The sequence below is a fragment of the Rana temporaria genome, chromosome 12, assembly GCF_905171775.1.
Source record: "Rana temporaria chromosome 12, aRanTem1.1, whole genome shotgun sequence".
In the NCBI taxonomy this organism is placed as follows: domain Eukaryota; kingdom Metazoa; phylum Chordata; class Amphibia; order Anura; family Ranidae; genus Rana; species Rana temporaria.
The window spans coordinates 145,323,554-145,464,601 of NC_053500.1; the positions used below are offsets into that span (position 1 = coordinate 145,323,554).

A 141,048-nucleotide genomic window follows, 5' to 3' on the forward strand; every position below is an offset into this window, starting at 1 on the left:
ACCTCCATCAATGAGCCTTTCCTCCCCACCTCCATCAATGAGCCTTCCCTCCCCACCTCCATCAATGAGCCTTCCCTCCCCACCTCCATCAATGAGCCTTCCCTCCCCACCTCCATCAATGAGTCTTCCCTTCCCACCTCCATCAATGAGCCTTCCCTTCCCCACCTCCATCAATGAGACTTCCCTCCCCACCTCCATCAATGAGCCTTCCCTCCCCACCTCCATCAATAAGCCTTCCCTCCCCATCAACGAGCCTTCCCTCCCCATCTCCATCAATTAGCCTTCCCTCCTCACCTCCATCAATGAGCCTTCCCTCCCCACCTCCATCAATGAGCCTTCCCTCCCCACCTCCATCAATGAGCCTTCCCTCCCCACCTCCATCAATGAGCCTTCCCTTCCCCACCTCCATCAATGAGCCTTCCCTCCCCACCTCCATCAATGAGCCTTCCTTCCTCACCTCCATCAATGAGCCTTCCCTTCCCCATCTCCATCAATTAGCCTTCCCTCCTCACCTCCATCAATGAGCCTTCCCTCCTCATCTCCATCAATGAGCCTTCCCTTCCCCACCTCCATCAATGAGACTTCCCTCCCCACCTCCATCAATGAGCCTTCCCTCCCCACCTCCATCAATAAGCCTTCCCTCCCCATCAACGAGCCTTCCCTCCCCATCTCCATCAATTAGCCTTCCCTCCTCACCTCCATCAATGAGCCTTCCCTCCCCACCTCCATCAATGAGCCTTCCCTCCCCACCTCCATCAATGAGCCTTCCCTCCCCACCTCCATCAATGAGCCTTCCCTTCCCCACCTCCATCAATGAGCCTTCCCTCCCCACCTCCATCAATGAGCCTTCCTTCCTCACCTCCATCAATGAGCCTTCTCTCCCCACCTTCATCAATGAGCCTTCTCTCCCCACCTTCATCAATGAGTCTTCCCTTCCCACCTTCATCAACGAGACTTCCCTCCTCACCTCCATCAATGAGCCTTCTCTCCTCACATCCATCAATGAGCCTTCCCTCCCTACCTCCATCAATGAGCCTTCCCTCCCCACCTCCATCAATCAGCCTTCCCTCCCCACCTCCACCAATCAGCCTTCCCTCCCCACCTTCATCAACAAGCCTTCCCTCCTCACCTCCATCAATGCGCCTTCTCTCCTCACCTCCATCAATGAGCCTTCCCTCACGACCTCCATCAATAAGCCCTCCCTCCCCACCTCCATCAATCAGCCTTCCCTCCCCACCTCCATCAATGAGCCTTCGCTCCCCACCTCCATCAATGAGCCTTCCCTCCCCATCTCCATCAATGAGCCTTCCCTTCCCACCTCCATCAATGAGCCCTCCCTCCCCACCTTCATCAATGAGCCTTCCCTCCCCATCTCCATCAATGACCCCTCCCTCCCCACCTCCATCAATGAGCCCTCCCTCCCCACCTCCATCAATAAGCCTTCCCTCCCCACCTCCATCAATGAGCCTTCCCTTCCCCACCTCCATCAATGAGACTTCCCTCCCCACCTCCATCAATGAGCCTTCCCTCCCCACCTCCATCAATAAGCCTTCCCTCCCCATCAACGAGCCTTCCCTCCCCATCTCCATCAATTAGCCTTCCCTCCTCACCTCCATCAATGAGCCTTCCCTCCCCACCTCCATCAATGAGCCTTCCCTCCCCACCTCCATCAATGAGCCTTCCCTCCCCACCTCCATCAATGAGCCTTCCCTTCCCCACCTCCATCAATGAGCCTTCCCTCCCCACCTCCATCAATGAGCCTTCCTTCCTCACCTCCATCAATGAGCCTTCTCTCCCCACCTTCATCAATGAGCCTTCTCTCCCCACCTTCATCAATGAGTCTTCCCTTCCCACCTTCATCAACGAGACTTCCCTCCTCACCTCCATCAATGAGCCTTCTCTCCTCACATCCATCAATGAGCCTTCCCTCCCTACCTCCATCAATGAGCCTTCCCTCCCCACCTCCATCAATCAGCCTTCCCTCCCCACCTCCACCAATCAGCCTTCCCTCCCCACCTTCATCAACAAGCCTTCCCTCCTCAACTCCATCAATGCGCCTTCTCTCCTCACCTCCATCAATGAGCCTTCCCTCACGACCTCCATCAATAAGCCCTCCCTCCCCACCTCCATCAATCAGCCTTCCCTCCCCACCTCCATCAATGAGCCTTCGCTCCCCACCTCCATCAATGAGCCTTCCCTCCCCACCTCCATCAATGAGCCTTCCCTTCCCACCTCCATCAATGAGCCCTCCCTCCCCACCTTCATCAATGAGCCTTCCCTCCCCATCTCCATCAATGACCCCTCCCTCCCCACCTCCATCAATGAGCCCTCCCTCCCCACCTCCATCAATAAGCCTTCCCTCCCCACCTCCATCAATGAGCCTTCCCTCCCCAACTCCATCAATGAGCCTTCCCTCCTCACCTCCATCAATGAGCCTTCCCTCCCCCACCTCCATCAATGAGCCTTCCCTCCTCACCTCCATCAATGAGCCTTCCCTCCCCACCTCCATCAATGAGTTTCGAAATTTGACTTTTGAGAAGACAAACATTGTAAGAAAAAGTCCCTCTATTTGATTTCCACAATTACCCGGCCAAAATTCCGGTGATGACGGTAAAGCCGATGGAATACGAGGCGAGCGGAGTCCGGCTACGCTCCCCCACCGCCCCCATCACCACGGTGAAGACTAAGAAGAAGCTGAATACGATCTCCACTCCAATCGCCTTGCCCACAGAGGTGTCCACGTCCACCAGGCAGGCCGCTCCGCTGTGATTCAGGAAGGACTCCTCGTCCGCCAGGCCCTAGAAGAGGAAAATGATAAACACTCAGGGGGTCTGCATATAACAAAAATCATTCTGGGAATTTCTCAAGAATTCACATAGATATCCCGAATATTCCCCATAATTTGCACCGTACACTATGTTGTCAAAAGTATTGGGACACACATGAACTTTAATGACATCCCAGTCTTAGTCCGGAGGGTTCAATATTAAGTTGGCCCCGCCCCTTGCAGCTATAACACCTTCACCTCTTCTGGGAAGGCCGTCCACAAGGTTTAGGAGGGTGTCTATGGGGATGTTTGACCATTCTTCCAGAAGAGCATTTGTGAGGTCAGGCTCTGATGTTGGAGAGAAGGCCTGGTTCGCAGTCTGCACTCTAATTCATCCCAAAGGTGTTCTATGGGGTTGAGGTCAGGACTCTGTGCAGGCCAGTCAGGTTTATCCACTCCAAACTCACTCATCCGTGTCTTTATGGACCTTGCTGTGTGTAGAGATCTTAGTGCAGTACAGTACGTCCTTCTACTGTCCCTTGTGCAGTCCAGATTATTATCCTCTGGAGGAGTCCATTTTAATTGGTGGCTGAAAGACTTTTAGCCGGATTCACATAGGCAGGCGCAACGTTAGGCAGGCGTAACGTATGGCATATACGCTACGCCGCCATAAGTTAGAGAGGGAAGTGCTGTATTCACAAAGCACTAGCCTCCTAAGTTACGGCGGCGTAGCGTAAATGGGCTGGCGTAAGGGCGCCTAATTCAAATGAGGAACAGGGGGGCGTGTTTTATGTTAATGACTCGTGACCCGACGTGATTGACGTTTTTAACGAACGGCGCATGCGCCGTCCGTGGACATATCCCAGTGTGCATTGCTCCAAAGTACGCCGCAAGGACGTATTGGTTTCGACGTGAACGTAAATTATGTCCAGCCCCATTCACGGACGACTTACGCAAACGAAGTAAAATTTTCAAAATTCGACGCGGGAACGACATCCATACTTAACATTGGCTAGTCCAACTTTTTGTTGAACTAAGTTAACGCCGGAAAACGTCTTACGTAAACGGCGTATCTTTACTGCGACGGGCAAGCGTACGTTTGTGAATCAGCGTATCTCGCTGATTTACGCATTCTAGGCGTAAATCAGCGTTCACGCCCCTAGCGGCCGGCGGAACTAGACAGCTAAGATACGACGGCGCAGGCAGTTGTATCTTAGCTACATTTAAGTGTAACTCAATTTGAGAATACACTTAAATGTACGACGGCGCAGATTCCGAGTTACGCCGGCGTATCTACTGATACGCCGGCTTAACTCTTTCTGAATCTAGCTATTTGTACGGCATAAATAATATAAACGTATCAGAAATTCTTTTCTCTAGATGGAATATCACATTTGTTATGACATTGTACCCACCTTGGCCAAAAGAGCCCCCAGCATGCCTCCTGATAGTTGGCATATCCAATAAGGTACGAGGAGGATGGGAGTCAGACCTCCGCAACAGACCACGCCCAATGTGACGGCGGGATTGAAGTGTCCTCCACTAAAAAAAAAAAGGAGATTTAAAAATTACCAACATTGGAGATTTCACTTTGTGGAGTTTACTCATTGTGAGTGCATCAGGACAGAAGTGCAGCAATTAAAAGTGCAAAGGAGTATACAGTGGGGATGGAAAGTTTGGGCACCCCAGGTAAAAAATTGTATTATTGTGCATAACAAAGCCAAGGAAAGATGGAAAAAATCTCCAAAAGGCATCAAATTACAGATTAGACATTCTTATAATATGTCAGAAAAAGTTAGATTTTATTTCCATCATTTACACTTTCAAAATTACAGAAAACAAAAAAATGGCGTCTGCAAAAGTTTGGGCACCCTGCAGAATTTCTAGCATGCACTGCCCCCTTTGCAAAGCTGAGAGCTGCCAGTGTCATGGATTGTTCTCAATCATCGTCTGGGAAGACCAGGTGATGTCAATCTCAAAGGTTTTAAATGCCCAGACTCATCTGACCCTCCCCCAACAATCAGCACCATGGGTTCTTCTAAGCAGTTGTCTAGAAAACTGAAAGTGAAAATAGTTGTCGCTCACAAAGCTGGAGAAGCTATAAGAAGATAGCAAAGCGTTTTCAGATGTCAATATCCTCTGTTCCTCGGAATGTAATGAAGAAATGGCAGTCATCAGGAACAGTGGAAGTTAAAGCAAGATCTGGAAGAGCAAGAAAAATATCAGACAGAACAGCTCGCAGGATTGTGAGAAAAGCAATTCAAATCCCACGTGTGACGGCACGATCCCTCCAGAAAGATCTGGCAGACACTGGAGTTGTGGTACACTATTCCACTATAAAGAGATACTTGTACAAATATGGTCTTCATGGAAGAGTCATCAGAAGAAAACCTCTTCTACGTCCTCACCACAAAAATCAGCGTTTGAACTTTGCAAATGAACATATAGACACGCCTGACGCATTTTGGAAACAAGTTCTGTGGACCGATGAGGATAAAATAGAACTTTTTGGCCGGAATGAGCAAAGGTACGTTTGGAGAAGAAAGGGCACAGAATTTAATGAAAAGAACCTCTGTCCAACTGTGAAGCATGGGGGTGGATCAATCCTGCTTTGGGGTTGTATTGCAGCCAGTGGCACAGGGAACATTTCACGAGTAGAAGGAAAAATGGATTCAATAAAATGTCAGCAAATTTTGGATGGTAACTTGATGCCATCTGTGAAAAAGCTGAAGGTAAAGAGAGGATGGCTTCTACAAATGGATAATGATCCTAAACACACCTCAAAATCCACGGGGGAGGGATTACATCAAGAGGCGTAAACTGAAGGTTTTGCCATGGCCTTCACAATCTCCTGACCTCAACATCATTGAAAATCTATGGATAGACCTTAAAAGAGCCGTGCGTGACAGACAGCCCAGAAATCTCAGAGAACTGGAAGACTTGTGTAAGGAAGCAGGGGCGGACTGACCATTGAGTCACTCGGGCACTGCCCGAGGGCCCCATGCCACTAGGGGGCCCCATCCGGGTTGCCAGGCTCAGTAAAACCAGGGACAGTATGTAAAAATCTGTGTTTTTTTTAGATCTGTCCCTGATATGTCCGAAAATGACATGCTTTTAATGTGAATATCCCAAGATTTTAGCTGCCCGCCTCTGCACTACCTCCTGGCGTGGTGGCCATCTGTAAGCCAGAGGGGCCCCATAATCTTCTATTGCCCAGGGGCCCCATGAGTTGTCAGTCCGCCCCTGTAAGGAAGAATGGCAAAGATCCCTCAAACAAGAACGGAAAGACTCTTGGCTGGCTACAAAAAGCGTTTACAAGCCGTGATACTTGCCAAAGGAGGCAGTACAAGATATTAACTCTGCAGGGTGCCCAAACTTTTGCAGACACCATTTTTTTGTTTTCTGTAATTTTGAAAGTGTAAATGATGGAAATAAAATGTAACTTTTATTTAGTGACAGGAGCTTTCATTGGCATTCAGAGCGCTTTAAAAAAACGTCCAATGCCACATTTTGAAGCAAGTTAAAACCAGCCCTAATTCTCACCTTATGTTTCCAAGGATAGAGATGACAACGGCCAGCGAGAGTCCGTGCGCCAGGGCCGGCAGCAGGGGGCCCGCTCCGTGTGGGTTGACCAAAACCGATAGACATCCGATGGACAAGAATAGCGCGCTGCCCAGAAGCTCCACCAGACACGGCTGGATGTATTTTTCCAGAACGTTGGGCTCCTCTCTATCCCTGGAGGTCAGAACCTCCCTGGAGGCCGAGTCCGCGGCCCGGAGCTCCGTCTCTTGGATGTACTCCTCGCATTTGGCCATTGGCGCTCCGGTCTTCGGTTGGATTATAAAGAGAGCGAGAATATGGGTGTGGTCAGATTTGAATTATTTTTACCTGCCTGCCCTTTCACATTACAGCTCCGTACATCTTAAATACAAGGGGCCGGATTCAAAAAGCCCGCTGTAAGTTTGTGCGGGCGTAGCGTATCTCAGATACGCTACGCCGCCGTAACTTAGTGAGGCAGGTTCTGTATTCAGAAAGAACCTGCGCCCTAAGTTAAGGCGGCGTAGCGTATGTGGTCCGGCGTAAGCCCGCGGAATTCAAATTATCCATGCAGTAGGCTTGTTGTATGGTAATGAAGGCTGACCCCACGTAAAAGACGTTTTTGACTAATGGCGCATGCGCCGTCCGTGAACATATCCCAGTGCACATGCTCCAAATTACGCCGCAATTAGTCAATGCTTTCGACGTGAACGTAAGTTACGTACAGCCCTATTCGCGAATGACTTTCGTAAACGACGTAATCGACGGAAAATTCGACGCTGGCCCGACGTCCATACTTAACATAGGATACGCCTCAAATAGCAGGGGTAACTTTACGCTGGAAAAAGCCTAACGTAAACGACATAAAAAAATGCGCCGGGCGGACGTACGTTTCTGAATCGGCGTATCTACCTAATTTGCATATTCCTCGCGTAAATCGACGGAAGCGCCACCTAGCGGCCAGCGTAAATATGCAACTAAGATACGACGGCTTAAGAGACTTACGCCAGTCAGATCTTAGCCAAATTCCAGCGTATCTTGTTTTCTGAATACAGAAAAAAGATACGCCGGAGCAACCTAGAAGTTACGCGGCGTATGAATAGATACGCCAACGTAACGTCTTACTGAATCTAGCCCAAGGATTTTACACAAAACAAAATATATATAATATAATAGATTATCGTTCTTATAATAATTCAATATCCTCCGGAGCTGTAACAGCAAGAAATAAATCATGCAATAAATAAAAGGCAAAAACCAAACTTCTAATATTACGTTTCAAAAAGAAATGGAATATTTTTGTAAAGCATTTACAGGATAAACTTTTATTGATCTTTTGATTTGTATTTGCTTTATCTGGGATCTCTCGCTGTTCTTATCAAGCACATTTTCTGTCCCGACTCGCTCCCCACATTTTTCTGCCAGGGTCACCCCCCCCCAAATTTTCTGCCCAGACTCGCTCCCCACATTTTCCAGCTAGATTCACCTCTTGCATTTTTTTGGGCCAGATTCGCCCCCCACATTTTCTGGCCAGATTCGCTCCCCAAATTTCCTTGCCAAATTTGCTCCCGCAGCGTTTTATGCCCAGAATCATCCCCACATTTTTTTTGATCGGATTCCCCTCCCCCGCCACCACATTTTCTGGCCAGACTCTCACCCCACATTTTCTGGCCAGATTCGCTCCCCACATTTCCTGCCTAGGATCAGCCTAGGGTTGAGCAAAAGAGGGGGGAGAGAGATGGGGCAAGAGAGAGAGAGAGGAGGGGCGCTAGAGAGGGGGGGGTGAGACATGAGTGAGAGAGAGAGGGGATGAAAGAGAGGAGAGTGAGGGGGTGAGAGAGAGGAGAGTGGGAGTCAGAGGGGGAGAGAAATAGGAGAGTAGGGGTCAGAGGGGGATAGAGGAGGGGTGCGACTCGAGAGAGGGGGTGAGAGAGATGGGGCAAGAGAGAGGGGCAAAAGAGAGAGAAGGGTGAGGGGGGGGAATGAGTGAGAAAGGGGGTGAGAGAGAGGAGAGTGGGGGTCAGACAGGCTGTGCAGTGGTGAGTAGCAAGTACTTCACATCCATCCATGGCCCCCCCCCCCGCTCACCCGCGATCGTCGCCCCCCCCCCTCCCGCGATCGTCGGCTCTTCCCCTTCACTAGTGGCTAGTGAAGGGGAAGAGGGGGCTTGGGTGGCTGGGGGGGGGGGGTGCCTGAGTTGTCCGGCCGCCATTGGAGAGACCTGTCAAAGTGGGCCAGTCTGGATGAAGTCCAGGGCCAAATTTTTGTGCCAGTCTAGCCCTGACGGGGGGGGGGGGGTGGTTGTTGTGCAGCACAGTGACAGGGGGGGCACACAGTGTTGGGATCAGAAGCTGGCAGAACAGGGAAGGGGATCAGTGCAGGGGAAGCAATTACAGGAACAATGTCCTCCTGTGTCTGTGTCTCTCCCTGCAGCAGCTAAAAGCTGGCAGGAGGGAGAGAAACTGTCTTTCAGCTGCTGCAGGAAGCCGCATAGGGCATTGTTCTTGTAATTGCCCCTCCGTCAGACCACACCAATTCCCTCTGCTGTCTGGGCCCCCCTGTATGCCCGGGCCCCCTACAGGAGGACTGGTGGTCCCCCCCCTATCAGCAGCCCTGGATATGACCTTAGATTGTAAGCTCTTTGAAGCCATGGAACAGTACAGTATATAAAGTGCTGTGTAAATGGCCATTTCAATACAAATGTCTGTAATAAATGTAATAAAGAAAACTGTAATAAATGTAATAAAGAAAGCTGTAATAAATGTAATAAAGAAAACTCACGTGTATCGCCTTCTTCAGCAATTAGCAGCTCTGACTGACGCCAAACGTGGTTTTTAAAAATCCGAAATGTTTGGGACTACCAAAGTTCAGCGTGTGGTAGGAATGACCGCAGTTCGAGGGCAATGACCTAGAATTCAAAAGACGAGAAACCCCACACAAAACATTTTTAACGTTTTTTTTTTTTTTGCAGAATCAAATGTGTTTTTAGGTAGTTACCTTTTCAGAGGAGACCTACAAATGTGGCTTCTCAACTTTTATCATAGACCAGGCACTGATTCTGTTGGGTTGGCCAATGGAGAAACCTATACAGCGGAAACCTCGGATTGCGAGTAACGTGGTTAATGAGCGTTTCGCAATACGAGCACTGTATTTGGAAAAATCCTAACTCGGTTTTGCGAGTGTTGTCTCGTAAAACGAGCAGGATTCAGGCCAAAGCGGTGTGCTGTGCCGCGTTTGGCCTAAGGTGGGGGGCGCCAGAGCCAAACGGCGCCAATTGTAGCAGATCATCGCCCGTTCTGAGCCATTCAGAAATGCTTGGAAATACTCGGAAATACTCTGTTCCCATGCCTTTCCCGAGGTTTGCCAAGGTCAGCCGAGCTGTCCTCTGGCCTTTCCGAGGCTCTCCAGTGCTCCCTCACCTCTGGCCACATGCAGTATTGCATGCCATTGAAGTCAATGCGGAACGAACTATTTTCGCTTCCATTGACTTCAATGGGGAAACTCGCTTTGATATGCGAGTGCTTTGGATTACAAGCATTCTCCTGGAACGGATTATGCTCGTAATCCGAGGTTTCACTGTATATTATATGCCCAAATGTATATGGAAGCCCAGCTTCATAAAGACATGGTGTGGAGGAACTTGAGTGGCCTGCACAGAGCCCTGACCTCAACCCTACTGAATGCCTTTGGGATAAATTGGAAGGTTGATGGTGAGCCAGGTCTTCTCCTCCAACATCAATACCTGACACCAACCCTACTGAACACCTTCGGGATGCAATGGATCCCCAGTGGTGAGCCAGGTCTTCTCCTCCAACATCAATACCTGACACCAACCCTACTGAACACCTTCGGGATGCAATGGATCACCAATGGTGAGCTAGGTCTTTTCCTCACATTAGTACCTGAACCCAACCATACTGAACACCTTCGGGATGAAATGAATCACCAGTGGTGAGCTAAGTCTTCTTATCCAACATCAGTACCTGACCTCAACCCTACTGAACACCTTTGGGATGAATTGGAACACCAATGGTGAGCCAGGTCTTCTCATCCAAAATTAGTACCTGACCTCAACACTATTGAACACCCTTGGCAAGAATTGAAACTTAAGTGGTGATCCAGGTCTTCTCATCCAACATCAGTACCTTGACTTAAACCCTACTTTTGGGATGAATTGGAATACCAATGTTTATCCAGGTTTCTCATCCAACAATAGTACCTGACCTTAACCCTACTGAACAGCTTTGGGATTAATTGGAACGTTGATGGTGATCCAGGTCTTCCCATCCAACCTGACATATTTTCACATCCAGGGGTACCTGACTTCAACCCTACTAAATACCTTTGGGATGAATTGAATAGGTCTTCTCATCCAACATCAGCATAAAGACACTAGAGGGGATGGAATGGACATCAGGAGATTGGATTTCACATCCAGGGGATTTTCTAGGGTCCTAATAGATCAGGACGAGCCCCTCTGGGCGCACAGATTAAAATGTGGAGGGGGTAGTAGGATACCATGGTGACTATTTGGATCACATCTGAGAATAATACAATCTTTTTAACTGAACAAAAATAAACTGGTTATAAAATGTAACGTCACATTATGACGACAAATATTTAATAGATGTATTGCAAAGTAGATAAATGATACAGTGTTCCAAAATTGCATAATTCATAGAATGTATCACCTCCTTATTTCAAAGGAGACCCGGGGGATTCAGTAGAAGACTCGGGGCACTCAGGAGAAGACCTGGGGGCCACAATAGGAGACATGGGGTACTCAGTAGAAGACCAGGGGGCCACAATAGAAGACATGGGGTACTCAGTAGAAGACCTGGGGGCCACAATAGGAGACATGGGGTACTCAGTAGAAGACCAGGGGGCCACAATAGGAGACATGGGGTACTCAGTAGAAGACCAGGGGGCCACAATAGAAGACATGGGGCACACAGTAGAAGACCAGGGGACCCCAAAAGAAGACCTTGGGCACTCAGTAGAAGACCAGGGGACCCCAATAGAAGACCTTGGGCACTCAGTAGAAGACCAGGGGACCCCAATAGAAGACCTTGGGCACTCAGTAGAAGACCAGGGGGCCACAAAAGAAGACATGGGGCACTCAGTAGAAGACCAGGGGACCCCAAAAGAAGACCTTGGGCACTCAGTAGAAGACCAGGGGACCCCAATAGAAGACATGGGGCACTCAGTAGAAGACCATGGGACCCCAATAGAAGACCTTGGGCACTCAGTAGAAGACCTTGGGCACTCAGTAGAAGACCAGGGGACCCCAATAGAAGACCAGAGGCACTTAGCAGAGAACCTGGGGCACTCTGTAGAAGTCTCTGGGCACTCACTAAATGATCCAAACAACTCAGTAGAAGACTTGGGGGGAATTCGGTGGAAGACTTGGGAACTCAATAAGTGACCCGTAGCACTCAGAAGAATACCTGGTATATTTTAAAAACGATCAGAGATACTGGGGTTCTCATTAGAAGACCAGGGCATGCAGTAGAAGACCCAAAGCACTCAGTAGAGGACTTGAGGCACTCAGTAGAAGAATCAGGGCACTAAATAAAAGACCTGGGGCAATTAGTAGACCTGAAATACTCGGAACAAGACCTGAAGCACTCAGTAGAAGACCAGAGCACTTGATAGAAGAGCTGGGGGATTTAGGGGAAGATCCGTGGCACTCAGAAGAAGACTCAGTACACTCATTAGAAGACCCGGGGCACACAATAGAAGACCCGGGCCACTCAGTACAAGACCTACTGTAAGAAGTATTCAATAAAAGACCAGGGGCGATTATTAGAAGACCTGGTGTACTCAAAACAAGACTTGAAGCACTCAGTAGAAGACCGGAGCCCTTAATAGAAGACCTGGGGCACTTAGGGGAAGACCCGGGGGACTCAGAAGAAGACTCAGAACACTCATTAAAAGACCCGGTGCACTCAGAAGAAAACTCGTGCACTAAGTACAAGACCAGGGGCATTCATCAGAAGACCTGGGGCACTTAATAGAAGACTGGGACACTCAGCAGAAGATTGGGGGCACTCTATAGAAGATCAGGGGCACTCAGTAGAAGACGCAGTGTACTAAGTAAAAGACCCAGAGCACACAGTAGAAGACAAGGGACACTCGGTAGTAGACCTGAGGAACCCAGTGGGCCTGGGGCACTCAGTAGAAGATCTTGTGCACTAAGCAGAGAACCTGGAGCACGTGCCCTAAGTGCCAGGGTTTAACAATGCCCCCCCCCCCCCCCGCTCACATTACTGGAGGAGAGTTGTGCATACTTGCATGTTATGGCAAATGATGGCCCCACCACCATTTTACCTCGGCTTAAATGGCCATAAAATTGGATGTTCAACTTGCTAGTTGTGATGGTCAGGTGTCCTCAGTGAGACCTCCATGGTGTGGTCTTGCAAAGCTCTAAAATATGGATGACAGTTCCTGATACTGGAGACTCCAAGATGTATAAAAAAAACAGTGTGTGATTTTGACTTCTATCATCCACCCATATGAGAAATATTTTTTTCTGATTTTTTTCTAACAGACATATAAACGGTGATAATAAATAAAATATATATATAAATTACCTGTAAATTGAGGTTTAGATTTCGGCCTTTGCCTTAAATTCTCGCTCCTGTAATTCCTCAAGAAGCGTCTTTACGTTCGGGCAGCTGTTGGTATATAAAGCTTGGGTTCGATGGACGGCACCTCTCCCTTTGTGCGGTTGAGTTTTGGCATGCCACCCCGGTCATTGTCATGTTGGTTTATGTTTAGCCGCCGATTGCCGTTCTTGGGGACAAGCTGCCCTCTGCATTGTCCGTGGCTTCTATTGTGTGGAGTACGCCTTGGCTCCTTGCCCGGCCCAGCGGCCTGTGAACATGGACCTCCGGACTGTACAGCAGGGTACTGCCAACTGGCTGCGTGCTCTTCCAGGCCTTGGCCATTGTAACGCCGGCCAAGTTCAGACTACGAAGGACGCCCGGAAACAGCTTACAGGAGCAGATGTCGGGAGCCCAGGAGGTCCCCATCTAAATTCTGTTCTGTAAAATGGGAAAAATGTGTCAGGAAAATAGTCGCCTGAATATGTGCAGAAAATATTTGTTAAAGTGGAACTCCAGATTCGCAATTTTTTTCTCTGCCAATCCTTCCATTGGCTTCCATTCAGTGTCCTCCACCCCTCTCCACCAATCCTTCCATTGGCTTCCATTCAGTGACCTCCACCCCTCTCTACCAATCCTTCCATTGGCTTCCATTCAGTGACCTCCACCCCTCCCCACCAATCCTTCCATTGGCTTCCATTCAGTGACCTCCACCCCTCTCCACCAATCCTTCCATTGGCTTCCATTCAGTGACCTCCACCCCCCCCCCACCAATCCTTCCATTGGCTTCCATTCAGTGACCTCCACCCCTCTCCACCAATCCTTCCATTGGCTTCCATTCGGCGTCCTCCACCCCTCTCTACCAATCCTTCCATTGGCTTCCTTTCAGTGTCCTCCACCCCTCTCCACCAATCCTTCCATTGGCTTCCTTTCAGTGTCCTCCACCCCTCTCCACCAATCCTTCCATTGGCTTCCATTCAGTGACCTCCACCCCTCTCTACCAATCCTTCCATTGGCTTCCATTCAGTGTCCTCCACCCCTCTCCACCAATTCTTCCATTGGCTTCCATTCAGTGTCCTCCACCCCTCTCTACCAATCCTTCCATTGGCTTTCATTCAGTGACCTCCACCCCTCTCCACCAATCCTTCCATTGGCTTCCATTCAGTGACCTCCACCCCTCTCCACCAATCCTTCCATTGGCTTCCTTTCAGTGACCTCCACCCCTCTCTACCAATCCTTCCATTGGCTTCCATTCAGTGACCTCCACCCCTCTCCACCAATCCTTCCATTGGCTTCCATTCAGTGTCCTCCACCCCTCTCTACCAATCCTTCCATTGGCTTCCTTTCAGTGACCTCCACCCCTCTCTACCAATCCTTCCATTGGCTTCCATTCAGTGTCCTCCACCCCTCTCCACCAATTCTTCCATTGGCTTCCATTCAGTGTCCTCCACCCCTCTCTACCAATCCTTCCATTGGCTTTCATTCAGTGACCTCCACCCCTCTCCACCAATCCTTCCATTGGCTTCCATTCAGTGACCTCCACCCCTCTCCACCAATCCTTCCATTGGCTTCCATTCAGTGACCTCCACCCCTCTCTACCAATCCTTCCATTGGCTTCCATTCAGTGTCCTCCACCCCTCTCTACCAATCATTCTATTGGCTTCCATTCAGTGTCCTCCACTCCTTTCTGCCAATCCTTCCATTGGCTTCCATTCAGTGTCCTCCACCCCTCTCTGCCAATCCTTCCACTGGCTTCCATTCAATGACCTCCACCCCTCTCTGCCAATCCTTACACTGGCTTCCACTCACCCAACGAATAAAATTCAAAGTACTAACAATAATTTATTAAGCCATCCACAACTCACTAATCTTGTCTCGAAATACCAACCAAGCCGCTCTCTTCGGTCCTCCCAAGTCTTCCTGCTCTATAACTCCCTCATCACCTCCTTCCAGGCTTGCCTCCAGGATTTCTCATACCAGGCCACATGCCCTCAACATGGGGGGGGGAGGTTGATGGAAACAAGGGCCTCTTCCCGACAACCCTGGCCGGTGGTTGTCGGGGTCTGCGGACGGGGGACTTATGGGAATCTGAGGCCCCCTCCCTAGATCAGCTGTCAGCGGGGAGCGCCGCTGACAGCTGATGACTCGTCGGTTGTTAACGTCCGCTAAATTCCGTTTTTTTTACCTCTCGTTTTTATTTTTTGGGATAAAAAAAATAGGGTTTTCTTCCATCATAGAAAACAGAGCTTGGCGGAGACGCATGTTAGCGAATGATCTTCCCATAGGGATACATGTATGTCCGTTTTTCATCTGTCATGGATAAAAAACGGACATACGGAATGCCCGTGTGAAAGGGGCCTAACTGCCACGTCTGCGGGACAGCTTGTTCTGTTCTGTTGAAAAAAACATCAGACTTGCTGGCTGGATCGCCAGATGAAACGAAAGGAATAAAAGAAAACAAATGCAGCCGCTACATCTAAGAATTGGTAAGCTGAGATATAATAAATGTTTGCTTTTGGATTTAATACCCAATTGGGTGAGTTTGACTTCCTGTCTTTAATTCTGAGGGTCCTGCGCTTAAAAAATGTACAAGTCCCTCCCCCAGAAGAAGAAGGCAAGTTTCTTCTAAAGGCGTTTTGTGTACATGGAAGGAGCTTCTGTTCTATGGAGACTGCATGATGTGTAATGGCTAGTTGATGGCTATAGAAGGCTTTCCTTCCTCCTGAGGCCCTAAACACATGGGAGAGGTTTATTTCCTTGTGAATGGTAAATCTATATCAGCTGTTTGTGACGGATTCAATGTGAGCCGAGAACCGGCTCGGCCCATCTGTAACGTTACCCCGTCCTTGCCCTGCCCCCGGGCACGGGAGCGAAATCAGGACTGGCGGCTGGTCATTTTGGATTTAGCTGAGCCGGGGGGGGGGGGGGTGAAAATGACCCCCTGCACTGGGCTGAGTGTTCTTTAAATAATAAATGAAAACATGAAAGAGGAACGGATGAATAATTAATCCGGTAAGAATAACAGAGGCATCGGAGTGCCGTGACGGAACGCCAGGGGGGGGGGGGGGGGGCAACGGAGTCCGTACGGTGCAATAATGCATGACAGCTGCTTGTGACAGACTGTCCCTGGCCCCGCCTCATTTCCTGGCTGGGGGACGTCCCCATCATCTACTGACTGTCCCTGGCCCCGCCTCATTTTCTGGCTGGAGGACGTCCCCATCATCTACTGACTGTCCCTGGCCCCGCCTCATTTCCTGGCTGGAGGACGTCCCCATCATCTACTGACTGTCCCTGACCCCGCCTCATTTCCTGGCTGGAGGACGTCACCATCATCTACTGACTGTCCCTGGCCCCGCCTCATTTCCTGTCTAGAGAGCATCCCCATTATCTACTGACTGTCCCTGGCCCCGCCTCATTTCCTGGCTGGGGGACGTCCCATCATCTACAGACTGTCCCTGGCCCCGCCTCATTTCCGGGCTGGAGGACGTCCCCATCATCTACTGACTGTCCCTGGCCCCGCCTCATTTCCTGGCTGGAGGACGTCCCCATCATCTACTGACTGCCCCTGGCCCCGCCTCATTTCCTGGCTGGGGGACGTCCCCATCATCTACTGACTGTCCCTGGCTCCGCCTCATTTCCTGGCTGGAGGACATCCCCATCATCTACAGACTGTCCCTGGCCCTGCCTCATTTCCTGGCTGGAGGATGTCCCATCATCTACTGACTGTCCCTGGCCCCGCCTCATTTCCTGGCTGGAGGACATCCCCATCATCTACTGACTGTCCTTGGCCCCGCCTCATTTCCTGGCTGGAGGACGTCCCCATCATCTACTGACTGTCCCTGGCCCCGCCTCATTTCCTGGCTAGGGACATCCCTGTCATCTACTGACTGTCCCTGGCCCCGCCTCATTTCCTGGCTGGAGGACGTCCCCATCATCTACTGACTGTCCCTGGCCCCGCCTCATTTACTGGCTGGAGGACGTCCCCATCATCTACTGACTGTCCCTGGCCCCGCCTCATTTCCTGGCTAGAGAGCATCCCCATTATCTACTGACTGTCCCTGGCCCCGCCTCATTTCCTGGCTGGGGGGACGTCCCATCATCTACAGACTGTCCCTGGCCCCGCCTCATTTCCGGGCTGGAGGACGTCCCCATCATCTACTGACTGTCCCTGGCCCCGCCTCATTTCCTGGCTGGAGGACGTCCCCATCATCTACTGACTGCCCCTGGCCCCGCCTCATTTCCTGGCTGGGGGACGTCCCCATCATCTACTGACTGTCCCTGGCTCCGCCTCATTTCCTGGCTGGAGGACGTCCCCATCATCTACTGACTGCCCCTGGCCCAGCCTCATTTCCTGGCTGGAGGACGTCCCCATCATCTCCTGACTGTCCCTGGCCCCGCCTCATTTCCTGGCTGGAGGACGTCCCCATCATCTACAGACTGCCCCTGGCCCCGCCTCATTTCCTGGCTGGAGGACGTCCCCATCATCTACTGACTGTCCCTGGCCCCGCCTCATTTCCTGCTGGAGAACGTCCCCATCATCTACTGACAGTCCCTGGCCCCGCCTCATTTTCTGGCTGGGAGATGTACCTATCATCTACTGACTGTCCCTGGCCCCGCCTCATTTCCTGGCTGAGGGACGTCCCCATCATCTACTGACAGTCCCTGACCCCGCCTCATTTCCTGGCTGGAGGACGTCCCCATCATCTACTGACTGTCACTGGCCCCGCCTCATTTCCTGGCTGGGGGACGTCCCCATTATCTACTGACTGTCCCTGGCCCCACCTCATTTCCTGGCTGGGGGACGTCCCCATCATCTACTGACTGTCACTGGCCCCGCCTCATTTCCTGGCTGGAGGACGTCCCCATCATCTACTGACTGTCCCTGGCTCCGCCTCATTTCCTGGCTGAGGGACGTCCTATCATCTACTGACTGTCACTGGCCCCCCCTCATTTCCTGGCTGGGGGACGTCCCCATTATCTACTGACTGTCCCTGGCCCCACCTCATTTCCTGGCTGGGGGACGTCCCCATCATCTACTGACTGTCACTGGCCCCGCCTCATTTCCTGGCTGGAGGACGTCCCCATCATCTACTGACTGTCCCTGGCTCCGCCTCATTTCCTGGCTGAGGGACGTCCCCATCATCTACTGACTGTCCCTGGCCCCGCCTCATTTCCTGGCTGGAGGACGTCCCCATCATCTACTGACTGTCCCTGGCTCCGCCTCATTTCCTGGCTGAGGGACGTCCCCATCATCCACTGACTGTCCCTGGCCCCGCCTCATTTCCTGGCTGGAGGACGTCCCCATCATCTACTGACTGTCCCTGGCCCCGCCTCATTTCCTGGCTGGAGGATGTCCCCATCATCTACTGACTGTCCCTGGCCCCGCCTCATTTCCTGGCTGGAGGACGTCCCCATCATCTACTGACTGTCCCTGGCCCCGCCTCATTTCCTGGCTGGAGGATGTCCCCATCATCTACTGACTGTCCCTGGCCCCGCCTCATTTCCTGGCTGGAGGACGTCCCCATCATCTACTGACTGCCCCTGGCCCCGCCTCATTTCCTGGCTGGGGGACGTCCCCATCATCTACTGACTGTCCCTGGCCCCGCCTCATTTCCTGGCTGGAGGACGTCCCCATCATCTACTGACTGTCCCTGGCCCCGCCTCATTTCCTGGCTGGGGGACGTCCCCATCATCTACTGACTGTCCCTGGCCCCGCCTCATTTCCTGGCTGGAGGACGTCCTCATCATCTATTGACTGTCCCTGGCTCCGCCTCATTTCCTGGCTGGAGGACTTCCCCATCATCTACTGACTGTCCCTGGCCCCGCCTTATTTCCTGGCTGGAGGACATCCCCATCATCTACTGACTGTCCCTGGCCCCGCCTCATTTCCTGGCTGGGGGACGTCCCCATCATCTACTGACTGCCCCTGGCCCCGCCTCATTTCCTGGCTGGAGGACGTCCCCATCATCTACTGACTGTCCCTGGCCCCGCCTCATTTCCTGGCTGGGGGACGTCCCCATCATCTACTGACTGCCCCTGGCCCCGCCTCATTTCCTGGCTGGGGGACGTCCCCATCATCTACTGACTGTCCCTGGCCCCGCCTCATTTCCTGGCTGGAGGACGTCCCCATCATCTACTGACAGTCCCTGGCCCCGCCTCATTTCCTAGTGGAGGACGTCCCCATCTACTGACTGTCCCTGGCCCAGCCTCATTTCCTGGCTGAGGGACGTCCCCATCTACTGACTGTCCCTGGCCCCGCCTCATTTCCTGGCTTGAGGACGTCCCTATCATCTACTGACTGTCACTGGCCCCGCCTCATTTCCTGGCTGGGGGACGTCCCTATCATCTACTGACTGTCCCTGGCCCCGCCTCATTTCCTGGCTGGGGGACGTCCCCATCATCTACTGACTGTCCCTGGCCCCGCCTCATTTCCTGGCTGGGGGACGTCCCCATCATCTACTGACTGTCCCTGGCCCCGCCTCAATTCCTGGCTGGGGGACGTCCCTATCATCTACTGACTGTCCCTGGCCCCGCCTCGTTTCCTGTCTGGGGGACGTCCCCATCATCTACTGACTGTCCCTGGCCCCGCCTCATTTCCTGGCTGGGGGACGTCCCCATCATCTACTGACTGTCCCTGGCCCCGCCTCATTTCCTGGCTGGGGGACGTCCCCATCATCTACTGACTGTCCCTGGCCCCGCCTCAATTCCTGGCTGGGGGACGTCCCTATCATCTACTGACTGTCCCTGGCCCGCCTCATTTCCTGTCTGGGGGACGTCCCCATCATCTACTGACTGTCCCTGGCCCCGCCTCATTTCCTGGCTGGAGGACGTCCCCATCATCTACTGACTGTCCTTGGCCCCGCCTCATTTCCTGGCTGGAGGACGTCCCCATCATCTACTGACTGTCCCTGGCCCCGCCTCATTTCCTGGCCTGAGGACGTCCCCATCATCTACTGACTGTCCCTGGCCCCGCCTCATTTCCTGGCTGGAGGACGTCCCCATCATCTACTGACTGTCCTTGGCCCCGCCTCATTTCCTGGCTGGAGGACGTCCCCATCATCTACTGACTGTCCCTGGCCCCGCCTCATTTCCTGGCCTGAGGACGTCCCCATCATCTACTGACTGTCCCTGGCCCCGCCTCATTTCCTGGCTGGAGGACGTCCCCATCATCTACTGACTGTCCCTGGCCCCGCCTCATTTCCTGGCTGAGGGACGTCCCACTCATCTACTGACTGTCCCTGGCCCCTCCCCTTTCATGAATTGGATTTCAGATCGTACAATCATGGGGGGCTTAGCCCTGTATATGCAAATAAAGCCTGAACAGGAACGCCCCCTCCTCCAGAATGACACCCGCCCATCCAGGCATTCTGATATTTGCATAACTCCTCCCACTGCTTGCATCAGGGCTGATGGCTCTGGAGAGGAGGCCGGGGGCTGTGATGTTTTCAGGAAACTCTGCCGACCCCTCCCACCAGCCAAGATTACCCTGAATTACATAGAGAGACACAGAGGCCCAGTGATCACATCGCCGGCCTTAAAATAAGATTCGTAATGAAAACCGGTGTGATCTGCCTGCGTCGCATAGAGAAGCACAGAGACCCAGTGATGATGTCACTGAGTCCAAAACAGGAAATAATGGTAAGAACTATTTTATTGTTCCCGTCCCGACTGTTTTCATTTAAATAAGACATTTTAAAATAAATAGAAAAGTTCAGCAAGAACATGCAGGGGCTGGAAATGTTTATTTTTATTTTTTCACAGTTTCACAATTTTCCTTAAATTCAATTTTATTTATTTTACATGTTTCATATATTGTATATTTATATATTTATATGTCCTATATATTTATATATACTGTATATTTATATATTTTATATTTACATGTCATATATAGTTATATGTTTATATATATTGTATATTTATATATGTACTGTATATGTCTCATATATTTTGTTTATTTATATATTTACATGTCTTATATATTTATATGTTTATATATATTGTATATTTATATATGTATATGTCCCGTATATTTATATATTTACATGCCATATATATATATATAGTTTTTTTATCTATATATATACTGTATATTTACATGTCCCATATATTTATATATACTGTGGGCCAGATTCTCGTAGAATCCGCGGCGGCGTAGCGTAAGCCATTTACACTGGCTGGAGGACGTGCCGTATTCTCCAAGCACTTGCTCCGTAATTTGCGGCGGCGTAGTGTAAATGGCCCGGCGTATGGCCGCGTAATTCAAAGGGGGCGGCTTGTATTTAAATTAAGCGCGCCCCCCCCGCCGATCGAACTGCGCATGCGCTGGCCGTAAAATAAAAACAGTGCGCATGCTCCAGCTCACAACGGAAAATGTCAATGAAGCCGACGTGAGCGTCATTGACGTAAAGTCCTATTCGCGAACGACTTAATAAAACGACGTAAACGACGGAAAAAGACGACGCTGACCCGACGCCATACTTAACATGGCATACGGCGGACTGACGTAAGGTTACCCCTCATATAATAGGGGTAACCTTACGCTTACGTAAACGACGACGAGGCGGCGCAAAATCGTTCGGGAATCGGCGTATCAGGCTCATTTGCATAGACAAATGAGAAATCGTCGTAAACGCCATCTAGCGGCCAGTGTGGAATTACATCTAAGATCCGACGGTGTAAGTGACTTACGCCAGTCGGATCTACGCCGTATCTATGCGAAAATGATTCTAGGAATCAGACGCATAGATACCCGGGCTCAGAAACAGAGATACGACGGTGTATCTTGAGATACACCGTCGTATGAGGTGTGAGAATCTGGCCCTGTATATTTATATATTTACATGTCATATATATATATATATATATATATATATATATATATATATATATGTAGACTGTCCTATATATATGTTTATACATACATATAGCTGGATTTACGTAAGGTTACGCCGGCGTATCAGTAGATACGCCGTCGTAACTCTGAATCTACGCCGTCCTAAATTTAAGCGTTTTCTGGAAACCAGCTACGCTTAAATTAGGCTAAGATACGAGGTGGCGCTTCCGTCGAGTTTGGCGTAGAATATGCAAATGACTAGATACGCCGATTCAGAAACGTACGTGCGCCCGGCACGTTTACGTATGGCTTTTCCCAGCGTAAAGTTAGTCGAACAAATAGCTGGCCTAGCCAATGTTAAGTATGGCCGTCGTTCCCGCGTCGAAATTTGAAAATTTTACGTCGTTTGCGTAAGTCGTCCGTGAATGGGGCTGGACGTAATTTACGTTCACGTCGAAACCAATATGTCCTTGCGGCGTACTTGGGAGCAATGCACACTGGGATATGTACACGGATGGCGCATGCGCCGTTCGTAGAAAAACGTCAATCACGTCGGGTCACCACTATTTACATAAAACACACCCCCCTCATCCTCATTTGAATTAGGCGCGCTTACGCCGGCCCCATTTACGCTACGCCGTCGTAACTTAGGAGGCAAGTGCTTTGTGAATACAGAACTTGCCTCTCTGACTTACGGCGGCGTAGCGTAAATACGATACGCTACGCCGCCGTAATATTGCACACATCTACCTGAATCCAGCTATATATATTTATATATTTACATGTTCCATTATCATTGAGAGTGAAAGTCAAAGAAAATCCCACATTTTTGGGTTGTCACCAAAACAGGAACAGAGGGGAAATCTCCCAGTGGGGACACTAGTTCTGGTGACACCCCAGGGATTCCCTCACTTTGGAAGGATTTCCTCTCACTTCCTGTCTTGGTTATGGGACAGGAAGTGAAATCTCCCTAATGGGACACAGATGGTAAAAAAAAAAAATAATATATAGGCCCAGATTCTCGTATCTCGGCGTAAAACTATGCGGGCGTAACGTATCTCGTTTACGTTACGCCGCCGCAAGTTTTACGGGCAAGTGCTTTATTCACAAAGAACTTGCCTGTAAAGTTGCGGCGGCGTATCGTAAATCTCCCGGCGCAAGCCCGCCTAATTCAAATGATCCGGGTAGGGGGCGTGGATCATTTAAATTAGGCGCGTTCCAGCGCCGAACGTACTGCGCATGCGCCGCCCCTAATATTTCCCGACGTGCATTGCGCTAAATGACGTCGCAAGGACGTCATTGGTTTCGACGTGAACGTAAATGGCGTCCAGCCCCATTCACGGACGACTTTACGCAAACTACGTAAATTTTTAAATTTCGACGCGGGAACGACGGCCATACTTAACATTGGTTGCCTCTCATATAGCAGGGGCAACTTTATGCGTCGCAAATCTAACGTAAACGTCGTATCTTCACTGCATCGACCGCGCGTACGTTCGGGAATTTGTGTATTTTGCTAATTTGCATACTCGACTGGGAAAACGACGGAGGCGACACCTAGCGGCGGAAAAAAAATTGCATTCACGATCCGACACCGTAAGAGCCTTACGCCTGTCGGATCTAATGGATATCTATGCGTAACTGATTCTAAGAATCAGTCGCAGAGATACGACGGCGCAGATCAGGACTTACGACGGTGTACATGGCGTTGCCCCGTCGTAAGCCCTTTGAGAATCTGGGCCATATAGTTTTGCCTTTAGTTACATTTTATGAACCCCCGTCTCGTGTCTTCTAATGGGCAGCGCGTTTCTGTAGTCGTTGGGTCGCGTTGCGCTCCCGATCCGCACGCCGCCTTGCCAGCGCGGGTGAAATTCCTGTAAATTTTGCCAATCTGCAGATTCTACTAATATTTTGATTCCTAAAAAGAAACATTTTATCTTCCCAATGATGATGATGATGAGAATTTGTTACAATGTTGCAACCACTTGCTGTAAATATTTCCCATCCAATGTAAAGAAGTACAGATGATATAAAAATACATAAATAAACCTTCTCATGCCCTCTACAATACCCCTCCCTCCTCTCTGTCCCCTCCCCCTCCCCTATTGCCCCATCTCCTATCTAATCACTGCACTGATAACCTGCATGAAAACTACAACTCCCAACATGCTTTGCTCTGCCACCTCCTCGAGCATGCGCACTGCTCATCCCCCTGCTGTCCAGCCTGCAGTGGAAGATCTGCTGCTGCTGGGGATGTGAGAGCAGCAGCCACATAGAGAGGAAGGACCTGGGCTTGGAGCATGCAATAAGAGCAGGCAGAGGAGAAGCAGACAGAGGGGGTGCTGTAGGCTGCACCCCTGCTTTCCCCCCATCCCCCTTTTTGGAGGAGCCCCCCCTCAACATCCAGCACCCCTCCAATGGATGATGCTCCCTTCTGCAGCAGCAGCCTGGCACCTCCTGTGCACTGGAAGAGGCTGAGGGTTGCCCCTCTATAACAGGGCACAGGAGGGGGAGGGGGGGCTGGGGGGGGATGTGAATTTCTGATACACCAGGGGGGAGGGTCTATTTATTTATTTATTTTCCTGGAGATTTCTATAGGTGCCTCCTGTATAGACTGTATAGGCACCAGAGACTTCCATTGGGAATAATCACCGCACCTTGCAAAGATGAAGAAGCAGTTCAATCGGATGAGGCAGCTGGCCAATCAGACCGTGGGCAGGTAAGAGAGACCCCCTCCCCCCCTCCTCCACCCTTCTCATGTCATCCATTGTGTTCACCTTTTTAGAAAGGCTGACCTTCTTCTCTTGTCAGCGGATGGATTTGGGGGGGTAGCAGATTCTTCCTGGTGATGAAAGGGTTAAAAAGGAGTGCCCCCCCTCTCTGCTGTGTAACCCTTGCAGCGCCGGCTGGAGAGGGAGCTGGCATCCTGCACAGAGGTATGGGGGGGGGGGGGGCTCATCAATGGAGGGTGGGCTCAGGATGATGGGTGTGCGTCTATCCGGGGCGGGATCGGGGCCGCAATATTCCACATCTTATCTATTTATTCCTTCTATTATCCATGGAACTATCCTTTCTCTATTCTTCTATCGTCTGTCTGTCTATCCTTCCATCTATATGTCTGTCTATCCTTCCCTCAATCAATCCCTTCTTTTATCTATTAGCGATCTATCTCTTCTTCTTTCCATCCCTCTATCCTTCTTTATGTCCATTCTATCTATCTTTGTATGATTCTTCTATATGTCTATCCATTCTTCCCTCTGCCAATCGTCTTCTTTATCTATCTCTTATTAAATCTATCTATCCTACCATCTACCTGTCATTCTATCTCTTCTTCTTTCCATCCCTCTATCATCTATCTTTCTTTATTTCCATTCTATCTATCTATCTTCTTTTTATGATTCTTCTATATGTCTATCCATTCTTCCCTCTGCCAATCGTCTTCTTTATCTATCTCTTATTAAATCTATCTATCCTACCATCTACCTGTCATTCTATCTCTTCTTCTTTCCATCCCTCTATCATCTATCTTTCTTTATTTCCATTCTATCTATCTATCTTCTTTTTATGATTCTTCTATATGTCTATCCATTCTTCCCTCTGCCAATCCCCTCCTTTTATCTATCTCTTATTTAATTTATCTATCTATCCTATCTTTCCATCGTTCATTCTATCTCTTCAATCTATCTATCCCTTCTTTTCATCCCTCTTTCTATCCCTTCTTTCATTTCCTCTTTCTATCCCTTCTTTATTTTCCTCTTTCTATCCCTTCTTTCCCTTCCTCTTTCTATCCCTTCTTTCTTTTCCTCTTTCTATCCCTTCTTTCTTTTCCTCTTTCTATCCCTTCTTTCCTTTTTCTATCCCTTCTTTCCTTTCCTCTTTCTATCCCTTCTTTTCTTCCCTTTTTCTATCCCTTCTTTTCTTCTATCTATCTATCTATCTATCTATCTATCTATCTATCTATCTATCTATCTATCTATCTATCTATCTATCCTTTTCTTTCCATTCCTCTATCCCTTCTATCTATCCCTTCTTTTCTTCCCTCTTTCCATCCCTCGATCTCTTCTTTAATCTGTGTAACTTCTATCATCATTCCTTATATCAGTATCTATCTATCTATCTATCTATCTATCTATCTATCTATCTATCTATCTATCTATCTATCTATCTATCTATCTATCTATCTAATCTTTCCATCACTCCCTCTATCTTCTCTCTTGATTTTCCTTATACCTCAATCTACCCATCCTTTCCTCTGTCTCTCCTATCTTCTCATCCTTTCCTCTGTCTCTCCTATCTTCTCATCCTTTCCTCTGTCTCTCCTATCTTCTCATCCTTTCCTCTGTCTCTCCTATCTTCTCATCCTTTCCTCTGTCTCTCCTATCTTCTCATCCTTTCCTCTGTCTCTCCTATCTTCTCATCCTTTCCTCTGTCTCTCCTATCTTCTCATCCTTTCCTCTGTCTCTCCTATCTTCTCATCCTTTCCTCTGTCTCTCCTATCTTCTCATCCTTTCCTCTGTCTCTCCTATCTTCTCATCCTTTCCTCTGTCTCTCCTATCTTCTCATCCTTTCCTCTGTCTCTCCTATCTTCTCATCCTTTCCTCTGTCTCTCCTATCTTCTCTATCTCTTATTCTATCTCTCCTATCTTCTCTATCTCTTATTCTATCTCTCTTTCTCTCTCTTCTTCTTTCCATTTCTCTATCTATCTATTGATCCTTCCTTCCATCTCTCTCTTCTTTAATCCATCTAGCTAACTTTTTATCTATCTATCCTTTAATCCAGTGGTCACCAACTCAGCTGTGCTCAGGGCCCACTAACAGGCCAGGTTTTATGTATTACCATGGGAAGATTTGGACTAGAATATGGCAATCACTGAGCAGCTAATGAGATCACCTGTGATGTGCTTCAGTTATCCTGCAAACCTGGCCTGTTAGTGGGCCCTGAGGACGGGGTTGATGACCTCTGCTTTTATCTATCTATACTTCCCTCTATCTGTCTCCTCTTCTTTCCCATCCTTCTGTCTGTCCATCTATCTCTCCCGCCTGCAGTCTGTGCCCCCCCCCGTAGTCTTCTCGATCTGGTCGGTTTGGCTGCTCAGCCCCTCCACATTCTGATTGTCCTTTTCTAATAATTGCCATCAGTTGGTCAGACGTGTTCCGTTGGGCATGAGTGGTCATTGTAGAAGGTTGGCGCCATTTTCCTGATATTACCATCCGATATGAGAGCTGGGAGATGTCCAGTATGGCGGATACCTCCTAGATCAGTGATGGGGAACCTCGGCACCCCCAGATTTTTTGGGACTACATTCCCCATGATCCTCATGCACTCTGCAGTGTAGTGGAGCATCATGGGAAATGTAGTTCCAAAACATCTGGGGTGCCAAGGTTCCCCATCACTGCCCTTGTTGACGGTCGTTTATTGGCTGGGATGTCGCAGGATATTGTAGCATCCGCTGAGCTGACCAAAAATAATTTGTGGCGTTGGCCACTCCTCACGCGCCGTCTGGTCACACGCTTGCCACGTGTTGGACGCTGTTGCCACTATTTGGGAGAATTGCTGGTGGTCTCGGTGGTGGACGCGATCATCTTGGTAGCTGACTTGATAAATCAGCTCTAGGCCTTGTGAGGCTTGGACGAAACGTGGACATGAGGCCCCCCTTGTACCCATAATGGGGGGGGAAACAAATTAAGGGATTCGTCCGTCAGCTGGGCATCAGACCTTCCCTTAAAAATCATCCGCTGTCAGTGAGGTTCCCCGCTGACAGCTTAATGTAAAAAAAAAAGTGAAAATTAAAAAAAGTGGGGAAAAAAAATGGTATGGGGTTCAACCCCTAATGCATACCAGGCCCTTTGCATCTGGTATGAATTTATAAGGGAACCCCATTTTAAAATTGGGGGGGGGGGAGTCATGCCCCCCCCCAAATCCATACCAGACCTTTTTTCGAGCAATGCAGCCTGGCAGGAATGAGCTATCTCCCCGCCACACCCACCTGAACCATATCAGGCCACATGTCCTCAACATGGGGGGGTTGACGGGGTAAGGGCCTCTTCCCCACAACCCTGTGGTTGTAGGGGGGTGGGCAGACATGGATGTAGCGGCCAGCTCCTTAACAACCAGCTACTCACTGGTTAAGGACTCCGGTGGCCCCACTCCTGGGTGAGACAGGGCTCTTAACGCTGCCTGAGCACAGCAGCGTTACGGTCCCCTGTCCCTGACAAATGGAGTTGTGCATTAGGAAAATTAGGCTGCCGCGAGGCCCCTGTGAGCATGAGGCCTTAGGCAACCGCTTAATTAAAGAGCCACCTCCTGAAATCAGCCTAGAAATTGGTGATACCACGAAGTGAGCACGTGGGAATCCCATATTGGAGGATAGAGGGCTGTTCACAAACATACATTCAGCAGATTACGAGTCAGCGGCATCATTCGGTCATCATTTTGAGGGTGGACGCAATGTTCCATCCGTTTGCTAGAAATTGGTGCCAACAGCGTGCCAGCGTAAGCAGCCATTCGTCCACTTTCCCCCCAAAGGCTGAAGCACATCTTAGTGACGTTGTTATTTCACGGAGCTTTCACAATCTGCCTTCTAACAAATAATGTCCGATTAAACAAGGGCTCGAGCACGGCCCTCTCTGAATAAGCTCTTGTTGGGCAAAACGCATCGGTATTGATAATCCCCAGGTGGAGCGATCACTGGATGTCTCCACGCGGAATTAAGATGAACTTGGTATGCAGTGTTTTCTTCCATATTGTTTGGTGGGCCAGCGAGTGGAGGCCGGAGCTGGAACATGGGCTGGCCCCGCCCCCAGGGGGGAAGTGGTTAACCAAGCGTGGGCTTCTGGAGCAATGTTATTTTTTGTTCAATTAAATATTAGACAATATTATAAAAAAAAAATGGAGGCTCCATAGCAGATATTCCATCTAGTGGGCTGTGCTATGACCCCAGCAGCCAACGAAAACTCACATTCCCGATCATTAGCAGGGTGACAGAAGCTGGTTTCTGATTGGTTGGTACGGGTGATTTCGGGGTCAGGGAAGGAAACATTTCATGTTTGGAGTCCTCCAGTGACGGAATAAGCTGGAGAGCAATTCATTCGGTCGTTGTGCATTTGAGGCCAATCAGTAAGTGAAAAAGGTGTTTCCACCAGCAGCCAATTGGAAATGTATTGCCTGAAGTAGCTGGATTCTGATTGGCTGCTCTGGTTACTTTACCACTTGCATTACTTTATTGGATATGGCCATTGATCTTTATACCCCCAATGCTTGAAATATGGAGACTTTCCATCACTGCCCTAGGGGTGCCGAGGTTCTCCATCACTGCCCTAGGGGTGCCAAGGTTCTCCATCACTGCCCTAGGGGTGCCGAGGTTCTCCATCACTGCCCTAGGGGTGCCGAGGTTCTCCATCACTGCCCTAGGGGTGCCAAGGTTCTCCATCACTGCCCTAGGGGTGCCAAGGTTCTCCACTGCCCTAGACCATTTAGCTCGCTTTCCTTCAGCTAAACGTATATAAACATCCAGACATAGGAGAAATGAATCTGGGAGGTATAAAGTTTGATGTGTTTTTTTTTTTTCTGCAACCTGAACTACAGGCCCTCCTTGGTTATCATATCACTTCCTATTAGTTGTTTAGTTGTTAGAGGAAGAGTGCACCTATCTTTTCATATGGGCCTAGCTGCTGGTCTGTTGAGAATTCATGTGGGCTAGTGGTTGGCAGCAGACCCCCTTGGCCTGCTTTTTTTTTTCTATCAGTTGTTGGAAAAAGAGTGCTCCAGTAAACATGAAGGTCTTTTCTAATGGGCCAAGCAGCTGGTCCATGATGGATCCCCTTTGGGCTGGTGGTTGAGGGGCGGATCCCCTTTGGGCTGGTGGTTGAGGGGCGGATCCCCTTTGGGCTGGTGGTTGAGGGGCGGATCCCCTTTGGGCTGGTGGTTGAGGGGCGGATCCCCTTTGGGCTGGTGGTTGAGGGGCGGATCCCCTTTGGGCTGGTGTGTTCCTATAAACCTTAAGGTCTTTTCACATGGGCCTAGCTGCTAGTTTTTTGAGAATTTCCTTGGGCCAGTGATTGGCGACGGACCCTCTGGGGCTAGTGGTTGGCAACAGACCCCCTTGGCCTGCTTTTTTTTTTTTTTTTTTTTCCCATCAGTTGCTAGAAAAAGAGTTCTCCAGTAAACAAGAAGGTCTTTTCTAATGGGTCTAGCTGCTGGTCTGTGGTGGATCCCCTCGGGCTGGTGGTTGAGGACGCATCCCCTCGGGCTGGTGGTTGAGGGCGCATTCCCTTTGGGCTGGTGGTTGAGGGCGCATTCCCTTTGGGCTGGTGGTTGAGGGGCGGATCCCCTTTGGGCTGGTGGTTGAGGGGCGGATCCCCTTTGGGCTGGTGTGTTCCTATAAACCTTAAGGTCTTTTCACATGGGCCTAGCTGCTAGTTTTTTGAGAATTTCCTTGGGCTAGTGGTTGGCAACAGACCCCCTTGGCCTGCTTTTTTTTTTCCCATCAGTTGCTAGAAAAAGAGTTCTCCAGTAAACAAGAAGGTCTTTTCTAATGGGTCTAGCTGCTGGTCTGTGGTGGATCCCCTCGGGCTGGTGGTTGAGGACGCATCCCCTCGGGCTGGTGGTTGAGGGCGCATTCCCTTTGGGCTGGTGGTTGAGGGCGCATTCCCTTTGGGCTGGTGGTTGAGCGCGCATTCCCTTTGGGCTGGTGGTTGAGGGCGCATTCCCTTTGGGCTGGTGGTTGAGGGCGCATTCCCTTTGGGCTGGTGGTTGAGGGCGACATCCCCTTGGGCTGGTGGTTGAGGGCGACATCCCCTTGGGCTGGTGGTTGAGGGCGACATCCCCTTGGGCTGGTGGTTGAGGGCGACATCCCCTTTGGGCTGGTGGTTGAGGGCGACATCCCCTTTGGGCTGGTGTTGAGGGCAACATCCCCTTTGGGCTGGTGGTTGAGGGCGACATCCCCTTTGGGCTGGTGGTTGAGGGCGACATCCCCTTTGGGCTGGTGGTTGAGGGCGACATCCCCTTTGGGCTGGTGGTTGAGGGCGACATCCCCTTTGGGCTGGTGGTTGAGGGCGACATCCCCTTTGGGCTGGTGGTTGAGGGCGACATCCCCTTTGGGCTGGTGGTTGAGGGCGCATTCCCTTTGGGCTGGTGGTTGAGGGCGCATTCCCTTTGGGCTGGTGGTTGAGGGCGCATTCCCTTTGGGCTGGTGGTTGAGGGCGCATTCCCTTTGGGCTGGTGGTTGAGGGCGCATTCCCTTTGGGCTGGTGGTTGAGGGCGCATTCCCTTTGGGCTGGTGGTTGAGGGCGCATTCCCCTTGGGCTGGTGGTTGAGGGTGCATCCCCTTGGGCTGGTGGTCGAGGGCGGATCAGTTGTTAGAGGAAGAGAGCTCCTATAAACCTTAAGCTCTTTTCAGATGGGCCTAGCTGCTGGTCCATGGAGATTCCCTTTGGACTCGTGGTCGGTGGCAGACCCCTTTGGCCTCGAGGTGGGCGGCGGATCCTCTTATTAACAGCAGCTGGCCCACGTTTGGCAGGCAATGAGAAGGGGTTCTGTCACCTCCCTCACGCCTGTGTGAAGATAATTATTAGGTTGCTGTAGGCAATTTTGTCTTCCCATCTATACAGAGCAGAAGTTGTGTTGCCCATAGCAACCAGATCCTACTACACACCGTATATATTCTACACAATGGGGAATTGGTTTCTATAGGCAACACAATTTCCTACTCTCTATACATAATGAGGGATTTAGTTGTTATGGGTACCTCCCCTGCTCCCCACCCCCAATAATGCCGCAAAAGGGGGGAAATGTATTTTTTATTTTTCATTCTTGCTCCTTTCACTTCATTGGCTCAAAATTGCTGAACTATGTTAAAAACAAAAAAAGTTGGGGGGGGGGGGGGGGGGGGGGGGGACATTCCTTATTCATATGCATGTTTTACGCCGTGATGTTTGTTGTTTTTTTTATTTTTTTATTTGTGTGTTTTGTAGACACACCTGGCAATTGCACAATAATTTGGCGAAAGGCCTTTCTTTCTTTTTACGATTGCCGGGAATTCTCTATAATTCCGGGGGCCAAATCAGCACCAGATTTGGCAGAGTATGTCGGGGGAGGGGAATGCAGTAATATATGTGTCATCCCCAGTGAGGGGTCTGCTGGGGGTGAGGTTGGCACCCGTTACCGTACCAAGTAATGAACATGTGTTTACAGGGGGGGGGGGGATGTGCTACATTCCTGAACATCAACGCCGCATCCTAAAAGAACAACTCGCTGTCGGATCGGAAACTGCGGCGTAACTCATTTATATTTTGCAGGAAAATTTACAGCCTTTTGTAAAAGAAAAGAGTAAAAAAAGTTCACAGCATGTGCAAAAAAATCTGCTCTTCTTCCTTCCTTTTTTTTTTTTCTCCCCATGAGCAAATTTGTAGCTGACCAATCATAAACCAGGAACAAAAAAGGAACATTCTTCCCACTGATCACCAATGTAAGGGACATTCTTCCCACTGATCACCAATGTAAGGGACATTCTTCTCACTGATCACCAATGTAAGGAACATTCTTCTCACTGATCACCAATGTAAGGGACATTCTTCTCACTGATCACCAATGTAAGGGACATTCTTCTCACTGATCACCAATGTAAGGGACATTCTTCTCACTGATCACCAATGTAAGGAACATTCTTCTCACTGATCACCAATGTAAGGGACATTCTTCTCACTGATCACCAATGTAAGGAACATTCTTCTCACTGATCACCAATGTAAGGAACATTCTTCTCACTGATCACCAATGTAAGGGACATTCTTCTCACTGATCACCAATGTAAGGGACATTCTTCCCACTGATCACCAATGTAAGGAACATTCTTCCCACTGATCACCAATGTAAGGGACATTCTTCCCACTGATCACCAATGTAAGGGACATTCTTCTCACTGATCACCAATGTAAGGAACATTCTTCTCACTGATCACCAATGTAAGGAACATTCTTCTCACTGATCACCAATGTAAGGAACATTCTTCCCACTGATCACCAATGTAAGGAACATTCTTCCCACTGATCACCAATGTAAGGAACATTCTTCTCACTGATCACCAATGTAAGGGACATTCTTCTCACTGATCACCAATGTATGGGACATTCTTCTCGCTGATCACCAATGTAAGGGACATTCTTCCCACTGATCACCAATGTAAGGGACATTCTTCCCACTGATCACCAATGTAAGGGACATTCTTCCCACTGATCACCAATGTAAGGGACATTCTTCCCACTGATCACCAATGTAAGGGACATTCTTCTCACTGATCACCAATGTAAGGGACATTCTTCCCACTGATCACCAATGTAAGGAACATTCTTCTCACTGATCACCAATGTAAGGGACATTCTTCTCACTGATCACCAATGTAAGGGACATTCTTCCCACTGATCACCAATGTAAGGGACATTCTTCCCACTGATCACCAATGTAAGGGACATTCTTCCCACTGATCACCAATGTAAGGAACATTCTTCCCACTGATCACCAATGTAAGGAACATTCTTCCCACTGATCACCAATGTAAGGAACATTCTTCCCACTGATCACCAATGTAAGGAACATTCTTCCCACTGATCACCAATGTAAGGAACATTCTTCCCACTGATCACCAATGTAAGGGACATTCTTCTCACTGATCACCAATGTAAGGGACATTCTTCCCACTGATCACCAATGTAAGGGACATTCTTCTCACTGATCACCAATGTAAGGGACATTCTTCCCACTGATCACCAATGTAAGGGACATTCTTCCCACTGATCACCAATGTAAGGGACTTTCTTCTCACTGATCACCAGTGTAAGGAACATTCTTCTCACTGATCACCAATGTAAGGGACATTCTTCCCACTGATCACCAATGTAAGGGACATTCTTCCCACTGATCACCAATGTAAGGGACATTCTTCCCACTGATCACCAATGTAAGGGACATTCTTCCACTGATCACCAATGTAAGGGACATTCTTCCCACTGATCACCAATGTAAGGGACATTCTTCCCACTGATCACCAATGTAAGGGACATTCTTCTCACTGATCACCAATGTAAGGGACATTCTTCCCACTGATCACCAATGTAAGGGACATTCTTCTCACTGATCACCAATGTAAGGGACATTCTTCTCACTGATCACCAATGTAAGGGACATTCTTCTCACTGATCACCAATGTAAGGACATTCTTCTCACTGATCACCAATGTAAGGAACATTCTTCTCACTGATCACCAATGTAAGGACATTCTTCTCCACTGATCACCAATGTAAGGAACATTCTTCCCACTGATCACCAATGTAAGGAACATTCTTCCCACTGATCACCAATGTAAGGAACATTCTTCTCACTGATCACCAATGTAAGGAACATTCTTCTCACTGATCACCAATGTAAGGAACATTCTTCTCACTGATCACCAATGTAAGGAACATTCTTCTCACTGATCACCAATGTAAGGAACATTCTTCTCACTGATCACCAATGTAAGGAACATTCTTCTCACTGATCACCAATGTAAAGGACATTCTTCTCACTGATCACCAATGTAAGGAACATTCTTCTCACTGATCACCAATGTAAGGAACATTCTTCTCACTGATCACCAATGTAAGGGACATTCTTCTCACTGATCACCAATGTAAGGGACATTCTTCTCACTGATCACCAAAGTAAGGGACATTCTTCTCACTGATCACCAATGTAAGAGACATTCTTCTCACTGATCACCAATGTAAGGGACATTCTTCTCACTGATCACCAATGTAAGGGACATTCTTCTCACTGATCACCAATGTAAGGGACATTCTTCTCACTGATCACCAATGTAAGGGACATTCTTCTCACTGATCACCAATGTAAGGAACATTCTTCCCACTGATCACCAATGTAAGGGACATTCTTCCCACTGATCACCAATGTAAGGGACATTCTTCCCACTGATCACCAATGTAAGGGACATTCTTCTCACTGATCACCAATGTAAGGGACATTCTTCTCACTGATCACCAATGTAAGGGACATTCTTCTCACTGATCACCAATGTAAGGGACATTCTTCTCACTGATCACCAATGTAAGGGACATTCTTCCCACTGATCACCAATGTAAGGGACATTCTTCCCACTGATCACCAATGTAAGGGACATTCTTCTCACTGATCACCAATGTAAGGGACATTCTTCCCACTGATCACCAATGTAAGGGACATTCTTCCCACTGATCACCAATGTAAGGGACATTCTTCTCACTGATCACCAATGTAAGGAACATTCTTCTCACTGATCACCAATGTAAGGAACATTCTTCCCACTGATCACCAATGTAAGGGACATTCTTCTCACTGATCACCAATGTAAGGAACATTCTTCTCACTGATCACCAATGTAAGGGACATTCTTCCCACTGATCACCAATGTAAGGAACATTCTTCCCACTGATCACCAATGTAAGGAACATTCTTCTCACTGATCACCAATGTAAGGGACATTCTTCTCACTGATCACCAATGTAAGGGACATTCTTCTCACTGATCACCAATGTAAGGAACATTCTTCTCACTGATCACCAATGTAAGGGACATTCTTCTCACTGATCACCAATGTAAGGGACATTCTTCTCACTGATCACCAATGTAAGGGACATTCTTCTCACTGATCACCAATGTAAGGGACATTCTTCCCACTGATCACCAATGTAAGGGACATTCTTCCCACTGATCACCAATGTAAGGAACATTCTCACTGATCACCAATGTAAGGGACATTCTTCTCACTGATCACCAATGTAAGGGACATTCTTCTCACTGATCACCAATGTAAGGGACATTCTTCTCACTGATCACCAATGTAAGGAACATTCTTCTCACTGATCACCAATGTAAGGGACATTCTTCTCACTGATCACCAATGTAAGGGACATTCTTCCCACTGATCACCAATGTAAGGAACATTCTTCTCACTGATCCCCAATGTAAGGAACATTCTCTATAGTGAGTACTTGTTTCAGTCCAGAGCACTGAGTGTCGTTTCTGTCTCCTGCCTCTATCCTCTGCTATCGACATGAGTCACTTCTGACATGTTTTCCTGCCACCAAGAGAAAAATGGTGATTTGGGGGGGGGGGGGTCGGGTGTGCTCCAGCACACAGCCTGTGTGTAGGGGGTGTGTCCCTTCCCTCCAATCGGCAGTAGAGAAGAGAAGACAGCAGAGAAATGGGTACAACGTATGTAGGAGGATTTATTTAATCACTGTGTATCACCTGAGGATAGTCCCTTCACTGGGTTTACGGCCACTTTTAAGGTTTTTTTCTTTATATTTATATATATTTTTTTTAACTCCACTTGAACCTCTTAGTAGCTGATTATTTGTCTCTCTTGATGGGAGGCCTTCCTGGCCGGGCTGTGATGTCGGCAATAAAGCATTTTTCAGGCCCCAGTAAAGGAAAATCCTTGTTAATTGCACACTTCCTCAGTACGCTCTTTCTTGTTGGGGGTGTTTTTTGTTTTGTTTTTTTATTCTGTAGTACTGCAGATTAAACCCGGCGACATAAATCACTTCCGCAGACGCAGCCCTCTGGGAACCCGACCAAAAAATAAATAATAATAATAAAATATTATTACCGACCCCACCCATCCAGAATCGGTCCGCCAAGCACATGTACATAGCTTCTTGGACCCATCGCAGCCCCCTGACCTCGGTCCCCCCCCCCCCCCAAAAAAAAAACCTCTGCCCTGATGCAAGCGGTGGGCTGGCTTTTGGGAGGAGCTCTCTCTCTCTCTCTCTCTCTCTCTCTCTCATGTTGCAGGGGATGCCCTAATTTTTATTTTTTTTAAAAAAATGTTCCCATGAAAGTGGAGTTGCCCTTTAAATTAGGTCTGTGGCGCTCTCCTCCCCCTCCCAGGTCCTGGCCTGAACACAGCAGTGAAATTCCCGCACTCTTTAGTCCATACGCAACATCCCGGAACACCATATAAACTGACCCCCCCCCCCCGCTAAGAACTTGGTATCGGTGTTGTATTGAAGCTGAAACTGGTTTGGCCTCCTTTTAATTTTTTCACCTTAAGCCGAATTACACGTCTTCTTCTTTTATACTACACAATAAAAAAGTGTGACCCGGTGACACCTAAACCACGCCCCCTTTGTCGCAGGTTTTGTGATTTTGTGTCGGCTGCACAAAGCTTTAGACTGCATATCTCCTTCCATTCCCACCCGTCCTTTATCACCAGAGGGCTGGGTGCGCCATATACAGTCATCCCAAGTATCACCCCCCCGTCCCGTCCCCCCACACACACATCATTTTGTGTCCTACCCCTGGCATAATTTTTAATATTATTATTATTATTATTATTTTATGTATATATATACAGTGAGGAAAATAAGTATTTGAACACCCTGCTATTTTGCAAGTTCTCCCACTTGGAAATCATGGAGGGGTCTGAAATTGTCATCGTAGGTGCATGTCCACTGTGAGAGACATAATCAAAAAAAAAATTCCAGAAATCACAATGTATGATAACTATTTATTTGTATGATACAGCTGCAAATAAGTATTTGAACACCTGTCTATCAGCTAGAATTCTGACCCTCAAAGACCTGTTAGTCTGCCTTTAAAATGTCCACCTCCACTCCATTTATTATCCTAAATTAGATGCACCTGTTTGAGGTCATTAGCTGCATAAAGACACCTGTCCACCCCATACAATCAGTAAGAATCCAACTACTAACATGGCCAAGACCAAAGAGCTGTCCAAAGACACTAGAGACAAAATTGTACACCTCCACAAGGCTGGAAAGGGCTACGGGGAAATTGCCAAGCAGCTTGGTGAAAAAAGGTCCACTGTTGGAGCAATCATTAGAAAATGGAAGAAGCTAAACATGACTGTCAATCTCCCTCGGACTGGGGCTCCATGCAAAATCTCACCTCGTGGGGTCTCAATGATCCTAAGAAAGGTGAGAAATCAGCCCAGGACTACACGGGAGGAGCTGGTCAATGACCTGAAAAGAGCTGGGACCACCGTTTCCAAGGTTACTGTTGGTAATACACTAAGACGTCATGGTTTGAAATCATGCATGGCACGGAAGGTTCCCCTGCTTAAACCAGCACATGTCAAGGCCCGTCTTAAGTTTGCCAATGACCATTTGGATGATCCAGAGGAGTCATGGGAGAAAGTCATGTGGTCAGATGAGACCAAAATAAAACTTTTTGGTCATAATTCCACTTACCGTGTTTGGAGGAAGAAGAATGATGAGTACCATCCCAAGAACACCATCCCTACTGTGAAGCATGGGGGTGGTAGCATCATGATTTGGGGGTGTTTTTCTGCACATGGGACAGGGCGACTGCACTGTATTAAGGAGAGGATGACCGGGGCCATGTATTGCGAGATTTTGGGCAACAACCTCCTTCCCTCAGTTAGAGCTTTGAAGATGGGTCGAGGCTGGGTCTTCCAACATGACAATGACCCGAAGCACACAGCCAGGATAACCAAGGAGTGGCTCTGTAAGGAGCATATCAAGGTTCTGGCGTGGCCTAGCCAGTCTCCAGACCTAAACCCAATAGAGAATCTTTGGAGGGAGCTCAAACTCCGTGTTTCTCAGCGACAGCCCAGAAACCTGACTGATCTAGAGAAGATCTGTGTGGAGGAGTGGGCCAAAATCCCTCCTCCAGTGTGTGCAAACCTGGCGAAAAACTACAAGAAACGTTTGACCGCTGTAATGGCAAACAAAGGCTAATGTACCAAATATTAACATTGATTTTCTCAGGTGTTCAAATACTTATTTGCAGCTGTATCATACAAATAAATAGTTATCATACATTGTGATTTCTGGATTTTTTTTTTTGATTATGTCTCTCACAGTGGACATGCACCTACGATAACAATTTCAGACTCCTCCATGATTTCCAAGTGGGAGAACTTGCAAAATAGCAGGGTGTTCAAATACTTATTTTCCTCACTGTATATATATATAATTTTTTTTTACACGGTCCCTTTTTAATTTTTTTATTACTTATTTTATTGCTGTCACTAGCAGTGTATTTAAACATCGCTTGTGGCAACAATAAAGCATGACAGGTTCTCTTTATGGAGGGATCTGGGGGTCAGTACCTCTCCTCTACAATGGAAAACATTAGAGCCCAAAAAAAATAAAAAAAATTGATCTAATGCTTTAAAAAAAAAAAATGCCATTGGTTTTACATCCGACCGGAAGTGACGTCATGATGTTGCTGCGGTCCTCCTAGACCATAGAGGTGAGCTGAGGATATCTTTCCTCTATTCATCTCGTTCTCACCGACCCCACCCATCCAGAATCGGTCTGCCAAGAATGTACATAGCTTCTTGGACCCATCTCAGCCCCCCGACCTCGGTACCCCCCCCCCCCTCAAGAACCCGCTACCCTGATGCAAGTGGTGGGCTGGCTTTTGGGAGGAGTTATGCAAATATAAAAATACCTTGCTGGGTGGGAGTCACACCTCCTCCCCAAATCGTTACTAGTGGGTACACAACCGCCAAGCTTTGTCGGTGGACGAGTTAGGGATGTGCCATTCATCCCACCATATACTTGGAAATAGTGGGGGAGGGGGAGCGGTAATGGAAAATTTGTCCACCACTGTGTGTGCCGGCCAGGGAAGGAGCTTGTCTCGGGTTCCAAACAACTGATGAGCAAAGGATGGATCTCAAGAAACCCCTCCATTCCAGTACTACTGGGTCTGCATTGATGTCTCAGCCAGGGCCCCCCCGGCAGGCCACGCCCCCGACGCATTTCACTTCACCTGTCAGAGCTTAATCATGGGGATTAAGCCCCGAGAGGCGGAGTGAAATGCGTTGGGGATGGGGCCTGGTGGGGGCCCTGGCTGAGACTGTCGTTCATTCCAGTACCAGTGGGTCTGCACTGACGTCTCAGCCTGGGCCCCAATGTCCTGTGTTACAATGTGACGTCGCCTGGATGGCGTGTGGCAGAGTGACGTCTAGGGCTGAAACCACTTATCGATTTATGAAATTGGTTGTCAACCATTTTCATAATTGATTAGTTTGGTCTGCATACAGAATGCATTATTTGTTTACATATCAGGAGATACAGTGCAGCACACATGCAGCTCAGTAAATGGTTCAGTCATGTCAGTAAGTGCCTGTGTGAGGAGCAATGCCTCATGGGACATGTAGTCCTGGGCAGGAAGTAAGTGGTTCTAAAGGCAGAAGGTTGTTTTTTGTTTGTTTGTTTTTGTTGTTGTTGTTTTTTTACCTTTGTTATAGGGGACGCTCTATACTTTGCAGCCCCCTATAGGGGCACTATATACTATACTTTGCAGCCCCCTATAGGGGCACTCTATACTATACTTTGCAGCCCCCTATAGGGGCACTCTATACTTTGCAGCCCCCTATAGGGGCACTCTATTCTTTGCAGCCCCCTATAGGGGCACTCTATTCTTTACAGCCTGCTATAGGGGCACCCTATACTATACTTTGCAGCCCCCTATAGGGGCAGTCTATACTTTACTTTGCAGCCCCCTATAGGGGTGCTTTATACTTTGCAGCCCCCTATAGGGGCACTCTATACTATACTTTGCCGCCCCCTATAGGGGCACTCTATACTATACTTTGCCACCCCTTATAGGGGCACTCTATACTATACTTTGCAGCCCCCTATAGGGGCACTCTATACTTTACAGCCCCCTATAGGGACACTCTATACTTTGCAGCCCCCTATAGGGGCACTCTATACTATACTTTGCAGCCTCCTATAGGGGCGCTCTATACTTTGCAGCCCCCTATAGGGGCACTCTATACTATACTTTGCAGCCCCCTATAGGGGCATTCTATACTATACTTTGCCACCCCCTATAGGGGCACTCTATACTTTACTTTGCAGCTCTCCATAGTGGCATTTTATACTATACTTTGCCACCCCCTATAGGGGCACTCTATACTATACTTTGCCACCCTCTATAGTGGCACTCTATACTATACTTTGCCACCTGCTACTGGGACACTCTATACTTTGCCACCCTCTATAGGGGCACTCTATACTATACTTTGCCACCCTCTATAGGGGCACTCTATACTATACTTTGCCACCCTCTATAGGGGCACTCTATACTATACTTTGCCACCCTCTATAGGGGCACTCTATACTTTGCCACCCTCTATAGTGGCACTCTATACTATACTTTGCCACCCTCTATAGGGGCACTCTATACTATACTTTGCCACCCTCTATAGGGGCACTCCATATCATACTTTGTAGCCTGCTATAGGGACACTTCGAAGGCAGGAGGAGCCAGAAACGCCAGTGGGGGACCCCAGAAGAGGAGGATTGGGGCTGCTCTGTGCAAAACCATTATGCAGAGCAGGTAAATATGACAAGTTTATGGTTTAAAAAATAATCCAATGTTTACAATCACTGTAAGGACTCTGTGCGGGTAAGATCAGCATCTGATCCCAGAGAAGGTGGAGGTGATTAGATAGATGGAGATATATATATATATATAGATAGATAGAGCGAGAGATACTGCTGTTTTCGTACATACTGCTGCTACTAAACATCATATGCTGGCCATACAGGTATCGATTTATTTTTTTATTGTTATTTATTGTTTATAAGAATATAGCAATACAAAAGGAACGTGCATACAAAGGAACGTGCACTTCCCATATTGATTGCCAGGTAGAACCTATTGTTATACAATGTCATTGTTGCTTCAATTCTATTGGACAGCAGAGTAGAAATAACAAAGATGTCTCCCACTGACATCACTAATGGGGCGCTACTCCTCCATAGGATACCAACGATGGGGCACTACTCCTCCCTATGATACCAACGATGGGGCGCTATTCCTCCTCCTAATGCCAGATGTTTACTCTCACTGATGCCAGGAAATTCCCCCCCCCCCCGGTGGCCAAAGTTTCGGCCCTCCAAAAGTCTGAAGGACAATAAACGGACCCTTTGTTTGGAGACCCCTGATCTAAGCCATGCATCCCAAAGGGCCCATTGAGCTTCAAAGGCTGTTTTGGTACCACGCTTGGTGACCAATTGTTCCTCAGGAGCTTGGTTGGCACGTACTCGCCCGATAACTTTTGAGGGATTTGGTGAGCTGTTGGACTTCCAGCCTCTTGTAAGTAATTAAACTGCAAATTTTTAAATAAAAAATTGGATCTCTGAGTCTGATGACCTGAACCAAATTCAACCTCTAAGTGTCTACATCTCTTCTGTCTGTTCTTCTCGGGGTGGATTCCATATTTTGTTCCCCCACCATATCGCTGGGTATTCATAGAGATATTCAAGAATAGATTGTCTTTTCTTAAACTTTACATTATAACGAAATTATACATCAAACATATTTTTAAGGGTTTTTATCCAATTTAATCAAAACCATAATCGGCCAACTAATCGATTTATTAAAATAAACATTAGTTGCAGCCCTAGTGACGTCCTCTCGATGCCATGTGTTCCAGTCTGACGTCATCCTTATCTCATGAGTTGCAGAGTGAGGTCATTTCGATGTCATGTGTTGCAGTGTGACATCTCGTGTCTTATGTTACAATGTGATGTCCTCTCAGTGTCATTTGTTACAGTCTGACATCATCTTGACGTTGTGTGTCTCGGAGTGACGTCATCTTGATGTCATGTGTTTCGGAGTGACGTCATCTTGATGTCATGTGTTGGAGTATAATGTCATGTTACAGTGTCACATGATTTCAATGTCATTTGTTAGTGTGATGTCATGTCGATGTCGTGGGTTGGGGTGTGATGTTGTGGTGTGACGTCATGTCGATGTTGTGGTGTGACGTCATGTCGATGTTGTGGTGTGACGTCATGTCGATGTCGTGGGTTGCGGTGTGATGTCGATGTTGGGGTGTGATGTTGTGGTGTGACGTCATGTCGATGTTGTGGTGTGATGTCATGTCGTGGGTTGCGGTGTGACGTCATGTCGTGGGTTGCGGTGTGACGTCATGTCGTGGGTTGCGGTGTGACGTCGATGTCATGGGTTGCGGTGTGACGTCGATGTCATGGATTGCGGTGTGATGTCATGTTGATGTCGTGTGTTGCGGTGTGACGTCGATGTCATGGATTGCGGTGTGATGTCATGTTGATGTCGTGGGTTGCGGTGTGACGTCATGTCGATGTCATGGGTTGCGGTCTGATGTCATGTCGATGTTGGGGTGTGATGTCATGTCGATGTTGTGGGTTGGGGTGTGACGTCATGTCGATGTTGGGGTGTGATGTTGCGGTGTGACGTCATGTCGATGTTGTGGGTTGCGGTGTGATGTCATGGTTTGCGGTCTGATGTCATGTCGATGTCATGGGTTGCGGTCTGATGTCGTGGGTTGCGGTGTGACGTCATGTCGATGTCATGGGTTGCGGTCTGATGTCATGGGTTGCGGTGTGACGTCATGTCGATGTCATGGGTTGCGGTCTGATGTCGATGTCATGGGTTGCGGTGTGACGTCGATGTCATGGATTGCGGTGGTGTGATGTCATGTCGTGGGTTGCGGTGTGACGTCGATGTCATGGGTTGCGGTGTGACGTCGATGTCATGGATTGCGGTGTGATGTCATGTTGATGTCGTGTGTTGCGGTGTGACGTCGATGTCATGGATTGCGGTGTGATGTCATGTTGATGTCGTGGGTTGCGGTGTGACGTCATGTCGATGTCATGGGTTGCGGTCTGATGTCATGTCGATGTTGGGGTGTGATGTTGTGGTGTGATGTCATGTCGATGTTGTGGGTTGGGGTGTGACGTCATGTCGATTGTTGGGGTGTGATGTTGCGGTGTGACGTCATGTCGATGTTGTGGGTTGCGGTGTGATGTCATGGTTTGCGGTCTGATGTCATGTCGATGTCATGGGTTGCGGTCTGATGTCGTGGGTTGCGGTGTGATGTCATGTCGATGTCATGGGTTGCGGTCTGATGTCATGGGTTGCGGTCTGATGTCATGGGTTGCGGTCTGATGTCATGGGTTGCGGTCTGATGTCATGGGTTGCGGTGTGACGTCATGTCGATGTCATGGGTTGCGGTCTGATGTCATGTCTGATGTCATGGGTTGCTGTCTGATGTCATGTCGATGTCATGGGTTGCGGTCTGATGTCATGGGTTGCGGTCTGATGTCGTGGGTTGCGGTGTGACGTCATGTCGATGTCATGGGTTGCGGTGTGACCAGTAGAAATGAGTCCTCCTCCTGTTGTGTGCCAGTTTATGATCCCACTCCTAAAATGTTTCCATCCACAATTGATAACACATGTTTAGTTGGATTCTGGACAGTTGGGGGGGGGCCCACCAATCAGATCTTCTCCCTTCTGAGGAGTCTAAAGATGAGGTCAGCGCATTGCCAAGCCTCCACACCTGCTGCAGCCATTAGAGGAGTCTCCCTCACCGCGTTGGATTTTTTTATATTGTTTAGGAGTACATCCAGGAGAGTGGGAACACCCTCACCGTTCACAAGAAAACCCCAACCCCCCCCCCCCCCCATCCAGGTAGGCAGGAGGAGAACCGGGAGCTGTGGAAAGGAGATCCCCAGGTGAGGAGACTCAACCCACCGACTCCATCAATACCTGAAGGGTCACTTTTGGGTGGATTGGACCTCTAAAGCTCCACCACCATCCAGTTGACCAGTTTTGTCCTTTTTTTATGTGTCTTGGTTTGGTGATCCCACCCTGGAAACACGAAGGATTGTCCTCGCTCCTCGTGCAAGGCGCTGAAGAAGCACATGGGGGGGGGGGGTGTAGGGGTTAAATCGCACATCTTCACTCCCACCGTTCCTTCATCCCGTCCTTGCTCCCACCTTCCTCCATCAGATCTGTTATTACCTCCCGCCGCCACCTTCGCTCTCTCCTTACCGCCTCCATTTGTCTTTCAGCGCGCTACCTGCATCTGCACCCCCCCACCCCCCCTTTCCACCATGACTCCATTTTTAATGTAGAAGGGATCAGCTCTTTGTTCCCTTTTCACTCTCATCTGAGCACGCAGCTCGCTGGCTCCCTCGCCCCCCCCCCACCTCCCTCCTCCGATCACCATGGATACCACGCTGGAGGCTGCTGCGGCCTCGGCGTTGGGTAGCCAGAGTCGGAGGAAGGATGCTGTAGAGCCAGGTGGGCCTTTTTTTTTTTTTTTAAGGCTCAGGTAGCATCAAGTGACGTAGAATTCCTCAAATTAGGCCAATGGGATGCTATGTAGCATTTCAGCCACCACCAGGCATCCGTTGCTGATGGCTACAGCTCAAGGCAGCACGGTGGGTGAGGGGTCAGCACTCTGGATGTGTAGTACGGGGGTTAGGGCTTCAGCTCCTGAAAGAGATAGAAAGCTCTCCCTGGTGGTGTTTTTTTTTTTTTTGTGCATCGATTTCCTTTCGCCATCCAAAAAATTAGCAGTTCATTGGCTTCACTTTTGGCCTTTAAGTAACTGTACACACACAAAATATATATATATAATGTGTGTGTGTGTGTGTGTGTATATATATATAATAATTTTTGTTTATTTAAATAAAAACATATATATATATATATATATAATATTATATTCATATTAAAAAAAAAATATATATATATATATATATATAATATTATATTCATATTAAAAAAATATATATATTTATATTAAAATTAAAAAAAATGTGTGTGTGTGTGTATGTGTATGTGTGTGTATATATATATATATATATAAAATTTTTTTGTGTGTGTACATTAAAATGAATATATACTATTTACATTTAAATAAATATAGATTATATTTATATTAAAATAAAAAAATATATGGATATTAAAATAAATAAAAAATATATAATATATTTCTTCAAAATATATTCTATTTATATTAAAATACATATATATAATATTTATATGAAGATAAAAAATATACTTTATATTAAATATACTTTATATTAAAATATATATTTAGAATAAAAATGATATATATTTATAAAAAAAATCACGTGGTTATTGCAGATTGGGTTGGGATTTTTTTTCAATATGACATTTCTCTGCTTTCAGAAAATATGATATGGGAGTTTTAACTAAAACATTTTTTTCATGCATAAAATATTGTGCGATGTAAAAAAACAAACCCAAAAATAAAAAACACACCATACAGCGCTTTCTGAGAACATATATGTTTAAAAAAAAATCGCACAATATTTTATGCATGATCATTTATGAAGTTTAATTTTAAGGTACACAAAAAAATTTTTTTTTAGTTAAAATTCCCATTTTGATATTTTCTGAAAGCAGAGACCCTCTGAGAACAGAATAATGGTAGCTCCAATTTTTTTATTATGTTGTACAATAGTGTGCATAGGTTGATCAAGCGTGATATAATATAATATATACTCCCCCCTTTTTTTTATATAAAAATTTTATTTTTTATTTTTTTTATATATATTCTATTCTTCCTTTTTTTTTTTAAATAGGGCAACCCCCTTTTTTAAAAATGTTTCTCTATTATATATATATATACACATTTTTTTATTATTATTATTATTATTATTAAAGGGCCCAGGGGCCCGGATGGCTACCCCCCCTTTTTTTATAATTATTTTTTTTTATGTTTTGTAAGGGGCCCAGAGGTCCCCAGGGCAAACCCCCCTCAAGCCACCCAGACCTCAATTTGCAGAGGAGGTAACCCCCCCCCCCCCGCTTCTCAATTTGAGGCGGTAGCACCCCCCCCCCCCGGTTCTCTGCCGGAATCTGTGTAAGGGGCCCCAAAATTCCCTGTTTATATCCTGTCTGGCTATTGAGGAATAATTAATATATTTAAATTTTTATTTATTTTTTTTGTGTCCGGCGTTTTGCTTTAACTCATGAGATCTGATCCACCTTCTCCCGGTGGAAAGCCGCCAGTGTCATTGCGGTATGTGGCGGGCGGTGACCCGTGCCGGACTCCCGCATTGTGTGTCTTGTTGAGGCCGGTCATAAATTCTACGCCCGGCTTTCCTTCTCAAACAGATATAATTTACTCCCAAACAAAGCGCTGTAACTACAACAAAAGTGTAGTTGTTGTGCGTTTTTTGCACATTTCACATGCGTAAGGCAATCTATTATAATGAAAGGGCCGCCCTAAACGCGATGCGTGGGAAATGCGCGCGCGCTCTCTGATGCACCTTTTATGGTGGGATCGACCCCGGAATGTAGCAAAATATCGGATGCTATAAAATGTAGCAAATTGTGGAGTGTGGCGCATTCGTTCACACTTGACGCTTCTGAAACGTGCGACAATGCGCGCGGGAAAAGGCGCGTTTTGCAAACGCACATCGCCATTGCGGTGCCATTAATTGTTCAATCCAAAGAGCGGATCGCAGTTGCGTGTTTTGCGCAGCAAACGCATGGTAAAAGAAAACTCGCTGGACCTTCTTTGGGGCGTTTGCCGAGCGTTGTGAAGCCCATTCATGTGAATTTAACGAAACGCGCGGCGCGTGGCAACGCGGTCTCCCGCTACGCTCCGGTGTAATCCTGGCCTGAAGCTCGGCTCCGGGCAGAATTTTTCGTTTTTATTTCGGGTTGGATCGGGGGAGGGGGCGTCTCCCGCGGCGATCTGTTTTCTTATATGTGATGGAACCAGATCAGTATTCCGGGGATTGTTGGGAGTTTGTGATGCGACTGCTGGGAAGGGATCTGCGAGCCGGGAAATCGCTGACTCGCTCGGGGGTGGTGTCACTAATTTCCTTCTGATATCGGGGTCACCGCGGGGATAACGAGAGACGCGTCCAACCGCGAGTACAACACTCATTATAGAGCTTCAGTGTGGCGGACCACCGCTTCTTCTATACCCGGCAAACCAAACGCAGACCGCCTGGTGACAACTATGTACTGGTGACCCCTATAAAGGCTTCCCCCTTACTTCCTGTACTGGTGACCCCCTATAAAGGCTTCCCCCTCACTTCCTGTACTGGTGACCACTATAAAGGCTTCCCCCTGACTTCCTGTACTGGTGACCCCTATAAAGGCTTCCCCCTCACTTCCTGTACTGGTGACCCCCTATAAAGGCTTCCCCCTCACTTCCTGTACTGGTGACCACTATAAAGGCTTCCCCCTGACTTCCTGTACTGGTGACCCCTATAAAGGCTTCCCCCTCACTTCCTGTACTAGTGACCCCCTATAAAGGCTTCCCCCTCACTTCCTGTACTAGTGACCCCCTATAAAGGCTTCCCCCTCACTTCCTGTACTAGTGACCCCCTATAAAGGCTTCCCCCTCACTTCCTGTACTGGTGACCCCCTATAAAGGCTTCCCCCTCACTTCCTGTACTGGTGACCCCCTATAAAGGCTTCCCCCTCACTTCCTGTACTGGTGACCCCTATAAAGGCTTCCCCCTCACTTCCTGTACTGGTGACCCCTATAAAGGCTTCCCATGACTTCCTGTACTGGTGACCACTATAAAGGCTTCCCCCTGACTTCCTGTACTGGTGACCACTATAAAGGCTTCTCCCTCACTTCCTGTACTGGTGACCCCTATAAAGGCTTCCCCCTCACTTCCTGTACTGGTGACCCCTATAAAGGCTTCCCCCTCACTTTCTGCACTGGTGACCCCTATAAAGGCTTCCCCCTTACTTCCTGTACTGGTGACCACTATAAAGGCTTCCCCCTTACTTCCTGTACTGGTGACCCCTATAAAGGCTTCCCCCTCACTTCCTGTACTGGTGACCCCTATAAAGGCTTCCCCCTCACTTCCTGTACTGGTGACCACTATAAAGGCTTCCCCCTCACTTCCTGTACTGGTGACCACTATAAAGGCTTCCCCCTGACTTCCTGTACTGGTGACCACTATAAAGGCTTCCCCCTGACTTCCTGTACTGATGACCACTATAAAGGCTTCCCCCTGACTTCCTGTACTGATGACCACTATAAAGGCTTCCCCCTCACTTCCTGTACTGGTGACCACTATAAAGGCTTCCCCCTCACTTCCTGTACTGGTGACCACTATAAAGGCTTCCCCCTGACTTCCTGTACTGATGACCACTATAAAGGCTTCCCCCTCACTTCCTGTATGGGTGATCCCTATAAAGGCTTCCCCCTCACTTCCTGTACTGGTGACCCCTACAAAGGCTTCCCCCTCACTTCCTGTACTGGTAACCACTATAAAGGCTTCCCCCTCACTTCCTGTACTAGTGACCACTATAATGACTTTCCCCTCACTTCCTGTACTGGTGACCACTATAAAGGCTTCCCCCTGACTTCCTGTACTGGTGACCCCTATAAAGGCTTCCCCCTGACTTCCTGTACTGGTGACCCCTATAAAGGCTTCCCCCTCACTTCCTGTACTGGTGACAACTTTTTGTCTCTGACTCCGATCACCTCCCACAACCCGTACATTTTTGTGCCTTTTTTTTAATTTTAAAACCTGTTTTCCGTAAAGCCGATTATGAAAATGTATTTAAAGTAAATGTAAGCCTGAAAATCCCAACTAATCTGTAACATGATGATGTCATTACAGAACTCATTTTCCGTCTTTTCGTAAATCTGCAGTTTTTGTATTAAAACAATCTCTGGTGATCCTGCCATTAAGGTTCTTTTTTAGACACTTCCTGTTACAGGGTGACAACTGCAGCGTGGGAGCAATATAGCGGGAGGTAAGTGGGGATCAGAGAGAGAAGAGGATCAGCAAACTAGAGAATCAGCAGAGCTGGGGTTACTACTGAGTGAGGGCTCCGCAGAGCTGGGGGGTTACTACCGAGTGAGGGCTCAGTAGAGCTGGGGGGTTACTACCGAGTGAGGGCTCAGCAGAGCTAGGGGGTTACTACTGAGTGAGGGCTCGGCAGAGCTGGGGGGTTACTACCGAGTGAGGGCTCAGCAGAGCTGGGGGGTTACTTCCGAGTGAGGGCTCGGCAGAGCTGGGGGGTTACTACCGAGTGAGGGCTCGGCAGAGCTGGGGGGTTACTACCGAGTGAGGGCTCGGCAGAGCTGGGGGGCTACTACCGAGTGAGGGCTCAGCAGAGCTGGGGGGTTACTACCGAGTGAGTGCTCGACAGAGCTGGGGGGTTACTGCCGAGTGAGGGCTCGGCAGAGCTGGGGGGTTACTACCGAGTGAGGGCTCGGCAGAGCTGGGGGGTTACTACCGAGTGAGGGCTCGGCAGAGCTGGGGGGTTACTACCGAGTGAGGGCTCGGCAGAGCTGGGGGGTTACTACCGAGTGAGGGCTCGGCAGAGCTGGGGGGTTACTACCGAGTGAGGGATCTGCTGAACGAGGGTACGAATGAGTTGGCAAGAGGGTGAAAAAAAAAGGTATTTCTTTTAGATCCCTCCATAAAGAGGACCTCGGTAGGTTGGCGGTCAGTTAGACGGGAGATCACCAATGGCGGCTCTGCTCTGGACCGTGAAGACCGTCACCAGCAGAGGAGGAATGGCGTCACGTGGCGTTCTCGCGTTCTGAGAAACTCATCGCCGGTCCCGCTTGGTAATGCAATTTTTGCTTAGTCGGCTGAGAAGGCCGAACACAGCTGTGTGTTTTCTGCATGGCCCGGCAGATCAGACAATGAATCGCATCCGTTGTCTCCTGGGTGGGCGGGGGGAGGGATGGACTTGACTTAATGCAATTAAATCCAATTAGAATATTGCGCTGTATTTAAAGGGCGACTCCAACCAGCCTATTACACAGCAGAAGCGTGCAGGAACCGTTCTACCTCCCGAGTTCTCATGAATATGAAGGGTCTCTGTGATGTCACTGGTCTCTAGTGATTGGATAGGCTGTGTTCTCATGAATATGAGGGGTCTCTGTGATGTCACTGGTCTCTAGTGATTGGATAGGGTGTGTTCTTATCAATGTGAAGGCTCTCTGTGATGACCCTGGTCTCTATGAAGGATCTCGGTGACGTCCCTGGTCTCTATGAAGGATCTTAGTGACGTCCCTGGTGTCTGTGAAGAGTCTCTGTGATGCCCCCGGTCTCTGTAAAGGGTCTCGGTGATGTCCCTGGTCTCTGTGAAGGGTCTCGGTGATGTCCCTGGTCTCTGTGAAGGGTCTCTGTGATGTCCCTGGTCTCTGTGAAGGGTCTCGGTGATGTCCCTGGTCTCTGTGAAGGGTCTCGGTGATGTCCCTGGTCTCTGTGAAGGGTCTCGGTGATGTCCCTGGTCTCTGTGAAGGGTCTCGGTGATGTCCCTGGTCTCTGTGAAGGGTCTCGGTGATGTCCCTGGTCTCTGTGAAGGGTCTCGGTGATGTCCCTGGTCTCTGTGAAGGGTCTCGGTGATGTCCCTGGTCTCTGTGAAGGGTCTCGGTGATGTCCCTGGTCTCTGTGAAGGGTCTCGGTGATGTCCCTGGTCTCTGTGAAGGGTCTCGGTGATGTCCCTGGTCTTTGTGAAGGGTCTCGGTGATGTCTCTGTGAAGGGTCTCGGTGATGTCTCTGTGAAGGGTCTCGGTGATGTCTCTGTGAAGGGTCTCGGTGATGTCTCTGTGAAGGGTCTCGGTGATGTCTCTGTGAAGGGTCTCGGTGATGTCTCTGTGAAGGGTCTCGGTGATGTCTCTGTGAAGGGTCTGGGTGATGTCTCTGTGAAGGGTCTCGGTGATGTCCCTGGTCTCTGTGAAGGGTCTCGGTGATGTCCCTAGTCTCTGTGAAGGGTCTTGTGATGTCCCCGGTCTCTGTGAAGGGTCTCGGTGATGTCCCTGGTCTCTGTGAAGGGTCTCGGTGATGTCCCTGGTCTCTGTGAAGGATCTCGGTGACGTCCTCGGTCCCTGTGAAGGATCTCGGTGACGTCCTCGGTCTCTGTGAAGGATCTCGGTGACGTCCTCGCTCTCTGTGAAGGATCTCGGTGACGTCCTCGCTCTCTGTGAAGGATCTCGGTGACGTCCTCGCTCTCTGTGAAGGATCTCGTGACGTCCTCGCTCTCTGTGAAGGATCTCGGTGACGTCCTTGGTCTCTGTGAAGGATCTCGGTGACGTCCTCGGTCTCTGTGAAGGATCTCGGTGACGTCCTCGGTCTCTGTGAAGGATCTCGTTGACGTCCTCGCTCTCTGTGAAGGATCTCGGTGACGTCCTCGCTCTCTGTGAAGGATCTCGGTGACGTCCTCGGTCTCTGTGAAGGATCTCGGTGACGTCCTCGGTCTCTGTGAAGGATCTCGGTGACGTCCTCTGTCTCTGTGAAGGATCTCTGTGACGTCCTCGCTCTCTGTGAAGGATCTCGGTGACGTCCTCGCTCTCTGTGAAGGATCTCGGTGACGTCCTCGCTCTCTGTGAAGGATCTCGGTGACGTCCTCGCTCTCTGTGAAGGATCTCGGTGACGTCCTCGCTCTCTGTGAAGGATCTCGGTGACGTCCTCGCTCTCTGTGAAGGATCTCGGTGACGTCCTCGCTCTCTGTGAAGGATCTCGGTGACGTCCTCGCTCTCTGTGAAGGATCTCGGTGACGTCCTCGCTCTCTGTGAAGGATCTCGGTGACGTCCTCGCTCTCTGTGAAGGATCTCGGTGACGTCCTCGCTCTCTGTGAAGGATCTCGGTGACGTCCTCGCTCTCTGTGAAGGATCTCGGTGACTGTCTCTGTAAAAGGATCTCGGTGACGTCCTCGGTCTCTGTGACGTCCTCGGTCTCTGTGAAGGTTCTGGTGACGTCCTCGGTCTTTGTGAAGGATCTCGGTGACGTCCTCGGTCTCTGTGAAGGTTCTCGGTGACGTCCTCGGTCTCTGTAAAAGGATCTCGGTGACGTCCTCGGTCTCTGTGACGTCCTCGCTCTCTGTGAAGGATCTCGGTGACGTCCTCGGTCTCTGTGAAGGATCTCGGTGATGTCACTGGTCTCTAATTAACGGAGAGGCGGCATTCTCATGACTATGAAGCGTCTTGATGACATCATTGGTCTCCAGTGGTTGGATGGGCTCTGTCAAGGCAACAAAACGAAGCCCTCGTGTTGGTGTCTTTGTTTGGGTGGCTTATCTAACATGCTGCTTATTCCAGCCGCTTCGGGTTATTACAAAAAGACGTTCAGAAATAAACACTCTCGGCAACAAAGCGCTCCGCTCTGGGGCCGCGGTAATTAGTCGGGGAGCTGCCATGAAAATGCTTGGCTGCGATTTCCCCCAGTAATTAATTGAAGTTCATTTGCTGTATTTTGGCGGCGTTGTGTTTGTGTCATTTCCAGAGAGTGGGAACCCAGACTGTCACCCGCCGCGCATTCTCCACAATTATTATTATTATTATGCCCATCCCGGGTTATTAGAAATACATTAGAACCCCCGAGATCAAACCTTTCATATCGTTTATGTAAAGGAAGCTTTCAGTTGCCGCATTCTTCTCTCCACCAAATATTACCAAATGTAATTATCTTTTATGTGTTGTTGTTGTTGTTTTAAATCTTTTTGAATCTCTTGGTGATCCTTCCATGAAACGCGTCGTTCAGGCAGCTCCTGTTTTGCGGTGACAACGCTCTGCCACGGTCTACTTTATAGGTCTTCTGCGTTGTCACTCTCTTAGATGCGCCCTTGGTGACTTCAAGAGACCAACCCACGCTTTCCCGCAGGCGTTGTGCATTGTTGTCACTGATGAAGAAGATGTCTCTACCAGCTTTGCTTGTCTAGACAGGGCCATCTTAATGGAAAGGCACTCTTGGGCAGTGCCCAGGGGCCCCAGGTACATGGGAGGGGGCACAAGAATCTTGCATTACATCATACTTGCCAACTGTCCCGGATTTGCTGGGATAGTCATGTTTTTTACTAAACTGTCCCGATATTGTCATGTCCCGGAAAGCGTCCCTGAACCTATACTGTGCCCTCCTGACCCCCCCCCCCCTGTACTGTGTCCTCCTAAACTCCCCTGTACTGTGCCCTTCTGCATCCCCCCTCCTGTACTGTGCCCTCCTGCATCCCCCCTCCTGTACTGTGCCCTCCTGCATCCCCCCTCCTGTACTGTGCCCTTCTGCATCCCCCCTCCTGTACTGTGCCCTTCTGCATCCCCCCCCTGTACTGTGCCCTTCTGCACTCCCCCATGTACTGTGCCCTTCTGCATCCCCCTGTACAGTGCCCTTCTGCATCCCCCCTGTACTGTGCCCTTCTGCATCCCCCCTGTACTGTGCCCTTCTGCATCCCCCCTGTACTGTGCCCTTCTGCATCCCCCCTGTACTGTGCCCTTCTGCATTCCCCCTGCACTGTGCCCTTCTGCATCCCCCCTGTACTGTGCCCTTCTGCATCCCCCCCTGTACTGTGCCCTTCTGCATCCCCCCCTTGTTCTGTGCCCTTCTGCATCCCCCCTGTACTGTGCCCTTCTGCATCCCCCCTGTACTGTGCCCTTCTGCATCTTCCCCTGTACTGTGCCCTTCTATATTCCCCCCTGTACTGTGCCCCTCTGCATTCCCCCCTGTACTGTGCCCTTCTGCATCCCCCCCCCATGTACTGTGCCCTTCTGCATCCCCCCCTGTACTGTGCCCTTCTACATTCCCCCTCCTGTACTGTGCCCTTCTGCACCCCCCCTTGCCCAGGGGGCCCATGATGCTATGAAGACGGCCCTGCATCTAGAGAGGGACATTTCTGCCCATTCTTCTCTGTAAAATATCTCAAGCTCTGTCAGATTGGATGGAGAGCGTCTGTGATCAGCAATTTTCAAGTCTTGTTCACAGATTCTCAATGGGATTTAGGTCTGGACTGTGACTGGGCCATTCTAACACATGAATAGGCTTTGATCTAAACCATTCCATTGTAGCTCTGGCTGTACTTTAGGGTCGTTGTCCTGCTGGAAGGTGAACCCCCCCCCCCCCGGTCTCAAGTCTTTTGCAGACTCTAAGGCCCCTTTCAGACGTCCGCTCCGCCTGTCCGTTATTACAAGTCCGTCAACGGACTTGTAATACATCCCTATGGGATCGCGTCCTTTAGCGGATGGAGCATCCGCTAGCGTCCGCGTCCGTCGGGATCCGGTTTTCGGACGGAAGAAAACCCTATTTTTCTTCCGTCCGGCGGAACGGAACTGATGCAGACGGACAGACGGTCCGTCTGCATCCGGTTCCCCATAGGGCAGAGCGGAGCTGAGACAGGGCGGTCCCTGCACTGTGTGCGGGGACCGCCCTATCCGCCGACAGCTCAGCGGGGATCCCAGCTGAGCCGACGGAGACACACGGAGCGGACCCCGAAACGGTCCGCTCCGTGTGAAAGAGCCCTAACAGGTTTTCTTCTAAGATTGTCCTGTATTTGTCTCCATCCATCTTCCCATCAACTCTGACCAGCTTCCCTGCTGAAGAAAAGCATCCCCACCACATGATGCTGCCACCACCATGTTTCACGGTGGGGATGGTGTGTTCAGGGTGATGTGCAGTGTTAGATTTCCCCCACACATAGCGTTTTTGTTTTTAGGCTACCATTTCCTCAGTTTACTCCCCCCAGCGATCAGACTGTACATTGTAACTTTGTAGAAGGAGGAGGATTTTAATATGGGAAAAGACGTCCTTCGGGTACTTGTATATAAAACGACGTCTTTGCATAAACGCGTTTTGTTATCTGTCTGCGGATTTCACGTCTTTTCTAAATTGGATGTGAATTGTTTCGGGGAGACGAGCGCAGAATATTCCCCCCCCCCTCCCCCCATCGTGTGCTGCGTCTGTAGGAGGAAACTCCTCCGCCATCCCAGCGAACGATCCTTCCTTCGCCTCTCCTGTCACATGCAATCAGTGCGGACGGCCGTGAAGGCAGAGGCGTCCGCTGTGCGGGGGGGGGGGGGGGCTCCTCACTGTGTGAGCGTGCTCTGCCCGCAGGAGAACCAAGCATTCTGGGAAAAAGGGGGGGGCAGCCGCGGCTCCGTCTGAACCTAACCGAGGGGGACGGGGTGTCATTGCGCTGCGTCTCCCGCCGTGCATTTTTAGGTCGCGGCTTCAGAGGAGAAAAACACCGGATTCCGCCTTCATCCCCCAAAAAAAATACATATCTTCTTGTCCCCAAAAGTCAAATCCGGGAGAAAAGGTCAAGTTTAACTCCTTCCATACCGGACACTTTTACCCCCCCCCCCTGCCCCCCTGCCCAGGCTAGTCGTCAGATTTCAGCGGTCACGCACTTTGAATGACAATTACACGGTCGTGCTACACTCTGTACACATAGGAGATTTTTTATCATTTTATTCACACAAATAGAACTTTCTTTTGGTCATATGTAATTACTTCCTGGGGGGTTTTCATTTTTTTTTGCTTAAAAAATTTGGGGGGGAAAAAATCCCTAGGATTCTGTTAATTTTTTTTTTCTTCACCAATGGGCACTGATTAGTGGCACTGATGAGGAGGCACTGAGGGGTACTCATTGGCATCACAGAGTAGGCAATGACAACAGGCATCACTAATGGGCACCGATTGGCATCACAGAGGAGGCACTGACAACAGGCATCACTGATTGGCATCACTGGGCACTGATTGGCATCACTGGGCAAGGAGACCTTGGAGGCTTTGGGTGTTTCCATTTTACCTTTTTTTCCAGAGGATATGGGTGTTTCCATCTGCCTTACTTGGAGGATTTGAGCGTTTCCATCCACCTTGGTGGCTTTGGTTGATTCTGCCTGGTCTTGACATCCCCCCCCCCCACCTTGGATGGGTGTTTCTACCCACCTTTGGAGGCTTGGGGTTTCCATCTACCTTTTTTGCAAGCTTTGGGTCTTTCCATCCACCTTGCAGGCTTTGGGTATTCCTGCCTGGTTTGGAGGTTCACCCCCCTTGGTTTGGAGGTTCACCCCCCTTGGTTTGGAGGTTCACCCCCCTTGGTTTGGGTCTTTCCATCCACCTTGGAGGCTTTGGGTATTCCTGCCTTGGTTTGGAGGTTCACCCCCCTTGGTTTGGAGGTTCACCCCCCTTGGTTTGGAGGTTCACCCCCCTTGGTTTGGGTCTTTCCATCCACCTTGGAGGCTTTGGGTATACCTGCCTGGTTTGGAGGTTCACCCCCTTGGTTTGGGTCTTTCCATCCACCTTGGATGCTTTGGGTATTCCTGCCTGATTTGGAGGTTCACCCCTTTGGTTTGGAGGTTCACCCCTTTGGTTTGGAGGTTCACCCCCTTGGTTTGGAGGTTCACCCCCTTGGTTTGAGTGTTCCTGCCTGGTATGGAGGTTCACCCCCTTGGTTTGGGTGTTTCCACTGACCTTGGAGGCTTTGGGTGTTTCCACTGACCTTGGAGGCTTTGGGTGTTTCCACTGACCTTGGAGGCTTTGGGTGTTTCCACTGACCTTGGAGGCTTTGGGTGTTTCCACTGACCTTGGAGGCTTTGGGTGTTTCCATCCACCTTGGAGGCTTTGGGTGTTTCCATCCACCTTGGAGGCTTTGGGTGTTTCCATCCACCTTGGAGGCTTTGGGTGTTTCCATCCACCTTGGAGGCTTTGGGTGTTCCTGCCTGGTTTGGAGGTTCACCCCCTTGGTTTGGGTGTTTCCATCCACCTTGGAGGCTTTGGGTATTCCTGCCTGGTTTGGAGGTTCACCCCCTTGGTTTGGAGGTTCACCCCCTTGGTTTGAGTGTTCCTGCCTGGTTTGGAGGTTCACCCCCTTGGTTTAGGTGTTTCCACTGACCTTGGAGGCTTTGGGTGTTTCCATCCACCTTGGAGGCTTTGGGTGTTCCTGCCTGGTTTGGAGGTTCACCCCCTTGGTTTGGGTGTTCCTGCCTGGTTTTGGAGGTTCACCCCCTTGGTTTGGGTGTTCCTGCCTGGTTTGGCTGTTCCTGCCTGGTTTGGAGGTTCACCCCCTTGGTTTGGGTGTTCCTGCCTGGTTTGTAGGTTTACCCCCTTGGTTTGGGTGTTTCCACTGACCTTGGAGGCTTTTAATGTTCCTGTTGTAAAGGTGTTGGGGGTTTCCTGCTGGCCTTCAGTGGTCCTGCCCATCTCGGAAGCCTTAGAGTCTCCACCTGCCTTAAATGGTTTGGTTGTTCCATGGACCTTGAAGGCTTTAGTCGTTACCGCCTGTCTCAAGGTGTTGTCCCACCCGCCATAATGTAAAATCCAGCTAGGAACTTCCGGCATTGGCCTTCTGTGTGCGGGACAACCACAGAAATCCAGACACTGGAGCACTCGGGAGAAATAAGAAAACATTTGGAAGGTTTTGGACCTGCAGCATCTTCCAGACACTGAAATATTTGTTGTGAATGGACTGATGCTTTTAGATAAGACCATCTCCATACAGCTCCTGCACCGCCAGGCCATGTGACTTGCAGAAGAGGTGAAAGTCGCATTTTTCTTCCTTGTGTAAATCTCGATGCGTTTCCTGAGTTTTGCCCTCAGTGATTCGAACAGATCGCTCCTAAATATATACTAATGCGTTTTTTACCTTCTCCTTGGGGCAGGGGAGGGACGTGTGTCCAGGCCTCCCATCCTTCCTTCTCGCGGGTTTCGTCTCCCCCTTTGTGTGTCGGTACGTCTAGCGCTTGCCGTGTCCCGGGGCAGACATGTTTTTTATTTTCTTTTCTCTCCACTTAGACATTCGTAAGAAGCGTGCTGGACTGTGATATGGAACCGCCTGCAGCGCTCTCCGCTGTCATGACATGGTAGAGGAATTACCCCGGCTCCCGCCGGCAGAGCGCTGATATTTCATAATCTGCTCTAATTACCAACCGTGGCAAGATTTTTAAATAGTCGCACTAGGCCAGGGCCCAGGGGTGTCCGGGAGGACGGGGCTCCTCTCTGTAGCTGACCCTGGGTGTCTTTGTTATTACATTCACCAGCTGTGTGCTGGCTCTACTCACCGGGGGTGAGAATCTGTAGTAGGTTTTTTTATACGTAACATTTTTTTTTTTTATGCAAAGTGCATTAGTGTAACTTTTTTTTTATTTTTTTTTTGGTTTTTGCATGCAATATAGATGTTAGATGAAGGACATGCCCAACCCCGGCAGAGGGGGCACTGTTCATTATTCTGGATATGGGAGGGCAGTGTTTGGGTTCAAGCATGGGGATTGGCCACTCCACAGTCACATGGGGGGGGGGTCATTATCCCTTTGTAAGCTTCTTGTAAGCCTTTACACTTGGATAAGACTTGGAAATTTGAAGGGTAAGCAGAGCGTTGAGGAAGCACAGGAAAAGGTAAGTATCAGTGGGGAGGGGGATTGAGCTGAACCTTTCTTTTTAATTGGTCTGCGGGGTCGCCAAAAAGCTTGTAGTCAAAAACAAAGAGGGGAAATCATTTGGAGAAATCCGTGACTAGACCTGGAGCAAGGGGTGCTGGGTGTGTGCTGGCCCCAGAGGGAGGAGAGCTGGGTCTGTGTCGGCCCTAGAGGGAGGGGCGCTGGGGGTGTGCCGGCCCTAGAGGGAGGGGCGCTGGGGTGTGCCGGCCCTAGAGGGAGGGGCGCTGGGTGTGTGCCGGCCCTAGAGGGAGGGGCGCTCGGTGTGTGCCGGCCCTAGAGGGAGGGGCGCTGGGGGTGTGCCGGCCCTAGAGAGAGGGGTGCTGGGGGTGTGCCGGCCCTAGAGGGAGGAGAGCCGGGTATGTGCCGTGCCCCAGAGGGAGGAGAGCCGGGTATGTGCCGTGCCCCAGAGGGAGGAGAGCCGGGGATGTGCCGTGCCCCAGAGGGAGGAGAGCTGGGTCTGTGCCGTGCCCCAAAGGGAGGAGAGCTGGCCCTAAAGGATAGAGTCCTAAATGTGTGTCAGCCCTGGAGGTAGGAGTGATGGGTGTGTGCTGGGCCCTCAAGGTAGAGATGCTGAGTTTGCACTGACCCTGCAGGGAGCTAAGCTTGGGCGAGAAAAGTGCAGAAGGTCTGTGCCAGCCCTGGAGGAATGAGTGCTGGGGGTCTGTGTTGGTCCTGGAGGGAGGAGTGCTGGGGGTCTGTGTTGGTCCTGGAGGGAGGAGTGCTGGGGGTCTGTGTTGGTCCTGGAGGGAGGAGTGCTGGGGGTCTGTGTTGGTTCTGGAGGGAGGAGTGCTGGGGGTCTGTGTTGGTCCTGCAGGGAGGAGTGCTGGGGGTCTGTGTTGGTCCTGCAGGGAGGAGTGCTGGGGGTCTGTGTTGGTCCTGCAGGGAGGAGTGCTGGGGGTCTGTGTTGGTCCTGCATGGAGGAGTGCTGGGGGTCTGTGTTGGTCCTGCAGGGAGGAGTGCTGGGGGTCTGTGTTGGTCCTGGAGGGAGGAGTGCTGGGGGTCTGTGTTGGTCCTGGAGGGAGGAGTGCTGGGGGTCTGTGTTGGTCCTGGAGGGAGGAGTGCTGGGGGTCTGTGTTGGTCCTGGAGGGAGGAGTGCTGGGGGTCTGTGTTGGTCCTGGAGGGAGGAGTGCTGGGGGTCTGTGTTGGTCCTGCAGGGAGGAGTGCTGGGGGTCTGTGTTGGTCCTGGAGGGAGGAGTGCTGGGGGTCTGTGTTGGTCCTGGAGGGAGGAGTGCTGGGGGTCTGTGTTGGTCCTGCAGGGAGGAGTGCTGGGGGTCTGTGTTGGTCCTGCATGGAGGAGTGCTGGGGGTCTGTGTTGGTCCTGCAGGGAGGAGTGCTGGGGGTCTGTGTTGGTCCTGGAGGGAGGAGTGCTGGGGGTCTGTGTTGGTCCTGGAGGGAGGAGTGCTGGGGGTCTGTGTTGGTCCTGGAGGGAGGAGTGCTGGGGGTCTGTGTTGGTCCTGGAGGGAGGAGTGCTGGGGGTCTGTGTTGGTCCTGGAGGGAGGAGTGCTGGGGGTCTGTGTTGGTCCTGGAGGGAGGAGTGCTGGGGGTCTGTGTTGGTCCTGGAGGGAGGAGTGCTGGGGGTCTGTGTTGGTCCTGGAGGGAGGAGTGCTGGGGGTCTGTGTTGGTCCTGGAGGGAGGAGTGCTGGGGGTCTGTGTTGGTCCTGGAGGGAGGAGTGCTGGGGGTCTGTGTTGGTCCTGGAGGGAGGAGTGCTGGGGGTCTGTGTTGGTCCTGCAGGGAGGAGTGCTGGGGGTCTGTGTTGGTCCTGCAGGGAGGAGTGCTGGGGGTCTGTGTTGGTCCTGCAGGGAGGAGTGCTGGGGGTCTGTGCCGGTCCTGCAGGGAGGAGTTCTGGGGATCTGTGCCGGTCCTGCAGGGAGGAGTTCTGGGGGTCTGTGCCGGTCCTGCAGGGAGGAGTGCTGGGGGTCTGTGCCGGTCCTGCAGGGAAGAGTGCTGGGGGTCTGTGCCGGTCCTGCAGGGAGGAGTGCTGGGGGTCTGTGCCGGTCCTGCAGGGTGGAGTGCTGGGGGTCTGTGCCGGTCCTGCAGGGTGGAGTGCTGGGGGGCTGTGCCGGTCCTGCAGGGAGGAGTGCTGGGGGTCTGTGCCAGATGTTCCTGACAGTTGAAGACATTGGGTCCCCATTATTAATATTTTTTATTTCGGGGGAAAGTTTTCTAAAATGCCTTTTGCAGTTTTGTGATTAGTTTTATGTGCAGATGGTGTAAAGTGGAGAAATCTTTTTGTTATAGAAGATGCCGATCCACACGTGAGGTTCGGTGTTCATCCAGAGGGGAGATCGGTACCCGGCGGGGGAGGGGAGATCGGTACCCGGCGGGGGAGGGGAGATCGGTACCCGGCGGGGGAAGGGGAGATCGGTTCCTGGGGGGGGGAATCGATCGTTGTATGTGAATGTGGTGTGAACAGATAAGATTTTCCTCGGGAACAATTCCTGGAAAAAAGGCATTTTCCTGCCCGCGGTGTAAAGTTCAGCCTCTAGGTGGAGCTGATTGAAGCCGCAATTAATGGCCCTGCAGCTGGAATGGAACTACAAATCCCAGCATGCCCACCCACAAGGTCATGATGAGCCACGACCGGAGTGCGGATCATCTTTTCCTCACAATCCATCCATTCCCTCCCGTTGTGTTCTCCCAATGGGGAGCGTTCCTTGCCGGCAAAACACAATGATCGCTGCTAGCGGCTATAGCCAGGCAGGAATTGTATTTAAAAGATCCAACAGGATCGACTTCTGTACAACCAGCCTGCCCGTAGATGGGTCGAATGTCGGCCGGTCCCTGCTGAACCCTCCATCTATGGCTGGCTTTAGACCGATCCTTTCATGTCGATCCTTGTTTAGGATTATAAAACATTTCAAATCTTTTTATACATTTTTAATTCATATTTTCTTTGTCTTTCAGGGCAGAGAAGACCGAGGTCCTGAGTGACGATCTTTTGCAGGTAAGTGATCGAAGTATTGTGGAAGAGCGGGATGATATGAATGAACGCTCTATAGGACTATCCCTATGAATGAACGCTCTATAGGACTCTCCCTATGAATGAAATCTCTATAGGGCTCTCCCTATGAATGAACGCTCTATAGGACTCTCCCTATGAATGAACGCTCTATAGGACTCTCCCTATGAATGAACGCTCTATAGGACTCTTCCTATGAATGAACACTCTATAGGACTCTCCCTATGAATGAACGTTCTATAGGACTCTCCCTATGAATGAATGCTCTATAGGACTCTCCCTATGAATGAACGCTCTATAGGACTATCCCTTTGAATGAACGCTCTATAGGACTCTCCCTATGAATGAACGCTCTATAGGACTCTCCCTACGAATGAACGCTCTATAGGACTCTCCCTATGAATGAACGCTCTATAGGACTCTCCCTATGAATGAACGCTCTATAGGACTCTCCCTATGAATGAACGCTCTATAGGACTCTCCCTATGAATGAACGCTCTATAGGACTCTCCCTATGAATGAACGCTCTATAGGACTCTCCCTATGAATGAACGCTCTATAGGACTCTCCCTATGAATGAACGCTCTATAGGACTCTCCCTACGAATGAACGCTCTATAGGACTCTCCCTATGAATGAACGCTCTATAGGACTCTCCCTATGAATGAACGCTCTATAGGACTCTCCCTATGAATGAACGCTCCATAGGACTATCCCTATGAATGAACGCTCTATAGGACTATCCCTATGAATGAACGCTCTATAGGACTCTCCCTATGAATGAACGCTCCATAGGACTATGTCTATGAATGAACGCTCCATAGGTGAATGTGTATGAATGAATGATCGATCCACTTACCCCAATGAATGAATGAAACCAAAGTATGGCAAGTTCATTCCCCCGTTTTTGCTGCAGGTGGAGAAGCGGCTGGAGCTGGTGAAGCAAGTCTCTCACAGCACACACAAGAAGCTGGCGGCGTGTTTACAAGGCCAGCAGGGGCCCGACGCAGACAAACGATCGTCGGTAAGATCCGAATTTTCATTGAAGCCCGATTTAACTTTTAAAGTTTAGAGCTGCAGAATGATGGGCATTCCAAGATCTGACAATATGATCCCAACGCGGCATGAAACGCGTTCTCTGAAATATACTTCACCGCCTCGGCGCTTTTTATTTTTTGTGCTATAAACATTGGTGATCAGTGAGAAGAATGTTCCTTACATTGGTGATCAGTGAGAAGAATGTTCCTTACATTGGTGATCAGTGGGAAGAATGTTCCTTACATTGGTGATCAGTGGGAAGAATGTCCCTTACATTGGTGATCAGTGGGAAGAATGTCCCTTACATTGGTGATCAGTGAGAAGAATGTTCCTTACATTGGTGATCAGTGAGAAGAATGTTCCTTACATTGGTGATCAGTGAGAAGAATGTCCCTTACATTGGTGATCAGTGGGAAGAATGTCCCTTACATTGGTGATCAGTGAGAAGAATGTCCCTTACATTGGTGATCAGTGAGAAGAATGTCCCTTACATTGGTGATCAGTGGGAAGAATGTCCCTTACATTGGTGATCAGTGGGAAGAATGTCCCTTACATTGGTGATCAGTGGGAAGAATGTTCCTTACATTGGTGATCAGTGGGAAGAATGTTCCTTACATTGGTGATCAGTGAGAAGAATGTCCCTTACATTGGTGATCAGTGAGAAGAATGTCCCTTACATTGGTGATCAGTGGGAAGAATGTCCCTTACATTGGTGATCAGTGAGAAGAATGTCCCTTACATTGGTGATCAGTGAGAAGAATGTCCCTTACATTGGTGATCAGTGGGAAGAATGTCCCTTACATTGGTGATCAGTGGGACGAATGTCCCTTACATTGGTGATCAGTGGGACGAATGTCCCTTACATTGGTGATCAGTGAGAAGAATGTCCCTTACATTGGTGATCAGTGAGAAGAATGTCCCTTACATTGGTGATCAGTGGGAAGAATGTATTGGTGATCAGTGAGAAGAATGTCCCTTACATTGGTGATCAGTGGGAAGAATGTTCCTTACATTGGTGATCAGTGAGAAGAATGTCCCTTACATTGGTGATCAGTGAGAAGAATGTCCCTTACATTGGTGATCAGTGAGAAGAATGTCCCTTACATTGGTGATCAGTGAGAAGAATGTCCCTTACATTGGTGATCAGTGAGAAGAATGTCCCTTACATTGGTGATCAGTGAGAAGAATGTCCCTTACATTGGTGATCAGTGAGAAGAATGTCCCTTACATTGGTGATCAGTGGGAAGAATGTCCCTTACATTGGTGATCAGTGAGAAGAATGTTCCTTACATTGGTGATCAGTGGGAAGAATGTCCCTTACATTGGTGATCAGTGAGAAGAATGTTCCTTACATTGGTGATCAGTGGGAAGAATGTTCCTTACATTGGTGATCAGTGAGAAGAATGTCCCTTACATTGGTGATCAGTGGGAAGAATGTCCCTTACATTGGTGATCAGTGGGAAGAATGTCCCTTACATTGGTGATCAGTGAGAAGAATGTTCCTTACATTGGTGATCAGTGGGAAGAATGTTCCTTACATTGGTGATCAGTGAGAAGAATGTCCCTTACATTGGTGATCAGTGGAAAGAATGTCCCTTACATTGGTGATCAGTGAGAAGAATGTCCCTTACATTGGTGATCAGTGAGAAGAATGTCCCTTACATTGGTGATCAGGGGGAAGAATGTCCCTTACATTGGTGATCAGTGAGAAGAATGTCCCTTACATTGGTGATCAGTGAGAAGAATGCCCCTTACATTGGTGATCAGTGAGAAGAATGTCCCTTACATTGGTGATCAGTGGGAAGAATGTTCCTTACATTGGTGATCAGTGGGAAGAATGTTCCTTACATTGGTGATCAGTGAGAAGAATGTCCCTTACATTGGTGATCAGTGAGAAGAATGTCCCTTACATTGGTGATCAGTGAGAAGAATGTCCCTTACATTGGTGATCAGTGGGAAGAATGTTCCTTACATTGGTGATCAGTGAGAAGAATGTCCCTTACATTGGTGATCAGTGAGAAGAATGTCCCTTACATTGGTGATCAGTGAGAAGAATGTTCCTTACATTGGTGATCAGTGGGAAGAATGTCCCTTACATTGGTGATCAGTGGGAAGAATGTTCCTTACATTGGTGATCAGTGAGAAGAATGTTCCTTACATTGGTGATCAGTGGGAAGAATGTTCCTTACATTGGTGATCAGTGGGAAGAATGTCCCTTACATTGGTGATCAGTGGGAAGAATGTCCCTTACATTGGTGATCAGTGAGAAGAATGTCCCTTACATTGGTGATCAGTGAGAAGAATGTCCCTTACATTGGTGATCAGTGAGAAGAATGTCCCTTACATTGGTGATCAGTGAGAAGAATGTCCCTTACATTGGTGATCAGTGGGAAGAATGTTCCTTACATTGGTGATCAGTGAGAAGAATGTTCCTTACATTGGTGATCAGTGAGAAGAATGTTCCTTACATTGGTGATCAGTGGGAAGAATGTTCCTTACATTGGTGATCAGTGGGAAGAATGTCCCTTACATTGGTGATCAGTGGGAAGAATGTCCCTTACATTGGTGATCAGTGAGAAGAATGTTCCTTACATTGGTGATCAGTGAGAAGAATGTTCCTTACATTGGTGATCAGTGAGAAGAATGTCCCTTACATTGGTGATCAGTGGGAAGAATGTCCCTTACATTGGTGATCAGTGAGAAGAATGTCCCTTACATTGGTGATCAGTGAGAAGAATGTCCCTTACATTGGTGATCAGTGGGAAGAATGTCCCTTACATTGGTGATCAGTGGGAAGAATGTCCCTTACATTGGTGATCAGTGGGAAGAATGTTCCTTACATTGGTGATCAGTGGGAAGAATGTTCCTTACATTGGTGATCAGTGAGAAGAATGTCCCTTACATTGGTGATCAGTGAGAAGAATGTCCCTTACATTGGTGATCAGTGGGAAGAATGTCCCTTACATTGGTGATCAGTGAGAAGAATGTCCCTTACATTGGTGATCAGTGAGAAGAATGTCCCTTACATTGGTGATCAGTGGGAAGAATGTCCCTTACATTGGTGATCAGTGGGACGAATGTCCCTTACATTGGTGATCAGTGGGACGAATGTCCCTTACATTGGTGATCAGTGAGAAGAATGTCCCTTACATTGGTGATCAGTGAGAAGAATGTCCCTTACATTGGTGATCAGTGGGAAGAATGTTCCTTACATTGGTGATCAGTGAGAAGAATGTATTGGTGATCAGTGAGAAGAATGTCCCTTACATTGGTGATCAGTGGGAAGAATGTTCCTTACATTGGTGATCAGTGAGAAGAATGTCCCTTACATTGGTGATCAGTGAGAAGAATGTCCCTTACATTGGTGATCAGTGAGAAGAATGTCCCTTACATTGGTGATCAGTGAGAAGAATGTCCCTTACATTGGTGATCAGTGAGAAGAATGTCCCTTACATTGGTGATCAGTGAGAAGAATGTCCCTTACATTGGTGATCAGTGAGAAGAATGTCCCTTACATTGGTGATCAGTGGGAAGAATGTCCCTTACATTGGTGATCAGTGAGAAGAATGTTCCTTACATTGGTGATCAGTGGGAAGAATGTCCCTTACATTGGTGATCAGTGAGAAGAATGTTCCTTACATTGGTGATCAGTGGGAAGAATGTTCCTTACATTGGTGATCAGTGAGAAGAATGTCCCTTACATTGGTGATCAGTGGGAAGAATGTCCCTTACATTGGTGATCAGTGGGAAGAATGTCCCTTACATTGGTGATCAGTGAGAAGAATGTTCCTTACATTGGTGATCAGTGGGAAGAATGTTCCTTACATTGGTGATCAGTGAGAAGAATGTCCCTTACATTGGTGATCAGTGGAAAGAATGTCCCTTACATTGGTGATCAGTGAGAAGAATGTCCCTTACATTGGTGATCAGTGAGAAGAATGTCCCTTACATTGGTGATCAGGGGGAAGAATGTCCCTTACATTGGTGATCAGTGAGAAGAATGTCCCTTACATTGGTGATCAGTGAGAAGAATGCCCCTTACATTGGTGATCAGTGAGAAGAATGTCCCTTACATTGGTGATCAGTGGGAAGAATGTTCCTTACATTGGTGATCAGTGGGAAGAATGTTCCTTACATTGGTGATCAGTGAGAAGAATGTCCCTTACATTGGTGATCAGTGAGAAGAATGTCCCTTACATTGGTGATCAGTGAGAAGAATGTCCCTTACATTGGTGATCAGTGGGAAGAATGTTCCTTACATTGGTGATCAGTGAGAAGAATGTCCCTTACATTGGTGATCAGTGAGAAGAATGTCCCTTACATTGGTGATCAGTGGGAAGAATGTCCCTTACATTGGTGATCAGTGAGAAGAATGTTCCTTACATTGGTGATCAGTGAGAAGAATGTCCCTTACATTGGTGATCAGTGAGAAGAATGTTCCTTACATTGGTGATCAGTGAGAAGAATGTTCCTTACATTGGTGATCAGTGGGAAGAATGTCCCTTACATTGGTGATCAGTGGGAAGAATGTTCCTTACATTGGTGATCAGTGAGAAGAATGTCCCTTACATTGGTGATCAGTGAGAAGAATGTCCCTTACATTGGTGATCAGTGGAAAGAATGTTCCTTACAATGATGGCTAAGCTCTAGTTCTTGCCACCTCTGTACGGTTCCCAGGATCTCTTACCAGAAGCGCTCTCCTATCATGGAATTGGTTGATGTTGAGGACTGTGTTGTGCACAGGAGAGGTCATAGGGGGTCTGCTGGAAAATCACCGAAGACATTTGAGTTTTTTCTTATCTCTTCTGGTATTAAGTCTTTGTGTGTTTTTTTTCCTCTCTTTAGAAAAAGTTGCCTCTCATTACTCTGGCGCAATGTCTCATGGAAGGATCGGCTGTACTGGGAGATGATACTTTGCTTGGGTGAGTTTATCGGAGATGAAGGTGGTCGGCCTTCTGGTGGTGAAGTATTTTTTATAAAGGAAGGAAGTCGGCTCTACACAGATCTCCATGTTGTCTTCTTTGTAGGAAGATGCTGAAGCTGTGCGGCGAGACGGAGGACAAGCTGGCGCAGGAGCTCATCCACTTTGAGCAGGAGGTGGAGAGAGATGTGGTGGATCCACTGTTCGTCCTTTCCGAGGTAAAGGGGGGGGGTGAAAATGGATCGTTTTTTATTTTAACAGGAAGTATTTTTTGCTATGTCCTCAAAAAGAAAAAAAACCTGTGGTAATTTAACCACTTCAGCCCCGGACCATTTGGCTGGCCAAAGACCAGGCCAGTTTTTGCGATTCAGCACTGCGCCGCTTTAACTGACAACGTGCGACGTGGCTCCCAAACAAAAAATTAGCGTCCCTTTTTCCCACAAATACAGCTTTCGTTTGGTGGTATTTGATCACCTCTGCGGTTTTAATTTTTTTGCACTATAAACAAAAATGGAGCGACAATTTTGAAAAAAAAAATTCAATATTTTTTACTTTTTTCTATAATATCCCCCCCAAAAAAATGTAAACATTTTTTTTCCCCTCAGTTTAGGCCGATACGTATTCTTCTTCTACATATTTTTGGTAAAAAAAAAATCGCAATAAGCGTTTATCGATTGGTTTATAGCGTCTACAAAATAGGGGATAGTTTTATGGCATTTTTATTAATATTTTCTTAGTAATGGCAGCGATCAGCGTTTTTTTAAATTTATTTATCGTGACTGCGACATTATGGCGGACACATCAGACACTTTTGACACTATTTTGGGACCATTTCTCTAAAAATGCACTTTGTACTGTAAAAAATAACACTGGAAGTGAAAGAGTTAACCTGTAGGGGGTGCTGAAGGGGTTAAGTGTGTCAAGGGGGCGTGACTTGCCATGACACGTCACTGATCGCTGTTCCCGATGAGAGGGAGCATTCGATCAGTGACATGTCACTAGAAAGAACGGGGAGATGTTGTTGTGTTTACACTGACCTCTCCCCGTTCTTCATCTCTGTGACACGATCGCAGGACTCAGGCGGACATTGTGTCCACGGGTACGGCCACGGAGCTTGCAACAGGGTCGGTTATTTTGTATATTTTTTTTTTTATTACTTTTTTTAAATTTTAGTATTTTTTACAATTTTTTTTTTTTTTTACAATACTATTTTTTTATTATTGTTTTATACAAATATTTTTTAGGAGCCCCACTGTGGGGGGGGGTTGGCTTTGGTGAAATATCAGGAGTCTAAAGCAAGGTGTCTCACTTTGAGGCAGAGAAATGGATTGAGGTCAGAGATTCCCCAGTCCCTGTCTCTGCAGCCAAGCAGGGGGAATCTATCCAGCACAGGGTGATTAGGGTGTGCCCAGGCACACCTGTCACACCCTGTTGCGCACGCCTATGAACAGTGTGGCCCCCAGATTCACATTCAGACTTACGACGGCGTATCTCCAGGTACGCCGTCGTAAGTCTGAATGTGAGGCGTCGTATCTCAAAGAATCAGATACGCCAGAATTTGTCTAAGATACGACTGACGTAAGTTTCCTACGCCGTCGTATCTTGGGTGCATATTTACGCTGGCCTCTAGGTGGCGCTTCCGTTGATTTCCGCGCCGAATATGCAAATGAGCTAGATACGCCGATTCACGAACGTACTTGCGCCCGGCGTATTAAAATACGCTGTTTACGTAAGGCGTCCGACCGGCGTAACTTTACCCCTCATAAAGCAGGGGTAAGTCATGTTAGGTATGGACGTCGGAACAGCGTCGTATTTAACGTCGTTTGCGCAAGTCGTCAGTGAATGGGGATGTCCGTAGGTTACGTTCGCGTCGACTAAACATTGAGCCGGCGTAACTTACAGTGAAAATTTTACGTGATACTGAGCATGCGCACGCATGCGCCGTTCGTTAGGTGCGTCATTTACGTGGGGTCACGATCCAGTACCATACAACACGCCCCCTACCAGCCTAGTTTGAATTAGGCGGGGTACGCCGGCCCATTTACGCTACACCGCCGTAACTTAGGGCGCAGGTTCTTTGTGAATACGGTACTCGCCTCTCTAAGTTACGGTGGCGTAGCGTATCTAGGATATCTAGGATACGCTACGCCCGCACAAAGATACGCCCTCCTACGTGAATCTGGCTATATATATATATATAAGTACAAAGGCTGAAAAGCGCAAATCGTCTCTCATCAAACTTCTAATAACACGACTGGTATTGAACTTCCCTTTAATAGTGCCCTTGTACGTCACCGCCTTCTTGGCGTTTGGAATTTCCGACAACATTTGTGCGACCGTTTGAGCCAACATCTGTTGTGGGGGGGGGGGGGGGAATCCACGGTTTTGTTCTTCTATGAATTCGTAGTGTTCCAGTTTTATCCTTTATAAATTCAGATTGGGTCTTGCTGCACGGTGACAGGTCCTCTTTATTCTTTTTTTTTGTTTGTTTAAGGTGGAGATTCCGAACATCCAAAAACAGAGGAAGCATTTAGCCAAATTAGTCCTGGATATGGATTCTTCTAGAGCGAGGTGAGGCCACGTTCCTTTCCTGAAGGTTAATTCAGTCCAGTTTGGAACTTTCAGCTGAACTTCGGGGGGGAATCCAGCTACCCTTCACCCCTTTACCCCTTTGGTGCTCCATCTATCGGTTCTACCCTCACCTCATCACTTACGATGCGACTACTGAATAGGTTCAATATCTCACATAATACAAGGATGACTCAAAGTAGTATGGTCTTATAAGACGGTGGTCTCCAAACCGCAGCCCTTTGCTTGCTTTTATCTGGCCTTTGGGGTATTATTTCACCCACTGATACCAACACTGGGGCTTAATTCCCCCCAACTAATACCTATGAAGGGGCACAATTCCTCCCAATCATGGGGCACAATTCCTCCCAAGGATGCCAACAATGGAGCCTAATAACACCAATGATGGGGTACAGTTCCTCCCACCGACACCAATAATGGGGAATCCTTTTTCCCCACTGATCCTGGGACATTTTCTGCTCCCAATGGCCAAAGTCCGGCCTCCTTAAAGTCTGAAGGACAGTAAACTGGCCCTTTGCTTTGAAAATTTGGAAACCCCCTGATAAGGGAAGACAGAAACGAGCTCCCCCCCGTCGCGTAAGCCGCGTCACGATTGGCAAAAGGAGCCGAACGGCGATGCGCATGCGCAGTATAGCGCCGACTCGCCGTTCGGCTCCTTTCGCCAACCATGACGCAGCTTACGCGACGGGGGAGCTCGTTTTTGGGTAAAATGTCAATCACAGACATGTGAGGAACGCCCACTCCCGCGGGACTCGCAACGGGTGAATATGCTGTACAAAGGTATGTACAGCTTCAAAAAAATAATAGCCTTAATCGTATTGTAATGTGGGGCGCCATTGTAATAGAAAAAAGTTGTTTTTAGGGTGAACCACCCCTTTAATTAATCTATAGACCAGCATTTAATTTTTCGAAGCTCATGTAACTTCTTTAAAATAGACATATTACAGTGGACTTGCAACCATGTTTTTGGAGCTTAAGGTGGGGTGACCAGACATCCCTGGTTTCCAGGGACAGTCCCCGGATTGAGGACACTGTCCACGGACCAAGTCTGTCCCCGGGTTGGATTTGAACAGGGGCTGGGGGAATTTCAAAGACGGTCAGGGCAGAATTAAAAACAAAATATTCTGAATTGCACCCCCCCCCCCCCGCACTCCGCCGCTCCTACTAGCTTAGGGGGGTGTATTTTTTCTATTATCTGTGCCCCTTTCTGATGATCATGTGTTGGTCGGAGCTGAGCGAATATTTCTTCAGTTTCGGGCGCATGCCCATTCAGCTCTGCTCACATGTTCTTCTGCGTTGGCTCAAGTCCTGGCCAGCTGCCTGCCTGCCTATCTCCTTGCCTTTCCTGGCGGAGTGATCTTCCTCCGCACCCCACCCAGTAGTACCCGGGGCCCGCAGAGTAAGACTTGACAGGCTGTGAGGCGGGCAGCGGCGACGGGCAGAGAGTCGCTGATTGCCGCCATTACTAGTAAAAACAAATATGTCCCCGGATTTCATTTTAAAAATCTGGTCACCTTAGCTTAAGGATCCCATACAGGTTGTTCCATATGAAGTCTTTCTTCTATGAGTTGAACCCAAGACCTCAGGGCTCCAAGGGGAGAATGCCAAGAACCACCAAGTCACCAGGAATGTGGCACAAATCTGCAAGGGGGGGGGGGGGGGTTATCCTTCATTTTAAGGTACGAGACGAGTCTTCTGTCCAGTGGTCACCTGGTGCCAAAGGTTTGTAGGCCATATATAGAGGGATCCACCTTTAGTAGAAGTTTTGTTTGCTCTCAGCAGTGTGAGATATGGAAGCTTGTTAAACTGCTATGGTGGGTCTGTCTGCCGCAGCCTCCGGCCAGAACCATCCCTGCGTATCCATCACTCGCTGTGCGGTAAGACGATCGTCAGCGTGTGACTCACAATCGTTGTCTCCAGAGCTTTGTGGGAAAATTAAGCAGATTTGATCTATTGATTCTCCCTGCTGCTGGAATGAGTCAGCGGCTCCCGAGGAACACGAGTTCTGTGCGTGATTGGAAAAAAAGAGAGAGTCGGAGAATAACCTGCACAGAAAACAAAGGAGGAGTCCTTATGGGGGGGGGGGGGGGGGAATGTCACATCGCTAATCATTTTTAGAGCTGTGAATATGGAAATTCAAGGGTAATCCCACCTCTTGGGCGCATACTTCCTGTGGATTTGATCTAGTGTTTTGTGTTGAACCGCTCTAAACCTTCGCAAACAAACTGCCTCCTGCTACAGCCAAATATTTCCCATTTGGACTCATCAGTCCAGAGCACCTGCTGCCATTTTTCTGCACCCCGGTTCCTATGTTTTTTTGCAGATAAGTCATGAAAACGAGGCTAAGCGTCTCAACTATGCACAAATCTACCAATTATTGGCAATGTGGGCTTTTAAGAGAAGTTGTTGGCTTGGTTCTCTTTAATTTTCACCTATACACAGCTACTGATACCCTCACTTCTTTCCAAGCCCTTGGGAAGATTGGTACTTCTGGCTATAGGGGAGCACGTGTCCTTCTCCATTTCTTCTCACAGTGCAGTGTTTAGGCCTAAGCAGCCAATCGCCAAGCCCATAAACTGTCACGTCAGGGAAGAAGGTCCAACACAGGCTTGCATAGAGTTACCTGGAGATTGGGTTATGACAGATCAACAAGATGACAGGGGATCATGGCAAAGGTGTGTATCACTGGGTATCGTTGGGTGGTGGGATAGACAGATGAAAAGAAAGATGGTGGAGCATGGCAGAGGTGTGCATCAATGGGTATTGTTGGGTGGTGGGATGGACTTGGATGGTGGGATGGACAGATGAACAGAGAGATGGTGGAGCATGGCAGAGGTGTGTATCAATGGGTATCATTGGGTGGTCGGATAGACTTTGAGTGGTGGGATTGAAAGATAAACAAAATTATGGGGGAGCATGGCTCATTGGGTGGTGGGATGACCTATGAACAGAGTGACGGGGGAGCATGGCAAAGGTAAGTATCATTGGGTGGTGGGATGGGTCTATAAACAGAGTGACTGTGGAGGATGGTAAAGGTGTAGATGACTGGGTGCCATTGGAGTGGTGGACTTTGAGTGGTGGGATGGTCAGATGAACAGAGTGACAGGGGGGCATGGCAAATGTGTGTATCCATGGGTATCATTGGGTGGTGGGCTGGATAGATGAACAGAGTGATGTGGAACATGGCAAAGGTTTGTATCACTCGGCATCATTGGTTGGTGGGATGGACAGATGAACAGGGAGATGGGGAACATGGCAAAGGTGTGTATTTCTCTGTATCATTGGGTGGTGGGATGGACTTGGGTGGTGGGATGGATAAAGTGATGGTGAGCATGGCAAAGGCGTGTATCGGTGGGTATCATTGGGTGGTGGGATGGACAGATGAACAGGGAGATAGGGAACATGGCAAAGGTGTGTATTTCTCTGTATCATTGGGTGGTGGGATGGATAGAGTGATGGTGGAGCATGACAAAGGTGGGTATCATTGGGTGGTCGGATGGACAGATAAACAGAGATGGTAGAGCATGGCAGAGGTGTGTATCAATTGGTATCATTAGGTAGTGGGATGAACAGAGAGACTATGGAGCATGGCAAAGGTGTGTATCAATGGGTATCATTGGATGGTGGGTTAGACTTTGAGTGGTGGGCTTGAAAGATAAACAAAGTGATGGTGGAGCATGGCAAAGGTAATTATCATTGGGTGGTGGGATGGACCTATGAACAGAGAGATGGCGTGTATCACTGGGTATCTTTGGGTAGTGTAATGGACAGATGAACCGAGTGATGGGGGAACATAGCAAAGGTTTGTATCCTTGGGTGGGGAGATGGACAGATGACAGAGTGATGGTGGAGCATGGCAAAGGTGTGTAGCACTGGTGGGTATCATTGGGTGGTTGGATGGATTTTGGGTGATGGGATGGACACATGAACAATGTGATGGTAAGGCATGGCAAAGGTGTGTAGCTCTGGGGGTCATTCGGTATTGGGATGGACTTTGGGTGGTGAAATGGACAGATGAACAGAGTAATGGTGGAACACGGCAGAGTTGTAGATCACTGTATATCATTGGATGGTGAGATGGATAGATGGACAGGGTGACGGGGAGCAGGACAAAGGTGTGCATCATTGGGGGGTGGGGTGGATAGATGGACAGGGTGACGGGGAGCAGGACAAAGGTGGGTATCATTGGGTGGTGAGATGGATAGATGGACAGGGAGCAGGACAAAGGTGTGTATCATTGGGGGGTGAGATGGATAGATGAGCAGGACAAAGGTGGGTATCATTGGGTGGTGGGGTGGATAGATGGACAGGGAGACGGGGAGCAGGACAAAGGTGTGTATCATTGGGTGGTGGGGTAGATAGATGGACAGGGTGACGGGGAGAAGGACAAAGGTGGGTATCATTGGATGGTGGGGTAGATAGATGGACAGGGTGATGGGGAGAAGGACAAAGGTGGGTATCATTGGGTGGTGAGATGGATAGATGGACAGGGTGAAGGGGAGCAGGACAAAGGTGTGTATCATTGGGTGGTGGGGTGGATTGATGGACAGGGTGACGGGGAGCAGGACAAAGGTGGGTATCATTGGGTGGTGGGGTGGATAGATGGACAGGGTGACGGGGAGCAGGACAAAGGTGTGTATGATTGGGTGGTGGGGTGGATTGATGGACAGGGTGACGGGGAGCAGGACAAAGGTGGGTTTCATTGGGTGGTGGGGTGGATTGATGGACAGGGTGACGGGGAGCAGGACAAAGGTGGGTTTCATTGGGTGGTGGGGTGGATAGATGGACAGGGTGACGGGGAGCAGGACAAAGGTGGGTATCATTGGGTGGTGGGGTGGATAGATGGACAGGGTGACGGGGAGCAGGACAAAGGTGTGTATCATTGGGTGGTGGGGTGGATAGATGGACAGGGTGACGGGGAGCAGGACAAAGGTGTGTATCATTGGGTGGTGGGGTGGATAGATGGACAGGGTGACGGGGAGCAGGACAAAGGTGGGTATCATTGGGTGGTGGGGTGGATAGATGGACAGGGTGACGGGGAGCAGGACAAAGGTGTGTATCATTGGGTGGTGGGGTAGATTGATGGACAAGGTGACGGGGAGCAGGACAAAGGTGGGTTTCATTGGGTGGTGGGGTGGATAGATGGACAGGGTGACGGGGAGCAGGACAAAGGTGGGTATCATTGGGTGGTGGGGTAGATAGATGGACAGGGTGACGGAGAGCAGGAGAAAGGTGTGTATCATTGGGTGGTGGGGTGGACTTTTCTTTTAGATAGACCCTGTCACTCTGCATAGATTCCTACATGATAAAGTTAGTCTATGAAGGCCCCTGACATTGAAATGTTCTCCTTTTGTTGGCGGGTCTCAGGTGGCAGCAATCTGCAAAGTCATCCGGTGTCTCTAGCAATGTGCTGCCCGCCGGAGCAAAGGCCGACGCGTTGAGGGAAGAGATGGAAGAGGCAGCGAACCGCGTGGAGATCTGTAGGGTGAGTGGAACCTCTGATCCCGTTTGTCGCTTCTCTCGACATAATGTGTCAAAACTAACTGTGTGTTTGCACTTCCAGGATCAGTTGTCAGCAGATATGTACAACTTTGTGGCCAAAGAAATAGACTATGCAAACTATTTTCAGACGGTAAGTGTAGAGACTACAATCCGATTGTTGGAGGGTTTTGGGGCGGAACCCAACTGTAGCCATTGGGAACCTTTAGAACATTCTCTGGATTTTACAATTAATTTATTTTCTTATCTCCCAGCTTATAGAAGTTCAGGCCGAGTACCACAGGAAGTCTCTCGCGTTCTTGCAAGCCGTGTTGCCCCAGATCAAAGCCCATCAAGGTGTGTGTTGAAAAGCGTTGCCCAATCTGACGTGTATTTCAAGTATGGGGTTTAAGGGTTTGGTCATCCGCAGTACGGCGTTGGGTATTGATTGGCTGGTATATGTGTGGAATCAATAGGAAGGAGAGTTCATTTTAATGTTTTTAGAAGTTTTCCTTCAATGAGGTTATCCTGTGGTGGACGTATAGTGTGCATGGACCTGGTTCTGGTCCTAGGCTGCTACCTCTATGACCACCATAGTTGGACCGCTCATCAGATGACCAGTTCTTGGGTTTGTGGTTAGGAGGGACTTGTACAAATGTCCATCTCTCTTTGCGATTTTTCTTTAAATATTTATAATAAGAACATCAGATGCAACCAACGCATTTCGGAGGAAAGGCCTCCTCTTTTTCAGGACTTGGACAAACGGTTCAAAATAAAATCTAAACCATGTTCTCTAGAAGACCTGGATTAGGACTAGGATGAGGATTTGATCATCAGCAGAGGCGGCTCTAGATTTTTGTGAGGCCTAAGGCAATATTTAGACACAAGGGCCCACTCACGCCCATAATGGGTAAAGTTTCCGCCGCCCGGCCTGACTCCTAATCCCGAATAGGCAGCCGGACAGATGCGGAAAGGCCAGCTGAGCGGCGCGGGCTGAAGGAGCAGCTCAGCTGCTTTAGGGCCCCACATGGACTTGTAGGCCCGCCCGTGTGCCCTATGGCTGCCCGCACAGCTTTTACATTTGGCACGTGGAGCCTGTTGGTCAGCCCGGCGGCAAGGCCCCTGTGAGTGCGAGGCCTTAGGCGGCCACCTAATTAGGGAGCCGCCTCTGATCGTTGGTGTATCCTCGTAGTAGCAATAAGGCCGACTGGGTATTGATTGGGAGCAGTTTATTTAATAAGGGCAGGGGGGTCAAGTGGTATGGTGCCCAAGCTGGTTTCTTTGGGTTTAGTGATTAATAGTAAATATTGGGGTGTTCCAGGGGGAGTAGTACATTTTCCTGCACAAGGTAAAAATGGCAGCCTGTCCTCATTGGTAGGCTGAACCACCGACAAACGTGGCAAAAGTAAATACGACGTTTGTATTATTATTTTTATTATTATTATTATTTTTATGTATGTAGTATTATTATTATTATTAGCCCAGATTCAGAGAGCAATTGCGTCTGCGTAACCATAGTTACGCAGCGCAATTGCTTACTTGCCCCGGCGTAATGAGTTCTCCTGATTCAGAGAGCTCGTTACGCCTTCTGCAGCCTAAGATATGCGTGGCATAAGGCTCTTATGCCCTCATATCTTAGGCTGCATTCTTACGATGGCCGCTAGGTGGCCTTCCCGCTGTGCTCAGCGTATAGTATGCAAATTGCATACTAACGCCGATTCACAACGTTACGCGAGCCCTGCGTACGCAGTTTATGTCGTTTCCGTACGGCGTCTTTCGCGCAAGGCTGCACATGCTAAAAGCAGGGGCAGCCAATGCTAAGGATACCCGTCGTTCCCGCGTCGCGAGGTTTGAAATTTACGTAGTTTGCGTAAGTGAATCGTGAATGGCGCTGGACGCCATTCACGTTCACTTTGAAGCAAATGACGTCCTTGCGACGTCATTTACCGCAATGCACGTCGGGAAAGTTTCCCGACGGAGCATGCGCTCTACGCTCGGCGCGGGAACGCGCCTAATTTAAATGATTCCCGCCCCCTACGGGATCATTTACATTAGGCGCCCTTACGCAGGGCATTTTTGAAGAGCGCCCACGCAAATTACGTGGCTACTGCTTCATGAATGAAGCGTAGCGCAAAAAATTTGCGTAGGCGCAGGGCAAAAAGGGTACACTGCGCCACCGTAAGGAGCGCGCAGCTGCACCTGAATCCTCCCCAATTATGTATTATTATTATTATGTATTATTATTATTATTATTATTATTATGTATTATTATTATTATGTAGTATTATTATTATTATTAACATTATTAATAATAATAAAAATATAATAATAATAAATACATAATAATAATAATAATAATAATAATAATAAAAAATACATAATAATAATAATAATAATACATTAATAATATTATCATAATATATGTATTATTATGTATGGGTTAATTTATTCTTATTATTTATTCGTTATTATTATTAAAGATGTGTGTTCTAAATAGCGTGTCTCTACCAATAAATTCAAAAAGGCAACCAATCAGTAATCGGCCTCCAGTATTCTAGTTTTCGGCAGACCGCTGTAAGCTGCTCTCTGATTTGTTGCTGCGATTTTCTTTTTTTTTTCCTCGCAGATGAATGGGTATTGCGACATTTAATTTCTAACCGTCCATTTTCCTTGTCTGTCCTCCCCAGAGGCCTGGATAGAAAAGCCATCATTCGGGAAGCCTTTAGAGGAGCATCTGACGGTGAGCGGCCGGGAGATTGGGTTCCCCATCGAGGCCTGCGTCACCATGCTGCTGGAGTGCGGAATGCAAGAGGAGGTAAGACGAAAACATCTGCCCCCCCCCCCACCCCCCATCGATTCACCCTAATGAGTCCCTGGTGAGCTGCCAGCGGCACGTCGCCAGCTCTCCCAGTATACGCAGCGTATTCCCCCCAGTATGGGAGTGATTAGAACGCTGCACCGCGTCCTCGCCCTTCCCCCCCCCCCCCCCCCGCCTCTAATGTGTGGAAATTGTGCTAAAGGTAACATTTTCTTATCATTCATATCGACCAATCGGATTCCTTGATTTCCTATCAAATCCGGGGGGGGGGGGGGAACCGGTAAAGTCGATGTGCGCTAATCTTTCAGAGAGAGTCATTTTTAGTATTTTTTTAAAAAAGTGTTATTTAATCGCTGAAAGTAAAATTGCTTACAATAGGCCCCACCCACATAGTTTTTTTAATTAATTTTTTTTTATTTTAGATTGTTTTTATTCTCTAGGGTCTCTGCTAAAAAATAATAATAAAAAATAGATTTATATATATATGTGTGTGTGTGTGTGTGTGTGTGTGTGTATATATATATATATATATATATATATATATATATATACATACATACATACATACATACATACATACATACATACATACTATATAGATTATGTATGTGTATATATATATATATAATTTAATTATATAATATATATTTTCTTTTAGCAGAGCCATTTTATTCTCTAGGGTCTCTGCTAAAAAAAAATATATAATTACATTATTTTTATATATATATATTTTTAGCAGAGCCATTTTATTTTCTTGGGTCTCTGCTAAAAAAAATAATCTATCTTAATTTTATATATATATATATATATATATATATATATATATATATATAAAATTATGTATGTGTGCATACATACATAATATATATATTATGTGTGTGTGTGTGTGTGTGTATATATATACAGTTGTGTTCAAAATTATTCAACCCCCGCTGAAATTGATTGTTTTGGCCAGTTTGACATTGATTTTGATCATTCAGTCATCCTGCTTACAATTAAATCAAAGAGGCACGTGTAGGTCAGATAAATATAACATAACATTTATAATAAAATAACCACAAATGTCTTTTCTGTGCTCACATCATTATCAGTTTTATTCAACCCCCAAGTGACATTCAATCTTAGTACTTAGTACAACATCCTTTTACAGTTAGAACAGCTTTTAAACTTGAAGCAGAGCTTGAGACAAGTGTCTTGCAGCGATCTACGGGTATCTTCGCCCGTTCGTCATGGGCAAAAGCCTCCAGTTCAGTCACATTCTTAGGCTTGCGCACTGCAACTGCTTTCTTTAAGTCCCACCAGAGGTTCTCAATCGGATTTAAGTCTGGTGACTGCGATGGCCACTCCAAAATGTTCCAGCCTTTAATCTGCAACCATGCTCTAGTGGACTTGGAGGTATGCTTGGGATCATTGTCCTGTTGAAAGGTCCAACGTCTCCCAAGCCTCAGGTTTGTGACGGACTGCATCACATTGTTATCCACTATCTCCTGGTACTGAAGAGAATTCATGGTACCTTGCACACGCTGAAGCTTCCCTGTACCTGCAGAAGCAAAACAGCCACAAAGCATGATTGAACCCCCGCCATGCTTCACAGTAGGCAAGGTGTTCTTTTCATCATAGGCCTTGTTCTTCCTCCTCCAAACATAGCGTTGATCCATGGGCCCAAACAGTTTCATCAGTCCACAGAACACAATCCCAAAACTTCTGTGGTTTGTCCACATGACTTTTGGCATACTGCAGTCGACTCTTCTTATTCTTTAGAGACAGCAAGGGGGTGCGCCTGGGAGTTCTGGCATGGAGGCCTTCATTACGCAGTGTGCGCCGTATTGTCTGAGCAGAAACTTCAGTACCCACATCTGACAAATATTTTCTCAGTTCCTCAGCAGTCACACGGGGACTTTTCTCCACTCTACGCTTCAGGTAGCGCACAGCAGTCGAAGTCAGCATCTTCTTTCTGCCACGACCAGGTAGCGTTTCAACAGTGCCCTTTGCCTTGAATTTGTGAATGATGCTTCCTATGGTGTCTTTTGGTATGTTTAACATCTTTGCAATCTTCTTATAGCCATTGCCCTTCCTGTGAAGAGTAATCACCTCTTCTCTTGTCTTCCTGGACCATTCCCTTGACCTCACCATGTTTGTAACCACACCAGTAAATGTCTAGAAGGAGCTGAGTATCACAGTCATTTTAAAGCTGCCTAATTAATGCTTATTAGGCTTTATTGCTGCTCCCTGACATCCACAGGTGTTTTCAATACCTGATTGAAATTGAACTTCAATGAACCTCTGTTCCTCAGAGTGGTAGTCTTTAAGGGGTTGAATAATTGTGTAAATGAAGAATTCACAAAATAAATATTTACTACTGTATTACAAAACCGATTGATGTCATTTTAGTTGCATATGCTTCTTTAAGAAGTCCTTGTAGGATTTCATTCTGAATACAATTACAAATGTACACTAAATTCCCTAAAACCCTTTACAGCATTGGGGGGTTGAATAATTTTGAACACAACTGTATATATATTTTAATTATATAATATATATTTTTTTTTAGCAGAGCCATTTTATTCTCTAGGGTCTCTGCTAAAAAAATATATACAAAAAAAAAAAAAATATATATATATATATATATATATATATATATATATATATATATATATATATATATATATATATATATAAATATTTTTAGCAGAGCCATTTTATTCTCTAGGGTCTTTGCTAGAGTGTGTGTGTGTATATATATATATCTCAATTATTATTTTTTAGTAGAGAATAAAATGGCGATTGTTGTAATAATTTAGGTCATACGGTATTTTCGCAGCGGTCTTTCAAATGCTATTTTTGGGGGGGGGGGGGGGGAAGACAAAAAGGTATCATAAGAGATAATATAATATAATATCGTTTGGGGGTTCTAGGTAATATGGATTTTAGCAACAAATGTCGGGGAAAGGCTTAGGCAGGAAAGGGTTAAACTCCAAACTTTCTGCGTGAATTAATGGGAAACGCGGCCCAATGCTCTACTACTGATTTGTACATCTAAATGTTTGGGGGGGGATCATTCAATCCAAAATTCTCTCAATGACACACGATCGATATTAGACGCAGCACACAAAAAATTCCCGGACAGACTCTGCCCCCCCGATCCATGGTATCCGGCACTGATCGGCTCCCATGTAGTCCTCGCTGTCCTCCAGTGAGGTCAGAGGAACGGCGCAGTTCATCCTTTTGAAATTCCCCATCTGGGATTGATTTCCACTTCCCGTGTGGTAGCCCTTTGACATTCCTCGCGGTGTTTCATCTCCCGAGTCATCCGCTGCGCCCGGCTTCACCCGCCACTTATCGGGATCACCAGTCACATTAACCTCCATGGGCCTGTGTTTTGTGAGATTTGGATTGCCTGCGATCAAAAGATTTAAAGCTTTACTCTCTGTGTACTTTTTAAACCAAAACTCTTCGATTGATCACAGTTATGTGTTTAAAAAAAATAACATAAATACCTAAATGTATTTAAAATTTTAAGCGGACCCCCCCCCCCGGTGATGCAAATACTTGTACATATGGAAACCAGTAAATGTATAACGCGCCTTCTTTCCTACGTGTCACATTATCGCTGCGTCTCTTCTGTCTGTTCATGCCGACATCTTCACAAAATACGTCATCAATGGCCGCCGCCTTTTATATTCTGAGCTGGACTACCGATGTCCAGCGCCGCCATGTTCAAAAAATACGTCACCAGTGGTCAGCTTCCTCTTCTTCTTCCTTATTCGGTGTCGTCCTGGATTGGCGTGTTTAACCACTTAACCCCCGGACCATATTGCTGCCCAAAGACCAGAGCACTTTTTGCGATTCGGGACTGCGCCGCTTTAACTGACAATTGCGCGGTCGTGCGACGTGGCTCCCAAACAAAATTGGCGTCCTTTTTTTCCCACAAATAGAGCTTTCTTTTGGTGGTATTTGATCACCTCTGCGGTTTTTATTTTTTGCGCTGTAAACAAAAATAGAGCGACAATTTTGAAAAAAAAATGAATATTTTTTTACTTTTTGCTGTAATAAATATACCCCAAAAATATATAAAAAAACATATTTTTTCCTCAGTTTAGGCCGATACGTATTCTTCTACATATTTTTCGTAAAAAAAATCGCAATAAGCGTTTATTGATTGGTTTGCGCAAAAGTTATAGCGTTTACAAAATAGGGGGTATTTTTATGGCATTTTTATTAATATATTTGTTTTACTAGTAATGGCGGCAATCAGTGATTTTTTTTTATCGGTACTGCGACATTATGGCGGACACTTCTGACACATTTGACACATTTTTGGGACCATTGGCATTTTTATAGCGATCAGTGCTATAAAAATGCATTGGATTACTATAAAAATGCCACTGGCAGTGAAAGGGGTTAACACTAGGGGGTGGGGAAGGGGTTAAGTATGTTCCCTGTGTGTGTTCTAACTGTAGGGGGGTAGCCTCACTAGGGGAAACACTGATCCTCTGTTCATACATTGTATGAACAGAAGATCAGCATTTCCCCCCTGACAGGACCGGGAGCTGTGTGTTTACACACACAGCTCCCGTTCTTCGCTCTGTAACGAGCAATCGCAGGTGCCCGGCGGCGATCGAGTCCGCCGGGCACACGCACGGGAGTCGGGGGCGAGCGGGGGGCGCGCATGCGCCCCCTAGTGGCCGCTCGAAAAGCGGACGTATAGCTACGGGCTCTCGCCCAGGAGAGCCGACCTGCCGCCGTTTAATGACGGTGGCTGGTCGGCTAGTAGTTAAATACGTAATCGGTGGATGACTTCTTTTTTTTATTAGGCCTACAGATCAGTGACGGCCCGTCCTTTAAGGGTGCATGGGCGCCACCCCCTCTAGCATAGTATGACTCTATCTATGGCCGCCCTCTATTCAGGCGTCCGGCCCCTTTTCTGACGCCGGGCACATGAATTACAGCGGCAGGGGGGGACTGAGGTGTATTTTTGAAGCACCTGATTAGAGCCACAGTCTCTAATAGGATTCAAAATGGGGTGGGCTCGGAGCGCAGAGCGTTGCCCTCGTAGCCCACCCAGTTGTGCGTTTAGATAAGCGAATCTTCATATTTGCTTTTTTAACACTGAACTGCCTCTCCGCCAATCGGGAAGCGTGGGGTCTAATACCCGTCACCTGATTGGCTGAAAAGACAAGCGCTCCTATCGGACGCCTAGCGGGAAGAAAGAAGAGACGTATGGAGGACACAGCTCGCCGCTGCCTGACTCGCTGCCCGTCGCACAGCTCGCCGCCTGACCGGCCACCAAGATGGGTTAAGTGCCGGTCAGACAGCGAGCAGGTGGGTGTGGGGGGGTCACAGTGGTTGCATTTGGAGGGCACAGTGGCTGCATTTGGAGGGCACAGTGGTTGCATTTGGAGGCCACAGTGGTTGCATTTGGAGGCCACAGTGGTTGCATTTGGAGGCCACAGTGGTTGCATTTGGAGGCCACAGTGGTTGCATTTGGAGGGCACAGTGGCTGCATTTGGAGGGCACAGTGGCTGCATTTGGAGGGCACAGTGGTTGCATTTGGAGGGCACTGTGGCTTACACAAGTCTAGAGGTTTTTTGTTTTTTCCCCCCAGCGGTAATTGTGGTAAACCTTCTTTCATTGATGACCTGCCATTTTCCAAGTTCCATGGATCCATTGTCTGCCTGTCTTTTCTTCCAGGGTTTGTTCCGAGTGGCTCCTTCTGCCTCCAAACTGAAGAAGTTAAAAGCTGCCTTAGACTGTTGCGTTGTGGACGTGGCGGAATACTCAGCAGATCCGCATGCTATTGCAGGTTAGTTCCCCCCCCTATTGAATTATTTTTTTGTTTTACAAGTGAGTAATGCATAGCGCAAAGGATTCCCAGAGCACTGTGAGACAATGCCTGCTTTGAGGCATTTCTTGTCTGATTGAGACCTCGGGGCATAAAAGACGAATCATTCGTGTGCCTCAGCTTAAAGTGTTGCTAAACCCACAACAGTAAAATCTGTCTGTATATGCAGAATAGCATGTTTCATATACCCACTGTGGAACTTAAGGGGTTAATCCTCTGCATTATGTAAAAATGGCTCTTTGATCCTGTATGCACAGATCCTTCCCCCTCCTGCAGGGTCACTCTGGGCAAGGCCAGATAAGACAGAAAGCAGTCCTCCTGCACATGCTCAGTTTGGTCTCTATTGCTGGAGAGAACATTTACATGTTGAGTTGAGCTGTTCAGGTCACATGATATTGACGTCGCACATTTGGGCGTGTATACAGATCCTAAATGACAGCGCAGTCCCTCCCTCCTCCATGCCCAGTAACTAAAAAAGGAACACCGTGGGTGGGACGGCACATCCTGGTTCATGGATGATCCGCCTCCCATAACAGCATAAGGGCACAGGCTGTAGTGGAAATCTCCTCCTACCTGAACACTCAGCATTCGGGCAGACCCTGCCGTTCATCGTGTGGCCTTGGTATACAGATCAGCCAAAAAAGTATATAGTGGCAGTATTTTAATGTAAAAAGATGGTTTATAAGCTGTGTTAGGGGGAGGGCACAGATGGACTATTTTCATATTACTGGGTTTAACATTTTAAGCTATTGAGTTCTGTAATCAAAAGGCTCCTTTCAGCTAAGTTCCACCTGCTGACTCACAACCGCCAAAAAGAAAAACAATTTTAAGAGCGGTATTTGTTAATCTTAGCCATTGGCATGTGCACGGGGTGTGCCGAATGTGCCTGAGCACATCCTAATTGTGACTGGAGGGCCCATGGAACTCAGAATCCCTTGGAAAGTATTGGATACCCTTGTTTCAGCTCCCCATGCATCTCTGTGTCTATTAGGGGCACGGGGTGAGCAAGAACATAATGGACATTAAGAATGTGGCTTGGGTTACTTAAAATGGAACCCTGTATATGCCATTTTAGAAAGACTGACTGATTCATTCTGTTAGGATATGCTGATGTCAACTCCAGCCACCTGTCGGTCTGTTGTCTGTTATAATGTAAATGAGTCTAGTATGGCTTCTCTTTCAGCCATTGTAGTCTGGGCTAATTAACCCTGCAATTGTGTGAAGGAGTTCTGTGTTGATTTGTGATTATGTTGTTTGTGTCTTCTGAGCTACAAGACGGCAAGTCTGGCCTAAAAGTCACGTCTCTGAGTCATCTAGGCTGTCAAAAGGGATTAGTTAATGAGCTCATGTTAATTAGGTTTCTGGTCACAGGTGTATTTCCAGAGTAAATGAACAGGAGGTAGGCACCTTCTCTTTTGACTGTGTATAAAACTTGTATTGCTTTCAATAAAGATTCATTCCTGCTTGACCTGCAAGACAGATCTTTGTCTTGTATTTGGGGGAGAATTATTCGTATGGGTTTCTTGTTCGGTTGGTTGGAGTTTTCGGTAGCTGCCTTTGTGTTCGGGAATGGAATGCCGACTTTAACCCCTTTCATACTCGGGGTGTCGTTACACTAATAATTCCGTGCACAGCTGCCCTGTCCTCTGGTGCCCCGGTTCCAACACCGCAACCACCTTCATCCATAGTGTGTGGTGCTTTGGTATCTCCTGTCCCCACCTGCTGCCTGTGTAACACGGCAACGGTCAACTGCTCCTTTTGTCTAGGGGTGAAGAGAAAGCTTAAATTAACCCGATCCTTCATTCTACCCAAACACGGCAATCCCCCCCCCCCCCACGGTCAAGCAGTGGACTGTTTCTGGTCTATGGAACCTGCTCTGGGCTTGATGACGTCGGGGTACAGTCCACAACTCAAGACTGTTGGAGCGCCGGGGTGCTGGGCCGGTTTTGTGCTGAGAGGATTAGAGGAGCTCAATTTGCACACGGGAAGGGAGAAAGGGCGAAGAGGAACTTGGAAGCAACATCATATTGAGGGTGAGTACCGTTTTAAGCTCAGGCAGGCTTACAGCCATGGAAGAGGTATCAGTTGAGTTCTGCTTGAGCTCCACAATGGAAGCGTTCACAAATTGGGCTTCATACAGGGGAGTAGCTGAAAGGCCATTGCAGTAGAGATAAAGATGTTGTTTTGTATGTAATTCTTCAGAATTTCTTTTCACATTCAAGGAGAGATATAAGAACGTTTAATCAATTGACCAGTAGGTAAGCTTTTATCCCTAATGGGACCTCTTACATCCCGACTTGTCCTTGCAGGGGCATTAAAATCTTACCTTCGAGAGCTTCCAGAGCCCCTGATGACGTTTGAGCTGTATGAGGAATGGATCCAAGCTTCCAAGTGAGTCCACACTTTTATTCTGACATCGGGGTATAGAGACAACTGCTCCAAGCATTGCAGCGTAGCAGGAGAAGTATTCGTTTACAGTGGGGCCTTAAAGTGCCGGCGTAGGGAGTCTAAAGTGTATCTGTGCCAAAACTTGTTTGTTTTTTAACTTTGGATATTGTATAGAATGAGTCAACCACTGTTGTTTTTTTTTATTTTTTCTTCACTTCCTGTCCTGGAGACTCAACAGGAAGGTAACGTATTAAGGAACCAATCGATTCCACCCTTAGGCTGGGTTCACACTACTACACTACTTTCATCCTACTTTGCTCTGCTACATTGGTCCTACATTTATCCTACATTGGTCCTACATCCATCCTACTTTCATGAACAGGATACTACTTTGGTCCAACTTCAATGATATTCAATGGGCCTGAAGTAGGATCAATGTAGGACCAAAAGTAGTACAGGGAGCATTTTCAAAGTCGGACCGACTTGTGTAGGACGCTACAAGACGCTCTCATAGGGAAACATTGAACACAGAGCAAAGTAGGATGAAAGTAGTGTAGTAGTGTGAACCCAGCCTTAAAGGACTTTAAAGACTTCGTACCAGAGGCAACAATCGCACAATTGGGAAGGAGCCTACAAAGTCCCTTATTGGTGGGATGAGTTTGGTTCCTTTTATATGTTTTTGGGCAATTGTTCTGGGATGTGCCACTGTACGATTCTCCCCAAGATTTGGTCGGTTATTTTACTTTCCTTGTATAATCGGTGTCTGTTTCCCGATTTTTTTTTTTTCACAGCATTCAGGATCAGGACAAAAGGCTTCAGGCCCTCTGGAATGCGTGTGAGAAGCTGCCAAAATCCAACTATAACAACTTCAAGTAAGTTGCCCATGGGTGCTCCCATGTCGTTGTGATTTCTGTCCGTGGCCTTTGTACTTGTAGGCAGAAAAGTTTTGGTGTTGCCCGTGATTTCCTAGAGTAATATGAATCCATATCTCCTTTTGGAGAAGATGGTGGGGCTTCCTGCCCAATTTATCTTTTATATCTTGGCTCCCTCCCTTCCTTTTCAGAGTTTGTGAACCATCCCATCCGTCGTTCCCCACCAACAGAGCTGCTGCCCCCCCCCCTTCCGCCGCCATCCAATGCTTCTCTGGGCTCTCCGGATGACGACGATAGAGATTTCCAGTCATCTCTATGACTTTCGGAGGCCCCGAGCGTGACGTTGGGGTTAGGGTTAGGGTTGGGGTTAGGGTTTTCCCTTGAAGAATAAGGCTTGGACTCAGGAAATCTCTGACCGTCGGAGGCCTGGGCGCGACGTTGGGGTTAGTGTTAGGTTTAAGGGGTTATGGTTTTCCCTTGAAGAATAAGGCTAGAACTCAGGAATTGGAGCAGGGACCTCGCCCAGAGCTCAAAGGTCAGAAGGCGGGTTCCCGGAGGTCATAGGTCAGGAGGCGTGGCTGACCCACCCCCACCAAAGTGTACCACCTACCCCAACTAAGTCGGAGAGTGAACAAGTCGGGGGGGAAAAAACAAGAGCGGGGGAAAGCGTTTATCGAAAGCGTTATGACGTCACGCCCGGGTTCCCAGATGTAAACAAAGCCGCGCTCGTGGCTGTCAGCATGAGATCGCTATTTTTTTTTCTCGCTCATGCTTTCCAGCCTGGAGGAGAGATTAAGTGTCGCCTTTGGAGATTTTTAAATTACCGAAGTCTGGCGCCATTCCACGAGTGTGCACAATTTTAAAGCGTGACATGTTGGGTATCTATTTACTCGGCGTAACATCTTTTTTCACATTATACAAAAAAATTGGGCTAACTTAATTGTTTTGAGGTTTAATTCATGAAACCGTTTTTTCCCACCAATTATTGCGCAAATACCGTGCAAGATAAAATGTTGCAATGACCGCCAGGGTGTCTGCTAAAAAAACATATATAGTTTTTTGGGGTTCTGAGTAATTTTCTAGCAAAATTATGATATTTACATGGAGAGAAGTGCCAGAATAGGCCCGGTATGAAAGTGGTTAATAAAAAGAAATTTGTGTTGACATTTTTCTTTGTTTAGATGCCTGATTTTTCACCAACCTCCACAGGGCTGTTAAAAAGACACCCAATGTCTCACTTTTGAGACCGAGAAAGAGATGGAGGACTTTCCCCCTTTCTCTGCAGCCTCAGCCTGAGAGTGAATGAACAGGAAGCATTCTGTACAGAGGCTCCCTGTTCATTCACAAACTGAAGCATTGTAAGCACAGGGTGGATTTATTCCAGTAATTGCTCCCACTACTGCTGCTTTGGGCCCCCTTCTTGAACTTATGGGGCCTGGGTCCTGTACGAGGAGGGGGGCAGGTGCCTACCCCTTATCAGCGGCCCCGCCCACCAGTTTGCAGTTGCCCATTGTTTAACTTTCGTCCTTCTCCCATTTCCTCCTTGCAAGATTTGCTTCTGAATTCATGATTTTAATTTTCAGGTACGTTATCAAGTTTCTGTCTAAGTTGACGGAGTTTCAAGACGCAAACAAAATGACCCCTAGCAATATGGCCATCGTGCTGGGGCCTAACCTTCTGTGGCCGCAAGCTGAAGGGTAAGTTGACCAAGAACTTGGGCTTGGGACAGAATGCTCTCCAAACTCAGTGACGTGAGGGATGGCATTGCCAATTTTTTTGACCCACGCTACAGAAAGGATGGCCTTACTGGTCTTATGGGCAATATCCCCTAACTGAAACGGGAAGTAACTACTTGCCATAAGCGCCATCACAATGTTACCGAAGGAAGGGCTTATTCATATATTACGAAAAGAAGGTGCAAATCATTATTTTATAACCTGAGGTCAGCTGGGTGTCCGGAGCTGATGGTTGTCCATGTCCAGGGATTTTTTTTCTCAGAGAATAGGTGCAGGAACTGCTTCCTTCCGGGTCACCTCTTGTCCACCCCCTTCCCACCTCTGAGCACCAATCCTTGGTTCCACCTTCGAATACCGTTCCTTGGTTCCACCCCGTACCGATCTCTGAGCACCGTTCCATTGTTCCACCCCTTACCCACCTCCGAGCACCGTTCCTCGGTTCCACTCCCTACCCAATTCAGAGCACAATTCCTTGGTTCCACCCCCTACCCACTTCAGAGCACCGTTCCTTGGTTCCACCCCCTACCCACCTCTGAGCACCAATCCTTGGTTCCACCCCCTACCCACCTCTGAGCACCGTTCCTTGGTTTTACCCCCTACCCACCTCTGAGCACCGTTCCTTGGTTTTACCCCTTGCCCACCTCCGAGCACCGTTCCTTGGTTCCACCCCCCTACCCACCTCTGAGCACTGTTCCTTGGTTCCACCCCCCTACCCACCTCTGAGCACTGTTCCTTGGTTCCACCCCCTATCCACCTCTCTGTAATGGATACAGAACCAAGTATCAATTTGTGGCGCTAAGTAATTTGTATGTAATTTGATAATGATAGGAAGTAAAATAGATCCCCTTTTAGCCAGCAACAATGGAGCATCCTTAGCAAAAATAGACTCTGAACAGCTAGCAGCAATAGACCTTTCTCTCCACAGTAGATGTCTCCCAGCAATGAATGTCCCACTGAAAAAATAGATCCTCTCCAGCAACAATAGATTCCCCCAGCAGCCAGTATCAATAGACCCTCCACTACACCCCAGCACCCCCTTGCCATTACATACATTCAGAGCTAGAGGTGCCGGAACTGCGCTTTCCTGTTGGAAAAAAAGCCCTGTCCATGTCCAGTTGCAATGCTCGTTGCAATCACAGGAAACTATATTCTTAATGAATTCCTAAATGTTAATTTTATTATTGGCCCTGAATTTGTTCAATTGCTATCCTCTCTCTTAATTTCCCGTAGCAATATCACGGAAATGATGACCACGGTCTCGCTGCAGATTGTAGGGATCATCGAGCCAATAATACAGCACGCCGACTGGTTCTTCCCGGGCGGTGAGTGTGGATATCTGGGTTGTGCTGGGTACCGATACGTTGTCTGAGAGCTTGGCCCTAAAGCTTGTTGATGAGCTTGATGTTCATGAGCTTCTACGATATGCATATGATGTTTTACTAGCAGGGACCATACAAGAGGTGGGCGGGAGGGGTGGCTGCCCTGGGTGCAATGGTTTACAGCAGGGATGGTGTGCCCTCACCCTAAGGTAAGGTAAGGTAAGGGGGGGGGGGCGAAGTTTGGCATCTTTGGCCTGGGCGCTGGATGACCTTGTCCCGGCATTGTTTACTAGGGACACTTCTTTTTTTAATTCAATACATTTCCTCCCACAGAAATCGAATTTAATGTGACGGGTAACTATGGCAGCCCCATACACACCAACCACAATGCCAACTACAGCTCCATGCCCTCCCCAGACATGGACCACTCGGACCGCAAGCAGCACGACCAGGCCAGGAGGCCGCTCAGCGTGGCGACCGATAACATGATGCTGGAGTTCTATAAAAAGGATGGGTATAACCTTCTTTTTTTCTTTATTATGTTACTCGTTCAGCCATGATTGTCTTCTGAATAGGATGGATAAGTATCTTGTGGGGGCAGACACAGAGCAGAATTGGGGTTTTCAGCCATAGTGGTCAAAGAAATGAGATTCTATAGCAGCCGGTCCATTTTCTGTCATACCTTTCCTACCCCCAATTATGAGATGACCTCTTTGGTTCCAGCCGATAAGCAATTGCTCCCTTGAACTCAATGGGTACCCCTTAGCTGATGTTTCTCACAAAGGAGCAGTTTTGTTTTATAAGTGTTCTCAACTGAATGCTACAGCAATTGTTGTCACAAGATGGAGTTCATTGTGCAAACGTGAAATGATATTTACATTACGATTTGTTCCTCAAATGGGCATTGGGCAGTTGACTCCTCTAACCCCTATCTCAAGTATGAACAGTCTATAATTTCATGTCTACGATCTCATTGGTTTTTCATTATTTTAAGGAAACCTTTATCAAGAAACATATGTTGGCTGCCATTGATGGTCTCTTATTGTAAACGTGCTACACCATATAGCCAAAAGTTTCTAAAGGACACCCGACCATCACACCAATCCAAATGTATAAGGAACCCCCTTCAAATGATTGGGTTAAGGCAGTGGTTCTCAACCTGGGGGTTGAATGAAGATTTTCCAGGGGTCACCGAATCCTGGGCTGTTCCTGAAGCCCACACCGCTCTCCCAGCCTTTTTTTGACCACCTAGAAGGGCTGTCCCTGGAGCCCACGGCTGCCAACTCGGCCTCTTCGCAGCCGCCCATTCAGTTCATTGCATGGCTGGGGGGCAGAGACTAGAGGTCAGCTGACTGGTGAGAAATGTGAAGTGGGAGGGGCTGGAGGAGACCCTATCTCCTGATTTCGGCATGGGTGTCACTGCTACGAGACACCACAAAGTCGGAGACACAGTGAGTAACACTACCTGTGATTATAGTTGCCATTAAAAGTCCCCACTACAGTTCTCAGATCAGCGAGTGACCTTATTCAAAAGCACCTAAGTTGGCCGATCAGACCTCCCCCCAGCACTGCCACTCACTGAGTGTTCTGCACAGAACCCTTGACCTTAACCTTACTAAAAAAGCCTTTAAGATGAATTGGAACAGCAATGGTGATGGGGTACCTGACCTCAACTCTATTGAATACCTTTGGGATGAATTTGAACACACCAGGTCTTCTCATTCAACATCACCATAAAGACCTGGTTTGAGGAGTATGGTGTGGAGGAACTCAAGTGGCCTTCACAGAACCCTTGACCTCAACCCTACTGAACATCTTTGGAAAGAACTGGAATGCCAGTTTATGAGCCTGATCTTCTCATCCAACATTGTGGCCTCACAAATTCCCACAGACTCATTCCAAATTTTTTTTGTGGAAGGTCTTCCCAGAAGAGTGGAGGCTATTATAGCCACACAGAGGGGCAATCTTATATCGGTGGCCATGGTTTTGGAATGAGATGTCGAAGAAGCTCATGTAGATGTTGATGGTCGGGTGTCCACAGATCTTTTGCCAAATACTGCCGTTCTCAAACTGCCATTCTGAGCTTTTCTTTTTGGAGTGCCGTCTTCTCCTAATCTCCATATCTGTGACTTACCCCATGGGCAGCCAAGCAATTGGTGTTTTTAGAATGAGGTTAGCAATTGCTAGTTTTGTGCTAGAGCAATGTGCTTAATGGAAATGGGCTTCTTGGTCTTTTTTAGAATTTTTTTGATTGACAAAGGGTTATATTTTAATTTGATGGTTTGCTGTGTCGTTTCTTTGCGAGGGATCCTGTGCTGTGAAATGTGCGTAAATGGCACCCCTTTGATGAATCATGACCAAAGATCACTGGAGCATAGAAGCCCCAGACCAAACTCATGTAAAATAATTTTATATATATATATATATACTGTACCCATTGTCGCCACTATGCCCATTGATGTCACTGTGCCCTTTAATTGTCGCCACTCATCACTGTGCCCATTGTCGCCACTGTGCCCATTGTCGCCGCTGTGCCCTGTAAAATTCCCCTCCCCCCCCCCCCCCGCCGCCCGGCACTTACCTTTCTCGGCGGGTCAGCCATCCCCCTTCCACGTCCCTCGATGTCTTCTCCCGCCCTCAATGACGCTTCAGCCAATAAGGTTACCAGAACCGATGAACCTGATTGGCTGAGACGCCTGTCAGTCTTATCAAAGGAACTCACCCCCCGTACGTCCCCTGGGTGAGCAGCTGGCTCTTATAGGCACTTTCGCACAGCCAACCAGCTGCCGTTATTCAGGTGGTCGTCGCTCACTGTCCAGCAATCTGAATAGACCAGCGGCCGGCAACAATAACATAGATTCATGCAATGCATGAATCTATGTTATTGTATCAGTGGCGGTGCGGAGTCAGAGGGGGCGGCGCTCCAGCGCCCCCTATAGACGCACCGCCACTGCCCCAGATCGAACTTATGTAAAAATGTGTTATTTTATATATATTAAAATTGCATATATTAAAATATAAAATATATACATTTTTTTATTATTTTTATTTTTTGGATTAGGGTAGGTTTGGACCCACTGTCAGTTTTTTTTTTTGTTGTCTGTCTCCCCATTGGCGAGATTTGCCCTCTATTTGTTCTGGTGGGTTAAACTAAATTATAGAGATGTCAACAGAACAAGAAGTGAGGGGAAATGGGGAGCGTAGATGCCCCAGACCAAACTTATATAAAAATGATTTCTATTTTTATATCTTTTTTTTTTTTATATATATATATATATATATATATATATATATATATATATATATATATATATATATATCTATATATCTATATATCTATATATCTATATATCATCTTTTTATTTTTTATGGATTAGTGTAGGGTCAGACCCACTATCAGGTTTTTATTGCTGTCTGTCTCCCCATTGGCGAGATTTTCCCTCTATTTGTTCTGGTGGGAAAAAACTAAATTATAGAGATGTCAACAAGAAGTGAGGGGAAATGGGAGACACTAGAGATTCTTTAAGGGGCAGATTACCTTCACTTCCTGTTGTGTCCACAAGACAGGAAGTGAAGTAAAATCTCCCCAGCAGGATAGAAATCAAAAAAATAACCTGATATGTATTTTTTTTTTTTTAACCCTTTTCTAATCCATTCAATGCTAAAAAGAAAGTTTTGACTATGGCTATACATACTGCTTAACATGTTAGCTTGTCAGTGTGACAGCAGGTCTGAGAACTAGGAACACACGCAGGTGCATCGTTCTTTTTCACTCTCAGGGCATATGGTAATTCTGCACCAGGAGTTGCGTGGTGGTTAAAAATAGCATGGTGGTTAAAAACTTTTGGCGTTTGGGACATCTGCAAAGAGACCACTGCTTCCACACACATAGTAGGGGTCCTTCCCCCTCGGCATGCTGGCAAAGGAGAGGCTTTTCTACACAGGCTGTGGCTGCTTTCTAATGAAAATTGACTGGATTACTTTGCACCAGTGGCGGCTGGTCCTGTATATTTGGGGGGGGGGGGGGGGAAACAAGACATCCCCCCCAGACACCCCCCCTCATCCTCCTCCCCTTGTGGTCAGTCTTTCGGCCCCGCACCAACACCGCCAGACACCCCCCGCTCGGTCAGTCGGTCGGCCCCACACTTACCCCATCTAGGTCGCGCCCAGCTTCGACTCCTCCTCATCTATGTCTCAGGCTTCACAGCGGCTTCCCTCCTCGTTCCCTTGGCACGGCAGCAGATACGATCGCTTCTCCTCTAGGCCAATTGGGTCTCACCGCTCCCTGATTGGCCGGGAGGAGAAAAAAAAAGGGGGAACTCTGTAGAGGTAACAAAAACTTTGGAGGTCTGCAATGACCTCTGCTTCAACAATGCAGGCCACAGCGGTTTCTATGATGAACCTTGTATTCAAAGTTGCAGAAACATTATTTTAATTCATTGTTTTTAATTTTTATAAATTGTAAAAGGCATTTTTAAAGACGGCTAGTATAAATTATAAAAAAAAAAATATTTATTTTTTGGTCATTTCCACCAACCCCTGTATACCAGGAATGAGGCTGTAAATGGGAGTGTCTCTACCGTGGGCAAGGAAGCTGCCCACTTGTCGGAGAAAGCTGCTATCTCCTAACATGGGAAGACTGTAAATGTAAAGCACACTTAGGGGCTGGGCAGAAGCTGCAGAGGGTTCAGACATATTGGAATCAATATATAGCAAGCAGTATTTCCTTGACATGTTTGAGGCACTGGGGGCTGAGGGGAGGAGCATAGGCTGTCAGGGTTATAAGGAGTGGCAGCAATGAATGATTCGTCAGAACAGAATTGGCTTGTGAAAGGTTGAGGTGTATGTATTTCAGCGGCGTTCTTGGCTGTTTACCAAGGTAGTTGATGCCACTGAACGTGCCGACTTTGCAGAGCCCAGTGCTAGATTTAGTGGCATCCGCGGCTCCTGCCACTTTCCCTCTTTCAGTGTCTCTCCACGCTAACGGTGCTTGTGTTTTTGTCCATGCAGCCTTAGGAAAATTCAAAGGTAAGACGTACCTCCCTGACTTGCCTCTCCGACCTACATGTCCTGTAACCTGCCATCTCGTTCCAGAGAGTCTTCTGTCCTTCGCTGGGTGCATGTTCAACGTCCTGAACTGTGTGCACATTTTATGTCTGTTATGTGTAACCATTTCTTGGCTGTTCCTATGTTTTGTTTTATTTTTAGGCACTTTTAACAGCGCCGGCAGGCCTTGCAATGTTTTAGAGTACATAGGTGCCATCTGTGCTCTAAGGAGCTTACAGTCTAATGTCCACAGTACAGTCTTGGGACCCTTTCACACCTATCTGCTATATTGGCCTGTTCTTACCTTGGCTTTGGTGCTACAAAAGTGTTCAGGAGTGCGTTTGTAGCAGTTTTGGTGAGATTTCAGTAGGGTACAGCAACGGGCACCAAAACTGCCCCATTGAAAGAACAAGTCTTTTTTTTGCCCCGTGGTTTTGATAAGGAATTCTGTGCACAAACCCCTTTTGATAAACCAGAGAGGGTCATTTATGGAAGAATACAATTAAGCAATCCTATATGATTTTGCATGGAAAGCAGAGTGGTTGAAGGAAACCTACATAAACACAGGGAAAATGTACTTGGGAATTGACCCTACAGTAAAACACCAAATCTGTAACATGGAGTGTGGAAGGGTTGACACTATCAGGTTTCTATTGCTCAAGTAGAGACTGGGTGGGCAACGGGAGGAGTACTAAGAGCAGAAAAAAATATAGAATTCAAAATATATCTATCATAAAAATCCAACATATTTTTAGGGGTTTTAAGGGTCCCTCCTTTTCAAGGCTTAACACTGTTGACCAAAGTGAGTCAAATTGAACAAAGTTGGAGGGATCTCTAGTCTTCTGCTGAAAACTGGCTAAATGGGAATTTTCCATCCCTTCCTGTTGGGTCCACAGAACAGAAGATGCAAAGAATCTCCTCAATGGAATACTATTGGCAGAAAATAACTCCACAGGGGTTTTAGTCCTTTCTTACTCCATCCAAAAAGATTGTGACTTTAGATATACTATAAAGCAGCCTTTCTCAACCTTTTAACCCCTGGCACCCCTAAAATAATTTTAAGGTCCTGGGGAAATCTTACTAAAGCCAATTCCTCAATGGTCAGTAGGAAAATATGCCCTTACATTGGTGGTCCGTGGGAAGAATGTCCCTTACATTGGTGATCAGCAAGAAGAATGTCCCTTACATTGGTGATCAGTGAGAAGAATGTCCCTTACATTGGAGGCCAGTGGGGAAAATGTCCATTACATTGGTGGTCAGTGGTAAGAATCCCCTCTTGCTGCGTTCTTGCAGCTCCTAGTCCCTGGGTTTCTTTTCTCCATGGACTCAGCTAAGTGCGTCGGGACCCTTTGGGGAAAGACCACGCAATATCAAGATACCTCTCAACTCAACTCAATAGTGGTCAATATGCCACCCTAACAGATAGCTCTAGTGCAGTGGTTCTCAACCTGGGGGTCGGGACCCCCTCGGGATGATTTACCAGGGGTCACCGAATCCTGGGCTGTTCCTGAAGCCTGTATCACTCTCCCAGCGTTTTTGAAGCCACCCAGCAGGGCTATCTCTGGAGCCCACAGCTGCCCACTCAGCCTCTTTGCAGGCGCCAATTCAGTTTACGGCATGGCTGGGGGGCAAAGACTAGAGGTCAGCTGACTGGTGAGGAATGTGAAGTGGGAGGGGCTGGAGGAGACCCCATCTCCTGATTTCGGCATAGGTGTCACTGCTATGAGATGCAACAGAGCTGGAGACACAGTGAAGCCGGAGACAGTGAGTTACACTGCCTGCGATTATAGTTGCCAATACAAGGACTCAGGGAGCACTAAATGTCCGTGGTTTAGGGGCGTAAATTACTTGTCTTGCCTTGGGTGCTGACAACCCACGCTACGAAAATAATTTTACTGTTGGGGGTCCCCACAACTTGGGAAATTATATCAAGGGGACACGGCCCTAGGAGGTTGAGGACCACTGCTTTAGTGAAACCCTAGGTTTCCCCAGAACCCTGGTTGAGAATGGCTGCTTTAAATCCTAATTCCAGAAATATATGCCCCTAATAGACCTACTGTCGGCCAACCTGGTTAAGTCTGCTGCTTCACATGCTAGAACAGTCCAGCAGCTGTGGACACCACAGAGGACTATATCGTTTTGGCTACACATAGAAAGCCATGCCATTTTCCGGAGATACAGGAGGGACTTCCCTTTGCTGCTGGCAACAGAAGAGCATCCCTTTACTCAGGAACTGCCTTGTATTTTTTTGTCAATGAATACTAGTGTCAGAAATCAATAGCAAGCATGATCAGATCTGTGTGGCTACACTTAGAATCTGAGACCAGACAATATGTAGTAAAACAAAGGTCATCCCAAGCACCAGCACACAGCAAACATAATAAAAATACAAGTGAGCCACAACCATATAATAAATATAACTTATGGAGTAGCAGGAAGCATAATGACCATCTACTATATACAATAAGTACACGGTGAGGCGCATAGGCGATAGGGAATACCGAAGATGCAAGGAAGGGGGGAACCAGGACTGGAATCAAAAACAAGTTGAGCAGATAGAAGGCAGCAAGGTGCAGGATAAGAGCAGAATAAATGGCAGCAGCAGCTGACTCGGTCAAAACACTGACGTAAGGGGTATCGGCAGAAGAGGGACTTAAGTACCTTCCCAACAACCAGCACCAGGTGGAGACTGATTACTGGGGTCTGTTGGCTGCTGGGAGACACCCGCTGGTTTACACTGGAACTACAACTTTCCACTCCTGGAAGACAGTTGCAGCAGCAGATTACCCAGGTCCCGACACCTAATGTGAGCTCTGATTGGTAACGTAATCTGCCCCTTCTCTCCACATCAGCCAATCGGAGACCACTCGGCATTCATTGTCATAAATATAAGGTGCGGGAACGCTCTTTTGTTTCCGGCAGCAGAGGGAGGTCGCTCCTGTCTCTATGCAAGACGGCACGGCTTACCGTATGAAATCTCTTTCAACAAGTACACTGAGGTAGACACCAGACAATGTTTCTGATTCTTAGTCTATCCAAAAAAAGTTGGGGTTGGAGTTCCAGTTTAAATATTCCCATTTGTGGTCAGTATGCCCAGAAAGTCTTTGTTTACTAAGATTAATGATGGGATTCGGCCTGTACTCCCAGTAACAGCTTTCAGACTGCCTGAGTCGTCCACTGGGAATTTTTATGTACTCATTAAGCCAAAGGATTTTTCATGTTTTAGCTTTTTATGGCTTCTTAAAGGTTGTGCTCCCTCCCTTCCGCATCTTCTGCATCTGGCCCATATAAGATGATCGGGATTGTTTTACGATGCTGTAAAATTTTAGAGTGCTGTCTTCATATAGAGCGCCAGCTCTGAAACATTCGCAGAGAAAGCCTTTGATTTGCGATCTTTGTGATTCTGTACGATGGCACACCATTTGTACCCCATCGGGATGAAAGCCACTGGTGACCATGAAGTAGATGTTTGCACTTGTGTACATGTTCATTAATTGAATGTCTTCCTTGTGTCTGTTTTTGTTTTATTCTTAAGACAAAAAAGCCAAATGAAGAAATCTCAAGAACGATTTCCTACACAGTGCACACATCTAGATTAGAAATAAAGTGCAGCAATGAGGCAATTCTGACTTTTTCTGGAGCACCCAAGAACCCTGAAATCCACAAGTAATATTTCTGGTGTGAGCTGAGATCCATGCCTCTTTGCTGGTCCTCTTAATGTCAACTTGGTAGATATACGGGGGTCTCGACTTTTTCCCTTGAAATTTACGGGGTGGTGGCCAATAATCATTGTTGAATATGTAATGCTACAGAAAATTGTCAGAGACTGCCAACATAGTACAGGTGATTGTGAGAGACTGTAGACATACTATAGAAGATGGTCAGAGACAGGGGACATAATTGAAGAGTTGGTCAGAGATTGCAGACATTCTACAGGAGATTTTCAGAGACTATGCACACATTACATCAAAATCTTTACAGACTCTTCACAAATCAATGTTCCTACTGGTGCTGGTACCCAAGGACCACACAGTAAGTACCATATGTCCCTTGAGGCACCTGTTGATCACCATAGGTCTAGGAGGACAACCATCATGATAATGGGCCATAGGTCTAGGAGGACAACCATCGTGTTGATGGGCCAGAGGTCTAGGAGGACAACCATTGTGTTGATGGGCCATAGGTCTAGGATACAACCATCGTGTTGATGGGCCATAGGTCTAGGAGGACAACCATCATGTTGATGGGCCATAGGTCTAGGAGAACAACCATCATGTTGATGGGCCATAGGTCTAGGAGGACAACCGTTGTGTTGATGGGCCATAGGTCTAGGAGGACAACCATCATGTTGATGGGCCATGGGTCTAGGAGGACAACCATCATGTTGATGGGCCATAGATCCAGGAGGACAACCATTGTGTTGATGGGCCATAGGTCCAGGAGGACAACCATAATGTTGATGGGCCAGAGGTCTAGAAGGGCAACCATTTGTGTTGATGGGCCATAGTTCTCAGAGGACAACCATCATGTTGATGGGGCATAGGTCTATGAGGACAGCCATCAAGTTAATAGCTCAAAGGTTCTTGGAGGACAACCATCATGTTGATGGGCCAATAGGCCCACCATCATGCTGGTGGTCCATAGGTCTAGGAGGACAACCATCATGTTGATGGGCCATAGGCCTAGGAGGCCAACCATCATGTTGATGGCTGTCCTCTTAGGAGGCCAGTAGGTTAGAGTGGGATTAGCTGTGAGTTTCTTGATTTCTCATAAATCAAATATATGTGTGCCTCCCAGGAAACACAATAAAAAGATGTAGAGATTTTTTTAGATGTCACAAGTGTCTGCATCTCATTTCTAATACTGGTTTGCACTGCACAGGTTAATCGCAGATATGCTTTAAAGTTGGCCATAACTTTTCCCAGAAGCTTTAGAACATGTAAAGAATCGCTTGACTCTTGGCAGTGTAAAATGTGCAATAAGTTGATTGGGGTAAAGATTTTAAGGCTGTTAATAATCTTTGAGCTTGTGGCTTGACTCTCCGGTTACCGTCTTTCTATCCCTCTAAATAACTTCAGCAGTGACAGTCATCAGATTGTGTCTCTACGCTTTCCCAAAGTCATGGAAGAGTTGTCATCTCTTACCGACTCTTCCCCTAGAAATATTGATACACACTGGTGGCTGTGACACCACGATTTGTAAAGTGTAGAACCTTTGCGCAGAGACTGCCAACATAAGACAGGTGATTGTGAGAGACTGTAGACATACTATAGAAGATGGTCAGAGACAGGGGAATTAATAATTGAAGAGTTGGTCAGAGATTGCAGAGATTTAGACTGTGGACACATTACATTTGTGGTTGAAGACATGCTGCAGGAGACTACCAAAGTTCAAAATCTTTACAGACTCTTTACAAATCAATGTTCCTACTGGTGCTGGTACCCAAGGACCACACAGTAAGTACCATACGTCCCTTGAGGCCACCTGTTAATCACCATAGGTCTAGGAGGATAACCACCATGATAATGGGCAATAGGTCTAGGAGGACAACTATTGTGTTGATGGGCCATAGGTCTAGAAGGACAACCATTTGTGTTGATGGGCCATAGGTCTAGAAGGACAACCATTTGTGTTGATGGGCCATAGGTCTAGAAGGACAACCATTTGTGTTGATGGGCCATAGGTCTAGGAGGGCAACCATCATGTTGATAAGCCATAGGTCTAGGAGGACAACCATCATATTGATGGGCCATAGGTCTAGAAGGACAACCATCATGATAATGGGCCATAGGTCTAGGAGGACAACCATCATGTTGATGGGCCATAGGTCTAGAAGGACAACCATTTGTGTTGATGGGCCATAGGTCTAGGAGGGCAACCATCATGTTGATGGGCCATAGGTCTAGGAGGATAACCATCATGTTGATGGGCCATAGGTCTAGGACGACAACCATCATGATAATGGGCCACAGGTCTAGGAGGACAACCATCATGTTGATGGGCCATAGGTCTAGGAGGGCAACCATCATGTTGATAAGCCATAGGTCTAGGAGGGCAACCATCATGTTGATAAGCCATAGGTCTAGGAGGACAACCATCATGTTGATGGGCCATAGGTCTAGGAGGACAACCATCATGTTGATGGGCCATAGGTCTAGAAGGACAACCATTTGTGTTGATAGGCCATAGGTCATGGAGGGCAACCATCATGTTGATGGGCCATAGGTCTAGGAGGACAACCATCATGTTGATGGGCCATAGGTCTAGGAGGACAACCATCATGTTGATGGGCCAGAGGTCTAGGAGGACAACCACAGTGTTGATAAGGCATAGGTCTAGGAGGACAACCATCATGTTGATGGGCCATAGGTTGTCCTTCTAGACCTATGGCTCATTCCTAATGGCTTATTAACAATGGGTTGTCCTCCTAGACTCTGGGAGGACAACCCCTTGTTAATAAGCCATTAGGAATGTTCAAATATCCTTATCGTATGGAGTCACCCTTTAAGCAATCACTTTTTTCTGACTCGGTTGTACAGTTCTAGTTCTTTCCTGCACCAAATATAAAAAAACAACGGCTGCCGGTACCGTACATGGCTATCATGTGCAAGATGCATGGTGCCATCTTGACTGCCTGAAGCAATGTACACTGGGGGAATAATAAAGAAAATTTAGAAATAAAGGCCATTTTTCGTACCCATTGGGATTATTGGTCTAGTATTAATGATGGAGCTTCAAAACTAGATGGGGAATTTGGAGACGGATTTTGGTAGCTTCTAGGTTTAGAATATTGGTGAGCCTTTCTCCGATCTCCGAATCCCGAGTAAAGGGAAATATGACTCGTAAAACATGTGCCACAACTGTGTTCAGAATTTATGTTCAGAATGGTATGTTTTATATTCTGTTTCATTGGAACGATCTGCTGTTTTCCAGGTGGGATTGTGTATTCATGTTTTGTGTTGTTTGTGTATTTTATTTTTTACTTTTAACCTTTTCTTGTTGTTTTTGTTTCTTGTTTTTTGTTCCCCACTGTTGGGGACCTTTGTTTGTATCACATTGTTTCTGGCTCAGTCTTTTTCTCTCTCTTTCTCTAACCTCCCCTTTTTATAGAGATGGTAAGCAGATGTCTTTTTGTATTCCCCCTCCATAGCATGGGCGTACGGGTGATGGACACTTCTTGGGTTGCCCGCCGCGGTTCTTCCTTAGTCCGCAAAGGCCCCTCCACCCCGCCCGCCGTGCAGCCCCCTGCTCCTCCGTTCGAAACCGCAGCCACGCCTCAGTCGCCAAACCCCGACTTGTCTGTAGAAAGTCCCTCCCCTACTCCTCCCAGTAGCGGCTCCCAGCCGGGTCCTGAGAGGACAAGGTAAGCACTCAACTGCCATCACCTTCACCTTTTTTTCATTTTCGCCACCCTGTTTTCGCAGCTCCGTCTCCCCAAGACCGCTTTTAGGTTTACCAACCCTGATATCCATTTTGGTCACCATTTGATTTTTATTTTTTTTGCTAGTTTTTTATAATGCCCATGAAATTCAACAATAACACCATAAAAAATAGTATATAGATGCTACTGAGCTTATAGTCTTGTGAAAAAGTACGTACACCCCAATGGAAACTGTTGGCTTTTTTTTTTTTATAAAACATGAGATCTTCATTCATAGAGGGCCATATTCTGAGTAGAGTTACGACGGTGTATCTCAGGATACTCCATCGTATCTCTCTTTTTTGGGCCGCGTATCTATGCGACTGATTCTTGGAATCATTTTCGCATAGATACGCTGAAGATCCGACATGTGTAAGTCACTTACACTGTCGGATCTTAAATGTAATTACTCCGCCGGCCGCTAGGTGGCGTTTACGTTCAGGTCTCATTTGTTTATGCAAATGAGCCTGATACGCCGATTCCCGAACGAATTTGCGTTGGGTAACCGTCGCTTACGTCGTAGGCGTAAGGTTACCCCTGCTATATGAGGGGTAACCTTACGCCAGTCCCACGTAGGCCATGTTAAGTATGGCGTCGGGTCCACGTCGTGTTTTCCCGTCGGGTACGTCGTTTTACTAAGTCGTTCTTGAATACGACTTTACGTCAATGACGCACACGTCGGCGTCATTGACGTTTTACGCCGAGAACTGGAGCATGCGCACTGGGCTATTTTAAGCCCGGCGCATGCGCAGTTCGTTAGAATCGGGGGCGCGCTTAATTTAAATAGAAGCCGCCTCCTTGGATATACGCGGGGATACGCCGGGCCAATTACACTCCGCCGCCCCAAACTACGGAGCAAGTGTTTGGGGAATACGGCACTTGCTCCTGTAGGTTGGGGCGGCGTAGTGTAAATGGCTTACGCGCCGCCCGCCTACTTTCTTCAAGAATATGGCCCAGAGTGCCTACAGATAAAAGTGATACAAATGAGCAATTGAGAACTAAAATTATCATGGTGTTCGGATTCTCATGATCGGAATGAATGAAAATGAAGTATAGCCCCTTCAAATCCATAAAATTATAACCCCCTATTCCAGATTAGATGCCAAAGAAGGGGTCCTCATTAGGGAGTATGCAGGTGGAACCCGTCTTATCCAACCATCTAGATCAGTGGTTCTCAACCCTGTCCTTGGTTACCCCCCAACAGGCCATATTTTGGGAAAATACCACCGCTCTAGTCCACCGCTCTAGACCATTATGCAGCTAAAGGACCAGGCCCCTTTTTGCGGTTCGGCGCTGCGTCGCTTTAACTGACAATTGCGCAGTCGTGCGACGTAGTTTCCAAACTAAATCGACATCCTTTTCCCCCCCCCCCACAAATAGAGCTTTCTTTTGGTGGTGTTTGATCACCTCTGCGGTTTTTATTTTTTGCGCTTTAAACAAAAATAGAGCGACAATTTTGAAAAAAAATCAATATTTTTTACTTTTTTTTTTTTGCTATAATAAATATCCCCCAAAAAAGATATAAAAAAGTTTAGGCCGATACGTATTCTTCTACCTATATTGGTAAAAAAAAATCGCAGTAAGCGTTTATTGATTGGTTTGCGCAAAAGTTATAGCGTCTATAAAATAGGGGGTATTTTTATGGCATTTTTATTAATATTTAATTTTTTACTAGTAATTAGCGGCGATCAGCGATTTTTTTTTTTCTTCGGTACTGCGACATTATGGCGGACACTTCGGACACTTTTGACACATTTTTGGGACCCTTGCCATTTTTATAGCGATCAGTGCTATACAAATGCATTGATTACTATAAAAATGCCACTGGCAGGGAAGGGGTTAACACCAGGGGGCTGGGAAGGGGTTAAGTATGTTCCCTGGGTGTGTTCTAATTGTAGGGGGGGTGGCCTCACTAGGGGAAATGACTGATCTCTGTTCATACATTGTATGAACAGAAGATCAGCATTTCCCCCCCTGACAGGACCGGGAGCTGTGTGTTTACACCCACAGCTCCCGGTCCCCGCTCTGTAGCGCGCGCCCCTAGTGGCCACTTCGAGAGCCGACGTAGAGCTACGGGCTCTTGCACAGGAGAGCCGACCTGCCGCTGTAGAACTGCGGCGGCTGGTCGGCATGTAGTTAATAACACTGTATCTAGGTGGTCGTTGTGTCCGCTGAGTCATCAACTGTCAGCGGGGTTCCCCCGTTGACAGCTGAATGTAAAAATACATTTGTGGGGAAAAAAAGGCGTGGGGATCCCTTCGGGGGTCTGTATGAAATCCATACAGACCCCGAAGGGACCCCACGCCAAATCGGAGAGGAACCCCACAGCAAAATCAAACAAAAATTACATGGGCTCCCCCCCCCAATCCATACAGACCTTGCTTTGCGCACTGGTGTGCAGTCATGTTGGAACAGGAAGGGGCCGTCCCCAAACTCCTCCCACAAAGCTGGGAGCATGAAATTGTCCAAAATGTCTTGGTATGCCGACGCTCTAAGACAGTGATGGGGAACCTCGGCACCCCAGATGTTTTGGAACTACATTTCCCATGATGCTCAACTACACTACAGTGTGCAAGAGCATAATGGGAAATGTAGTTCTGAAACATCTGGGGTGCCAAGGTTCCCCATCACTGCTCTAAGAGTTCTTTCCACTGGAACTAAGGGGGCCAAGCCCAACCCCTGATAAACAACCCCCCACCATAATCCCCCCTCCCCCCCCCCCACACCATATTCCCCCCTCCCCACACCATAATCCCCCCCCCACACCATAATCCCCCCCTCCACCAAGTGATTTTGACCAGTACACAAAGCAAGGTCCATAAAGACCTGGATGAGCGAGCTTGGGGTGGAGGAACTTGACTGGCCTGCACAGAGTCCTTCCCTTAACCCCATAGAACACCTTTGGGATGAATTAAAGCGGAGATTGCGAGCCAGGCATTCTCCCCCAACCTCACAAATGCTCTTCTGGAAGAACGGTCAAACATTCCCATAGACACCCTCCTAAACCTTGTGGACGGCCTTCCCAGAAGAGGTGAAGCTGTTATAGCTGCAAAGGGCGGAGCCAACTCAATATTGAACCCTACGGACTAAGACTGGGGGGGTCATTACAGTTCCTGTGTATGCAAATGCAGGCGTCCCAATACTTTTGGTAATATAGTGTTTGTGCAAAAAGTCAACAATTACCACAGGGGTGTACTTACTTCTTTTTTTTCCCCACATGACTGTAGGTTTGTTTGCGAACCAGACAAAATGTGTCCATTGTTCTCGTTTGCTACTTTTGCAAAACCGGCACATTGGAGTTCCTCGATTTTCAGTGAGAAAGGCATTTTTTTTTCACCATATTTAACACTTACCTACACGCCAAAGTTTTTTTTTTGTTCTGCCCATAAGTCCCGGGCAGGGCCATCTTTAAGGCACGGCAAAAGGGGTAGCTGCCCTGGGCCCTGTCATTGTTGTTGGGCCCAAAGCAGCCGCCTCTTACATGCCAACCATCCCAGTTTAAATGATCTCGTCCCTTGAGATTTTAGCCCCGTGCTGTGTCCTGATATCTCAGTGTGAAGTTACTGTTACTAATGCTGCCCAGCTCTGCCCTATTGTTTACGGATGACTCACCGGCAGACCCTGTGTTTACATGTAAATACCGACATTGATATGTAAATAGCAGCAGCATTCATATGTTAATAGCCGCGGACAGCTTTAGTAACAGAACTTCACACTGAGATATCAGGACACAGCGCGGGACTAAAACCTCAAGGGACAAGAGAACTTTTTCCCAGGGTCCAATCAATATTAAAGACGGTCCCGGTCCCCGGGGCTGTGGTTGCTCCTATGAGATCTTCCCAATTTTAGGACCTAAAAGCGGCCTGCTTGCAACACAAAGCGACCTCCATACTGCTTTGCTGTGTGCGTGGCTAGCAGCCTTGTGCGTCACCCACCACCTCCCACTCACCCCTTTTCATGGCTGCCGGCCGCTCAATCGTTGCGCCTTTTTATGCTGCTTTTTATTATTTTTACAACACGCCTTTTCTGTCCTATTTTTTTGTTGTTGTTGTCTGTGTGTCCGCTTTAAACAGCTCCGGCCCTCTTGAGACCGGTGAGACATGGGGGGGGGACCGGTAAAAAAAAAAGCAATTAAAAAAAAAAAAAAAATTACCAATTTGGATATTGAATAGACACTGGCCAAAAATGTGTTTGTTTTCGTTTTTATTAGCTTTTTTGGGAGATTCGAAAATCCGGAATAGGGGGAATTCGAAAATTTTAGAATTATGAATTTTCTGATTTTCAAATTTTCTGAATTTTCGAAATTTCGGAATTTTCGAGTTTCTGACTCGCCTGCAGACCCTGTGTTTACATGTAAATACCAACATTCCAGAGCGGGAGGTCGCGGGCCACATCAGAGGGCTCCGCGGGCCACTGGTTGGCCACCCCTGCTCTAGAGGGACCCTCGGGTTCCACAGAACCTTGGTTGAGAATGGCTGCTCCTCTACATTACCCTATTGAAGTCGATGGGAATATGCCCATAAGCAGGGCTGGACTGGGACAAAAATTTGGCCCTGGACTTCATCCAGACTGGCCCACTTTGACAGGTCTCTCCCATGGCGGCCGGACAACTCCCGCACCCCCCCCCCCCGGCCACCCAAGCCCCCTCTCCCCCTTCACTAGCCACTACTTTATTAGAGTAGAACAGTTGGTACTGGTACTCTTATAGGCAGTACCAGTGGGGAAGCTAGACATTATTTCACTCGGGGCAAATAATCAGTTCGGTGCCCCCCCCCCCTTATGGGACAAGATTAAGCAGAAGTGAGAAACTCCCAGGCCATAGCTGTTGAGTCAGCTCTCTATCCCCTCCCCCATGCTCCTCTGTCGGTCCCCCCCTGCTCCTCTGGTCCTCCCCCTGCTTCTTTGTCCCCCCAGGTGAGCGCTGCGGGGAGGGAGAGACAGAGGAGCGGCGGTCCGCTGTCACTGAAGCCGGCCCACTGAGCCATCGGCCCACCGGGAAACTCACTGTAGTCCCAATGGCCAGTCCATCCCTGCTGACCTGCATTTGACGTGCCTTTTGAAATGCAGGAAAACGATGCCCGTGTATATGAGCTTTTATTGTACCTTGGTTTAAATAACTCAGGAAAATTTGGAGAATTTTCTTTGGCCCCTATAAGATGCTGCATTTTAATAGGGCCTTTGGAGTAGCCAATGGTATGTAATGGAATACAACAAATTTTTTTTGCAATTTGAGAGTTAACAGATTACTTTTTCGGGGCGGGTTGACCAGTGAAGTGTGCAAATTTGCAATGGCCCGGATTCAGGTACAATTGCGCATTATTTACGGAGGCGCAGGGCAACGTTTTTGCCCTGCGCCCCCGCAAATTTGCTCCGCTGCCCTTGATTCACGGAGCAGAAGCTCCGTAAATTGCGCGGGCGCACCGGCAAAGTGCCCAGCGCAAGAGCACGCAATTTAAATGATCCCGTAGGGGCGGGAATCATTTAAATTAGGCGCGTTCCCGCGCCGATCGTAGAGTGCATGCTCCGTCGGGAAAGTTTCCCGACGTGCATTGCGGCAAATGACGTCGCAAGGACGTCATTTGCTTCAAAGTGAACGTGAATGGCGTCCAGCGGCATTCACGAATCACTTACGCAAACTACGTAAAATTCTAATTTTGCGACGCGGGAACGACGGGAATACGTAACATTGGCTGCCCCTGCTAATAGCAGGGGCAGTCTTGCGCGAAAACCGCCGTACGTAAACGACGTAAATTGCGTACGCAGGGCTCGCGCAACATTGTGAATCGGTGTTAGTATGCAATTTGCATACTATACGCTGAGCACAACGGGAACGCCACCTAGCGTCCACCGCAAGAATGCAGCCTAAGATATGCCGGCATAAGAGCCTTATGCCGCGCAGATCTTAGGCTGCAGTCGGCGTAACGAGGTTCCTGAATCGGGAGCACTCGTTACGCCGGCGCAAGTAAGCAATTGCGCTGTGTAACCTATGGTTACACAGGCGCAATTGCTTCTTGAATCTACCCCAATGTTTGTAGGCATGACTGTTCAGCAGTGGCGGGACAAGGTCATCCAGCGCCCAGGGCAAAGATGCCAATCTGCGCCCCCCCCCTTTCCATTAGGGTCAGGGTGCCCCCTCCCCCAATCCCTGCAATAAACCATTGCACCGGGGTCAGCCGTCCCTCCTGCCCACCCCTTTTCCCAGCCCTGCTGTTCAGTATTAGGTTTCTCTCCTGAATGTTTTTTATCTTGGCTTTACCGTTTTTGAATCTTGTTGACCAGATAGGCAAATTCAAGTAGGCCAAGACACAACGAAGTATTCCAACGTATCCAAAATGCGTCCTTAGGAGCAGGGCCAGACTGACAACTCATGGGGCCCCCAGGCAATAGAAGATTATGGGCCCCCCGGGCAATAGAAGATTATGGGGCCCCTGGGCTTACAGATGGCCACCACGCCAGGAGGCAGTGCAGAGGCGGGGCAGCTAAAATCTCGGGATTTTCACATCAAAAGCATGTCGGTTTCGGACATATCGGAAACTGATCTAAAAAGAAACACAGATTTTTACATACTGTCCCTGGTTTTACTGAGCCTGGCAACCCTGATGGGGCCCCCTAGTGGTATGGGGCCCTCAGGCAGTGGTCAGCCTGCCCCTGCTTAGGAGCCATCAGTTGAGATCCCTGCATATTAGATTGCGTTTGCTTTTACGTGTTGTCGCTGTACAGAATTGCATGTTTTGTGACTTGTATGTGTTTTGTGTTTGTTGGCTACCATAAGATCTGCATTCAGTCGCTCTGTGTTTTTTTTTTTTTTACGGCACAATGGCTTTCTCGCCAATTTCCGCCTTTTTAATTTCCAGCTGTATGCGTTTCGCACTTCATATCATTTTATCTTTTACACTTGTTGGGTTCTTCCTTGTACAAATATTTTTGCTCTTGTTTTCTGTTTTTCTATTTTTTATTTATTTTTTTATTTCTGTTGTTTGTTGTTGTTCCTGTGTCTTTTTTTTTTTTTTTTTCTCCGCACCCCAACACCGAACAGTGGAGATGAGATTTCGCCCCAGTGGTCGGATTCCTGTTACAACTACCCTTCCCCCGAAGAAGACAGACCCCTTTCGTACCCATGCTCACAGCACCCTACCCTCCATCCTCACCCTCCTAAAGCTCCACCATCTTTCAGGCTCGACGCCACCTCTACCTTCCGGTGGGCTGGTTACAGCCAAACTTTGCCTCCTTCCCCTCCAAAGCTTGACATAAACTCCAACCCTAAACCTTGCTTCTTGCACCTCACTAAGCAAAGCTCCCTTTCTGAAACTCACGCTTCCGAGCCTAACGTCTCACCCCTTTACATCAAAACCCCACTCGTCCTAACCAAACCCGACCCATCTGGTAACCCTAACCTACCCGCCATGTCTGCCTCGCCCCCATGGCTCAGCTGTTCCTGTGCTCGAGACAAAGGAACCAAGCTGACTAGGTAACTAAAAAAAATAAAAAATCTCTGCTGTGTATCTAATAAAACTGCCTCACCATGGAAAAGATGTAGAGTTCAAAGGCTTGCTAGACCCAAGACATTGTTCATTTTGGCAGGTAATCATCCAAACGGCTAGAGATAAATTCTGAGGAATTTCAGTGTCTTTGTGCTAAAGCCGTAGCAAATTCCCCCCAAAGGACTTGCAGGGCTTAAAATATCCGTAAAGGGTTTGAAGGCAACAAATTTCAAATGCGCTTCTCTGAACAAATGAGTCGGCGGCATGAGTCAGTCTCACGGTGAAGACTTGCAAGAAAAGGGTTCCTTTTTTTACAAGAAGAATTGGACAGATATCGGAGATGAACGGAGTCTTTCCGAGGTTTGCCGAGATCAGCCGAACTGTCCCCGTTTCCGAGGCTCTCCAGCGCCCCCCCCCCCCGCCTCTGGCCGCATGCGGTATTGCATGCCATAGAAGTCAATGCGGAACTAATTATTTTCGTTTCCATCGACTTCAATGGGGAAACTCGCTTTGATATGCGAGTACTTTGGATTACAAGCATTCCCCTGGAACGGATTATGCTCGTAATCCGAGGTTCCACTGTACTTTATTTTGTTATATTTTTTTTTATCCTGAGGCTGCATTCACACCTTGGCGTATTTATGCCCGACGCTCGTGCCGCTGGAGGGGTGATTTAACATTGATGTCTATAGAGATGGTTCACATCTCCACGCCGAACGCCGAAACGCCGTACGCCTGAAGCTCAAAACAAGTCCCGGACCCTTTTTTTCAGGCGGCTTTCGGCGTTCGGCATAGACAACAATGTTAACAATGTTTTGTAAAAAAAAAAAAAAAAGGTTAAAACGACTCGTTTTGTCGCAGCAAATCGCGGTACAATATGCCGCAATTTGTCGTGGCAAAATACGCCGCGTTATAGTGTGAATGCAGCCTTAGGCCTTGTACACACGACCGAGGAACTCGTCGTAAATGAAACATCGTTTTCCTCGACGAGTTCCTTGTTAGGCTTGTCGAGAATCTTGACAAGCTTTCTTTGCGTACACCACCGTCAAGACCAAATCTCGTCGTTCTCAAACGCAGTCACATAAAACGCGTACGACGGCACTATAAAGGATAAGTTTTGATTCCACTGGCGCCATCCTTCTGAGCATGTGCGGGTTTCTAAGCATACGCACGAACGTGTTTCTCATCGTAAACCAGCCCGACGAGGAAATTGAGACTCCCGACGAGGAAAAAGAGAACTTGTTCTCTTTTTTTCTCATCGAGATCCACGACAGTTTTCTCGATGAAAAACATACACACGACCGTTTTCCTCGGCAAAAAATCAAAGCGAGTTTCCCCATTGAAGTCATTGGAAACGAAAATAATTTGTTCCGCATTGACTGGTATGGCATGCAATACCGCATGTGGCCAGAGGTGGGGGGGGGGGCGCCAGAGAGCCTCGGAAACGGCCAGAAAGGCCCAAGGACACCCCGGCTGACCTCAGAAACCGAGTATTTTTGTGTATTTCCGTGTCTTTCCAAGCATTTCCGAACAGCGCCATTCGACTCCGGCGCCCCCCCCCCCCCCACCTCATGCCAAAAGCGGTACTGCACACCACTTTGGCCTGAATTCTGCCTATTTTGCGAGACAACACTCGCAAACCGAGATAGGATTTTTCAAAATGAAGCACTCGTATTGCGAAACGCTCGTTAACCGCGTTACTCACAATCCGAGGTTCCACTGTAGACTCAAGATTGGCAAAGGCCAGGTAAAGGCAAGGGGATAGAAAGCCTTTAGCTAAACTTATATTATAATGATTTGTCTCATTCTGTATGGAACCGGGGTCTCCAAACAAAGGGACAGTTTTACGTTCCTTCAGACTTTGGGGTGGGGGGGGGCAAGGTTGTGACCAGTGGGGGCAGAAAAAGTCCCAGGCCCGGCAATGGTGAAAGTAAACAATGTCTCAGGCGTGGTTTTCAGTTGCATGCCGCCTGTGGTCAGTAGGAGGAGGAGTGGATGGAATAGTGCCCCACCATTGGCATCAGTGGGAGGAACAGTGTCCCACCATTGGTGTCAGTGGGAGGAATAGTGCCCCACCACTTGTATCAGTGGGAGGAATAGTGTCCCATCATTGGTCTCAGTGGATGGAATAGTGCCCCATCATGGATATTAGTGTGAATAGAGGAACAGTGCCCCATTGTTGGTGTCATTTGGGAGAATTATGCCCCACTGTTGGTGTCAGTGTTAAGAATGGTGGCTCAAATCAGTGGGAGGAATAGCGCCCCAAAGACCAGATAAGGGCTAGCAAAGGGCCACATCTGGCCCTCGGCCACCGTTTGGAGACCACTGGTATGGAACAACTGCTCAAGTTCACGTATGTAATTGCCTCTGTTGTAGAAAAGCTTTGACATAGAATTGTTGGAAAGGTTGGCTTGTTTTGGAAGCAATATAAACGTAAATCCAACCTTATAATCTTATATCTAGCTAGTTACATTTTATATTTTTTAAGAAAGACTCAGATTTCTAATTCCACCTTGAAGATCTATGGAAATTTCATTTAACAAGGAGGAGACTGGAAGCTTCTGTAACGTATAATGTGGTCTTGAAAAATGTTGATTGGCCTTCAAAAAAGGTGTCCCCAGTTTGAAGGTCAAGTGCTAATTTGTCAAAACCAAATGCTGCAATTTTTTAATTGGGCATCTGTCAGATTAAATAAAGATTGCTGGTTTTGAATCTGTATTCTAGTCCTCCATGTTTTTTTGTTTAAGTCAGAAAAGGTAGTAGGACACGGCTAAATAGAATGTTAATGGATAATGTTTGGGCCAAAATGTGGCTCTCCGGTCAGGGTAACTTTCTTCATGAATTTCTTTTTGCAGTACGTTAAAAGGGAAAGAGCTTTCTCCGGTTTCTGGACCAAAGGGAAGTCCAAGCACTGGTCACATGGTGTCCGCAGGTGGAATAGGCCTAAGCCAGCTCTCAACGGAACAAAGTCCTCATTCCCTTAGGAAAGGTACTTCCTAGATATGATTTTAGTATTCCAATAGACTTCTGGCTGGTTTGGCGGTAAGATCCTTAATATCATGTCTGTGAAGCAGGGGCAGACTGACCATTTGGGCACTGCACGAGGGCCCCATGTCACTAGGTGGCCCCATCAGGGTTGCCAGCCTCAGTAAAACCAGGGACAGTTTGTAAAAAATCTCTCCTTGAAATGTCCCTTACCATCATCCTTTTGGTCTAAAAATCCCAAGATTATAGCTGCCCCGCTCTCCGGTACCTTCTCAGTGTGTGTGTGTGTGTGTGTGTGTGTCTGTTTTATGTATACTGTGTGTGTCTGTGCGTATGTATACTGTGTGTGTGTGTGTGTCTGTGCGTATGTATACTGTGTGTGTGTGTCTGTGCGTCTGTCCGTATGTATACTGTGTCTGTGTGTATGCATACTGTGTGTGTGTGTGTGTCTGTGTGTATGTATACTGTGTGTGTGTGTGTGTGTGTCTGTGTTTTATGTATACTGTGTGTGTGTCTGTGCGTATGTATACTGTGTGTGTGTGTCTGTGCGTATGTATACTGTGTGTGTGTGTGTGTGTCTGTGCGTATGTATACTGTGTGTGTGTGTATGTATACTGTGTGTCTGTATACTGTGTGTGTGTGTCTGTGTTTTATGTATACTGTGTGTGTATACTCTGTGTGTATGTATACTGTGTGTCTGTGCGTATGTATACTGTGTGTGTGTGTGTCTGTGCGTATGTATACTGTGTGTGTCTGTGCGTATGTATACTGTGTGTGTGTGTGTGTGTCTGTGCGTATGTATACTGTGTGTATGTATACTGTGTGTCTGTGCGTATGTATACTGTGTGTATGTATACTGTGTGTGTGTCTGTGCGTATGTATACTGTGTGTGTGTGTCTGTGCGTATGTATACTGTGTGTCTGTGTGTATGTATACTGTGTGTGTGTGTCTGTGTGTATGTATACTGTGTGTGTCTATGCGTATGTATACTGTGTGTGTGTGTGTGTCTGTGCGTATGTATACTGTGTGTGTGTGTCTGTGCGTATGTATACTGTGTGTATGTATACTGTGTGTGTATGTATACTGTGTGTGTATGTATACTGTGTGTGTGTGTGTGTGTGTGTGTGTGTGTGTGTGTCTGTGCGTATGTATACTGTGTGTGTGTGTGTGTGTGTGTATGTATACTGTGTGTGTGTGTGTGTGTGTCTGTGTGTATTTATACTGTGTGTGTCTGTGTGTATGTATACTGTGTGTGTAGTCTGTGCCTGTGTTCATGTATACTGTGTATGTCTGTGTGTGTGTCTGTCTGTGTGTGTCTGTCTGTGTGTGTATGTATACTGTGTGTGTCTGTGTTTATGTATACAGTGTGTGTGTCTGTGTGTCTGTGTTCATGTATACTGTGTGTATGTCTCCTGTGTGTGTGTATGTATACTGTGTGTGTGTGTACTGTTTCTGTGTGTGTAGTCTGTGTGTAGTCTGTGTGTATGTATACTGTGTGTGTATACTGTGTGTGTGTGTGTGTGTGTGTGTACTGTGTCTGTGTGTATATTGTGTGTCTGTTTGTGTATACTGTGTGTCTGTGTGTGTGTCTGTATACTGTGTGGCCCTATAATCTATTGCCAGAGGGGGGCCCCATAATCTCCTATTGCCCGGGGGCCCCATGAATTGTCAGTCCGCCCCTGCTGTGAAGGCTTTTTTTTTTTTCTCGACAGACCTCAAGAAAATCCGCTCCAATATTGGGGTTGAAATCCAAATAGTACGATTTAGAAAACTGATCTCATGGTTTTCAACGTTTTTGTTTTCACAGCATCCAAGAAACTTGCACCGGTTCCACCTAAGATAACTTACACGCAGACAGGAGCCGTGTCCGACCAATCAACAGGTCAGCCCTCTCCTGTCAGTCTTTCCCCGACCCCTCCCAGCACGCCGTCACCTTATGGACTCAGCTACCAAAGCTCTCTTTCTTTGACGACCCCAAACCTGGCTTCTCCCCCGTCTGTGACCAGCACTTTATCAAAAGCCCGTCCTACACCTAAACCACGGCAAAGGCCATCTCTTCCTCCACCCCAGCCGCCGAGCCAGTCTGCTTCCAGTCCTCAGTCTTCAGAGAACAGTATCTTAGATGGCTTGTCTCCTGGGGATAGTATGTCTACAGGTAAGCCCATTTCATTCTCCGTTCCTCCTCTGGAGATGTGTACAGGGCCGTCTTTAGGGCAGGGCAAAAGGGGCAGCTGCCCCTAAAAAAAAAATGTTCATTTAACATTAAAGACGGCCCTGGATATATATTATATATTCAGACTCGACCATATCTCATGGAAACACATTCCTAAAAGTACTTTAAATGACTGTTTAAACATTTAGAACTGAAGATTAAGTTGGCTCTTCGGGTTGAGAATCTCTCGAAAATCAAATGATTTAAAAAAGAGTCGAGGTTTACTGTAATTACAAAGACGGAAATATGCCGATTTTATTCTTCTCTCTCCCAAAAACAAAAGCAACTAAGTGTTATTTTCATTTTTTTTGTTGTGTTCCCTTTGTCTCCCCTCGTTCTCCCTTCCCGTTTCCTCGCAGCCGTTTGACGTTGAGTGGCGCTGTGTTGGATATGTGTGAGGGGGAGTCTCCTGGTAAGCTAGAGCTTCAAGCGTTTCTCACCCGCCTTGACCATTCACTTTAAGGCAACCAAGGAATATCTGTTGGGCACCCTGTTGGTCATACTGTTCTCCCCATATGCATAATTAGCAGATTTTTTTTTTTTTTTTTTTTATATTTGCATAATTATCTTCAATAACTCTCCACATACGAGGTATTGTTTCATTTTGCCAAACCATGAAGTTGCCAATGTGTAGAAAGGTGTGGTGTTTTTTTTTTTTAGATAGGCAACACTATTTATAGTCTTTTAAAAGAAATGGGAGCGCGTATCCTTGGTTATGCCTATGATGGAGAATGTGCTGAACCTTCGGGGATGTCAAGTACTATAATAACCTTTTTTTCAACAATCGCTTTGGTTGTCCACCCCCATGCTAAACTGTTGCCTTTTTTTCTGTTCTTGGCCTGACCCCATCCCCCCCCCCCCACCAGTTGATGTTTGTACATGTAGCTGTCTTGACGAAAGAAGTCATGGTGGGCGCTTTTGGAAATGAACATACCATCCGCTCCACTTCACAATACATTCCCGGTCACTCTGTAACCTCATAACCATCATACTCCACGCTGCTTAGATATTACGGTATGTTCATTTTCAAGAACGTTTCCATCTCTAACTATACAGTGTACCTGGTTGGCATCCATTGCTTGGCACACAGATGTCTAGGCGAGCGGGGTAGGACTTTCATTGAGCAGTAGCAGACAGCTATGTGTATGACCTCCCCTGAGGGTGGTAGACTTTGCATGAGCCTGCCACCCCCAAAAAACGCATGGCTTGGCCTTTCAACGCTTGACAGACATGTCCACCAACACAAAGGTCTAACTGGGAAGGTGTGCGGTGTCGTACCCTGTGCTTCTAGCTGTTGTTTTGTTGCCTGTATGAACCATGAATGTGTTTTGTTGTAGGTGGGTTTTTTAAACCTTTTTTAAACCTTTGTAACCTGATGTTGGTGAGATGTCTATCTCATGTTCTGTTGTATTTTGGTAATACTTGGTGTAAAAACTGTAAAGGTTTCAACTTTTTATATGGCTGTGTTACCTGTTTTGTAATATCCTAACACCAGGGGCGTTGCTGGGTGGAAAAAAGACCAGGGGCTTCAGCCCGAAGTCCAATGCCGGTGGGGCTTTTTTACGGTGGGTCGGTGGTGTATGTGGTGTAATACACTGACCTGACCTACATACACACTCAGCCGGCGCGCCCACTGCTAATCATCATAGAGATGTAGCCAGAGGAGGAGCCGAGGAGAGCCGCGAAGAGAGCTCTGTAAAGACATGGTTGATCAGTTTGGTGTGGAGAAACTCGCATTTTCTGCACCGAGCCCCTTCCTCAACCCTACTGAATGCCTTTTTTGGGTTGAATTGGAATGGCAATTGCTAGCTGGGTCTTCTGGTTCAATACTAGTACATGACTTCCTAAATGGTCTTTTGGACTGAACTTCCCACATACGCCATCTGAAATCTAAAGAGGAACCTTAAGGTCCAATGAAACCCTAGAACCCATGAAAGCCTACTATAATTGACCAACTTAGTGCCAACCAGATTGTAGTAATGTAAGAACTTCTTTTGTTTGTGAAATCCAACCTGGTGTCAGTGGGAACATATCTGAGAGTCAGAATTTGCTCCTAGCTTGAAGAGTCCCTCGTTAACCCCTGGAGGAACCCTACTATAATTGACCAATTGGTTTAGTGGCAACCAGAGTGTAGTAATGTTAGAACTTCTTTGTGTGCCAAATCCAGCTTGGTTTCAATGAGAATGTATCTGGGAAGCAAAAATTGCTCCAAGCTCAAGGAACCCCTCTTAAGCTTTGGTGGAACCCTAGTATAGTTGAAAAATTAGTTTACTAGCCATAAGAGTGTAGTAATGTTAGAACTTCTTTGTGTGCCAAATCCAACTTGGTGAGAACATATCTGAGAGGCAGAATTTGCTCCTAGCTCAGGGCTCCCCTGTTTACCTCTGGAGGAACCCTTAGTATAGTTCACCAATTAGTTTACTGGCAACAAGGTTGTAGTATTGTTATAACTTCTTTGTGTGCCAAATCCAAATTGGTGTCAATGAAAACGTAACCCCCTATCAACCTCTGGAGGAACCATAGGTTTCAATGAAACCCTAGTATAATTGACAAATTCAACCATATTGTAGTAATGTCAGAACTTCTTTGAGTGCAAAATCCAACTTGATGTCAATGGGAATGTATCTGAGAGGCAGAATTTGCTCATAACCCAATGAACCCCTATTAGCCTCTGGAGAAACCCTGGGGTTCCATGGAACCCTAGTATAATTTAGTGCCAACCAGTGTGTGGTAATGTTAGAACTTTGTGTGCCAAATCCACCATTGGTGTCAATGGGAACATATCTGAGAGACAGAAATCGCTCCTAGATCAAGGATTCCTTGTTAACCTCTGGAGGAACCCTAGTGTAATTCATTTAGTGGCAATCAGATTGTAGTAATGTTAGAACTACTTTTGTTTGCGAAATCCAACTTGGTGTCAATGGGAACATATCTGAGAGGCAGAATTTGCTCTTAGCTCAAAGAGTCCCCTGTTACCTCTGGAGGAACCCTAGTATAATTGACTAATTAGTTTACTGGTAACAAGGATGTAGTAATGTTAGAAGTTCTTTATGTGCCACATCCAACTTGGTGTCAATGATCACATATCTGAGAGGCAGAAATTGCTCCTTGCTCACGGAACCCCTATCAACCTCTGGAGGAACCATAGGTTTCAATGAAACCCTAGTATAATTGACCAATTTGTATATTGTGCCAACCAGATTGTAGTAATGTTAGAACTTGTGTGAGTGCAAAATCCAACTTTGTGTCATAGCAACATATCTGAGAGGTAGAAATTGCCCCTAGGTCAAGGAACACCTATTAAGCTATGGAGAAAACCTGGGGGTTCCACAAAACCCTAGTATAATTGACCAATTAGTTTAGTGGCAACCAGCGTGTAGTAATGTTTGAACTACTTTGTGTGCGAAATCCAACTTGGGGCATATGAGAGGCAGAATTTGCTGCTAGCACAAGAACCCCCTGTTAACCTCTGGAAGAACCCTAGTATTGTGACCAAATTACTTTAGTGGCAGCCAGATTGTGGTAATGTTGGAGCTTTTTTGTGTGCCAAATCCAACTTGGTGTCAATGGGAACATATCCGAGAGGCAGAATTTGCTCCTTGCGCAAAGACCACCTTATTAACCACTGGAGGAACCCCAGAGTTCCATGGAAGCCTAATATAATTGACCAATTGGTTTAGTGGCAACCAGACTTTGTGGTAGTGGAACATATCTGTGAGGCAGAAATTGCCCCTAGGTCAAGGAACCCCTATTAAGCTCTGGAGAAACCCTTTGTATAATTGATAAATTAGTGGCAACAAGAGTGTAGTAATGTTCAGACTTCTTTTGTGTGCCAAACCCAGCTTGGTGTCAATGGGAACATATCTGAGAGGCAGAATTTTCTCCTTTGCGCAAAGACACCCTATTAACCTCTGGTGGAACCCTAGGGTTTAATGGAAGCCTAATATAATGGACCAATTGGTTTAGTGACAACCAGACTTTGTGGTAGTGGAACATATCTGAGAGGCAGAAATTGCCCCTGGGTCAACGAACCCCTATTTAAGCTCTGGAGGAACCCTTCGTATAATTGACCAATTAGTTTAGTGGCAACAAGAGTGTAGTAATGCTCAAACTTCTTTTGTGTGTGCCAAACCCAGCTTGGTGTCAATGAGAATGTATCTCTGGGGCAGAATTTGCTCCTAGCTCAAGGAACCCCTTATTTGGTTCTGTGGAACCCTAGTATAGTTGACACATTGGTTTACTAGCCATAAGAGTGTAGTAATGTTAGAACTTCTTTGTGTGCCAAATCCAACTTGGTTTCAATAACAACATAGCCGAGAGGCATAAATTGCTCCTAGTTTAAAGGAAATCCTACTAACCTCTGGAGGAACCCCTAGTATTGTGACCAATTACTTAATTTGTGCCAACCAGAGTGTTGCAATGTGAGAATTTCTTCATTTGTGAAATCCAACTTGGTGTCAGTGGGAACATATCTCAGATCCAGAATGTTTTCCTAGCTCAAGGTTGGAGGAACCCGAAAATAATTGACCAATTACTTTAATGGTAAGCCAGATTGTGGTAATGTTGGAACTTCTTTGTGTGCAAAAGCCAACTTGGTGTCAATATCCGAGAGGCAGAATTTGCTTCTAGCTCAAGGCTCCCCTGTTAACCTCTGGAGGAACCCCTAGTATAGTTGAGCAATTGGTTTACTGACAAGAAGGTTGGAGGAACCCTAAAATAATTGACAAATTACTTTAATGGCAGCCAGATTGTAGTAATGTTAGAACTTCTTTGGGTGCCAAATACAACTTTGGTGTCAATGCAATGCAGGCATGTACTGGCCATTGGGACTACCGGGAGTTTCCCGGTGGGTCGATCAGGTGCATTTTTGGAGCTGCTGCTCTTTGACAGTGAGTGATCGTAATTTCACTCCTGTCAGAAGGAGCAGCTGCCATCACTTGCTGGAGAGAGAGGCTTGGGCTTTCTTTTCCCTCCAGCCTGCAGGGGGAGATAGACCGCCGACATACTTTCCTTCCTCTCTACCCTTATTGCTTGTCACATGACTGGAGAGAGGAATGAGATGCTGCCTTCAGAACTGTGAGTACACGTGGGAAGGGGGGAAACTCTGATGTAAGGGGGCTGATGTAAGGGGGGCTGCTGACGGGGACACTCAAAATTTAAGTGGGCCGGTCTGGATGAAGCCACATTTTTCTCCTAGTGCCGCCCTGTGTCAATGGGAACATATCTGAGAGGCAGAAATTGCTCCTAGTTCAAAGAACTCCTGCTAACCTCTGGAGGAACCCCTAGTATTGTGACCAATTACTTTTAGTGGCAACCAGAATGTAGTAACGTTAGAACGTCTCTATTTGGGGAAAATTTGTGGGCTCTTCTGACGCCTTTTTCTTCTCAACTGCTTGCTTTACAGATACCATCCATTTTGACATTCCATCCATCCTCATAGAGATCGACACGGCCTTGCAACGCGATGCCATGAAAGAACAGCAGAGGCGTGCGGCGGCGGCGGCAGCAGGCAAAACGGAATCAGACGAGGAGTCGGAGAGTACGGCTCTCTGACGGTAACTACACCTTGTGCCCCAACGTGACCAACAGCCAAATCTGTGCCAATTCCTGCAAATTGATCCCCCCCCATCGTGCTCCTAGGGGTGGGGATGCCTTTTTTCGAGAACGGGCCGTTTTGTGACATGTTTTTCCCACCAAAACTCAAAAAACAAGGGGGATTTGTCTAAAATAATTCTGTGTGTTTACGTCTGTTGGACCACTGAGAACAGGTAACAAGGTGTCAAAAAGTCCAGTTTTGTATCTTAATAATTATCTTCTGAGTAACGGGAGTGACGTGTCCGCCGTTTTATTGTAGTGAGTGCTGCTATCTTCTTCCCGAGAATTTCACACTTCCTGTACCGGGAGGGTCAATGCTGCAATGGGAGGGGTCAACGCTCCACAGCCTCTTGCCGCAAACTTTAGATGTGTGTTTTTTTATTTTATTCCCAGGTCTTAAAAGTCTCTTTTGATCACATGCTTTTTGCCTCTTTTAAACTTGGATTATTTAAATGTTTAGTAATATTTATTGAGACTCAGAGGAGTTGTAAATAGTTTTAGGCAGGCCGCGTTTATCTGCTGAGACGGCATCTGGTATCTTGAAATAACATCTGCTTTTTTTTTTTTTTTTTATAATAATTGGTACCATACCTATGATGACGCCCCCTCCACCCAACATAAGTTATTATGTAATTTTAAATATGTAATTTTGCAAAATATTTATTATAAAGTATCATATATATATATTACAGTATATTATTTTGTAGCCACACTTAACGTGAATGTGGTTATTTTATATTACAAAAACATAAATTAATGTATAAACAGTACAACCCAAAATAAATGAATTAGGATGGGCGCACAACTTAATACGCACTTGAAATAAATAATTGTCTTATTTTACAAACTGTACACCCACCTCCCAAAATTTAAATAAGACAATTATTTATTTCAAGTGCGTATTATGTTGTGCGCCCATCCTAATTCATTTTGGGAGGTGGTTGTACTATTTCTAAATAAAAAAAAAAATGCATTATGCTAAATACAATTCATACATTTCCAAAAAAAAATTGATCATAGCGCAATTTTTTTTAAATTAATGTATAAACAGTAGGGAGAAAGAAGTTGCGCTATGTATGTATAAACAGTACAACCACCTCCCAAAATTAATTAGGATGGGCGCACAACTTAAGACAATTGTTTATTTCAAGTGCTTATTAAGTTGTGCGCCCATCCTAATTAATTTTGGGAGGTGATTGTACTTTGTATACATTAATTTAATTAATTTAAAAAAAATTGCGCTATGATCAATTATTATTTTTTTGGAAATGTATGAATTGTATTTAGCATAATGCATTTTTTTTATTTTATTTAGAAATGGTACACCCACCTCCCAAAATGAATTAGGATGGGCGCACAACTTAAAACGCACTTGAAATAACTAAATCGTCTTATTTAAATTTTGGGAGGTGGGTGTACAGTTTGCACACCCACCTCCCAAAATTAAAATAAGACAATTCTTTATTTCAAGTGCGTATTAAGTTGTGCGCCCATCCTAATTAATTTATTTTGGGTTGTACTGTTTATACATTAATTTATTAGGATGGGCGCACAACTTAAAACGCACTTGAAATAAATTGTGAGTTATTTAAATTTTGGGAGGTGGGTGTGCAAACTGTACACCCACCTCCCAAAATTAAAAGATGACAATTATTTATTTCAAGTGCATATTAAGTTGTGCGCCCATCCTAATTAATACATTTTGGGAGGTGGTTGTACTGTTTATACATTAATTTAATTAATTTTAAAAAAATTGCGCTATGATCAATTATTATTTTTTTGGAAATGTATGAATTGTATTTAGCATAATGCGTTTTTTTTTATTTATTTAGAAATAGTACACCCACCTCCCAAAATGAAAGTCAATTGCGTGTTTAGTTATGTGCCCACTTTAAGAACTTTGATGTAAACCTTTTAAATAGGCATATTAACACTCTCTTGCTAGATTGCTACCAATCTAAAAATTTAAATTTCTGAACACATTTACATTTTATTTTTTAGATTGTTGGTAGCAACCTTAAAAAAATATAGTTTATGTAAATGTATTCATAAATTTAAATTTTTATAGATTGTTGTAAAGGTTGGCGCACAACTAAATACGCAATTGAAATAAATAATTGTCCTTTTTTAAGGTGGGTGTACTATTTATCAAATAAATTGAAAAAATTGCATTCCGATACATTTTTTTTTTTTTTTTGTAAATGTATTCATGAATTAATGTTATAACACAATTATTTATAATTAATATATAATAAGTACACCCACCTCTTAAAATTAAAATGGGACAATTATTTTGATTGCATATTTAGTTGTGTGCCCACCTTAACACTTTAACGTAAATCTTTTAAATGAGGATATTCACACTCTCTTGCTAGATTGGTAGCAATCTAAAAAATGTAATTTATGAATACATTTACATAAACATTTTTTTTTTTAGATTGCTACCAACAATCTAAAAAAAATATTTATGTAAACAACATTTTTTTTTAGAGTGTGGGTAGCAATCTAAAAAAAAAGTGTTTATGTGAATGTATTCCTAAATTTAAATTTTTATAGATTCTTGGTAGCAATTAAAAAAATGTTTTTTTTTGTTTTATGTAAATGTATTCATAAATTTTTTTTTAGACTGCTACCAATCTAGCAAGAGTGTTAATATGCTTATTTAAAAGGTTTACGTTAATGTTAAGGTGGGTGCACAACTAAATATGCAATTGAAATAATTGTCCTATTTAAATGTTGGGAGGTGGGTGTACTATTTATATATTCATTTAAAACAATTGTGTTATGATAACATTAATTCATGAATACATTTACAAATAAAAATGTATCCTAACGCCATTTTTTAAATTAATATATAAATAGTACACCCACCTCCCAAAATTTAAATAGGAAAATTATTAATTTAAATTTGGTTTTAGTTGTGCGCCAACCTTTACACTTAAACGAGGATAATAACACCCTCTTGCTAGATTTTTGGGTTTGCTAGATTATTGGTAGCAATCACAAAATTCATATTTATAAATACATTTCCAAAAAAAATTTATAGATTCTTGCTAGATTGTTGGTAGCAATCTATAAATATTTTTTTTTGGAAATGTATTCATACATTTTTTGATTGCTACCAATAATCTAGCAAAAGTGTTGTTATCCTTATAATAAAAGGTTTATGTCAAAGTTCTTAGTGTAAGAATTTAATACACAATTTAAGTAAATAATTGTCCCACTTTTAATTTTGGGAGGTGGGTGTACTATTTATAAATACATTTTAAAAAGTTGCATTGTGATAAATAAAAAATGAATTTGTGAATACATTTACCAAAGAAAATAAAAATATGTATTTATTTATCACAATGCAACTTTTTAAAATAATAATTTATAAATAGTACACCCACCTCCCAAACTTAAAGTAGGACAATTATCTACATAAATTGTGTATTAAGATCTTACACTAAGAACTTTGACATAAACCTTTTAAATAAGGATATTAACACTCTCTTGCTAGATTGTTGGTAGTAATTTATAATTATTTATTTTTTGGAAATGTATTCATAAGTTTATTTTTAGATTTTTACCAATAATCTAGCAAGTGTTAATATCCTTAATTAAAAGGCTTACTTTAAACACTCTCTTGCTAGATTGTTAGAAATCCAAAAATTAATATTAATTTTATAAATACATTTCCAAAAAAAATAATTTTTATAGATTACTATCAACAATCCAGCAAGAGAGTTTTAATATTCATATTTAAAAGGTTTATGTCAACCTTCATTGTGTAAGAACTTAATACACAATTTACGTAGATAATTGTCCTACTTTAATTTTGGGAGGTGGGTGTACTATTTAGAAAATGTAATTTTTAAAAGTTGCATTGTGATAAATAATAATTTTTTGGTAAATGTATTCATGAAATACATTTATTTATCACAATGCAACTTTTTAAAATTAATTTATAACAATCCAACAAGAGTGTGTTAATAGCCTTATTTAAAAGGTTTACCTCTTAAAACATAAGGGTGGGCTCACAACTAAATACGAAATTTAAATAAATAATAGTCTCATTTTAATTTTGGGAGGCGAGTGTAATAATTCATAAATACAGAAAAAAAAATCATCATCATGATGCAATTTTTTTTTAAATAATTCATAAATAGTACGCTCACCTCCCAAAATTAAAATACAATTATGACATTTTTTAAATCGTGTTTTTAGTTGTGCTTTTACACTTTAAAGGGTTTACAACAAAGTTCTTAAAGTGTAAGGGTGGGCGCACAGCTAAATATGCAATTTAAATAAATTGTCCCATTTTAATTTCAGGAGGTGAGTGTACTATTTATTTAAATTGCATTATTTAGCTGTGCGCCCACCCTTACACTTTAAGAACTTTGTTGTAAACCTTTTAAAGTGTAAAAGCACAACTATATACACGATTAAAATAAATAATTATTGTATTTTAATTTTGGGAGGTGGGTGTACTATTTTTAAATTCATTTTAAAAAATTGTGTTATCTTCTTTTTTTATTTTATTCATTAATTTTTGTATGTCTTATGCAATTTTTTTTTTTTTAAATGTAATTTATAAATAGTACAGCCACCTTCCAAATTTAAAGTAGGACAAGTATCTACTTTAATTGCGTATTTAGTTGTGTGCCAACCCTTACACATTAAGAACTTTGATGTAAACCTTTTAAATAAGCATAAGCAAAATTCATATTAATTTATAGATACATTTCCAAAAAAAAAAAATGTATAGATTGTTGGTAGCAATCTATAAATATTTTTTTTTTTAAATGTATTCATAAATTTTTTCATTGCTACCAATAATCTTGCTAGATTGTCGGTAGCAATCTAAAAATTGAGATTAATAAATTTCCACAAAAAATAATACATAATAAAGCAATTTTTTATTTTAAATTTCATAAAATAGTACACCCATCTCCCAAAATTAAAATAGGACAATTTTATCTATTTCAAATGCATATTTATTTGTGTGCCCACCTTTTACACGTTAAGAACTTTGATGTAAACTTTTGAAGTGAGGATTTTAACACTCTTGCTAGAATATCGATCACAATATACAAATTTATATTAATTATTAATTCATTAATAAATTTCCCCAAAAAAATAATTAGATACCAGATTACACTAAAAGAACAACAATATAATGCCTGCTTTTATGCTGTTTAATTTATTTTCCTTGTACATTTTTAAATAGTTTTTTTTTATAGTTTTGAAGATATACTTTTATATTTTGTTAAAACACACTGCTGGGATGAAATAATTTCAGTTAAATATTGTTGTGTTAAATTTTTGGTGCTTTTATAAATCTATATTTTTGTGTTTTGAATTTTATACATGCAGAAATACTGTGTGTGGGAGGGGCTTAAGTTCTATTTCAACACAATCATTACTTTTTTGGCATCGCATAACATTTTCTGAATATTAGGTGTATTATGTTGTAAATGATGTTCAGAAATGTATGTGCAAATTAATTCAATTTTAGCCCCCAAAAAATTGACAGAGCTAAAAAAAACAAATTATAATAATTAATTATCAAAACCGTTTTTTGACATTTTCATAAAAAAAAAAAAAAAAAATGTTGCATGCATTATGTCTTCATTGCAGAACTTAATTTTCATTAAGATAGACACAGTTAAGTGCCAAACATTTCAATATGAAATTTCGTTTAAAATCTGCATCATTACATTCTCACATTTAAATCGATACAAAATAAGATGCTGTGTTCTCATTAATTTTACCACTTCAATAATAAAATTATACGTTTTAATTATTTAAACTGGAGCTCCCAGAACCACACCTCGTCACTAGTATTAGAAATGAATAGCCCTAAGTTCAAGAGGGTTGCAATTTGCACTTTTTTGTTTTTCCAAAAATCAAAGTGACTTCTCTGTGGGGAAAAAAAAAAAATATTTCCTTCACAACTTTATTTTAAATTTTATTTTTACAGAGTAATATATGAAGTAAAAATAAACAATCTTATCTTATTTTTAAAGGAAAAAAAATAAAACAGACACCTTTTTAAAATTAGCAAATCTTAATTAAAAAAAAAAATAGAAAACATATTTCCTAGTATATTGTGGTCTGTCTATTGCCTGTGAAATGGGATTAATTACAGAAATATTTTTAAAAAAATGAAAAGAGAGTATATATCGTTTTTTTCTTTTCTTCTTCTTCTTTTTGCTTGTGTGAGTGCGTGAAATGTTGGTCTGCTATATGAAAGGAAGAAGAACATGTTATTGAATAATGTACATATGTATTTGTTCATAAAGCTGTTAGAGATTCTAATGTAAAATTGTAAAGAAAAAAATGCTTGATGGGGGGTGGGGGAGGTCAAGCTGTATTTTCCAGAAAAGTTGTAAATAATGGAATCAAAAAAAAAAATGTGACTCTGCATTGCTTTACCCATCTGCAATTTTTATATATTTTTTTTTTTCTGTCACACTTAAAATGTTTACATATTACCAGAAGCAATGGTTGAACAACATCCCCATCATTTTGAATTGTGTCTATAAAACCACTGTGTATTTTCTTTTTTTTTTTTTTTTTATTATTTTTATTTCGAACAAATTTGCAAAAAAAAATGCATCTTCTAATGGCAAACAAGATTTGAGACATCGTTGTGAATAATATTGCTTTCTGACTGTGTTTTTTATTTTATTTTATTTTATTTTGAGCAAATTTACAAAAAAAAAAAAAGTACTTATTTTTTTTTGTAAATTTGTTCAAAATAAAATAAAAGATTACGCAGTCAGAAATCAATATTATTCACAACAATGGCCCGGATTCAGTAAGATTTGCGAATAAATTACGGAGGCACAGGGCAACGATTTTGCCCTGCGCCCCCGCAAATTTGCGCCGCTGCCCTCGATTCACGGAGCAGTAGCTCCGTAAATTGCGAGGGCGCGCCGGCAAAATTGCCCGGCGGAAGCGCACGCAATTTAAATGATCCCGCAGGGGGCGGGAATCATTTAAATTAGGCGCGTTCCCGCGCCGATCGTAAAGCGCATGCGCCGTCGGGAAACTTTCCCGACGTGCATTGCGGCAAATGACGTCGCAAGGACGTCATTTGCTTCAAAGTGAATGTGAATGGCGTCCAGCGCCATTCACGAATCACTTACGCAAACGACGTGAAATTCAAATTTCACGACGTGGGAACGGCGGGTATACTTTAGCATTGGCTGCCCCTACTATTAGAAGGGGCAGCCTTACGCTAAAGACGCCGTACGGAAACTCCATAACTTGCGTACGCAGGGCTCGCGCAACATTGTGAATCGGTGTTAGTATGCAATTTGCATACTATACACTGAGCACAATGGGAGCGCCCCCTAGCGGTCATCGCAAGAATGCAGCCTAAAATCTGCGTGGCATAAGAGCCTTATGCCACGCAGATTTTAGGCTGCAGTCGGCGTTACGATGTTCCTGAATCGGGAGCATTCGCTACGCCGGAGCAAGTAAGCAATTGCGCTGCGTGACTATGGTTACGCAGGCGCAATTGCTCTCTGAATCCGGGCCAATGTCTCAAATCTTGTTGGCCGTTAAAAGATTTAAAAAAAAAGTACTTATCTTTTAACGGCAAACAAGATTTGAGACATTGTTGTGAATAATATTGCTTTCTGACTGCGTATTTTTATTTTTATTTTATTTTGAACAAATTTACAAAAAAAAGTACTTTTATTTTTTTTATTGGCAAACAAGATTTGAGACATTGTTGTGAATAATATTGCTTTCTGACTTGTCAGATAAAATACCGAGATTGCAAAACGCAATTCACAACGGCAATATTTTTTTTTTTTTTAAAGAATTCTATAGTTTTCGTCTTCTCTTCTAAAATCAGTACATTAAAAAGGAAATTGAAGGGAAACTTAATTTTTATCTGTAACCTGTCCTAAAATTTGCATTAGCCAAGTTGTGGATGATAGTCTTGTGCAAATCATTGGAATAAAAAAAAAAAAAAAAAAATCAAAGATTGACACTTTTGGAAAAAATAAAAATAAAAAAATGTAAATCATTGTTTTGTGAAAAAAAAAAAAAAAATGGTATAAATAAAATTACAGACACTGGTGAAGTGATCAAGTTTTGCCGCTGGGAACAAATTATTTTAATCCTTATGGAAAAAATATATATATATTTTTTTTCTGCCCTCTTACACCTGTTGCCTGTGGAGGTTTCTATGCACACTTTTTTCCCCCCCCCATCTCAGTGGTGCGCCATGTTTTATCTGTGTACAATCGTATTGTTGTACAGCACGAATATGTTTTTTTTTTTACGTATGCAAACATGTCAACGGAAGACCCCGACGCGGTCTCGCAGTGCGATGTACAAACTGGTTATGCAGCGCTGGGAAGAAAAGTATTTGACTTCAGTATTTCCAGTACAACGTCTACAGATTTCATATCTTTGTGTCTGAACATGTGATACTTCTATTGTACCCCCCCCCAGTGCATTCACATCTACGATACCACCACCACCAGGCCTGAACCATAGCTTCTCCCGAGCCCAGCACTCTCAAGATATCTTTTTATTCAAAAAAAATAAAAAATTAAACAAAAAAAAATAAATATATACATAAAATAAAAATAATGAATGAATCTGTTTTCTGTGTTTTTTTTATTATTATTATTCACTTGCTTACTGGGCACATACACCCCCTTCCTGACCAGGCGAAATTTCAGCTTTCGGCACTGTCACGCTTTGATAGATATGAATTGGTTCTGAGGTCCCCAAACCAAAGAAGGGGGGGTTTTGGGCCATTGTTGGACTATTGCGGTACTGGTAACATAATTATAAGATGTACACACACACAAGTAAATTATATGGAAAAAACATTTTTATTAAATACAGTATCGGTGAAGACACAAAGGGGGGTACAAAATTAAAAGAGTTAACGACCAGCGCAACACCAGTATAGTAATCCCCAGGAGGGGGAGAAGAATAGTGGGTTGGAAGTCATGACGAATATCTTGACTAGTTTCGTGGCTATCAGCCGCTTCATCAGAAGCATGTCTAAAAAAAACCCGCAGGCGAGCGGGGCGGATGCCACCGCACAAAGTCCCGCATGGCGACCAGGGGGCACGCATATGAATGGATGGACCTACTTGAATACAAAAAATTGTGTTACATGTAAGGGGCCCCGGGAACGGGAGCCCAGGTTGAGACCTGTGTGTAGAGCCACAGATGACCTCCGCAGGGAGTGTCCATGGTAATGGACCAAGGAAGGAGGGGGACCACATTGGGTCCCAGGGTGGCGTCAGGGTAGTGACGCCTACCAGTGGCACTAGAAGAATAAAGAGTGACTTACTGTGTTACTTATTCATGGATGCCGGACCCCGGGACTTTACCCAGCCCACAGTAAGTGACTCTTTATTCTTCTAGTGCCACTGGTACTAGTAATGGCGACGATCTGCGATTTTCGGCACGACTGATATATTACAGCGGACACTTGACACATTTTTGGGACCGTTCACATTTATACAGCGAACAGTGCTAGAAAAATGCACTGATTACTGTATAAATGTGACTGGCAGGTAAGTGGTTAACACTAGGGGGGAATTAAGGGGTTAAATATGTACCCTAGGAGTGATTCTTACTGTGGGGGGAGGGGACTGACTGGGGGAGGTGACCGATGGTTGTCCCTATGTATGTGACTGCCGATCGCGGGGGACTGGCGGACATCGCGGCCGCCAGGCACGCACACCAGCACCTGCGTGACGCGGCTGGCGCTCCGCCGGAGGCCGTATATAGACGGCCTCCCGGCAGATCGGAGCCACCTTGCGGCCGTAAATAGTCGGCCGCAGGATGGGAACTGGTTAATTTTAATTTTATTAATTTTTTGCAATTTTATTATTTTTTGGTTTCAATTTTATTATTATTGCCCACTAACAAAGAGATTTTTTTATCATAGGTGTTTTTAATATGATCAAAAACTGAATATCAACCAAAAATCCAGAAGAAAAAAAAAACACAAAATTATACAAATGTTATAAATTGAGTTGAAGTTAAGGCTGCATTCACATTGTAACGCCGCGTATGCGGCGTAATTTGCCGCGATTTGTGTAACTTTTTTTTTTCACAAATCATTTCCATTGCTGTCTATGGCCGAACGCCAATGCCGCCTGAAAAAAAGGGTCCGGGACTTGTTTTCAGGCGGCAGGCGTACAGCGTTTGGCGTGAGATGTGAACCATCTCATAGACAGCAATGGAAATTCGCCACTGCAGCGTGTCGGGCGTTTTGTCGCCTAGGTGTGAATGGAGCCTTAGTGAGTAAAATAAGTACAGTGGAACCTCGGATTGCGAGTAACGCGGTTAACAAGCGTTTTTCGCAATACGAGCGCTGTGTATTTTGAAGAATCCTCGGTTTGCGAGTGTTATCTCACCAAACGAGCAGGATTCAGGCCAAAGCGGTGTGCAGTACCGCGTTTTGGCCTGAGGTGGGGGTGGCGGGGCACTGGAGTCGAACAGTGCCATTCGGAAAGACTCGTAAATACTCCTTTCCTGAGCCTTTCTGAGGTTTGCCAAGGTCAGCCGAGCTGTCCTCGGTTTTTCTGGCTGTTTCCAAGGCTCTCCGGCGCCCCCCCCCCCACCTCTGCCCGCATGCAGTATTGCATGCCATTAAAATCAATGCAGAACTAATTATTTTCGTTTCCATTGACTTCAATGTGAAAACTTGCTTTGAAATGCGAGTGCTTTGGATTACAAGCATTCTCCTAGCACGGATTATGCCCCTAATCTGAGGTTCCACTGTACTTTGAAAGAACATTCATCAAGTCATCACTGAGAATTTTTATATGGAACTCTTCTAGCTTAGCATTAAATGGTGGCACTATGTAACGTTTTTCAGCAAATGTTACCATTTTAAAGCTTTAATTGTTGGTACGGAGGGGGTCACATCAAAGATGTCTTCTTCATTGAGGAGGTCGTGTTTTCAGTGGTGTTAAGTGTACCGGCGTAGGCCAAACACGATCTGTTAAGACAGTAAAAAAGAAAAAACATAATTAGAGTCACTTATTCTCCCTGTTATTTTTCTAAAGAGTTGTACACAGAGAGGCCATCAGGGCTTTAGATGATCACGTTTTGGACCTTTTTGTCCAACACATGGGCCAACCAGTAATGTGGCCTTCGGCTTCCCAGATGTAAGCAAACCTTCCGTGCCAAACTCCCAATCTGGCCACTTGTCATTGGACAGTGTTACCAAAACCCAAATCACAAAAGCCCAAAAATTATTTTCATGACCATGTCCACAAATATGAGAGACGTAGAAATTCTGAGTACAAGGTCAAGGATGCCTTCAAAGATCAAGGACTTGACTAATTCAACACTGGTAATGTTTAAAAATTGGAAACCATGGGAAAAAAAAAAAAAAAAATCCCCTTATAAGCAAAATCCAAGATCACACCCCCCGCCCCCCAGATACTCCCACTTTGATCACGCCTCCCCAGATAACCCAACCAGGTACCCCTACATTGATTACACCCCCAGATACCCCCCACTCTGATTACATCTTTAAATACCCCCCCCCAACCCTGTTCACACCTCCCCAGATGCCTCTACACTGATTACACCCCCAGATATCCCCCACCCTGATCACACTTCCCAAGATACCCCCCCACTCTGATTACATCTTTAAATACACCCCCCCCCCAACCCTGTTCACACCCTTACACCCCCAGATATTCCCACCCTGATCACACCTCCACAACTACCCCTACACTGATCACACCTCCCCAGACACCCCTACACTGATTACACCCCCAGATACCCCCCACCCTGATCACACCTCCCCAGATACCCCTACACTGATTACACCCCCAGATACCCCCCCACCCTGATTACATCTTTAAATACCCCCAACCCTGATTACACCTCTACAGATGCCCCTGCCCACACTGCAGAGCGATCCATCTCTACTTGTTACAGAACACCGATCATCTACACACTGCAGAGCTCTGATCAACTTGACATTGCAGAATACTGGTCATCTATACCCTGCAGAACACCAATCATGTACACATTGCAGAGCACTCAACCTCTACTTGTTGGAGAACACCGATCATCTACAGCCTGCAGAACACTGCACCTCTGCATGTTGCAGAGCAACGATCACTCTCCATAAACTTTGAGTGGTCTGTGTACTCTGTGCTCTCCTGAGCAGTCTAGTATCCTCTCAGTAGATCAGTGTCATGTGATCGGTCCCCCAGACACACATGCCGCGCCCCCCCTTACCCAAGGACAGGGCGGAGACAGACACACACACATGGCCACCCCCCATACCCAAAGGACAGAGCGGAGTGCCCAGTGTTTGGCCACATTACAGGGAACACCCCCATGAGAGAGCAGTGCATGGCAAGCCCCTTCTCTGCATCCTGCCCACTCACCGGCAATGGGGATCCCTTCCCCGGCTCCTCACGCCGATCCCTGCAGGCAAACTCAAGCTTCCATGCTGCACCCTCTCTTCTATGGAGCGCAGGGTGGAAGTTTTAGTTTGCCTACTGGAGGGTCAGGTATTTGAATAATCCGATACCCCAGTTGAGTGTCTGGGGATCCGGATTTTGCCCCTCCACCCTAGGCAGCTGTGGGGGGGTAGCATTTGGAAAAGAAGATTGTAGCATCCGGAAAAGAAGATTTCTTCTCACAAAAGAAGCCCTGTGGAAATGTTTCCAAACTCTAGATATTGGTCTCACCATTTTACTGAGAGGAGGAAAAGGAAAAAACTATTGACTTAACCAGCCTATAGGGGAAGATTATGCTGTGATGGTGGAGAACATTAATAGGAATCACTTACAGGTAAACAATGGGAAACTACCAATAGGTCAGTCTACAGTTAACAATGACATTACGGTCAAGTATGGAATGGGGACAAAGGTATGCTAGGAGAAGGAAGGCTGTAGACTTTTTACCCCCTACCGTCCCTTTTGGATCTTGTGAGTCTACACGGAGGTCTGGTTTACACTCCCAAACACATGTCCTTTAACCAGATAAACAGGTTCAGAAGAAGGTTCTAAACCTACCATTATTCCCATACCAACAACATTTGGACTTCACATCATTGATGTTCTCCAAATGTAGATCGATCTTCCAACCAACAGTGCTGAAATGTACTTTGGTAGCCTTCGTTTGGCAGCTCACAGGCATAAATAGTTTTTTTTTGTGTGACATCCAAGAGGTACCCCACCCATGCTCGAGAGGGCCCATGCGGCTTCCCTGTCGCATTAAGTTTTACACCAGGACAGGAGCGGCAGAATTCACTGGAACCAATACCTGTATTTTCCTCCTGCAGCTGCAGAAAGCCAGTTTCTCCTCCTCTCCCTCCCAACGGCATTCAGTGGCTGCAGGAGGAAAATAGAGGAGATTGGTTTCCAGTATATGCTGCCTCTGCCCCCTTCTGTTCAGGTTCCACTTCCTTCTCTCCCATGGTTCCCCTTCCCACTCACAGCGTGGCCTACTTCCCCTCCTCTTCTCTCCCGCCGGGTGCTGCTGCAGGATGGAGAGCAGAGAAGGTGCCGATAAATATGTAATTTACTAGTACCTTCCTTTTCTGAGAGAACACAGTAAGTGCTCGGTACTGATTGATAATTGAAGCATAGTAGACTGTGTATAAACGCTTCATCATCTTCTGACACTTTTTTTTTTCTGTACCTCTTGGATCCATTCAACACAACTTACTTGACTGCTATTGGAATAACAAATGTAACATTTGTAAGCTTCTGGGCCTTACCTGAATCCAGGGTGACATGCAGGGGGCAGTCATAGGCCTCCAGGAACTGGTCTGGTGTGAGGAGCTCTCTACTGTGCAGGAGGTGCAGGATGGAGGTCTGGGGGATGGTTAGCTCCGGCGATTTCTCAAACAACGAATTGGGAATGGTTTTGGAGCCCTGGGAGGGGAAATGACACAAATCAAGAGTCCAAGTTCCATAAACTTTCTGGTTGCACATAAATGCAAAGCCGAAGGAAATGAGATTACGATGTCAAATTGTGGAACCCAACGATAAAGCAAAGCCAACCGGTGCTCAGGTCAAGCTTTAGACCTTCGGCCGACATTATTTTAAATGAGTGACCACACACACACACACAGGGTTTTTCCCCCCCAAAGAATAGGTGTAGGAACTCCCCATTTCTCCTCCCCACCTCTGAGGACCGTTCTTTGGCTCCACCCCCTGCCCACCTTCCAGTACTGCCCTTTATAGAGACTCAACTATAATTTTTGGTGCCATTTGTATGGAATTGGTTAATAATAACAACAACAACAACAACAAGAAAAGCAGTAAAATAGATCCCTTACAGCCAGCAACAACAATAGAACCTCCAGCAACAATAGATCCCCCTCCAACAATAATAGACAACGGCAGCAAAATACCCCCCCCCCCGGCAAAAATGTACCCCCAGCAACAATAGACTCCCCAGCATCTATAGACCCCCCTGCAGCAATAGCAGATATTCCCAAAGCCAGCAACAACAGACCCCTCCCTCAACAGTAGATCTCCCCCAGCAACAACTGACCCCCCCAGCAACATAAGACCCACCCCACCAACAATAGATCTCCCACCGCTAACAACAGACTTCCTCAGCAATAATAGACCCTCTGTACAAAAACACATCCCCTCCAGCTACAATAGTTACCCCAGCAGCCAGCATCAGCAGACCCTTCAGCATACCCCAGCACACATTCAGTTTTGGAGGTGCCGTAACAGGGGCGGACTGACAACTCATGGGGCCCCCCGGTCAATACCAACCTACCAATCAGCATTGAGCATTTCCCTCTATCCATTATCAATAGCCCCTCGCCCCTGAGCATTTCCCTCTATCCATTATCAATAGCCCCCCGCCTTCACTGACCTTGGGGTATTTGGTCAACTGCTTTCCGATCTTCAGTATCTTGGTCAGGCACTCGGTGATTATGCCATCTGTGGCCTCCTCGCTGTACTTATCCCCCAAGTATTGACCAGGAATGTCCAGCACTTTGTAGCTCCACTGGCTGAACAGTCGGTTGGGGATGTTATGGGACAAAACCAAAATCTTGGCGTTCAGCACTAGCGCCCTGCAAATTAGGACATACACATTTCAATTGAACCAATATTAGAAATATTGAAATGGCCTTGATTTCAAATTGAAGGCCACATCCAACGCGAAATGAACAAGCTAAACCCTTCCACTGTCCATAATATAGAACCCTTCCACCGTCCATAATATAGAACCCTTCCACCGTCCATAATATAGAACCCTTCCAACTGTCCATAATATAGAACCCTTCCACCGTCCATAATATAAAACCCTTCCACCGTCCATAATATAAAACCCTTCCAACTGTCCATAATATAGAACCCTTCCACTGTCCATAATATAGAACCCTTCCACCGTCCATAATATAGAACCCTTCCACCGTCCATAATATAGAACCCTTCCACCGTCCATAATATAGAACCCTTCCACCGTCCATAATATAGAACCCTTCCACCGTCCATAATATAGAACCCTTCCACCGTCCATAATATAGAACCCTTCCACCGTCCATAATATAGAACCCTTCCACCGTCCATAATATAGAACCCTTCCACCGTCCATAATATAGAACCCTTCCACCGTCCATAATATAGAACCCCTCCACTGTCCATAATATAAAACCCTTCCACTGTCCATAATATAGAACCCTTCCACTGTCCATAATATAGAACCCTTCCAACTGTCCATAATATAGAACCCTTCCACTGTCCATAATATAGAACCCTTCCAACTGTCCATAATATAGAACCCTTCCACTGTCCATAATATAAAACCCTTCCACTGTCCATAATATAGAACCCTTCCACTGTCCATAATATAGAACCCTTCCAACTGTCCATAATATAGAACCCTTCCACTGTCCATAATATAAAACCCTTCCACTGTCCATAATATAAAACCCTTCCACTGTCCATAATATAGAACCCTTCCACTGTCCATAATATAGAACCCTTCCCACTGTCCATAATATAAAACCCTTCCACTGTCCATAATATAAAACCCTTCCACTGTCCATAATATAGAACCCTTCCACTGTCCATAATATAGAACCCTTCCAACTGTCCATAATATAGAACCCTTCCACTGTCCATAATATAGAACCCTTCCACTGTCCATAATATAGAACCCTTCCACCGTCCATAATATAGAACCCTTCCAACTGTCCATAATATAGAACCCTTCCACTGTCCATAATATAGAACCCTTCCAACTGTCCAGAAGAGGGGTAGGCAATCTGTGGCACGCCAGCTGTTGCAGAACTACAATTGTAACTGCCAACCCCATCATGCCTCTGGGAGTAATTATAACTGTCAACCTTGCAATGCCTCATGGGAAATGTACTTCAACAACAGCTGGAGCGCCAAAGGTTGCGGGGGGGGGGGGTCCCTAAAATAAATTGGAGGGCAGTTTATCAAAATCTTTTAATTTAAGGCTTGCTTTTGGCATCCATTCACTGCAATGAACGTGTAACCCCCCCCCAAGGGTTCATTTATTTTTGTGGCTGTTTTTGGCAAAACATAAAAAGATGAATCTCACCCACCTTTCCCGTCGTTTCTCCATCCTCCTGAGATCCCTGAGCACACAGTACAAGACGTCTCCCCCCGACTGAAACACACCAGATAAAGGACAACTCAGTTATACAGGATTACTCATTGACAAGTGCATTGGGTCATATCCTACAGCAGCCAATCAGAAACCAGCTCTTACCGTAAATCCTCACCATTGGACAAGGTCTGACTTGGCACCTGACTGATATTCTCACGGGGTGAATATTTTCTATCTTTTAAAGTGTCAACAAAAAAACTTACAACTTCTGTGCACCATTACTACCACTGACACTACTACCACCACCATCATCTACTGACACTACTACCACCACCATCATCATCATCACCATCACCACCACTGACACTACTACCACCATCACCATCACCACTGACACTACTACCACCACCATCACCACTGACACTACTACCACCACCATCACCACTGACACTACTACCACCATCACCACCAATGACACTACTACCACCACCATCACCACTGATACTACCACCACCATCACCACCAATGACACTACTACTACCATCACCAATGACACTATCACTACTACCATCACCACCACTGACTACCACCATCATCATCACCACCACCACCATTGACACTACTACCATCACCACCACCACTGACACTACTATTACCATCATCACCACCACCGACACTACTACCATCATCACTACCACCATCACCACTGACACTACTACTACCATCATCACCACCAATGACACTACTACCATCATCACTACCACCATCACCACTGACACTACCACCATTATCACTACTGACACTATCACCACTGACACTACCACCATTATCACCACTGACACTACCACCATTATCACCACTGACACTACCACCATTATTATCACCACTGACACTACCACCATTATCACCACTGACACTACCACCATTATCACTACTACCACCATTATCACCACTGACACTACCACCATTATCACCACTGACACTACCACCATTATCACCACTGACACTACCACCATTATCACTACTACCACCATTATCACCACTGACACTACTACCACCATTATCACCACTGACACTACTACCACCATTAACACCACTGACACTACTACCACCATTATCACCACTGACACTACTACCACCACTGACACCACCACCACTGACACTACCACCACCACCACCACTGACAACACTACTACCATCACCACCACTGACACTACTACCACCACCATCACCACTGATACTACCACCACCATCACCACCAATGACACTACTACTACCATCACCAATGACACTATCACTACTACCATCACCACCACTGACTACCACCATCATCATCACCACCACCACCACCATTGACACTACTACCATCACCACCACCATTGACACTACTACCATCACCACCACCACTGACACTACTATTACCATCATCACCACCACCGACACTACTACCATCATCACCACTGACACTACTACTACCATCATCACCACCAATGACACTACTACCATCATCACTACCACCATCACCACTGACACTACCACCATTATCACTACTGACACTATCACCACTGACACTACCACCATTATCACCACTGACACTACCACCATTATCACCACTGACACTACCACCATTATCACTACTACCACCATTATCACCACTGACACTACCACCATTAACACCACTGACACTACCACCATTATCACTACTACCACCATTATCACCACTGACACTACCACCATTATCACCACTGACACTACCACCATTATCACTACTACCACCATTATCACCACTGACACTACTACCACCATTATCACCACTGACACTACTACCACCATTAACACCACTGACACTACTACCACCATTATCACCACTGACACTACCACCATTATCACTACTGACACCATCACCACTGACACTACCACCATTATCACTACTGACACTATCACCACTGACACTACCACCATTATCACCACTGACACTACCACCATTATCACCACTGACACTACCACCATTATCACTACTACCACCATTATCACCACTGACACTACCACCATTATCACCACTGACACTACCACCATTATCACTACTACCACCATTATCACCACTGACACTACTACCACCATTATCACCACTGACACTACTACCACCATTAACACCACTGACACTACTACCACCATTATCACCACTGACACTACCACCACCACCACCACTGACAACACTACTACCATCACCACCACTGACACTATCACCATCACTGCTGCCGCTACTACTATCATGTTTATAGTTTATGCAAATTACTTTTAGCGCCACTATTTACTGCCTTGATTTTAACATTCTTTGCCAACCTGTGTGAGGAAGGAAAAACGGGAAGACATTAAAGTGATTCCTTGGGGAGACTCAAGAGCAGATCTCTGCTTACCTCAAGAACATGGATGGTACAGGACGGGTAGAGAAGCAAAATGCCCGTTACCGTCTCCCCCTGATTATACTGCTGGAACTTCTGCTCCCAGAATTCTACAAGAAACCACAGAAAGTAAAAACATATACATCGAATATTGACAGGGGGGGGGGGCAACTATGAATCATGGGACACCGTGAGAAAACTTATATGAGGGTAACCCGACTAACCGCATAACAAAGGGATGGAATGGTAGCGATGTCATTGACCTAATATGGTCATGTGGCCATATTAGTTCAATGATGTCACCAGCATCCCCGTCCCTTTGTTATGTCTTTTCCCAAGACATTATATCGACGAGCTGTAAAATAATAATTATTCTGCTCCCGGTTGTAGCCAATCCTTGGCTCTGCCAGCGCCCCTCCTTTTTCTTGGTATGCTGACGCCTTAAGAGTTCCCTTCACTGAAACTAAGGGGCCCAACACCTGAAAAACAAACCCCACACCATTATCCCCCCTTCACCAAATGATTTGGTCCAGAGCACAAAGCAAGGTCCATAAAGACATGGAGGAGCGAGTTTGGGGTGGAAGAACATGACTGCCCTGCACAGAGTCCTGATCTCACCCCAATAGAACACCTTTGGGCTGAATTAGAGCGGAGACTGCGAGTCAGGC

The 141,048-nt window shown here is 46.4% G+C and overlaps 3 protein-coding genes across 8 annotated transcripts in view; 1 reads left to right on the forward strand and 2 right to left on the reverse strand.

Moving 5' to 3' along the window:
• Positions 1-6,600, reverse strand: part of LOC120918201 (aquaporin-8-like) — an 8,737-nt gene extending 2,137 nt beyond the window's left edge. The window contains exons 1-3 of the mRNA XM_040329691.1: positions 6,311-6,600; positions 4,183-4,309; positions 2,587-2,798 (exon numbers count right to left, since the gene is read on the reverse strand). Of these exons, the coding sequence (XP_040185625.1) occupies positions 2,587-2,798; positions 4,183-4,309; positions 6,311-6,582 (611 nt within the window). The 5' untranslated portion in view covers positions 6,583-6,600. The remainder of the gene's footprint in view (positions 1-2,586; positions 2,799-4,182; positions 4,310-6,310) is intronic.
• A 17,335-nt stretch (positions 6,601-23,935) lies between these two features.
• On the forward strand, positions 23,936-121,537 carry ARHGAP44 (Rho GTPase activating protein 44). 5 transcript variants are annotated; one of them, XM_040331108.1, is made up of 23 exons: positions 23,937-24,464; positions 61,628-61,667; positions 62,598-62,705; positions 67,565-67,641; positions 67,747-67,858; positions 70,135-70,211; positions 75,597-75,714; positions 75,793-75,861; positions 75,983-76,064; positions 78,395-78,522; positions 84,217-84,328; positions 86,677-86,758; positions 87,547-87,627; positions 89,211-89,324; positions 90,594-90,685; positions 91,016-91,196; positions 95,693-95,710; positions 102,879-103,091; positions 110,185-110,616; positions 113,485-113,618; positions 115,422-115,769; positions 116,186-116,238; positions 121,231-121,319. In XM_040331108.1, exons 1-22 carry the CDS (start codon positions 24,412-24,414, stop codon positions 116,191-116,193), a joined length of 2,679 nt encoding a protein of 892 aa, XP_040187042.1. In that variant the 5' UTR covers positions 23,937-24,411; the 3' UTR covers positions 116,194-116,238; positions 121,231-121,319. The 5 variants fall into 5 exon arrangements, with proteins under 5 accessions (XP_040187041.1, XP_040187042.1, XP_040187043.1 ...); XM_040331107.1 differs by lacking the exon at positions 116,186-116,238 and having other exon boundaries at positions 23,936-24,464; positions 121,231-121,537; XM_040331109.1 differs by lacking the exons at positions 110,185-110,616; positions 116,186-116,238 and having other exon boundaries at positions 23,938-24,464; positions 121,231-121,537.
• Positions 121,538-127,502: 5,965 nt separating this feature from the next.
• The window catches only part of LOC120919101 (testis-expressed protein 47-like), a 17,476-nt gene continuing 3,930 nt past the window's right edge, over positions 127,503-141,048 (reverse strand). For both annotated transcript variants that reach the window (XM_040331114.1, XM_040331112.1), the window contains exons 4-9: positions 140,396-140,490; positions 137,974-138,038; positions 136,269-136,470; positions 135,151-135,307; positions 132,287-132,399; positions 127,503-127,648 (exon numbers count right to left, since the gene is read on the reverse strand). In XM_040331114.1, the coding sequence (XP_040187048.1) occupies positions 132,341-132,399; positions 135,151-135,307; positions 136,269-136,470; positions 137,974-138,038; positions 140,396-140,490 (578 nt within the window). In that variant the 3' untranslated portion in view covers positions 127,503-127,648; positions 132,287-132,340. The remainder of the gene's footprint in view (positions 127,649-132,286; positions 132,400-135,150; positions 135,308-136,268; positions 136,471-137,973; positions 138,039-140,395; positions 140,491-141,048) is intronic.

Coding starts and splice junctions, on each gene's coding strand:
- ARHGAP44 (XM_040331107.1), top strand. CDS start 24,412: ATGAAGAAGCAGTTCAATCGGATGAGGCAGCTGGCCAATCAGACCGTG. Junction 75,715..75,792: donor ACCGCGTGGAGATCTGTAGG/GTGAGTGGAACC, acceptor TTGCACTTCCAG/GATCAGTTGTCAGCAGATAT. Junction 84,329..86,676: donor AGATCCGCATGCTATTGCAG/GTTAGTTCCCCC, acceptor TTGTCCTTGCAG/GGGCATTAAAATCTTACCTT.